Source organism: Saccoglossus kowalevskii, chromosome 9 (genome assembly GCF_978046115.1).
Source record: "Saccoglossus kowalevskii chromosome 9, keSacKowa6.1, whole genome shotgun sequence".
NCBI lineage: Eukaryota > Metazoa > Hemichordata > Enteropneusta > Harrimaniidae > Saccoglossus > Saccoglossus kowalevskii.
Window position 1 is genome coordinate 24186783 of NC_140649.1, and position 144179 is coordinate 24330961.

Sequence of the window (144179 nt, forward strand, 5' to 3'; positions counted from 1 at the left end):
GTGATATCCGAAACACCGTGACCATTGTTACACTTAAGCGAAAACGAGTATATTACTATGTTAATTAGTAATACGTAACATTCTGATGAGTAACTGACATTTTATTCGTTTCATCACAAATACAAAATATTGTCACCACCTGCAAACTTTGATATAGGCTAGTTTCCAAAGCGATATTTTTTACTGTTGTACAGTTTCGTCCAACAGTTTCAAGCAACGCACAATAGATGAATATCGGGTCATAGCGCCATTGTGCGAGAATTGGAGCGGGTGATTTACGCAACTTACACGCCGGTTTCCCTGGTTTCCGGCATTCTGATGAGCTCTCGAACGTTTACACGGTGAAATTTAATCACCTACCCATATTAGGTCTTTGCGCTTTACGCAACAGTATCTCTGCCACGACCGGCAGCCTTCAATTTTGTGGTCACTCACACGGCCATTTTCCTGCAGTTGTTACATCTGGAAACGTGTTACAAAAAATGGGAAAAAACGTATGTGACATCCGAACTATTTATTAATGGCAGACTTCAGTAAAAACGTAAATACGAACCATTTTATCGAGTACTATGTTTTGCAAGGTAATGTTATTGTAGTGAAATGGCGCACGTGGAAGGAGAAAAAAACGTTCTGTTAACGTATATAGTTGGGAAAGAAACATTAAACACTAATTGCACTGAAAGGAGTCTCCTAACATTCCCGTTCATCTTGTATTCTAGATCTGGTGAATATTTCAATACTATTTCTGGCTTGAACGGATTCGATTTCTCGCGTCGAACAGCAATAGAACACAAAGGTTCTAGTGAATTTATAAAGTTAGTCATTTATCGTCCAATTTAATGTCTTGATAACTTTGAAAGGACTACAGCTTCCTAGCGTGAATCATGCATTTTTTTAATTTAATTAATCAGACATTTCTCAGATTTAAGGCATAAAACGTTTTATTAAACTAATTAAAGTAACCGGGTGACTTGAACATAACTTTGTACTAGTAATTTGTATCCGAATATGCAAATGATATCTATGCAATGCTGCTTTGTGAAGTATATAAATAAATAAACGTTGCTCGGACTGATAAATGTCATATATAGAAGATAATATTCGGTAATCGTAGTTCTAAATAACTATTAAAAGTAGCTAGACGTTTCGAGCAACGGCTTTTTGCTATCGATAAAGAGCCATTGCTCGAAACGTCTAGCTGTTTTTAATTAGTTATTTAGAACTACGATTACCAAATATTATCTTCTATATATGCTTTGTGTAGTGATAAGTAACGCATGGAACTGTTCGTGTTACGTTTTTTTCTCCGATATTATCGTCTAATAAAGTCTAAGTTACATGGCTGGGCAACTATTGGGGAAAATAGTTTTTCTCCGACATTATCGGATAATTATCTTCTTATAAAACGTTGACACAGATGTCTAACTTAGACATTATTAGACGACAGTATCGATAATATCGGAGAAAAACGAACTGTCCCAATAGTTACCAACAATGGAGATGTCTAACTTAGACATTTTTAGACATTATTAGACGATAATATCAATATTATAGACAATAATATCGGAGAAAAATGAACTGCTCCAATAGGTACCAAAAGAAAGATGTCTAACATAGACATTATTAGACGATAACACCCATGACTGGGCGGCTATTGAGGATGTTCGTTTTTCAGTCAGCCATTTTGAATCCGATCTGAAAAATAAAATGATGTGCATCAGGAACCCGTAATGTCTAATGTGTGTACTAAGTTTTGAACGAAATCCATTCATAAATGCCAGAAATGCTTGATATTTGATGATTTTAGCACAAAAATGGCCACCATTCGGCCATTTTGAATAGGATTGTCAAAGCAATATATCTGTAAATCTATGACATAATGTATAATGAATATTACAAATTTGAACACAATCAGTCAAAGTAAGTCAGAGATATGGGTCTAGAAGCCCATTCATTAAAACAAAATGGCCGGCAGTCAGCCATTTTGAATCTGATCTGAAAAATAAAATGTTATGTATAATGAATGATAAAAATTTGAACACAATCCATTTTTAAACAGCCGAGAAATGCTTGATTATGATGATTTTTTAGCACAAAAATGGCCGCCATTCGGGCATCTTGAATCAGATCGTGAAACATGATGTACGTGTGAAGTTTGATTATGATTCGTCCAGGCATTTCTAAGATACAGGTACGGACGCACAGAAGCACGGACGCACAAATGTCCGAACGGGAACTAATAATGTCTAAGTTAGAGACCCATGTCTGGCAACTATTGGGGAAGATCGTTTTTCTCCGATATTATCGTCTAATAAAATCTAATGAAATGTTGGCAGAGATGTCTAACTTAGACAATTTTTGACATTATTATACAATATTACCGATAATATCGGAGAAAAAAGAACAAACCCAATAGTTGCCCAGACAGACCTGTCTAACTTAGACATTTCTAGACGATAATATCGGGTAACGTTAAAAAGTGCAATGTCGTGCCTTCCTCGAGTTCGGGCCTCCTACTCAGAAATAAGAACGTTTTTACACCAACGCGCGCAAGTTTCCAAAGTAACGGCGGAAGTTGAAGCTTGTCTATTGAGCGTAAGTCAGTATCACGTAAATTGAGTGGGTTTATATATCTAGAGCAAAGGATGAGAATATAACGACTTACACCAGGACGGGACAATATTGTTATAACATAGTTCATTAAAGATTAAATATTTCAAACAATTCTATACAAGCTACTCATGGTTGTCAGGTCTATGAGGAACACGAACAAAAAGCTCACTATGAACAAAAATACAATATTCTTAGACGTAAAAAGAAGATGCAAGATGTGATGTGATTGGTGCGCGAGTGCTATGACATTAATTTTATTTACAGAGCATTCGACCCCATTGTACGAGTAATTATAAATACACAAAATGCACGAACGTTCCACATCTACCCATTTGTTTAAATAAATCACAATCAGACTTCTTTAAATAGACTTCTTTCTATTCTGCATACGAATTTATGTAGATTTATTGTGATATGGAAACCTTGAGTGACGGGATAACTGACATTTCCCATTTATCAGTATTAGATTGTAGATATTTGTGATGAAATTAGAAGCTGAACTTTTCACATTAATAATATTCTTAATCTTAATCTACATTTTTTTAACACCTTATTATTTGTCTCGGCATCCACGCAATGTCATTCAGGTGACTGAAACTACTTGAAAGGTCGTGCACTTAGGACTAGGATAGTGTCCGCAGTTCTTGTCTCCTGTCTTGTGCTAGAGAAAGAAGAGACTAGTCTAAGAGCACCGACTGATAGTAGGAATGGCATCAAAGGCATGGTGGTTTTGGGTGATAGTGTGTGTTCGCACAATCAATAGAATTTGGCGGATGTGTTGGCGTTTTCCCATGCATAAGTTGTCTGACATTGGGTGTATGTCTAGCACACCACTATCTTTGTGTTAGGTTCTGTGACAAACCTTTTGATGCCTGGCTGCAGGCATAAAACAAACAGCCGTCTATCCCCTTGTTGATGAAATCGCCCCAATGTTTTTACATTCGACAATGATTAACACCAACATAAGAAATTCGCTTCGTCCCCATTCTCTTAATTGGTAATTAATAACTTTGCTCTGAATTGATGATAGAAAAGCCTCTGGAGCAAGCTGAACAGCTTTCAACAACTTTCAAATTCCTTTAAGTCCACCATATGTGCGTCCCAGCCGATGTCTGTAAGAATTGGTACTGTTGGAAGAGACATAATAAAGGGCATTTCGACCACCAGGTGGTTGGTGATGGTCTACCACCTTCCTGCAGACACAGGTCACTCTAGACACCTCTGAATCAGCTGAAGTCACTGTACGGGTATGAGCAACGATGCAGCTCATAAGAAGACTCATTATACAGACACTGTGTTCTTTAATAGTTCAATTGTGTGGCACAACTAGGACATCCTGATGTTAACCACAACCCCCAATGACCTCAGAAATGTGAAGATGTGCTGTAGGTGTAAAAACCAGGACTGAAACCTGGGTACAGACTAATTAGTAATTAATTAATATGTTTCGTGACTATGAACCGAATGACGCATTAGTTGTACTGTCTGCCACTGATAGAGCAAACTTGTAACTGATATCTTCAACTTCCCCATACACAAGCATGCATGAACCAACAGGACTATGAAGAGTGGAATGCAGTCAAGTATGTGGGACCTGGCTCTGTACTCTAATTGGTTCAATTCACAATGTTTGTCAATAGGGTTCGCACAGACTTCTGTCGATGCACAATACCCATGCAGCTGCGAGTTTTGATATTTTGGTGTAAATAGCATGTCAGAGAGAGTTGAAAACTGTTCAGCCCAGAACAATTTTAATGCTTGGATGACATACCAAGACGTCATTAGTATATTAATTGAAATTATTCAATAAAACATTGGGACTCTGGTGTATAGTTACAGGGCCAACTGAAGAAATTCTTTTAGTATCTATGAGCAGTGAAGTTTTACCCAGGAGTGACCATGAGTAAGTCACTGTAACTGCCATGTATGCTGCTAGGCTGTCATTTATATGCTATCTAATCCCGAGACTCAAGTCTGCTAAATTGTCTCTTTTGAAACTTGCCTTGATAAGCAGGGGAAATCACCTTGGTCTGATCCAGAGACTCAAGTTTGCTAAAATTTCTTTTGCCTTTTTGAAGTTTGCCCTGATAAGAAGGCAAAACCACCTTGGTCTGATCCTGAGACTCAAGTTTGCTAAAATGTCTGATTGACATGGCTGCTGCTACTCAACACGTACTAGAAGAAGGCATGGAAATGAGTAGGAAGTTTCAATTCATCTCTATGAAACACAGACAGACAGACATAGCATAAAAATATAATTAAATAACTGTAAATCTTATATTGGTAGTTTAGTTTGTGGTAAAACATACAATCATTATGTACATAGTGTTCATATTGATGAAAATACAATAAGCTGAGTTTAATATAACTTATGGAACAAATATATTTTAATTTAGTAAATGAATTTATTATTAATAACAGAGTAAGAGTTTTATTTCGGCCACTTATATTTCATCAGCTCCATCACCAGCTCACAACAATTAAAACCATTTGATCATAATAATGTAATACCTATCATATAGTTAAAGGGTTGTGGTTGTTGGGTCTCATATAAACAAAAAAGACGACTTAGTCTGTTGCACAGAGCAACGAGTACAAACTGAGAGGTTGCCAAGTTTTAATTACGTAAATTGTTTTGGTGAATGGAAGGTATCGAAGTAGCGGTCAGCAGTAATTAGTGAAAGCAACGCCCAGGGCAAAACTCGTACTTGTAATTTTGTTAGAAAAGCGCACTGGATTGTGGGAAAATCAATGTTGATCAACACAAATGTTGCACATGCGAGGCGCGACAACCACCAACTATATGAAAGGCATTACATTTAATTTAATTTAACAGTACCCATTTGATTTAAATAGATACACACAGTTTGAGCCAAATTCAAATTTTGCACTACTGAGCATGTTACTGCACATAAATGCAATGCATTATGGGATACAAACTTTAAATTTTGCACTACTGAGCATGTTACTGCACATAAATGCAATGCATTATGGGATACAAACTTCAAATTTTGCACTACTGAGCATGTTACTGCACATAAATGCAATTCGTTATGGGAGATAACCTCACATTTTAATGATGGAAAACTATTATCACCTTCAAACCTTGACATTTTTGAAATGATTTCACATCAATAATAATATACAACTTTTTCATTCTATGTCACTGAGCAATATTTTGAATAAATAATCGCACCATAGAAACCAGTGTCAACAAAATTGACCAATTTCAATGATAATTCAGAAAATCATCCAGTGACCCCATTTTTTTTCCATTTATCGTATTCTGATGGTATGAACTCATAACAATGAAAGTATGGACAAACATGAAATATAATCTTTGATTGGGATCAAACCTTCCCAAAACAAGTAAATCATAGTGTTATTACTGTTGTTGTGGTCATATTGTCAACATCAGAAGGAAGTTGCTGCTGAGAAGAGTAAGTTTTTGGAGTTGTTTAAAGAAGCACCTGCACCTAATTAACTTTATTAGATATAGATTTATGTATTGTATGCAATAGAGACTATTACATAACCAAATATTATTGGTCAGCTTTGTAATACACCACAGTTGCAATGTAATTTGTTAATAGTGACTTGTCAACAGCGCTTTGTACACAAGCACATGTGCTTCCAATGGAGCAAAGAAAGTTAGTAGTTGTATATTATGCAACATGTGTAATATGGTCAGACATCATCTCGACAACAGTATTTAGGTGTCAGGCAGTATTACTTGAATGCTTGGAGGCCAGTAATTGCTTTACCAAGAATCAATGCATGGACATCATGGGCACCTACAATTATAGAAATACTAGAAGTTATAACTCTTATATTCCATAAAATTTAATGAACTCAGATGGAATCAATGGCCCTTGTCTGATGTAGACTTCAAGAACCCATGATTATGACATAACAAATAAACAACAAGTGATATAATGTAACAAAATTGGGTTTGAACATGCCTGTAACATCTGTTTGCATTTGATCAGTATCACGTATTGTACCACATTTGATAAATAAAGGTACATCAGTTCTATTTCAGTAAGGTCTCGAAATTTATCCATAAAAGTCATAATTTGAACATGACCATCAGATGATAAACAAGCAAAGATGCTTGGCTTGTTACTAAAGTTTTAATGTTGGACAGCCTCATACATGTCAGTCACTTACCTTCATATGTATTGACAGACTCTAGATTCAATAAATGTCGTATAACGTGATATTCATCTACAATGCCATTAGCCCCTAGCATGTCTCGACATACCCTTGCAATATCTAATGATTTACCACATGAGTTACGCTTCACCAATGAAATCATCTCAGGAGCAGCTCTGAGAAAATAAAGAACATCAGAAAAGTAAGTACACCTAGTTGTTTCATTGTCATTTTTACATAATAGCATGTTATTATCAATGACATGTTTGTATTATAGATGCAAGATATATAACCTGATGTGTGAAGTTCTAACTTGATTGGTCCAGGCATGTAGAGGATACAACTTCATGAAACTGCATTTGTTTAAACAAGATGACCGCCAGTCAGCCATTTTGGATTTGATGGTAACAAAAATGCATGTGCGATTGCCAGAAAAGATGTATGATGTATGCTTGAACTTGAACTGGCCAGATATGTTGAATCATTTAATCTGGAACTGTATTCTTTAAAAAAAAAATGGCCGCCAGTCAGCTTTTTTGAACCTGATCCAAAAAATAAAACAACATACATCAAGGTCGAATGATTGAATGCCGCACATTTTCTTGAAGCATTGGGAACACTGGTATTAAGTATTTCAAAGATCGTGATGATGTCAATATTGCCACTCCCATTGACAGTGAATCCTTACAAAAGAAATACAGACAGATGAAATCTGTCATAAGTACAAGGTTGCCCCAGTGCCACTTGCCCCAGTCCCACCTGCAACTCACACAAAGTACTTTGTTGATTGTACTAATATTCATCAACCATGTTTATTCGTTACAATTTCATGTTGAATTTAATAATTCAATCACAGGTGAATAGATTAACTTTGTACAATCTTATTTATGGTCTATCACTGATAGTCTTTGGCAGGTGTTGAATGTCATGTTTTCTTCAGTGGTAATACACTGATTTTCTCACACAATTATTTTTGTAACTTATTTGAATCGATGCTAACGTGAACACTGGGCAACTCGTATGCCTTCATCTTTGAGTCTACCAACTCTTAAAATGGCACTTCCAGTTAAGCTTAATCTCACAACAAATTTACTTTCTGGATTAAAATTACAATGGATAACAAATAACATAAACAATAGTGTCCCACGATTCTTAGGTGCAATCCCTGGGCTTGAAAGGTTCCCCTTTAAACATGCCTTTTGTCCTATGGTAACTCACCTTCCTTCATCCTTAAGTCTACCGACTCTCAAACATGCCTGTAAACCAAGAGTAATTTCAGTCAACATGTCCGCCATCTTTTTCTGCATCAACTGGGTGTTCGCAAGCGGCCTACCAAACTGCTGCCTGAAAAAATATTTATATTAGATTTGAATTTTTAAATCGTAACATGTCATTCAGAATTCTGAATGGCCTCAAACAACTCATTACCAGGATTCACACATGTTTATGTAGCACTGCACTGGTTACAACAACTGTATAGAACAGATACAGTAAGTTACAATGAAAGAATGATAGGGATGTGCCACCAATAAAATGACTACTTCCCCTTTCCAGAGTATATTAAAAATTTAAAACCGCTTGCAGATAATTTTGGGATAGTAGAAATGCTCAATTCAAATGAAATGTCCACAGTTGACTATCTTTAAGACAAGTATGTCAGAGATATGGCTTTGCATGGAACAGCATTCTTGAAAAAAACAAAATGCCTGCCAATTGCCAGTATTGAAAACAAAATGTTCACCAATTGTCATACTGGCAAAAAACAAACAAACAAGTCATTGAAAATGACACAGTCTCCGTTAAATTTTTGAAATTTCTCTTTGTGCTCGTCATATTATAAAGCGGAGGGGTTGTCGAGAGCGTGTCCTTGAAAATTGAGTTCCAAGTGGCGTATACAACAGATTGTTTATTTACATTAAAACACGTGTTTCGTGTAGTAGTAATATGGCCAAAAATAAAAACAGCCGTTATTCGGCCATCTTTGATCTGATTATGAAACACACTGATATGTATGATGTATGTGCCAAATACGAATGAAAATGGTACATAAATTGCGGAAATATAGTAGTAAGGCCAAAATATCAGATGGCTGTCAATCGGCCATCCTTGACCAGATTTTGAAACAAATTGTCATGGACATGCATCCTAACATGTATAAAGTACATGTATGTGCCAAATTTGAATGAAAACTGACAGAGCACGTCCAAGATACCGCATAAAAAAACAAAACAAGATGCCTGCCAGTCGACCATCTTTGATCCAATTGCGAAATAAATCGTCATGGACATGTATCCTAACATGTTTAATCTATGTACCTTGTTTGAATGACAACTGACAAAGCATGTCCAAAATACAACATTTTCAAAAAACAAGATGGCTGCCAGTCGGCCATTTTGAATCGAATCACTAAACCACTGCATGTGCATACAGTACTCATTTCGCCCAACCTCCCGCCCGCTTCCGGATTTCGATCGCGTTTTTTTTCGCTCGCTTTGTTCAATTCGACCGCGCAATGTCCGCTTTTTTTTCGAATGCGCAAATCCGGAAGTATCCGCTTGCGCAATCGCTCGCTCGCTCGCCTGACAGCGCAACCGCCCGCATTTACAGTTCATTACCTACTGTTTCATGTACAAGTGTGTCATTTTTGTTTTTATGATGTTAAAATAAGAATAAATACAATCAAAAATTTATAGAACGACCGTTGAAAAAATACGGCCATATAAAATTGGTAATAATACATACGCGTAGTAATAATGTCCACCATAAACAAGATCGAACCAAACATGTGAAATCAAATACGACACTGACACAGACACAACTAATATGAAATAAAACCATTCAATTTTTGGTGGAGAGCGAAAAATGTCTACTGTAGAGTACGGTATTCATTGAGTAACCGTGTGTAGGGTGACGGTTGTCATGCACGCATGGTTTGGGTTTAACACAGGTCAAGTTGTAGTTATGTAAATCTATGGCACCTATAACAATTGAAGAATATCTGCAGGAATAGTAAGACTGTGAAAAAAACGACCAATCGATTGTTATAGAATGACAGTAGTGTACAATTTGTCAAACAAATACAATACTTGCAAATGTAATGTCGGCCAGCGCCCATCTTACTTGTCCGAAGTTGTCGAAGCCGACATCAATGGAGATCGCGTTTTTTAACTCGGCGGCTGGCAAGCGGACTAACACGTTACATAAACTTGTTGAATTACAATTATGGTTTTTATTTTTGCGCCCAATGTCTCGTTATAAAATAAAGGATTCAAATTTTGCAGGGTATTCCGTTTTTTGCGAACTCTGGGCGAAATACCTTCATGAGCTGTACGTAGTTCACTTACAGTCAAAACAAAGTCAGCTTGGACATTAAGTTGTGAGACGTGACAAAACAAACGCTGCCAGTGATAGATTACGTGAATAAAAAAACAAAATAAACGCAATCAAAGGCGCCGACCACACGCTTTGGAAATAAATAGAACGCGTTGCTAAGAGGAATCGCACCTGCATCTCGACGACGTCTCCGGTCATGAGCAGGGTTTGCCGCGTCTTTAATAGAAAAATTGAAAGTTAAAAAGGAATCGGGGAACCATTCACAATGTTTGCATGAAAAATCCCACGCGAAAGCGTTTTTTTTTCCTTTTCTGTTACAAACACTATGGTACCTGAATCCCGATTAATTCATAAATATGAATCGGTAAGGGTCAATTTCCTGCAATCTTTCAAGATTAAATTTGCCTCCGAAAATCTTTCTAACGATGACCTGGAAGATTGCTATGATTGAGTGCCACCATTTCTGTTCTAAGATTTATTCAGTATAATAATACAAATGTTCACCCCAACAGAGGTGCACATACAGTTTTAGCGACCCGAAGAGCTCATTGTCAACCGAGGCGAAGCACTGCGATAAAGACTTTCCGTTCCCAATAAATAATAATAAAAAAAAACTTCTCGTTCCCGACATTATGAAATTCTTTCGTTTTGGGGAAAAAACCCTGGGAAAAAACTGATTTTGACAAGATAATTTAGAAATTGATATTAAGAATAATTCATAACGAAATGTATTTCATATGTACCCATATTTTTTTAAAACACACACACAACACACAAATACTAGTACTCAATACATATCGCGATTGACCAGTTATATAGCTGCTTGAACTACACACACAAGGACGTAAATATGTAAATACAGGTCACAGTTCGACTTGCGTAGCAAACGTTACAATGTGTCAAGTGATTTGAAGGTGTCTTTGTTCCAAAACAGAGAAGCAATAGGCGTTGTGTTTTGAATCGTCATTAAAACCTAAATTTATTACGAATAAAAACTTAAGTTTATACATACAATGTACGATCATTGTTACTCCAGCGGTCGGTTGGCAAGCGGACGATGTTTCTGAAGCCAGCCATAGCAGGAGCGAGCGAGCGAACAAAAGCGAGCGAGCGAGTGAACAAAAGCGAACGCGAGCGAGCGAAAAAAAAGCGGTCGGTTTCCGGTCGGAAAGCAGCGAGAGGTCGGAAATTAAACGATAAGCGGTCGGAAAAAAAGCGATAAAAGCGGGAGGTTGGGCGGAATGAGTCCTGTATGCCCCGCATAAGGTACTAGGCACATGCAAAGAATGAACGGAATCGTTCCACAGGATTCTGAAATATGACTCCGCACGGACGCACATACACACGGACGGACGGAGCCCGAATTATAAGTCCCCTAAAAACAGCCCATCAAGGCTCTTGAGTGTGACAATTTATGACACAATTTATGAGTATTTAGACACTTTATCTTACCTTTCAAGTGTATAGTGCCTCGCTGTTTCTAAACAGAATTCAGCTGCTCCTAGGGCACCCCATGCAATACCATAACGAGCATTATTCAGGCATCCAAATGGACCCTGGTGAATAAAATCATAGTGAGTCAGAAAGGACGTCAATTTGTTCTCATACATTGATTAGTACATGTACGCACATTTTTTCATGTTTTTTTTATTTTAAATTGTCAAAATAGCAGTGTTGTATTTGATATTTTTTTTAAAATTTGGACTGAAAGAGCTGGGATGTGTTCTATCACAGAATGTGCATGATGACGAGGAAAAAAAACATATCTGTGATATAAATGATACTAGTGAGACATTAAAAAGATGTCAACGACATGTCGAAAACAGAAAACAAGAAAAATTTTCAAGAAACTAATCTATCTATCTTATTTAAAATAAACTATAAAGTCTCACCCCAAGTCCAGATGCGTTCGGTAGTATATTCTCCTCGGGCACTTCCACATCCTCCATCACAATTTGCCCAGTGGTTGAAGCTCTCAGTGAAAATTTGCCTTCAATTGTTGGTGTTGAAAGTCCTTTCATGCCACGTTCTAGTATAAAACCTCGTATTGTGTTGTCCTGGTCTTTCAGTTTTGCCCAGACCACAGCGATGTCTGCAATGGGGGACATGGTAATCCTGCAAATGCGAATCGATAGATCTAGTCACTGCAGGCTACCTTGGTGTAAACAGTAAAACACTTTATGTTTGCGAATAATGCAGATCTGGTAGCCTGGAGACCAGACTCTCCAAACGTCTTGACTGTGTCATACTGCTATGATTTTCACTCCGCTGCCTGTACATGACTGTGATGGTGAATGACTGATAAATATAGCTAACAGCTAATCTGAACATTCTATTTTTTAGAACGCTAGAAGATGTCGGCAACTACCGGATTCTGCAGTATATTCCCCCATCCGAAAAATCACCCTGGACGGTTTGACGGCTGGTGGTCCCTTATTTGGAGTTCAAATTTTCAAAGAATTATCATCAAATATTTTTAGGAGGCTTATATTTTCATTGAAAAATCCACCTACGCCGATTTTCAACACCGGCAGTTGGACCACCCAAAACGAAAGAAACTATTGCATAAGCTAATCTAAATTGTATACATTTTTTTTCTAGCTGGACTAAAAAGTAGACAGCGCATCTTTCTCCAAAAAAAACACATTAACAAAGCTTGTGCGCCAAATACAATTACATTATTAGTAACGAAAGTACATTCTAAAAGAAGTTCAAATAACAACGAACACAACTGCATTGCTTAGTAGCAAATGATCGTGGAAGCGCAATCTGGTCATGCTGTGTTTTACAAATGTTGATTATTACCTAGTAATGATTATAATAACGTACAAAAAATAAATTCGTTGAATTGTTATGAAATGCAAATAAATTTCAACTTATTTCATCGTAAGGGAATGATTCTGATCGCATGTTCAACACTCGATGCTGTAGAAACGATAATTAACCAATGAAAACAATGGATGATGCCAACGTGTTCAAATTACCATAGCTCATTTAAATATGTTAATGTTATTGAACTCAGTGCGGAAGAGATTTGCCAATATTGTTGTACAATCTTTTGGCTTAGATTTTGATGGGAAAGTGGCATGATTTGTTTGTAAATTAAAAAATTAGTTGTTTTCAAAAGATAAACTGGGCATTTGAAGAATAGTTTAACATTGTTTACAGCGGCAACATTTCATTGTCTAAACGAAGCTAACCCATTCACGCTAGTCGCAATAAACATCAATACTCTTGAATAGGCGTCAATGACTACAGCGAAACTTAAAGGCATTAGAAAAGATTAAAATAACACCTTAAACAAGCAGCCTATTGGCTGAGATAGCTCCGCTGTTAGCAATGCACATTTCAATTAAAGAACTGAAGGCATCATTAGAAAATGAACAATATGTATAGTATCAAAGCAATCAGACTTACAGTTTTTAACATGAAGTCGAAAATATCACTTTCTACCAAAAATGACAAAAATATTCACCAAAATTAGAGAATTGAAGATATCATCACGAAATGAACAAATCTGAGAAAGGTCTACATGTAGTATCTATATATGTAATATCAAAGCAATTGAACTTTTGGTTTTTAACAAGAAGTCGAAAATATCACTTTTTACCAAAAATGACAAAAATATTCACTAGAATTAGAGAATTGAAGATATCATCACAAAATGAACAAATCTGAGAATGGTCTTCATGTAGTATATATATATGTAATATCAAAGCAATTGAACTATTGGTTTTTAAAAAGAAGTCGAAAATATCACTTTTTACCAAAAATGACAAAAATATTCACCAAAATTAGAGAATTGAAAGATATCATCACGAAATGAACAAATCTGAGAGAGGTCCAATGTAGTACCTATATGTGTAGTATCAAAGCAATTGGACTTGCGGTTTTTAACAAGAAGTCGAAAATATCACTTTTTACCAAAAATGACAAAAATATTCACCAAAATTAGAGAATTAAAGATATCATTACAAAATGAACAAATCTGAGAAAGGTCCACATGTAGTACCTATACATGTAATATCAAAGCAATTGCACTTGCGGTTTTCAAGAAGAAGTCGAAAATATCACTTTTTACCAAAAATGACAAAAATATTCACCAAAATTAGAGAATTGAAGATATCAACATGAAATGAACAAACCTAAGAGAGGTCTACAAGGTAGTTTTCAAGAAGAAGTCGAAAAAGTACAACATTGACACGGACGACGATGGACAATCACTCATATGATAAGCTCCGTTCGACAAAGTCGTCAGCAGAGCTAAAAACTGCCGAAAAATCGCCTTGGGTGGTTTCTTGGTTCCATTTCATTTTTTTTAAAACCCAAACTGCCGTTTAATGGCCCTGGGTGAATTTACGGCAGAATCCGGTAGTAATGGATCCAGCATTCTGATTGGTCCATCACATGCTCATTCTTTGTTCTATTTCCCTTGATTACCTGACACCAGTGCTTATGCTTATGCTGGATATAAAACTGTTTCTTTTGTTACACAGATAATCTCAAATAGGGGGTCTAAGCAGGCAGAGTGAATGGGCATGGCTTTATTGTAGTATTACAGACAAGTTGACGCAGAATGGAACTTGGAATGTTTTCAAATTAAATCATTTAGTCACGTATCTTTGGGTCAGAATCCCGGCCCAGTGGAACAATATCGCGATTACTAGTTAGTTACCTGCGTATTACTTGCCATTCGCAAGAGACCCAAGTGACCAACAAACAACAGATACAGAAAGATTGCCCCCAATTGTGAGTCACAGTGACCTTTGTAGCAGTGAACACTTCATTGAGATCGTTTGACCCAAATGTTTCTCAAGACCACTTTCTTAAGACTAGATCTGATTACGTCTTCAACTTACCACATCTTACTACCATTGAGAATATAGCTTTTACCAGCGGGGTTATAAACAGCTCTGGTTTCCATCCCTCCGGGGTCACTGCCATGGTTTGGTTCAGTCAACCCAAAACAACCAATAAGCTCACCACGTGCTATAACAAGACAGACAAACTTAATAAGCTACAGTGGCAATTAGTATTGTATAGTTTATCAAAGAGAGTGACATAGTGGGACCATACTATAGAATGCATTAGGAGAAATCCCTATTGACTGTAAAATCATGTTCATCAGTAACCCATCATGTGAGATCTTCATACCAAGTTTGAATACAATCGGCACATGGCTGCAAAATGGTTGAAAACATGTTAATACATGATATATTATGGGGAGTTGATAAAACATCCCACGACATCACAAGTAACATTTTATCACATGACCAACTCAAAGTGTCAAAACAACAGAGAAATTGTGATGTCTGCGTATTACCCCAAGATACCTATGCATTAAATTTAATAAAAATTCACTCAGAAGTTTTTTTAAATTTACTAGTTACCTCCATTGTGTGCTTGCACACACAGGAGCTAAAAATAAACTTTCAGTCATTATTTAGAGTTATTTTAATTTCACCATGCAAGAAATTGTTTCTATCCAGTTGTATCCAAGAACTTTTCAAGCACACACAGACAGATGCCATATATTATGCATACTGGTACACTTAGTTACTGGTAATGTTATTTCACATTAAATGTAATGGATGTGCACCATGGTCATGTAACAATACAACACATGTTATGGATAGCATATAAGGTCATCTCATTATGAATATGTTGAAGGGCATTGGTCATCGTGCCGCGTCCAGTTTGATATGGGACTCATAACAACGCACACACACAATGCGTGTAAAATACATTGTTTACATGCAAGTTGAACACAGAGCTGTGCAACACCCACTGCCCTTTGAAGTGAGCTGAGTGTTTATTTTTTCAACCCACATAATACAGAGACAAAATTACAATTACGGCATCAAATGAGTAAACACATGGTAACCAACATTTTTACAGTTATTTGCATGTAAATATACACCTTGTCACATGAGTAAAATCTTTGGCTGGCCTTTCATATACATATAGCATTAACATATTTGTGCTCATGAAAAAAAAAAATGGATAACATGCTTCCTTTAAAAGTAAGATATACAAATTGTAGACTGATGAAATAACAAATTTAAAAAGCCCAACGCTAAATTTTACATTGTATTTTTATGTTCTGAATGTCAGGTGACTGTACACATTTTCACCTGTACCTAAAAACAAGCCAAAAGTGACATGCCTCTGCCCTAATGTATATTTCCTTTCACTTACACAATAGACAATGTAAAGAGTAATTGTCTAACGTATACAGAAATGTACGGTAATAGGTAATGGTGTCAGCTGACGATGTATTTACGCTTCGAAGGTTAGATTCTGTCATCTTTCACAACATCCATGTAAACCGGCATTTTTTTTATGTATTTCTTTGAATGTTTATTCATTACATATCGAGTATAGTCAATTGAAGATTATGTCTATTTGGTTCCAAATTATCATAAGAAATTATAAATCAAAGAAAGCTTAGAAAGAACTCCCGTGTGCTGAGAGTATTGGAGACACATTAAAAATTAATTCAAAATTACTTGAACTTGAGATATTGATGGAAATGCAGAAAACTAATTATGCAAATAAGGGAACTAATATGAACACATTTAAGTGTAAAACTAATAAGGTCTGCGCAATGTAAAAGTAATAAGATCTGCGTAATGTAATATCTATGTACCAAGTTTCATTGAAATGTGATTAGAACCAAAAAATTATTAATTATTGTGCTAATTAAGAGAATTAATATGAACAGATTTTAACCCAAAATTAATCAGGCTGTCTATTGTCCTAGAGCATTTATGTACCAAGTTTTATTCAAATGTGATGATCAATACTTGAGATATCAGTATTAATTAATTAATTATGTTAACTAGGTGATTAAGAAGCATAAATATTTACCAAAACTAATATGGTGTATAGTCCTACACATGTAGGTTCATTGAAATGTGATGAGTACTCTTTAAAAGTTTCATTAAAATTCAATGAGTGGTTCTTAGGACAAATTAACTAATTAAACAAATTAGTAGTTAATATGCACAATAATTTATCCTAAAATTAATCAGGTCTCTGCATAGTCCTAGAAGATCTATGTCGCAAGTCTCATTGAAATGTGATGATTAGTACTTGAGATATCAGGTGAAGGGCTGAAAATTAACTAATGATGCTAATAAGGTGATTAATATGCACAAATATTTCTCCAAAAACAAATTAGGTCTCTGCACAGTCCTCAAGTAACTATGTACCATGTTTCATTGAAATGTGTTCATTACTACTTGAAATATCAATAGCTGAAAATTAATTAATTATGCAAATTAGGTAATTAATATGTACTGATATTACCCTAAAAACTATCAAGTCTGTGCAGTCTCATATGACATCTACGTACCAAGTTTTATTGAAATGTTATGATTAGTACTTGAGATATCAGTGGAAAAGCCAAAAATTTATTAATCATTATGCAAATTAGGTAATTAATATAAACAGATTTTTACCCAAAACTAATGAAATCTGCGCATTAGATCAGAGCATCCATGTGCCAAGTTTCATCAAAATCCAATGAGTGGTTCTTCATACATAAGTGGAACAGTCATGGAACAGCTAAAAATCAGTTAATTATCATGCAAATTAGGTATTTAATATTCATAGATTTTTACCCAAAACCTAATCAACTCTGCGCATTATCCCAGAGCATCTATTTACCAAGTTTCACCAAAATTTGATTAGTGGTTCTTGAGATAACGGTGGAACAAAAAAAGTGACATACATACATACATACATACAGACATACAGACATACAGACAGGGTAACTGCAAAGACTCCCTTTTGTGCTTCGCACACGGGAGTCAAAAATGCAAAAATTTGCAAAATATTGAATCAAATTTAGGCTGGAAAAATGATGACATTCAACTGTTTATCTTCTCCACTAAAAAAATCAATTACCGTACTCGACCGCGTTAGCGCCCATGCCCGGGCAAGCGCCCACCCCCCACTTTTGCGCAATTTTTATATTTGGGGTCACATTCGGCAAAGCGCCCACCCCTTCAAAATGCAACTAATTTAAAACTTGGTCTTGCGTAACGAATCTTGGTAATCGTTTTTATATGATACAGCGTGGATATCGAGTGCTGTGAACATGTTGTGAATGCGTAGAGCACGGTAACCTTGCGTAAACTACGCTTCGACAATGACCTGTTAATACAAGTAAAATGCAGTAAATATTTCATGCCATATTCAGTTTACCTCTCAAAAATGGCTAGTTACTAGCTTTTTGGAAAAACCATGTCGTTTATTCGCTGAAATCAATTCCAACAGATCGTACTTCGACATCAATAATTCACTTCCGCATTGCGTTGGCGGAAAGTCTTCGGGAATTTTCGAAGAATTGCGTCAGTGCAACACAGCATTCTGATTGGTAAATAACCAACTTGACCCATTAGGTCAAAGGATGCTGCTGCAGGTCAAATGCAAATGCATCATGGCGGAAAGTGATTTTCATCGAGAGTTTGCGTACGATCCAACACCTCCTTCGTCAGTGGAGATAATATGACAATTTTGACTTTGACTGTGTTCCAACAGACTCAAATGTTTTTAATTTCATAAATTCTGGTGGTACGTAATTAATATTGTAATAAAATGTGCATATTTTTTGTGATCATTTCTGTTTCTTCATTGTGAAAATCAATGACGACTCAACTAATTTCGTAATTTGGATTTCCCTCAAAGACGTAATCTGTCACTTGATGAATAATTTTTTTCATTTGCACTCTTTTTCGAGGGGGGTGCTCGCGTAAGCGCCCACCCCTAAAAAAAATCGTGATTTTCTGAGTTGAGGCCACTGGGCGCTAACGCGATCGAGTACGGTATATGACACAGCCTTCAACTTTTGAGTGACAATAATATTTAACTATGCCTTTATAATTATAAACAAAACAAGGACAGATGATTAGAATTATCAGCAACGATTGTATGAGAAATATTCAGGTGCTGGCAGGATACCTATAATAAATTGTTTTTAGTTATTGTAGTTTTTTCTATGTAGCAAGGACATTGTATATTCACTTCTATATGCTGTATGCTGCCCTCTGGTGTATATTCATATCTAGTCGAGGCAGGACAGTGTTCTCTGTGCATAAATGGAATTTTTATGTAGAGGTCCGCAAATCAAAATTGAGACAGTTGGCTATCATTAAAACATAGACAAATTTTACCACATTACATCAATCAGAATTGTTGAGTGATGATTACATATACTGTAAAATAATTTATTTTAGCTGGATTTAATTTTCGCTGAAAAAACTTTTTAGGTATGAAATTTATTTTCACTGATTTATGACGAGTTGATTGTAAAATATAGGGAAAAAAGTATATTGGCTGGATTTTATTTTCACTTAATCATTCCTTAAACGAAAGTAGTGAAAATAAAGTATTTTACAGTATATACAAATCCCATGTATGTAAATGTGTCGAAATGGGCGTAGTGCGAGTGGTTAGTGCTACTAGCACTAATCCGAAAAAGTACTAGATCTAGTGCTAAAATGGCACTAGATCTAGTGCTAAAATGCCACTAGATCTAGCGCTAAAATGTGCACAGTGCGAGTGGCATTGTTATCGCATTGTCAACGACGTCGAATAATAGGAGGGCATCCACTTTCATATGCAAACTACAAAACAGTATAAAACATCGGCAATATAGGCCAGATGTCCATAATAATACTTTCTTTATATTCTGCCGTAAATTCGTCAATCGAAAAATCGCCCTGGGGATTTCACGGCTGGTGGGCACTTATTTTGGGCTCAAAATTTCAAAAAATAATCATCAAATATTTTTTGGGGACTTCCATTTTCATCATTGAAGTATTTAACTATGCAGACTTTCAACACCGTCAGTTGGGCCACCCAAGACGAAAGAAACTATTGCAGAATTAACAATAATTAATAATTCTTGCCGAATTAAAAAGTAGACTGCCTGAAATTTCATTACAATGTCGCCCAGTGTCATTTTTCAAATACATTTGTTTTTATTTTATTGATAACGAAAGTATATTCTCAACGAAGTTTCAAAGAAAAACGAACACAACTGGCGTAGTAGCCCCAAATGATCATGGTTGCGCAATCCGGTCATGCTGCGTTTCACAATTGTTGAATATTAGTCAGTAGTGATTATAATAACGCACAAAAAATAAATTCGTTGAATTGTTATGAAATTCAAATAAAATTCAACTTAGTTTCATCGTAAGCAAATGATTCCGATCGCATAAAACGCTCGATGCTGTAGGGTATCCGCCATGTTTCTCTTGCATGAGTTCAGCTAAAAGGTCAAATCGCTAATTAACCAATCAAAATGCTGGAGGATGCCAACGTGTTCAAATCACCATAGCTCATTTAAATATGTTGAACACAAAGCGGAAGAGATTTGCCGATGTTGTAGTACAATCTTTTGGCTTGGATTTTGATGGGAAAATGGCATGATTTTTTTTTTCAAATCAAAAAATAGTTGTTTTCAAAAGATGAACTGAGCATTAGAAAAATAATTTAATATTGTTTACAGTGATAACAGCTCTTTGTCCAAACAAAGCTTACCCATTCACGCTAGTAACAATAAACACGCTCTTGAATAAAAACTTAAATAGACTATTTTAGGCGTCAGGAAAGATTGGAATGTCTGAAAATTACGCCAAAATATTTAAAAAAAAAAAAAACTTTAAAAACTCGCCGAAAAATCGACGCATTATGAACTACGGTCATCACATATGCGCACTGGGTTTGTTTAGCTGTGAAGGGTTAAAATACGCATTTCACAACCGGAAATTCAACAGATTTCACATGTTTTAATTATTAGCAACTGTAACAAGAACAAAATTTCGAGAGTCTAGAACAAACAATCCTAAGGACTACTAAAAAATATCATTGCAGAGAAAGTGTCTAGACATATATTATATGGTCATGTTAAAAAATCAGCGAGGTTATATCATATTCCGCTAACTGGTTATTTGTGTAAGCAATCGCAAACTATCATTGACATCAAAGATGAACTAGACAGTGTTCTTATCAGTATTAACTTGGGTTAAAACAAAAGGAAATAAGCCAGTTAAGAGGCTTAAATGGCCACTTGAGAGGCGTTGTGGCTCCTTCCGTTAGTACCTCCATGGTACAATGTAACAACAGGATTGCGTGAATCCACTTTTATCAATGGTTGATTATGTCCGCAAAGGTCAATGTCATGACAACCAGACAACGGATCATTTTCTGTCTGGTTCCCAGCGGTACTGAGCAACATGCCCATTCACAGGGTACCGTACACAAAAAACCCACCGAGCTTTACAGGGACCCGGGACTTAGACTAGGAGTATACAATTTTTTTATTTAGTTCATATATGGCATCATAATTTCATTGAAGATCTATTTTCATTAAGTGTGGCGCCGACTAGAAATAAAACGGCACGTCAGCGTCAACGCTGAATTCCACCATTTACATACAAGTTACAAGTTCATATACACCACAGCTGAAAACACAAACTTCCACACAATACCATTTCATACAGTGTATCTATTCACAATTTGTAAAAATTGCGAAGTTTGACCTGCAGTTTCACTGTCCGTGGAGCTAGTTTCCCGGCCGATCGCGTTGTTTCAAAGGTCTATTACGACAAACGTGGACAATTACATTCATGTACATTCTCAATTTTCCCACTGCAGCACATTTCCAATGAATGAAAGATACAACAATTTACGTAAATATTAATTCATTTTCGGACAATTACGGGATGTCTCGACGTCGTTGACAACGCGATATCAATGCCACTCGCACTATGTACATTTTAGCACTAGATCTAGTGCCATTTTAGCACTAGATCTAGTGCCATTTTAGCGCTAGATCTAGTGCCATTTTAGCACTAGATCTAGTACTTTTTCGGATTAGTGCTACTAGCACTAACCACTCGCACTACGCCCATTTCGACACATTTACATATTTTACATTATTTGAGGTTTTTACAGAGAAAGAAGGGTGTGTTTTTTTAAAAAACATACTATTGTAAAATCTGTATTAGAAACCGCGACTTCTATTAAACTAATACAATGCAACAGAGGGGATGAGGCTTCTATTAGAGCACGTACACATATGAGAAATGATGAATTTTTGGTTCTCAATTATTCAAAAAGAATTGGTGCGACTTCTATTAGGGATGCAGCTTCTAATACAGATTTTACGGTAGTATACAAAAAATCCTATAAAGCAACCATTTTAGAGCAATTTTCATAGGAATCCATGTAAACACATTATTCCAAAGATAACTTATACTAATATGCAAAAAATATCCAATTTTATGCAGCCCTCATGACACCATATACATGTATATGTATCAGTTTTTTAAGCATAGGGTCAACCAAACAAAATTTTGTGATATGATGGAATGATTCTGCCATAGGAACTAATTGTAAACATCCATTGTAATAAACATGTTCATGTATATGATACTGGTGTTCACATCAATTTATATATATATATTGAAGGACTTTTCTATATTACAATTGAATTTGGTTCTTTTGGTCTAAATCGTCACCATGGTAATTTTTAATCAACTGTTTTGAAATGTAGGTTTCTTTTGTGACATCGGTGCGAAAAGAGTTAATGAAAAAAATGAAACGGTAACCGTGGGTACAGATGATGATCAAAAGTGTTGTAATTAAGAGAGCACAGAGCAATGCACTTTTGGTGTTTCGTGTATCTACATCAACAACAGCTTGAGATAATCTGAAAATTAAGGTAATAGCTGGTGTCAAAAAAAAATCAAGTGTGAAAACAATAAAATTAGACTAATTTAACCTGTACAGTAACATCAATCAAATCCTAATTTTAAATAATTGACAAAAAACATTTAAAAGTTCTGTTATTGCTCAGTATCATTAGACATTATTTTGACAATCACAGTCTCTATTCTGTATATAATGACAAAGTCAATCACTATGAGTTACCATGGATGTACCGTACTTATGACTATATAGTAATACAATCAGTTGTTTCCGGTAATATACATGTACTGTAATTGACAGAACATATTTGTCTGAATTGTTGAAAATGTAATCTTCAACCAAAATCTAATAGGCCCAAAAAAATTGGTTTTAAATTTCTTCTAGTTGGGTTGATATGACCACCTATTTTCATTTTAATAAGTTGATCAAATCTAAAATGTTTTAAATAAAAACACTGTGTGAATGTCTCTATCTGCGATAGTGCTTCTGATATGACTTCGTATGGACAAATAAACACTGGTAACCGCTATAACCCCCTTCATCACTATGTTTGTTTGTTTATTAAATGTTTTTTTGTGCCAGGCGACAGTTACGGACATTGAATGTCACTGTTGTCTTTCCTAACTTTTTTTTTGTATGTGCAAATTGCAAGTGCTGACACATGGTGCATTTTTGCCATAAGGGTCATATTCATATTTCCTATCAAATTTCCTATCGGTCGAACATAAGCACCTGCGAATCTTAACCAAGATACCCCCAAAGTCGCATTCATTAGTGAATGAATCTCGGCCAGTGGAATTGGCCTTATCATTGAGTCTGTGGCACACTCACCCAGGGTATGGGTCAACCCTTTTGATGTTCAGCCTAAGGTAGGTCTACCAATCATGAGTCTGATGTGACAACCACTAGGCTACCAGTGACCGGTGTTTTCCTCCATCACAATGTGACAGAAGATAATAATGAGCAGCATGTTGACTAAACATATTCTTTATTTGTACTCTGCGTTACAAAAAACAATTTAATCCTACATACTCCTACTCTGCACACTCTTACAAAGCTTCAATTAAGCACAGAAAAATATAATACAATCTGCAAACTTAGTACAAGATATTCCAGTGGAAACGCTAGTTCATAAACAGTTTTCAAATGGCATAGAATAATGAACAGAGTCTGCACAACGTCCAGTAATTAAGAATTATCAAGACACTGGTGTTATTTATTACAATAAGCCAATACTAATCACACATTGACTGACTGTTATACTAACTACAGTCAGTGTGTTACTGATCACCTCTACATGTATATAAAGACCACCTTCATATAGTGAGCAACCATCGTTTCAGAAATATTTTTGCAGATTCACTTTTGTTTAAAGTTCAAAATAATATTTAGCATTCTGTTCATAAAGCAATTTTTAATTTCCTCAAATCAAACTTATTATGATTTTGATTGGCACAAATAATTGTGTTCTCAATATTTTCTGGACAAATATTACGTCAAATGAGTAAATTGTTGATCCATGAAAAAATAATCCAACATCTATATAAGAACCACCAGTTTATAATGACCATTTTGATGAAGTTTCTTGGATGGAGGCCATATACAGGTTTGACTGTAATAAGCATTAAAAGATGTATTCCAATTTCAATGTGACTTTTATCCATAAGTCATATCTCAATATATAAAGGGCAATGTAAATACTCAGATAGTGTGGTAGAGTAGACTTCCTAAAATTAAAGCAGGAGTGTCGTCACCCATGTACGCACAGGAATTGAGTCCCAAGCGATGATAACAACACGCGCTAAAAACGAAAAGGTTCATGGTTAGACACTTATTTGTAAACAATGACACGCTATGGCCATCTGAAGCATGCGCAGGTGACAATTCCCCTGCTTTAATAATAATAATACATGTATGAAATTCTGGAAAGGAAAAAAATTAAGATTGTAAATTTGGTTTATAGTAAACAACTCACTAGTACATACCAAATTAATTTGAATAGTAATAGTTCTTAATCAAAACCACTGGAAATTAGCTACCGATTTTTGGCCACAAAATAGTACATTGGGAACTATCAGAAGCAATGCACCTAAATTTCAGAATTGTGATTGGTTGACTGATTTGGCAGCTATCTTGAATTAAAGTTAAACAGGAACTGGTCATTTTGAACCCTTTAGGGTTAGGCATTCTGAATTTATTGTAGTAGCATTGATATATATGGGCTCCTCATTTCACAAATAAAAACATGACTTTTTCTGCCATGTTTTTTTTCACTCGAAAAATGTCAAAAAATACTTGAAAATCTTTGTCTATGCTCTGCAGCTGTAATAGCATTTTAAAATTGTAGTCTGGTACGTTGATTTACAAAGCAATATGACTCAAATAATGTACATAAATTAGCCCAAACCAAGCAGCACGTTGTCTGAACACTTGTCATTCAGCATTACAAAAGAAACTTGCATACTCCTACAAAGTATATCTCATTGTAAGATAGAGATAAAAATAATACCATCTGTCGATTTAGCTAGTTCATAAACAGCATATTTTCAGATAAACGATAGTACAAGTACAATAACAAGAATCTGCACAATGACCTATAACTAAGAATTACCAGACAATATTATTTACCGCGATGACCCAATAATAATGAAACAGTGACTTCCTGTTATATTAACTGACTAGCCTGAAGAGATAACACACGGGAGAAGTATTCCACCTTCAATGTGACTTCTATCCATAAGTCATAACTCAATATATAAAGGGCAATGTAAATACTCAGATAGTGTGGTAGAGTAGACTTCCTAAAATTAAAACTAACAATGGAAAAAAATGTAGCTGGGGAATCAAACCTGGATTCTTAGATTAAGTTTTCAATGTAATTTTTTGAAACCAATGGGGAATTTTGAGCTAAATTTTCAACAATACCTTTAAAAATATCAAATCAAGATTTTCAAAAAATATAATAATTTCTGTTGCATTTCATTGCAGTCAAGGGCATTTGCATACAATGGGTGAACTTTTAAACTTGTAACTAGACATTGAACACCGTTATGTTGACAGATATCCCAGAGTACAGCATGTTCTAACGATAACGTAAATAAATAAATACAGCATATTGGAGCTATATAAATAAACAAGTAAGAGATATGAAAATCAAACTTGGACAAGATTTTACACACAAATATAATACAGTTTAAAATCGATCAGATTAGAACTTTATAAGAGAATGGAATAACAATCAATGACGACAACGTAGACAGAATTCTTTCAATTTAAACCAATTAATTTTAAGCCTTGTAACTCTACATATAGAACATATCCATTTTTAAGTCTGGGAGTCTTAGACCGCTTAACTTATTTAAAGAACACTTTTTATTTTAAAATGTGGAGAACATTATGTGATGTGCACCGTGGGTGTAATTTTATGTATGCTGCCCTCTGGTGGTAATATTGAGAATGATATTTACTGATTCAAGTTACCAGTAGGCATAGTATTCCAAGCCAACAGGTCGGGCAGAAAACTGCTGATAGTATGACAGGCTATTTTAAATGTAATAAAATTCTAGTCTTGTGTACAATGTGATGAGCTATTCACAGAAAACCTATTTATGTACTAAGTAAAGAATGAAATGGTGCAATCCATGATAAAATTATGACTGAAAATTTGTGAACAATAAAATTGTTCATAGACTTATTACTCAGGACGAGAAAATTAGATCAATACATTAAGTTGCCTACATTGTATCATACATTCAGCTAAATTTCTAATTAAAGTTAATAGAAGAAAGATATTCAGTGGGTTTAATTTCAGCAGATATGCAGGTACGTGTATATTCACTGGTTCACACTAGTGATGAAAAGATGCAAGCTATTATTATATTTGAAAATACACAAGGTTAAAATTATTGAGTGCATTTTCCGTAGCTATCCAAGTAAGCAAAAATAAAAATTTTCAAATAATTACACTTTTTACAAGACTGTTTTTATTTTTGGCCAGTTATGATGAGATGAAGATTTAGTCAGAGAATTAAATTCTAACACAAATTATGCTCAAATTACTTACCTAACTTTGGCAGGAATTTTTCTCTCTGTTGTTCTGTACCATAGGCATGAATAGGATGCATAACAAGTGACGATTGTACACTCAAAGCAGATCTGTAACTACTATCGACTCTTTCCACCTCTCTGGCTATTAGACCATATGCCACGGATGACACACCAGCGCATCCATACCCCTGAATAGTGGGTCCCAAGACGCCCAGCTCTCCCATCTCTGTCATAATTTCTTTGTGAAAAACTGGGTGCACAAATAAATACAGTGGTAAAATAGTAGTACAGTGTTTGCAAAGCAATTAGTCAAACTTTTTTTTTTAAATATACATGTGTATAACATTTTCAATATTTTTGTAATGCATTATACATGAGAACATTGTCATGTGAAAAAACTTGCATCACCCAAGGGTAAAATCGCATCACCCAAGGGCAAACTCACATCACTGAGGGACAAACGTGCATCACCCAAGGGCAAACTTGTATCACCCAAGGGCAAACTTGCATCACCCAAGGGCAAACTTGCATCACCCAAGGGCAAACTTGCATCACCCAAGGGCAAACTTGCATCACCCAAGGGCAAATTTGCATCATCCAAGGGTAAAATCGCACCACCCAAGGGCAAACTCACATCACTAAGGGACAAACTTGCATCACTCAAGGGTGAACTTGCATCACCCAAAAGCAAACCTACATCACACAAGGGTAAACTTGCATCACCAATAGGCAAACTTGCATCACTAAAGGGCAAACTTGCATCACTAAAGGCCATACTTGCATCACCAACTGGCAAACTTGCATCACGCAAGGGCAACCTCGCATCACCCAAGGGCAACCTCGCATCACCCAAGGGCAACCTCGCATCACCCAAGGGCAACCTTGCATCACCCAAGGGCAACCTCGCATCATCCAAGGGCGAACTTGCATCACTAAAGGACAAACTTGCATCACTAAGGAACAAACTTGCATCACTAAGGAACAAACTTGCATGATGAAATGTGTCAAATGTCTAATCTCACCTTCATTTCTGTTTGCCATGACAATCCTTGGCATTAACTTTTCTTGACAATAATCATGGAACTGGTCTTTCACCATGATTTCCTCCTCTGTTAGTTGACTTGTCAGATCAAATGCATCCTGCCAATTAAATGGTGGTGGTCGGGGCATCTTTACAGGTGCTCCTAAATGCTGGAAACTCTGTGGTTCTGTGGCATTGCAGGTTAAGGTGAATTTCAGTGACCAGCAAACAGTATATACTAGTATATGCTAAGCTGGGTAAAGTTTTCAATGCAATTTGGACGTTCAATTACTGAGAAGAGACGATTCACTAAAAACAACTGGGGACAATTTTTTTAAGAAACCAAAGTCTGGATGTCTTTGAGAAAAATTACAAAATTTGTTTTTGTATTGGTTTCTATAAGCTGAAAAAGTTATATTTATAATTATTAATAAGAATCACAATATTGGTGAAAATTTCAAAAAAATTGACATTTTTATTTAATGAGTTTGCAGCATGATAATCTTTCTCCATTATAGCGAGTCAATATTTATCACATGTATCATGCACTTTCGGTGTAATAACACCCGTGTGATATTTTTAGTATTACACACTTTGAAAGTGACATCACACTTTAAGTCTGTGATGTGATTGGCCAATACAGCTAATTTCACCTTTGACCTAATCAGTAAAGTTAGTACTGAATTATGCAACACTTATGATGAGACAGATTTTAATGACAAATTATGTAGAAATTATTACATATTATACTTATTAGATTTTTAGATTCTATATAATCTCTGATTTTATCGCTGTTGAATAAACAAAGAATTGAAGATATTAATCACAGTCTCAATTCTCCCAACCCGAAAATAGTTCGGGCATGATAATGTTTCGTCTGCTGTCAATCGTACAAATTTGCATCTCAAAGTAAACAAACCTTCAGCTGATCGAACATTCGAAATCATGATACATATGGGCGACTTAGTCAATACTTTTGATATTGACGTGACAGAATTTATGAATGACGAGCAAGAAAGACCAAGTGAAGGTACGTTTACGTTTTTTCTTTCGTCAGAACTGATAAACTGAGATCATGATCACTCGGCGTATTGTATGATCGCATAATGCATTGGGTAAAAATACATCACAATACTGCGAGTACTAAATAAAATGATTCCACAACATGAATTTATTTTTATATTTATAATAACAAATGTAACATTTCTTTTCGTCACAGAAAATGCGTCCTTGGGTGAAGCGACAGCACAGACCACTGACAGCGACGGCGCCGAGGCCGGGCCTTCACGACCATGTAGATTTGTGCCAGTCACCGATGACGATGTCAGACGAACAATCGAAACTCAACAAAACAAAAACACAGCCAAGAAAACTCTATATGATATGAGATTACTGGGCAAATTTTTGAAGACACCAGAAATAAACGAAGCTAGAGAAATCCACGAAATCCCTCCAAATGAACTGGAAACAATTCTATGCAATTTTTTTATCAGTGTCCGTAAACCGAGCGGTGATGACTACGAGCCTACTTCCTTACGATCTATGCTTTCTAGCTTTGAACGTCACCTGAAACGACACAAATTTTCCCCAAACAAACGCCTCACAAATCATAGTGCCAGAAAGCATCTCATCCAGAAATTAAGTGACCAAAATATACCACCGACACCGCGACAAATAATGCAGATCTCCGGTCATCGTAACATCCAGTCCGTGAATGCATACAGCACTATATCAGAAAACCAACACAGAGAAATTTCTGGCATTTTAAATAATCAAGTAGCCACCCCTAACTATAGCACATCAAACCCGTGCCAAACATCAATACCTTAAGTTATGCAACCTCGGCCACAACGTAACATCGCGTCCCAGTTGACCTTGAGTTCACAATCTACACCGATATTTGGAGGCCCCATTTCCGGCGGAGTATTTAATGTACACGTACATTACAACATTGCCAACATTGATAGCTCAACAATTCCACCGAAAAGACGTCGGATGTATGTGTTTGATTCCTTTCATCAGATGAGAACTAAATAATAACTTTCAATCGACGCAGCGTTGACTTCCATGTTTGATCTCGTGGACCATGTCAATGACGTCATGGAGTGACGGGGAAACCCCCGATAAATACTTGTAGTTCCTACAGCTTTTTGATGTATTTAGTAGTTTTTATTGCTTTCGTTTTTCGCTTTAAGTGTCTAAGTTAAAAATAATGTAATTTGTTTATTTGTATTCTAACTAGGTTGGTGTTTGGACTTTTATTAAAGTTCTTTTTGATCCCTTTTGTCTCTTCAATGACTCTTCACTTTTACTTGTTCGACTGAATCAATGCGCCCAGTGTTTGCGTTGTCGATTTCGGCTGCCGACGACAGTGGAAACATTTGGCTTTGAATTACAAAAAAAAAAAAATACATGTGATAAATAGGATCTCAAATTCGTGACCGTGTAATATCGGATTTATTAAACTCGTGTAGTAATTTCCATATGTTCCTCGCCAAAGGCTCGGAACATATGAAAATTACTACACTCGTTTAATAAATACGATATTACACGGTCACTCATTGGAGATCCTCTATGTCTCCCACAATGCACTGCATATATGCTCAGGAGAGCAAGATGAGTTTTAATTATTAGGCCAGGAAAAAAAATTCTCTGTTTCTCGTTTCATGGAAATTTTAAAATGAGGCGGCGAGGAGATTTTTTTTTTTTAAACTGAGCTAAAATGAGGAAAATTTGAGACAAGTGCGAGTACAAGCGCATTTTGGAATGTTTTTGAAAGAAAAAAACGTTTGAGGCGCATAGTTCAAACTGATGTGCGTGGAAACGAGAAACAGGGATATTTTTTTTCTCAGCCTTACTTTTTTGATTTAAACTTCCTCAAACATAACGTGTGTTATGGGGACATGCCATCCCACTGACAAAATTTAGCTAGTGTCAAACTGAGGCGAGTATATACGCCAACATTTTGAATACGACACTCAGAATTAACTATTATTTGAAGAATGCAATACCAAACAAACTATACAGAAACCTAATTTCAATCCTAATTTCTCACCCAAAAATTGTCAAATCCTCGCATACAATACACTACAATTGCACAATTGTATAATTTTTAATGAATAATGATATTCCTATACCAACACACACCCCTACTCAACACTGATTCTTAAACAGGTACGAAAAATAATATACATACAAAAACAAGAAAATTGAAAAATACGTACAAATGGCCAATTTTTTTAGAATCTTTTGGTACATGATACGTTTTGTGGTACCAAATGAACACATGCAGGAAAGATGTTCATGCTTACATTGTATATGCATTTGTAAACAGCAGCTTGAAAAATCGAAAATACATTTTTCATTGAATAAAAATTCATTTTTCAACTATTTGAAGACTATTATCATAAATGTGTGCGATTTCACATGAAATATTGCCATATGTGATTACCATAATACAATGGAATCGTTTGATGCAAATGTCATACTGGTAATAACCAATTGTTTAATGTATATAGATCCTATGTATACAATTGTGGTCTGACAGGTTACACATGGACGATGACAAACTGTACCAGAGCGGCAGTGACTCAAAAGAACTAACCAAACATAATGAATCATCCGATGACATGGATTCCACGCGTGTCAACGTCAAAACGGCACGTCAAACTGTCATTACGATAATCTATGGGTGCAGTTACGCTGAGATCGGAGGGAAACCCTGAAGGGGATGATTCAGCCTTGAGAATACATGGGTGTGTTTGGAATACCGAATGTTTAGAACGTAGATCCTCACTTGTAAATAAAATCGCTTTATGATAGAAGTACATGAATTATATTATTTTAATACTTTGCAAAAGGTGTCACCAAACACTGAGATTAAACAATAAAAAACAAGTCAGTTGTTATAATCCTTTGCAGGATATAAAAAAAAAAAAACATTTAAAAATCAAAACATAAAAACAATACGATACAACATTATTATTATTGAAGGTATGTGAATAATAACCTGATTAAAGTTCTTTAACCTGATTAAAGTCTACAATAGAAAATTCTGTTGATTTGGGGTCAGATTATAAGCAGACAGTACGTGTCACAGCTATATGTATACATGTATATAATGGCACCATACTGCCCTATCATCAGACCATGGTATCATTATTATCGAATGAGGCAATCAGGCCAGAGTTCAGTTGAGTTGTCACCTGAGGGTACATCAAAATAATAACACAAATATTTGACTTATGGGTTTTAGAAGTTCAAGGTTGTGGATATCAGGTCTGAAACTGGGGGCATTGAAATAAAGTTTGGTATAAGGGTCTGATAAGCGAGAAATTTTACCTATTAGATGTTTAATATTAAAGGACCATCAGAAAAGTATATATTATGACCTCTTATTGACATGGCCTGAATTCCGGAATATGCAGTCACTAGAATGACTCTTTTATAACTGAGGCTCTAAAAATATTTGAATATATCACATGATGTGAAAATGATATCATCATGAATAGCCGTTTCTATAAGTAAGTGCACTACAATGTTCTACTACATTGATTGAGAAATTGACTGTTTCTATAGTAACAAGTGAACTACATGAAACTAACAATTTTCGCATATATTATTGAGGTTCCCATCAGTGCAAAAAATTCACTTATACCAAAACACCTTTGCAGTTAATAAGCATTTTGGAATACTTGTCCATAGATTACACTTTTCTAAAATGACATGAACAGTGGCCCTTAGCACACTCAATAAATTAGACTACCCAATAGACTACCAAATATTACATTAGACTACCTAATAATACAATAGACTAACCAATATTACAATAGACTACCTAATATTACATCAGACTACCCAATATTACAATAGACTACCCAATAATACATCAGACTACCCAATAATACATCAGACTACCCAATATTACAATAGACTACCTAATAATACAATAGACTAACCAATATTACAATAGACTACCTAATATTACATCAGACTACCTAATAATACAATAGACTAACCAATATTACAATAGACTACCTAATATTACATCAGACTACCCAATATTACAATAGACTACCCAATAATACATCAGACTACCCAATAATACATCAGACTACCCAATATTACAATAGACTACCCAATATTACATTAGACTACCTAATATTACATTAGACTACCCAATATTACAATAGACTACCCAATATTACAAAAGACTACCCAATATTACAATAGACTACCCAATATTACAATAGACTACCCAATATTACAATAGACTACCCAATATTACAATAGACTACCCAATAATACATTAGACTACCCAATAATACATTAGACTAACCAATATTACAATAGACTACCCAATATTACAATAGACTACCCAATATTACAATAGACTACCCAATAATACATCAGACTACCCAATAATACATCAGACTACCCAATAATACATCAGACTACCCAATAATACATCAGACTACCCAATATTACAATAGACTACCCAATAATACATCAGACTACCCAATATTACAATAGACTACCCAATATTACATTAGACTACCTAATATTACATTAGACTACCCAATATTACAATAGACTACCCAATATTACAATAGACTACCCAATATTACAATAGACTACTCATATTACAATAGATTACCCAATATTACAATAGACTACCCAATAATACATCAGACTACCCAATATTACAATAGACTACCCAATAATACATCAGACAACCCAATAATACAATAGACTACCCAATATTACAATAGACTACCCAATAATACATCAGACTACCCAATAATACATCAGACTACCCAATATTACAATAGACTACCCAGTATTACATTAGACTACCTAATATTACATTAGACTACCCAATATTACAATAGACTACCCAATAATACATCAGACTACCCAATATTACAATAGACTACCCAATATTACAATAGACTACCCAATAATACATCAGACTACCCAATATTACAATAGACTACCTAATATTACATCAGACTGCCCAATATTACAATAGACTACCCAATAATACATCAGACTACCCAATAATACATCAGACTACCTAATATTACATTAGACTACCTAATAATACAATAGACTACCCAATAATACATCAGACTACCCAATATTACAATAGACTACCCAATATTACAATAGACTACCCAATATTACAATAGACTACCCAATAATACATCAGACTACCTAATATTAGTTTAGACTACCCAATATTACATTAGACTACCCAATATTACATTAGACTACCCAATATTACATTAGACTACCCAATATTACATTAGACTACCAAATATTACAATAGACTACCCAATAATACATCAGACTACCTAATATTACATCAGACTACCTAATATTACATTAGACTACCCAATATTACAATAGACTATCCAATATTACAATAGACTACCCAATATCACAACAGACTACCCAATATTACAATAGACTACCCAATATTACAATAGACTACCCAATATTACATTAGACTACCTAATATTACATTAGACTACCCAATATTACAATAGACTACCCAATATTACAATAGACTACCTAATATTACATTAGACTACCCAATATTACATTAGACTACCCAATATTACATTAGACTACCCAATATTACATTAGACTACCCAATACCACAATAGACTACCCAATACCACAATAGACTACCCAATATTACAATAGACTACCCAATATTACAATAGACTACCCAATATTACATTAGATTACCTAATATTACAATAGACTACCGAATATTACAATAGACTACCCAATATTACAATAGACTACCTAATATTACATTAGACTACCCAATATCACAATAGACTACCCAATATCACAACAGACTACCCAATATTACATTAGACTATCCAATATTACAATAGACTACCCAATATTACAATAGACTACCCAATATTACAATAGACTACCCAATATTACATTAGACTACCTAATATTACAATAGACTACCCAATATCACAATAGACTACCCAATATTACAATAGACTACCTAATATTACATGAGACTACCCAATATTACATTAGACTACCCAATATTCCAATAGGCTACCCAATATTCCATTAGACTACCCAATATTACAATAGACTACCCAATATTACAATAGACTACCCAATATTGTCACTGTTATTTGCATTATGTGCACACAGCAAAAAGCCCATGAATATTTATGAAACCTCATTAAACCTTTTCATGCACGGAAACAAATATACAACATATAGTAAACAGACGAGACTAAATAGCTATCAACAGGCAGTGAGGGCATTGACCCTATTAAAGATATTAATAATACTTTTGTTTTTGTTCATTATTCAGTCTATACATGCAAATAAACAAAGGTTTGACTTTGCTTCTCTATGACTCTAATACTTTTGTTTCTATTCTGTTCTCACAAACATTTGCGCATATATCGTAGACATTATTATTATACATACAATGTAATGTAACCCTAGGGAAGAAATATTTTAATAGAAAAAGTTGCAGGGATATTCTGTCATTACCTCAATACAGCCAGCCAAAATAAACAACCTCTACACAAAATCACAATATATATATATATATAGGTATATATATATACCTATGCCTTTTGTTGATTTTCAGTTCGTTTTTTTTTCCAGAAAATGGTTCCGAGTATATGCCCCTTTCTAATAGTGGACGCTGGTTTCATTTTGTGCGGTACATGTGATATTGGTAAATATTGATTTGAGAATTAAACTTTCAATCAAGAAGTCCAAAAATATCTCAGTTCACCTGCCTTTTGGACATTCAGAAATAAAAAACAAATGAGTACTGAGGCCAAGAGAAAAAAATTGTGTCGTTCCTTTCACCTGACCTATCCTATTTTTAACTGCCTGACCTTGAACTTCTTTTGGCTATATTTGAGAAAAATGTTATAAAATTGTGCCAGGCTTTGAATGAGATTTTACAGGCATCTTTGCAAAACTGGGTAATGTAAACAACTTAAAACATGATTTATGGCACTTGTATCTGGGAACAAAATTACATTTATAAAATATGGTGGTCATTAAAAAGTCAATATTAACATTATTTTTTGTGTTCAAAGTGTTAAAGACATGAAACTAGACACAGAAATATTGAGGTACAAAACAATATCATAGATTATAAATAAGTGCTAAATGTCATCAATTTACAAACTGTTCCCTTTTAAACTTTTCAATAAACATAGAAACTCTGGGCTATTAATAAACATTCACTCAGCCTATCGCGACATCACACGTATAAAAGTATCGAAAGTCTGTAGAATCTAGAAACCCCCGTTTTTAGGGTCAAACCAGTACATACATTTGTATCATCACGTGTTTTACGTGATAAAAGAGTTTGGATCGATGCCAAGTCCACGAGAGTCAACAATGCAAATGGCGGCGTGACCTTACTCGACACATGGAGGTAAAGTGAACATGATAACTTCGTGAACGCTATTTATAAAACAATGAATGCTTGTTTTACTGATATTTCATAGAATGCTTTCTTAATTATTTATCTATAACGTAATCATAGTCTGAAAAAGGATACGTGATGAGGATGCTGAGCTTTCGAGCCTACATATCTGCAAAAATGGTACACGAAAAACATTCGCTCTGGCAAATACACGATTTAGAGCCATGTCCTTGCTTATAATACTGGTCAAATAATACAATCAAATAGCACGATTACCATTAGTAGAAATAAAAGATTCCCAGTCTAGTTATGGTCTGGTCTTTTGATTTTCTAAGAAACGATCACCACGATCAGAAGTATCAAGGAGTGAGGGCATGTGACGTAGTTAACCTTTGTCATCATGCATCACATGATTTGATGACGTAAAATCCGTAGAGGCCAGCGCAGTCGACCAGCAATGCAAGTAAATCAGGGACTTCATGTAGCGAATAGTGGGTGCTTTTATCAGGTAAGTTTCCGCAATTTCGGGACAAAATTGAGTTCTGTTTAGTATTGCAAGGTTGTTGGGTTTTTTTATGAGGACTATTCGCGAATAAAAGGTCTGTTATGAGTTTGCAAACGGGGTAAATGTAGGTTTTTAAAAACCTTGTTTTTGTTTTTCTTTTTCAACATGGTGCCTGTTGTGTTCTTACGTGCTGCTGTCGTCCGCGGTTTTCAGAAAACATGCCCTCTTTCCGTTAAAGTTTTCTTCATTCTCGAGTGCATTTGGTTGTCACCCAGACATACTACTTAGAGAATATATGTGTATATGTAAACTACGCTTGTTCTGTGTTTGTTGTACACACTTTTAGGGATAATTTTTGCGTGTTTTTTGGGGGTTTTTGAGAGAACGCTACGCCGAACACGGAACACCGACGATATTCTGTTTACCGCGAGGAACGTTAAGGCTTTGTTCTAATCGTTTAAGACGTCACTTCTTCTCGCATTTCACCAATTATTTTTCAGAAATTATTTATTTTTGTAATATCAGCTGGTACTCAACTTAAAATTGTGCGTTTCTTTATATTTTTGTGCACCACATAATGCTAACATGAATTCCTGATGCAATGTTTTTCTAATTTGCATAAGAATGACTGAGTCACTATACATAATATTTCATATTTCATCAACTTTTTTGCGGTTTCGCGCGATACAATCATCAATGCGGACCTGTACATATTAAATCCTTCGTTTTTCAGTCGAAATCCTAATAGTTTTGCTCTGTATTTGTCTAAATAAGCTGTGGCCTCCGCCCTTCTGTTTTTTTACACCCCATTGTTTACACATTTGTTGGCGAGACAGCCAGCCTACTATACCACAAACGAAGGTCGGTCATCTTACGTTTCCGTTTTGACCCCTATAAACTTGCACAGAGTGACTGTGTACAATCACACCTTTAGTTCGTCCAACTAAGGCTTTCATTCTCTCCCAATAAAACGTGTCAGCCATGTTTATGCTTGCTTTTGGTTCTCATTCAATGGAAATTTCCTATTCCTTTTCTGGCTTTCTAAAATGCAAGAACATATCCAACTGCAGTGACAATCTTTTTGTTTAAATAAGCAACACCTAGTCAAAAAATGTCACTAGCACCTGTTCAATACTCCTATTTTTCAAGGGTACAATTTGATGTCTTCTTGTTTACCAAAACTACGCCTCTATGATTCACAAGCAAGTTACCTTTCCAAATGTTGTGTAATGGTTAATAAATATTTAATTTTAAAAAATTGTTTATTTTCCAGTTTGTTGCAAATGAGAATTCTTTTTAGGGCTGGGCAATGAAACCATAGAATGCATGTCAGTTTTCACTCCTAGCAATAGGGAATTCCAGAAGTATTGAGGAAAAACACAAAAAAATTATTTTATTTCCTTCGTGAGCACTGTTTTCCTTTGAATGCCTTGTTTAATAGTTTTGAAACTTGTACTTTGAGAAGAAACTCAAATTCTCAATCAATGCAACCAAATAGTGATAATAGACACAATGGTTGCCTGTTTTAGACTACGTCAAAACTGCCTGAAATGCAAAAGTGAAAAAAAGAAATGACAGACACAAGCGATCGTGTTTTGGTCCTTTGTTTTGTTAAACCGTAACGGTGCAAGCATACAATATATGATTTCATGGTGGATCTCGTGGCTTGCCCAGTGGGCCCCCTCCCCCCTCTGAATAAAAATCTTTAGTGTGAGAATGTACCTTATTTTTGTGCAAATATTTTTGTAATTTTGTTAATTTAAGTATGAAGTATGCAACAATAGATTTTTAACTTCCGTCATTACTTTAAACTATTATTCCATTGTCTTGGTACCACCCAATGTGTATAAAACATTCCAGTCATAAAATAGCAAGGATTCCTCATTTTAACAATATCCATTCAGTCTGATGAAGTGATAATAATATTCTAATAATCTATATATAGACTTGAATCAGTTTGAGCATACAGGAAGTACATATTTACAAAATGAGATCATAGCTGTATTCTCTGGGTATTCCCCCAATATTATGAAACTAGGCCTTCCCTGAGCATTATATTGTAGTTGATGTCTTAGTCTTTTCTGAAATGCATAAATGAGTATTTGTTGTATATTTGCATATATTATTTTATGTTATGTATGTGGCTGTGCCCCATTCACACATGCATGCGTGATGTATGCGAGTGATTATTATATTCTATTCAGTGAGACAGTCATTCTGACCTCTGTCATAACACTGTGTAATACCCTGGTTTGAATTGGTGGTCTGGTACACGTCACTTCATGGCAGACATACAAATGCATGGAGATGCTGGTCATCAATAACATGTTATTTTTCTTTCCTTGCACCAAGTTTCTACTTATATTTAGAGTCACAGAAGTACATGTAGATTTGGTTTCAAGAAGGTCAGTCAAATGAACTGTGCAGAGTGGATGAAAAGAAAAATCCTTGTCTGCATTTTTCTATATGTAATGCATATCAGTTTCGGATGTCCTAATTTTAGTTTTTGCTTTTTCTTCCAGTTGTTGAATGCGAAGCAGGCCAGGCTATCTCAGGAATTCACAGATTTTCATCAGGCCTATCAGGTAAATCTTTTTTATTCTGAATTCTTACTTCTAGAATTATTCACAGGAACAAATTTGAATTCAACTTTGATTTTTTGTATTTTTTTCATTGTTTTACTTATTTGCGTCTTTACTTTGCTAGTCTAGCTGGAAAAACAAGTTACTGATAAATTTTTGCTATGATTTCATAACTTAAGGTTAATCACATGGGCTACTTTTCACAAAAGGATTTTTGACTTCGCCGTTTATAATAATTCCACTGTCTGTGAATTTGATGACCAGCAAAATAATGGGGATTAACATAATATTTCTGTGAGCAGAATTTTTATCTTGGTGTAGTTGAATTAAAATTAAAAAGCAGTAAATAATTAATGTGTTTACAGTTCACAAATTTAACAAGTTAAAAGAATATATTGTTTCTGCCACAAACTAATTATCCATGCAAAGTAAATCCAAAATTCAGAGAATTAAACCCAATCAGTATTTATTTTTTCTTTTACTGAAATACAACACAATTGTTGTCATGGCAACTATTAGTAGGATAATCATTTAATTGCCGAGTCACCTGCTGTTATGTGCTAATACACTAAATTGCATTTCTGTTTTCAGCTACAAACAACAATGCCTTCATCTGATATAAACAAGAATTTTCTTGAGCCAAGGCCAGCCATGAGTAGCGGGGATAGTAGTAGTGGCGGTGATAATGATAATTCACGGAGGCCAACAACATTGGTTTATGCACCAGTACCAGGTAAATACGCACAGCAGTCATAGCTTCTAAATATCCCTGCAACCTATTGATTTTTACCATGTTTGCACCAACATTGTTTATTCCAATCTTGATAAATTTGTATTTCTTTCTTACTTTCAGATGGTAATAACAGTACATCAGGAGTATGCCATCTGAACAGACAGGGGAAGAAAAAGAAGCGCAAGAAGAAAAGAAATTCAGAAATTATTCCAAGCAGGTTTGAAGGTGAGCCCATTGACTGTGTTCAGTTCTAAAAGATTACAAGCAAGCAAGATTACAAACTGTTTTCCACTTAATCTTATCAATGTGGTAATTTTATTTTGCAAACTTTAATTCCATAGATTTTTACCAGATGACTGGTGAAGTTCTTGGCGAAGGTGCTTATGGCAGTGTCAAAACCTGCATAAAGATTTCTTCCAATAAGCAATATGCTGTTAAGGTAAAACTTATCTTCAGACTAATTCAGTTTTCCTCTCAGCATTAATTATACAATGTAATTGATGAATAACATGTCATGCAAAACATTCAGTTGTGCTAATCTGAGACTTTTAGTTGTGCCACTCGTGTACATGTATGCAACCACTTCAAATGATTGGTCACTACATATGCATGATTCTAACAAATTCTATAAAAGAATACCCTCTAATTGAAAATGTGTCAAGCATGCATATTGAGAACAACATTGGTAACAGCTATGTATAATTTATGGTCCAGGTAATTCAGAAGAAAACTGGGAGAAGTAGAGGAAGAGTGTTCAAAGAAGTTGAAACAGCATATTACTGCCAAGGACAAAAAAACATTCTTCAAATGATTGAATTCTTTGAAGATGACGATAGGTAAATAAATACTTAAATAGGACACACATAGGTCTCACTCTGACAACTTAGTAGTTGAATAACATTGATATATTTTGATATCATCTGTCTTCAGGTTCTATCTAGTGTTTGAGAAGATGTATGGAGGACATTTACTGAGTCACATTGAAAGAAAGAAAACATTTACTGAGCATGAAGCTTCCTTAGTTGTCAAAGATATTGCCTCAGCTTTGAGGTTTCTGCATGATAAAGGTATGCATTTTGTGACTATAGGTTTTATTATCTTGAAGGAAAATGTAATAGTGACATTAACTTTTTAGCTCAGCTGTCAACTTTGTCGAGCGGAGCTTATCATATGAGTGATTCTCAGTCGTCCGTGTCAATGTTTTACTTTTTCAACTTCTTCTTGAAAACTACAAGCCTGAATGATTTGATACTTGGTGTATGTGTACCTTGGGTAGACCTCTCTCAGATTTGTTCATTTCATGATGATATCTTCAATTCTCTAATTTTGGTGAATATTTTTGTCATTTTTGGTAAAAAGTGATATTTTCGACTTCTTGTTAAAAACCGCAAGTCCAATTGCTTTGATATTACATATATAGGTACTAAATGTGGACCTCTCAGATTTGTTCATTTTGTAATGATATCTTTAATTCTCTAATTTTGGTTAATATTTTTGTCATTTTTGGTAAAAAGTGATATTTTTTTCTTGTTAAAAACCACAATCATTTATGGTGAAAAATGATATTTTTGAATTCTTGTTGAAAACAGCAAGTCCCATTGCATTGATACTATCCATATTGTTCATTTTCTAATGATATCTTCTGTTCTTTAATTGAAATGTGCATCGCTAACAGCGGAGCTATCTCAGCCGAGAGGCTGCTTGTTACATATTTTTATGCAAATTGTTCACTAAACACACTGTTAGTTTGTGCCTACATAGACTTCCATGAGTATGTGCCAAATTGAGTTCACTTAGAAAAGTATTATGTTTTTTTTTTGGTTATTAGGAATTGCTCATCGGGATTTGAAGCCTGAAAACATACTATGTGAATATTCTGATCGAGTTTCACCAGTCCAAATATGCGATTTTGATCTTGGAAGTGGTGTTACTATGAACAGTGCCTTCACAACGCCTGTTACAACTCCAGAATTGCTAACTCCAGTAAGTTCCATTGAACACTCTCATGAGGTGATATTGGTCAGACATTTAAACTTTATTCAAGTGGGTTGTTATTCAACCTGTTTCCTTAGATGCTCACAAATGCTAGTGAATGGAGTGATCTTATTCAAATTATTCCCATCATTGGCGACAGTTATTTCAGAATACATTCAGGGGTGAAGGAACCAGAGCAAACTGTCTCATGAATGACTGGTTATTCAGAGTGAACCCCCGTTCTGTTGCATGTGCTCATTAAAGGGGAACTGATACTATAAATACGGGCGAGATGGCCACCACAATTAGTATGCTAATCCGAACCAGGCCGCTCACATTGTGGCGGAAGCTCTGGGAAATGTGCCATGTTTAGAGATCAAGCTGTGATTCCAAATACATTTCTATGGGGGCATGAATATGTACGCTAGTGATTATACTCATCTGGTTGGGCTTTAGATGTATAAATGTTTTCGGTCGAAACATGCTACGACAAGTACAAATCCTAAGTTTAAAATGGCGGCTAATGTATGCAAAAATGCATGTCAATCAGTTTGAGTAAGCGAGCATAATGAGCATTCATTTACTTAGTGGACAGAGGCGGAGTTAATTACCCATGAGCACGTGGTGCAATCCATGGGATTGAGCAGTTTCCCTTTAACTTTAAAAAATATTTTAAAATTACCCAATATGTTTATAGTATGAATTATCCAATTTATCTGATTCTAGGTTGGATCAGCTGAATATATGGCTCCTGAAGTGGTTGATGCATTTATAGGAGAAGCCTCTCCCTATGATAAGAGATGCGACATCTGGAGTTTAGGAGTTATACTGTACATTATGCTCAGTGGCAAACCACCATTCTATGGTCAGTGTGGAACTGATTGTGGATGGGAACGAGGAGAGGCATGTCTTTCATGTCAGGTATGTTCAGTCATCATCCAGTCCCTATTATTCCACTGAATACACTTGAAGGTGCAGTACTGTAAAATCTGTATTAGAAGCTACGACTTCTATTAAAATGATACAATGCAACAGATAGGATGCGACTTCTATTGGAGCATCTACACATATGAGAAACAATGAAATTTTGGTTCTCAATTGTTGAAAAAGAATACGTGAGACTTCTATTAGGGATGCGGCTTCTAACACAGATTTTACGGTACTAAAAACAATTCATTGCTGTGTGCACAACCCCACCCACTGTGAAATACTTTATTGCATGGATTTGATATCGCTTTTTTCACAAAAGGTTGTTTTGTGTTAGAGATTGTAGCGTTACACTATACAGTGTAAACAATTTTGTGAAAACGTTTATTTTTTTCCACAATTCATGAAAATAAAATCTATATGCACCAAGAGAACAAAATAAGTTGTGACACTGTTTTGTGTGAAAATAAAATCGCACTATCTTACCTATTATTCCTCAGATGTGAAAATAAGTTCTACTGAAAATTTGAAAATAAAGTATTTCACAGCATTATGCTTGTCAGATCATCATACATGTCATTGGTATGTTCTCATACTTCCCTGATCAAAACGTAAATAATATGATGCTCTGGGAGGTATAATTTATCAATCGTAAACAACGCCACTAGGAAGTCGCCCAGATACTTTTATTTACTTTACACTTCCATAGCAAAAATTTTTTTAGACACAATTTCTGTATTAATGCAATATTCATTTCAACCAAAATCTACAGCTTTTCAGCTGTATTGGGAATAACAATTTTACAGATATAAGCAACTTTTGAACAAACTCTGTCAATGATCAAAATGTATTTTAATGATCAATTAAATAATTGTTTGGCTTGTGTACACTTGCATTGAAGATAAAACTTTATTTATAATTAAGCAAATACACTTGGTAAGTTTATTTTAATCTTCTTCTTCATTCCTTCTCTAGGACATGTTGTTGAACAGCATTCAAGAAGGTAGTTATGATTTCCCAGACAGGGAATGGGGCCATATTTCCCATCTTGCCAAAGATCTAATTTCTCACCTCTTGGTGAAAGATGCTCATGCAAGATTCACATGTGATGAACTGCTCAACCATCCATGGATCAACCAGGTATGTTTTCTTTGACAAATTATGTGTTGCCAGTATTGAATAAGATTTTTTTAACCACTTGTTGGTATCAAAACATTACCATTCTCTTATAATTCTAATTATAATGTGGAATTGCTATTTGCATGTCAATTGTACTATGCTTGTTACCATACCCAAATTTGTGTAGGGTAATTGTTGAGGTACATACATACATGCATACATATGTATGTATGTACCTTTATATCTCACTCTCCAGCATTTATTTTTATCGAATCTTTCTCATTGCAGGCACCAACTAATCCCCTTACAACACCAAATGTGCTACAAAGAAACAACAGTGCCAAAGATTTAGCCAACTTTGCTGCTGAAGCAGTAGCATACAGTCGACTGGTAGCCCAACACCAGGCATACATGTCACGCTCCAATGAGTGGCAGAAAATTGAAGAGATTGAAGAAGATGAAGAAGACAGTGGCTTGAAATTTGGGCTGTCACCACCAGGAGAATCTGCTCTTGCAAAGCGTCGATCAGCAAGGAATCAAAGCAAATCCTCCAGCGTTGGGATCTGTATAACTGTCGGAAGTAGTGGATCATAATCAACTGTGATCACATCCTGAGGATTTTGACAAGGTCAGCACAGTCTCAGGTGTTTTTGCCAAAGACATTTTTAAATACCTTTTTTAATTTTTATTTTTTTAATATTAATACCTTAAATTGAAAAGAAAGGAGCAAATAAAAGTACTATAATAATTCATCTTCGATAGAAGGTATTGCGTATATTGTTTGAAGTTTATTTTCATTTTTTTTTATTTTAAGTATGGTGAAAGTTAACTGTGCCAGTTTTAGTTTTATCAGTTTTTACTGTTATGTTGGAACATGAACAAATGCACCTAGTATAAATTCTAGGAAGTATTATTGTATTATAAAGCAAAGATGCTTACAAGTTTGTTAATAAGTGAGATTTTTTTTTTCTTCTCTGCAATATTTTTGTAAAGGACATCAACAGTTTTTATTCAGTATTCTAAATTTGTCGGCATATTACAACAAATGTGTATTTAAAACTTTTGATGTGAAACTAATAACTGTAGGATGATTTTATTTCCCTGAAAGGTTTAGAAGTACTTAATTTACAAAATTGTATGCCTGTTCAAACGCAACTGGCTAATATTTACTAATTGATTGTGCCTATAGCTTTGTATATAATGTTGCAGTTTTTTGTGGGACATGCTAGAAATTGTATTGTTCTATGAATAATGTTCTGCTGTGAGAAGTTTAGCGTTTTGAGAACCATATTTGTTGCCATTAATTGTTGATACTTTTGAATAGAGAACTGTTGATGTCCTAGTTTTATGTACATAATTTTAAGGATTTTTCATATCATGCCTCAGTGTGTTGACTATTTTTTCAGTTGACTGGATTTCTATGAGGCATTTGTATAGAGATCATGATATATATAAACAAATAGATTTAACCTTAAAAATTGGTGATTGTTTAAGAGACAAGCAATGATATACAGAGATTTAAAAAAAAAAAATGTGTGATGAGTCTTCCAAGAATGATGGTGATATTGTCTTATGTCCTGTATATTTGTATAATCTGTACAGTTATGTTTTCATACATTTTACTGATAATTCAGAACATTTTTGTATGTTTTTAATTCATAAGCAACAGTATTGTGGATGGATGAAAATTTATGTGACGATGCTGCATGCTATCTTCTGACCTAGGTGGCAAGTTTGTTAAGCAGGCAGCTAAATTAAGCCAACACTGCAATGTTTTTATTTTGTTTGTACTTTTGTACTGTGATAATGCAATGCAAAACTGAATGATTTTCTGGTTTTCAGATTAACACTTTATTTACATATCCACAAAGTTCCGCAAACAACATTCGAACATCTTTCGGGCTAATAATGCAGCAGCAGCAGCAGCTCCTCGTCAACATGTTGCAAGTCACAAGTAATATTTAGTCAAAAAAAAATGTGCCTTTCATACTTGATATTGGTAATCTTTGTGAGAAATAGCTGACTGTCATTTTATACATACTGGCAAGTCAAAAATGTAGACTACCACAGCGTGGGACTGGCAATGGTGTTCCAATGTTCGATTGTGGAAAAAGTAATGTAGCCTATGTAGTGTCATAGTACGCTTTGGTACAACACTTGCACTGAAACAAGAACCATGAACTATTCAGTTATGTAATCATTATTCTGTTTTTCAGTGAGTTTTATTGTTGATGCAAGTAATGTGAAGCACAGGAGATACAGGCATGGCTTTATTTATGTAAAGCAGTGTTAAGCTCTATCTAGATATAGTTTCAAATCATCCACATCTTCACAGTACAGTCACCTACGCATGAAGTAGAACCATTGTGCAGTGACTGGCCCTATTTAGAGATTATTCTGTTGCATCTGAGGTGCTCACCAAGAAATCCAAATTTATTTACAGATTCCAATACGTCCAATGTATTTGATCTTTGTTTAAAAGTTAGCACTGAGAATTCAATTTTGTTAAATTTACCCCCACCAATATTTCCTTTGTTTCTCATTCCAGATAAAACCTGTTTTGATTACATTTGTTTATGATACATCTTATTCCAGTATTGTTTGCACATAATTTTATACTTTTGAAACTGTTGACCATATTTATAACATGATTTAACTGGGGATTTATTGCCAAATTCATCCTCTGCAGGATCAAGTTCGTTATAGAAATTGTTCCACTATTTAATACTACACTACAACAATTATTTAAAAATCACTTTTTTTTGCATGTAAATATTGTCATTTCACAAGTAGTGGAGGAATTGGTCTAACTGACAAGTCTATTTTCTGTGTGCCATCTATCACCTGGTGTTCATAAAGTTCTCTGAGGTTTTTTTCTTATTCACCATGTAAATACAGTATATATACACTATATTTTTCTTGAAATCATTATAGTTCACATATCACACAAGAACAATAATTTCTCTTTATCAAAAGCAATCAAGTTGTTCCAACATTTAAATAGTTTATCGGAAAAAAATTATTTAAAAAAGACCTTACATTGTTTTTTCTATCATTGCTTTCTGATATCTTTTGATCTGTGTATTCCTGCCATAATTTAATTCAGACAGTTTGTGTTGTAATACATGACCCTCAAAAAGGTTGTGAATCCTGATACTTTCCGGAGTACAAATTTACCATCAATGAAAATTTACAATGTTTATGGAGTCATATTACATATTTGATAAAATGCTTGGGACTGTTACTAATCTAACAAAATGCGGCAATTGTATTGTATTGTATCTAATACTCGCACATTTCTTGGCCTGTCCAGAGACCTTTATAAACATGAACTTGTTGAGGCAAAATTTACATGTTTGTACGGGGGAGGAGGGGGGGTACATTGTGAATATTCCTGTTAGTGAAGGGGTATGGGTCAATGTCTCAAAAAAAAAAAGAATGATTTTATGCATTTAGTCCTATAAACGACAACAAAAATATTTTTTTTTATTGAGGTGAAATGTATATTAAAGGTATATAAATTTTATATAGAATGAATTTTTTAGGGATGTACTATTTGAGAGAAATCCATGCAGCTTTTATTGAATTTATTCAGATGTATCTTTAGTGAAGGATCTTAATTGTTAACTCATTGGTGATGTGCTGAGCAGTCCCTATTCCATGACACTATGAACTATTCTTTCTATGGTCACAAATCCAAATGCCAAAATCTGTTCACCAATTAACATTTGAGCTATTTCTCGATCTGTTTATTTGATTCTGAATATCCACTGCCATTTCCATTCACTGATGCATACTTTATTTTTAGTTGTTATTTGTTTTCGCTATTCTGAAACTGTGAATGTAATTTTTTTTGTCATCCACTTATCGAGCGATTGTCAAATCAATAGTTCTCTCAAATTCTGTGAAAGTAATTACCCACTAAAAATATAATCATGAGGAAATAGGCTTGTTAAGGTGAACTACTCAGCATTATGCATTTTATCTCGTCCAGATTTAATGGCGATTGGTCTATGCAAATTTAAACTCACATTTACAGGGTCTGTGCACATCACCATTGGGCTTTGAAATAAATTGATTAAATCAAAATCTGCTTCAATGCAGGTACAAAAATATGAAATAGAATTTACAGTTACTATATGAATATTTTCTCTGTGCTACTATTTTGTTTAAAGCCATACTTCAATATATATTTTATTTCTTAACCATTTATTGTGTTTTGGTAATTTTGTTTGTCAAACTTGTTCACTTACTGATACTTATTAGTTTTCAAAATTTGGGACTGTTAACAAGCTCTACCTTGAATGTAGCTATTTGTAGGGAACTGTACATGCTCGTTACTGTATGTCAGAAGTTAACATGCACATGTCAAGTTCACAATCTTTATCATGGTTTTAATTTATTTCTATTGTACATTTAAATAGCATGTATGTAACCTATGCACTGCCAAAAATATTCAAGATAAAAAAAAAACGCGTCTGTACTGAAGTTTTCATCATACAACTTTGTTTTATCCATCGTCAAATTTTGTTTATGGTTTTGCTTGGAATCTGTTTCGAACATTAAGATATAATCTTCAGTCTTGCATAGTTATTTTTTTCTGAATATCCATCGCCCCCAACATAAAGTTTCACTTTATTCTTCGAAGATGAGGTTTTCATGTTGGACCTTTCCATTGGTTCGTTTACATGTCTCAGTATATGCGAGTGAAACTGTCCATCGTCAAGGTTGTGTACCAGTGATATTCAAATGAAACTTGCCATGTTAAATTTACATAGTTAATCCTTGTGGTTAATAAGCTTTTTTTTTTAATTTTTGCTTTTCAGGAATAAAAAGTTTCACCCCAATATATGCGTGTTTATTCTAACTTGTTTTTTGTTGAAATTTTATCTGGCTACACATACCAACAGAAGTCTGAAGGTGACCCTTAATTTACAAAGGCAGTTTCTTAGCTTTGTATTAAAAGGTCTCATGCCACTAATTAACCAATGCCTAGCAAGAACCAATGAAATTTTTTAAATATTATTTTTCTCAGGTGCTCCCTGTTTGAGGGCGTAATCACCTAGGTCAGAGGTGAGACCAACATGTGGTCTTTTGTTTACTACTTAGCGGCTGTGTACCTGTGAGTTTATTCTGTGTGTTAATGAATGTTCTAATCTTGGTGTTTTTCCAGTGATTTCTCTTGGTGCAATCCAAATACAGTAGGTGTGTCTTGTTTACCTGAGATTTGCAAGAGTTTGAGCTGGCCAACATGTTAGTTTTTTTCATATGGTTGATTACTGGCATGTTGATTTCCCATTTTTGAGCCATATTTTCAACTTTCTTCGTCATTTTCATATAGCAATCTCGTCATATGTTAACATTGTCTATGGAAATTCAATTAGTGGAATGAGCCCTAAAGCTTGCATGCGTGATTCTTTTTTTTTTTTTTAAACCTTGTATATTGTATGTAAGTACCGTTGAGGGCAGTATATAAGTAACTACAAAAAAATGGCTGGAAATAGTCTACATTCAACTTTTAGTTGTATAACAATAATGTGCTCGGATGGTTGCAGTGTGATGTATATCAGGATTAACATCACTCAGAGCCCTATACCTATTTTCAATAATGATTACTTGTTAGCGATTCTGCAGATAGGATTTTATACTATAGTCTAAGAAAGAAAACATTGTTAGCTAAATTTTCTGAAAGATGCTTTTTTCGCTGCTTGGCCGTCTTGAAAATAGTTATTGACGTGCTAGCGGCACATTTCTGACATGTTTTCAGATGAGTACCCCCCCCCCCACCCCCCACCCCGCCTCTCTGGTTTTGACACTGGCTCGCATTGAGTGCTGCAGGCTTGTATACTGTGAACCGCCGGCGTGTTGTATTGCGCCCCTTCTGTTCATTTTGGTTGTCCTTCCTGTTTTTATTGATTTGAACTGAGTACATGTAAAACAAACCCAAGAGAAAACAAGTAAATGACATCGAATACTGGTATATGTCATGATAAATACTATGTATGTTAAATCAAACTTAGATATGCCGGGTATATTGTATAAGCCATGCCTCGGTGACTATAAAACAACCCCTCAAGAAATACACGCATCCATAACCGCCCAAGTAATCAAAACCGAAAAAGAGCAGTTTTGCTGATTAACATACAAAACAATTGGACATGCCTCAGATACTAGCAAAACCATTATTTTAGGCTCTATGGACATAATAAGCACGAAACATCAAATCTGCAAACTTCCAATTGGCGAGTTCTCGTGATCAACAGGAAAGTTATTCGTTCGCCCACAGTAATAATAATTTATTAACACTTACACATTCCCCGGAGGGATTGGCAATGGTTACAAAAGTTTAAGATGGAATAAAGGTTACAAAAAAGTAAATAAATAAAATATAATAATAAAACAAACTAAGCTAATACATTACAGATAATAACAAGTATAAAATTATGATACTATAATAGGTAGAAAACAAAACTTAAGTTGTGAAAGAAGATTGTCACTGGGGTTGCTGTCGTATTTCAAAACGCTTTGTTAGGTACCTTGCTACGGGGAGTGTTAGGCCACTGTTGTTTAGCAAGGCTATGAATTGTGTCTTTGGTGGCAAATTTTTAATGTTTTGGATTTTGGTTTTTGCCATTTCGAATAGGACATTTCTTTCGGGGGTATATCTTTTACATGACATAATGAGGTGATACTAATATTCTACTTCATGTTGATCACAAAGGTTGCATAATCTATTAGCAAGGGGTATTCCTTTGTGTCTGCCAGTCTCAATTTTCAAGTTATGGTCACTGAGGAGGTGATATTGATAGAGTGCAATGGCTGTAGGTGACCATAGGTGAATGGGACAATGGGTTGATACTAACGACTCTCTCGGATTCGTGGCGGATTCCGCGCATTCGCCACATGGAAGAGGGTGCGTACCAGATGTGTACATCTAATGGCGTTGAAGGAGCATTAAACTAGTGTTCAGCACATTGACAAACACTTAATGCCATTATCCCTGCGATTCTTGACCATCAGCTTTTTGAATGATTTATTATTGTAACCTATATCTGTGCAGTCATGGTGTCAGCGAGTCAGTAACCCAGAATCATACAACACATCTCATCTTTTTGTTTGCTAACTTCGTGAATTTGAACAAATACATGCAAAAAAATCGCTGCGGGTTATTATTGTCATCAATCACAAACAAAACACAAACATCAATATAAATCCTACCTCAATACATCATATTTGTTTAATAGTGTGAACACTACAGGTTACATTGGTAATTACACATTTGAAGTGCCGCATGTCACAAAAATATATGGCGTTGTACCGTAGTGCACCGTCAGATGGTGTCATCCCATAACGGCTAGGACGGTTAGATCACGCATTCTCTTTTATGTCGTATTTTTAACACATAATACTCCATGACTATCTTGATGATATAGTCACACCAAAATGAAACATATAAGTATATCATTTTTTAAATTAGATAATTAATGTTGTGATTAGTAATTATTGTCAATAAACACACGTTTTGAACAACGAACTTTAGTAGCCAGTAGAATAAGTGATTTAACGGTTGCGTGGAACAATTACTGTTGACTCAACTTTGTGAGCAATTTTGTTGACCAGAAATGGATTCAGATAAATTATCAAATTATACAAAATCGTGCCAATCGTAATCTGTCTGGTTTTTCTTTACTACTTTTGCAGTATATACAATGCACATATGATTACTCTGCAAGGTAGCTTTATAATGACAACAAATAGACATACTCAATAACGATACCCAAACACATCGTGCAATTTGTGAGGGTCGCAGCTGGTGTTGAGGTCCCGACTTGATGACTCGTCAATGTTCTTTCAGTCAGTGCTTTGATAAAGATGTCAATCGTTTCCATGGCAATATATTCTGTCACTCGGCCTAAAATTGTTTGTCAGATCATTCATAATTGTATCGGAATGGGATTAGGACGTGTCTGTGTGATCGGTCATGTCGTATACCAGCTTACCTACGTAGTTGAGTTGTCAGCCGTCCCATGACGCGAACGCGTGATCGCATTGAGCTCTTGACCCTGATGTAAAAAAAAATCGATTTCATCATTTAGGACTATACATATATACACAACCCATCACGCATGTTGTATTACAGAATCGCATAATTATATGCTTTGCAACTTAGAAAGCTCGAGTTTTATTTAAAATGTTTTCAAATTTTCAGTAAACATATAACAGAACCATGACTCGAGCTCATCCTCGTGGCACATGTCGGATGACTGACGCGCGCGTAGCAACATCGCGTTGCCTGGCACCCATAGCAAGAAAGCTAATTATTTTCGTAACTTTAGCAATATATCTTCATCCAACACCGACAGTCACTGTTATTTTAAGTTCTTTTATCCCGCTAATGAATTACTGATGAGAATGAAATGATACACAACTCTTCATCCGATTTTATAGCAACTGGTCGGGGCTGGTGTGCCAGCAAAGCTGTATCAGTGTAGATTTTTAAAATGCGTTGTTAGTGCAGTGTGCTTAGTAGAAGTAGACAACGCCGCGGTGATCGCACATAAACTAGGAACAAGAGGACTAAAACAAACCGCGATCCACACTCCACAGAAATTTGGCCAGTTACGATGAACATCAAGTTACGTAACGTTGGAAAAAAACACGTTGGATATATTCGATCTATTATCATTCTAGAAACAACTGTCACAAATGAAACACATTTAATAATTCATGCTATTAAACGCGACGGCGTTGTGTAATCTAAACAACCATGTCGACGATGGCTATACCACGTGGTTCATATATGCTATCTGATTGATACTGAGCGTGATGTTCTATAGTAAGAAATAAAATGGCCGACAGTTGCAGTTAGTTTGCTAGGCAATAATGATGACACCCACATCCAACTTTGAAACGGACTCTCACTGAACCGTGACACAAAATATGTCGTGTCTATCGGCGAAATTGATAGAATGTGCACATTCATTGGATATGTGGCCATTCACGGTATATGCGACAGTGTATTACTGTTGCTGTTCACATGTCACAACGCAGTATGAGAGTGCCGTACACGAACAACACCAGAATTCGTTATTTAGAACCCGATTTATATAACGCACCTAAACATGTATCGCATGCTGTATTTTTAAGAATCATTATAATTAAAATCTATTTGAATATTTGCTGTTTGAACGATCTTAAACTGGTCTAAAATTGACAGTGTGTACTTTTTTTTATCTAAAACAGATGAAAAAAAAATGAAAGTAAATACCTCGCTATCACAAGGTATTATATATGAATCAACAATCGGGCCGGGCGCATGTAACAATTTAACGAATTCGTTTCAATTTGTTTTTAACTATTATGTTTGAGGCCAGAGGGGTGCGAATAACGAAATCTGAAACAAGTGTCAGCCAGGAGACTTAATTTTAGTCCTGATGAATATATATATTTATATTGTATTGTTTTCTGAATTATGCTCAAGTCTTAGCAACACTTGCGTATATAAACACGTATTTTGCAATTCTAAAATTACCCTTCAGAAAAAACATATACATTGTATAGAAAGTTTGGCCATGTAGAATGGGTGACGTTAGTTTCGACCTCGTTCATAAATTAACATAATAATTAGCAAATCTCGTTAGTTATTGTGTCAAACTGAATAGAACGAATATTCGAGTAAAACGCCTGACTCTCTAGTGATGGAGTACATGAGTGCGATGGTCTGATAGTCATCTAAAAACTTCTCCAAATATTATCGCAGAGAAAAGCTACCATACAAATATTGTTAATCCTGTTAGCTAGTAGGGAAACGTAATTTTTACATCAAATTAGAACACAATTTAATCCTTCCGTCTTAAAATTTTGTTTCCGCAATCTCTTTTATCCGAATCAAATTGATTTTGCGCCACCTGACACCATGGGATACCATTTCTGACGCTCTCCACCGCGACTCGTCAACGACGTCATTTCATGCATATGCATGAACCAACCGTCAATCAACTTGATGCGGCGTCAACTTTCACAATTCGCGCACGCCCAGTTTTGTAAATTGTTGGCATGTACGCATGCGTAACATACCCGAGGTTACAAAAAAAATAATCTGTATCCAGAATAAAACCTTGCTGGTTTCTGAATTAAGATTTTGTTATGACTAATTCAAGGTGATTCAGGTCGGCCCTGAGTAACATGTGTAAAGTCAAATTCGCTAATATTTAAATTTTTGTTTTCCTAATCCAACTGTATTCAATTTCGTTGCAAATTTTGAGCGGATTTTTTTGTGTGTGGAAATTTAAACTTCACCAATACTAAGGATTTGTTTTAAATATGATGAGTATGTAACGCAACTCGTCATACCACGGACAAAGGCATGAGGAAATACCGACAGGTGGAAAGTTTTACTTTCAAATCAGGAGAGCTTCATAGTAAAAAACAGTAATGATAAATGTATTGGTAAAACGTGTACTTCATCGAATTACTAAAATTCATATTACTTACCAATGTGAGTGGAGGGGCAACATTTTATTGAGTCCGGGAAATGGAGCTTTGTCTGATTCAGTTCAGTCGACCAGACATAGTAATTACCACTAAACTACATAAGTTATACACATACCACAGCGAAAGAGAATCGCAGCGACCATAGTGAATGCGCTGGCATGCATATTAACATAGCCCAGTTCATTGAGCCAAGTCATTATGGACGCAGATTAAAACAACTAGATTCAAATTGTTGATAATTAAGTGAAAACAAATACGTACAGGTGTAATACGTATACTGTATCGAATTCATTGTATCCCCCCCCCCCGTGTACATTTCCAAATTATATCAACATTCGCGTTGACGCTATGATCGCACGATTCTGTTTTAAAACTTGATGTGTGTAATTTAACTGACACCAGGGTTTTCGTGACGATGAAGTCCATTATATGTATACATACCATACCGTATTTAAAGAACGTACTAATTCTCTATACTACACATAAATTTCCAATATTTTTTTTCTCGACGAACAAATCTCACACCAATAGTGTGTGGGGAATAATGTGGTATCGTAATCAGTGCAACTTTAACATTGTGACGTCATTGCCTTTCATAACGTGGCGTGTGCGTTGGAGCGGGAAATGTGGTAGAAATAAATCTCCAGTAAACTAAGATATGATCATTTTGTCCTATTACTCTTAAACGTAATTTACAAAACTTATATTTTGTAACTGTGAGTGACAGGGCATATTTTTAAAATGTGCAACTTTTAAACTTTTTCGGGTAATAATTTAGAACTACAACCGTGACCCAGCTTACACCTATACACAAGTTAACGTCCATTTGCCACTAAGATATGTTGTTAAAATACATAATCATTTGGAAAAAAAAATATTGCATCAAAATTTAATTTAGCGGCATTAATGTGCCATGGCCATATAATGTATGAACTGCCAGTAAACCCGGAAGGCGTGAAAACAAACACCAAATCCTCTTATGTTGCACGGTCACGAATAAATACCGGCTGTTGCGCTAAAATCGCCGAGCTACCTTTGAACCGCACTGTAACTGCCAGGATATACTACATCCTTCAAACGTATCGTCATTACCGACATTTTGCACTTCCTTGTTCTTACAAGCTTTATCGATCCTCGATTTATGTGGCTTCATCCCGGGCCAAGCTGGACGACCAGCGACACCAAGTAGAGAAAAGGCGCATAGCAGCACACTATACCAATTGCACATTGTGATGATTTTAAACATTCGCGTAAATTAAAATATATTTAATTAAAAGATATATTGTTTTTGATTAAATTCATCAATGTTCGTTTTTTTTTTATCTCCATTATTATATACACACTGTCCAATTAGGTTCAAACTTGGTAGAAATACTTGTCGTATTCGTGCACACTCAGGCTCAAGGACAGTTGATCTACGTTATAAACAAATGCGAAAAGACTAACTTTTAGTTAGTTCCAACATAGGGTCTATGGTTCCAACTAGGTTGGAAAACATGTTTTGGGGATATTTGTATAGATTTACTTCACTCGTACAGGAAATGTTGAATACCATTCATAACATTATTAATCTCTTTTAAAAGAAAAAAAAATAGAATAAATTAATTAATACAGTAAGTTAGTTAGCTACAGTGAGTGCCAGCTCAGTGACAACCATGGTAGGTACTTCCATGGTAATAACTGAGTACTAGTAAATCACTGAATCATATGCGTAGGAATTCAGGCTACATTTGGTTGTTTTTATTATTAGGGAGACACTATTCATGCTGTGATACCGTAACATATACCAACACTGTGCCACACATGCAGGAAGTGACCCCGTGCTATTGTATTATCAATTAATGCAGCACTTTCATGACTTTTGTAATCGTCTTAATGCCAAACGAGTATGATATGTTTTCATTGTTGAAGTAGTAGTTAGTTGACAATCTGTCATTCAGTCGACACACGAGAGTTTACTTTGCGGATTAAGCACTGACTTTCTTTCTTGTATATCTCGTCATGGACGTACGTAGCACGTTCGTGCTCCAGGCTTGTTTTCACTCTTTGTAATCTGCGCGTGGGTCAATTGGCAAATGTCGGTTTTATATAAGCTTGAGTCCGTTGCCATTTATGTGTTAATATAAGTGTTATTTATTTATTTATTTATTTATTTATTTATTTATTTATTTATTTATTTATTTATTTATTTATTTATTTATTTATTTATTTATTTATTTATTTATTTATTTATTTATTTATTTATTTATTTATTTATTTATTTATTTATTTATTTATTTATTTATTTATTTATTTATTTATTTATTTGTTTTGACGCTATGATCTCACGATTCTGTTTTAATACTTGGTGTGTGTATTTAAGTTGACATCAGGGAGTTCGTGTCGGTGAAGTCCGTTATATGTATATACGGTATTTAAACGATTTTTGGCGAAAAACTATTTATAAAACAGATAACATTTTGAAAGCATTTATGATAGAAGCAAAAATCTGAAATTCATCTACATGCACTAACATTTGTTAGTCAATGGTTACAAAAAGCTAAGTATTTACAATAACCATAAAGGTGTATCAGAATTGTCGTGGTATCAAATTAAATGAACTTCATTTCAATACATTCTAACCAGTCTATGAAGAGATGATGTGGAAAGTGGCTGAAGTTAAATAGCGTCATGATAAAAACAAAAATACGTGACTTTTACTTGTTTTTTCTTCTTCTTACATTGAACGATGGTCATATGCATCTCAATGTTTTCTTTAACCGACATTTAACCATTGTTATGAATAGAATGTTTCATCGGATTTCAATAAATTGTTTTAGACTTTAAACTCTAGTGTTATTAAAATTTCCGTAACGGAATGTGTTCACACCCTTTATATATATAACAACTTTGCGTATCGCAAACTGGACAAAAAGGTAAGCATAAATCACTCGGATGTGACACAATTATGAAAAGGAAAGTATAAATCGTATGGAGGTGACGTCATCTTGAATTGGTAAGTAGAAATCACTTGGAGATGACGCCATCTTGAACAGGGCAAAATGTCCCACTTTTTACATATAATACTATAATATTATCCCTGAGTGGTCCCAACAATAAGAGAGATAATATTATATCTGAGTGGTCCCAACAACAAGAGAAATAATAGTACCCGTGAATGGTCCCAACAACAAGGGGAGAAATATTATCCTCCAGTGGTCCCACGAAAAGAAAACAAATATTAACCCTGAGATAATATAATCCCTTAGTGGCCTCAACATTAAGGGGATAATGTTATCCCTGATTGGTCCAAACAACAAGGGAGATAATATTAGCCATTAGTGACCCAACGTCAAGGGAGATAATGTTATCCCCGAGTAGTCCAAACAACAAGGGAGATAATATTAACCCTTAGTGACCCAACGTCAAGGGAGATAATGTTATCCCTGAGTGGTCCCAACAACAAGGGAGATAATATTAAACCTTAGTGACCCAACGTCAAGGGAGATAATGTTATCCCTGAGTGGTCCCAACAACAAGGGAGATAATATTAAACCTTAGTGGCCCAACGTCAAGGGAGATAATGTTATCCCTGAGTGGTCCAAACAACAAGGGAGATAATATTAACCCTTAGTGACCCAACGTCAAGGGAGATAATGTTATCCCTGAGTGGTCCCAACAACAAGGGAGATAATATTAAACCTTAGTGGCCCAACGTCAAGGGAGATAATATTATCCCCGAGTAGTCCAAACAACAAGAAAGATAATATTATCCATGACTTGTCTCTGGAACGAAGAAGCTAATAGTATCCCTCAGTGGTCACAAGAAAATAAAATAAAAAGATAATATTAACCCTTAGTGGCCCAACGTCAAGGGAGATAATATTATCCCTGATTGGTCCAAACAACAAGAAAGATAATATTATCCCTGAGTTGTCTCTGGAACGAAGAAGCTAATAGTATCCCTCAGTGGTCACAAGAAAATAAAATAAAGAGATAACATTAACCCTTAGTGGCCCAACGTCAAGGGAGATAATATTATCCCTGAGTGGTTCCAACAACATGAAAGATGATATTATGTCTGAGTTGTCTCTGGAACGAAGGAGATAATATTATCCCTGAGTGGCCCCAAAAAAGAAGAGATAACTTATCCTTTAGTGGCCAAACATCAAGGGAGATAGTATTATCCCTGAGTGGTTCCAACAACAAGCGAAATAATATTATTCTTGAGTTGTCTCTGAAACAAAAAGACAATTGCTTCCCTCAGTGGTCCCAAGAAAATAATATTAACCCTGAGTGGCGCCCAAAAAGAAGAGATACTATTATCCTTTAGTGACCCCAACAGCAGGGAAGATAATATTATTCATGAACGGTCACAATAATACTATCCCTGAGTTGTCTCAAGAATGTCCCAGTAACAGCGATAATAATACGAGTTATCTAGGGATTTTAAAAATGTTGGTAATTTTGGTCAAAATGCGCTGATTGAATTATTTATATTTTACACAAAATGTTCATGTTATACGCATATGAATACACATCATTGGGCTTAGATTGTTAAATTCGAAAAAAAACATGCACTACTCCCTAAAGCGAAATCCACAAATTACTAAATCACTTGGAAATGACGTCATTTTGCGTTCTTCGTGTTTTGAAGCAAACGTAGTCAATCCAATAAAGTTGTATTTCCAGCGAGACGTAGTTACAAAGCTTTTCAATTTGTCTTTACTTTACCGAAAATCAATGGAAACATGACCTACTTCACCGTTTAGTATTGCTTTTACCACGTTAAATCCCGCCATGCATTGCTGTTTCGTATTAAACAAAACCCAATACGTGACGTTCGAAGTACGTGACGTTCGAAGCTCGCTCACAGCATGGAAGGTACTAACGTTACTACCTTCCATGCTCACACGAATCATTAAATGATTATGTAATGCTCAATTTGAAAACAATATTCACAGGAAGCTTCTGATCGAAATATCCAGTAAATAACGTTACTATTGAATTTGAAATGTGGTACACATATGTTAGTATGCCACGTAATTCGAACCCAGCATGGTCAACTGTTTCAATAGAAACGACTCTATCATTCGCCTCTAAAATTCTTAAAATTAAGATTTACTATTCAAAAATGTTCAATTACTAATCTGCATGTGAATACAAGTGCATCATTCATGGTCTACATATGCATATGAAAACAACTGTGATTGTTACTGGTATGCATATGAAAACAACCGTGATTGTTACTGGTATGCATATGAAAACAACTGTGATTGTTGCTGGTATGCATATGAAAAAACGTGATTGTTACTGGTATGCATATGAAAACAACTGTGATTGTTACTGGTATACATATGAAAACAACCGTGATTGTTACTGGTATGCATATGAAAACAACTGTGATTGTGGCTGGTATGCATATGAAAAAACGTGATTGTTACTGGTATGCATATGAAAACAACTGTGATTGTTACTGGTATGCATATGAAAACAACTGTGATTGTTACTGGTATGCATATGAAAACAACCGTGATTGTTACTGGTATGCATATGAAAACAACTGTGATTGTTGCTGGTATGCATATGAAAAAACGTGATTGTTACTGGTATGCATATGAAAAAACGTGATTGTTACTGGTATGTATATGAAAAAACGTGATTGTTACTGGTATGCATATGAAAAAACGTGATTGTTACTGGTATGCATCTGAAAAAACGTGATTGTTACTGGTATGCATATGAAAACAACCGTGATTGTTACTGGTATGCATATGAAAAAACGTGATTGTTACTGGTATGCATATGAAAAAACGTGATTGTTACTGATATGCATATGAAAACAACCGTGATTGTTACTGGTATGCATATGAAAACAACTGTGATTGTTGCTGGTATGCATATGAAAAAACGTGATTGTTACTGGTATGCATATGAAAAAACGTGATTGTTACTGGTATGCATATGAAAAAACGTGATTGTTACTGGTATTCATATGAAAAAACGTGATTGTTACTGGTATGCATATGAAAAAACGTGATTGTTACTGGTATGCATATGAAAAAACGTGATTGTTACTGGTATGCATATGAAAAAACGTGATTGTTACTGGTATTCATATGAAAAAACGTGATTATTACTGGTATTCATGTGAAAACACGTGGTTGTTACTGGTATGCATGTGAAAAAACGTGATTGTTACTGGTATGCATGTGAAAAAACGTGATTGTTACTGGTATGCATATGAAAAAAACGTGATAGTTACTGGTATGCATATGAAAAAACGTGATTGTTACTGGTATGCATATGAAAAAACGTGATTGTTACTGGTATTCATATGAAAAAACGTGATTGTTACTGGTATGCATATGAAAAAACGTGATTGTTACTGGTATGCATATGAAAAAACGTGATTGTTACTGGTATGCATATGAAAAAACGTGATTGTTACTGGTATTCATATGAAAAAACGTGATTATTACTGGTATTCATGTGAAAACACGTGGTTGTTACTGGTATGCATGTGAAAAAACGTGATTGTTACTGGTATGCATGTGAAAAAACGTGATTGTTACTGGTATGCATATGAAAAAAACGTGATAGTTACTGGTATGCATATGAAAAAACGTGATTGTTACTGGTATGCATATGAAAAACGTGATTGTTACTGGTATGCATATGAATAAACGTGATTGTTACTGGTATTCATATGAAAAAAACGTGATTGTTACTGGTATGCACATGAAAAAACGTGATTGTTACTGTATGCATATGAAAAAACGTGATTGTTACTGGTATTCATATGAAAAAACGTGATTGTTACTGGTATGCATATGAAAAAACGTGATTGTTACTGTATGCATATGAAAAAACGTGATTGTTACTGGAATTCATATGAAAAAACGTGATTGTTACTGGTATTCATATGAAAAAACGTGATTGTTACTGATATTCATATGAAAAAACGTGATTGTTACTGGTATTCATATGAAAAAACGTGATTGTTACTGGTATGCATATGAAAACACGTGATTGTTACTGGTATGCATATGAAAAAACGTGATTGTTACTGGTATGCATATGAAAAAACGTGATTGTTACTATTATGCATATGAAAAAACGTGATTGTTACTGGTATGCATATGGAAAAACGTGATTGTTACTGGTATTCATATGAAAAAACGTGATTGTTACTGATATTCATATGAAAAAACGTGATTGTTACTGGTATGCATATGAAAAAACGTGATTGTTACTGATATTCATATAAAAAACGTGATTGATACTGGTATTCGTATAAAAAACGTGATTGTTACTGGTATGCATATGAAAAAACGTGATTGTTACTGGTATGCATATGAAAAAACGTGATTGTTACTGGTATGCATATGAAAAACGTGATTGTTACTGGTATGCATATGAAAAAACGTGATTGTTACTGGTATGCATATGACAAAATGTGATTGTTACTGGTATGCATATGAAAAAACGTGATTGTTACTGGTATTCATAAGAAAAAACGTGATTGTTGCTGGTATTCATATGAAAAAACGTGATTGTTACTGGTATTCATATGAAAAAACGTGATTGTTACTGGTATTCATATGAAAAAACGTGATTGTTACTGGTATGCATATGAAAAACGTGATTGTTACTGGTATTCATATGAAAAAACGTGATTGTTACTGGTATGCATATGAAAAAACGTGATTGTTACTGGTATTCATATGAAAAAACGTGATTGTTACTGGTATGCATATGAAAAAACGTGATTGTTACTGGTATGCATATGAAAAAAACGTGATTGTTACTGGTATGCATATGAAAAACGCGATTGTTACTGGTATGCATATGAATAAACGTGATTTTTACTGGTATGCATATGACAAAATGTGATTGTTACTGGTATGCATATGAAAAAACGTGATTGTTACTGGTATTCATATGAAAAAACGTGATTGTTACTGGTATGCATATGAAAAAACGTGATTGTTACTGGTATGCATATGAAAAAACGTGATTGTTACTGGTATTCATATGAAAAAACGTGATTGTTACTGGTATGCATATGAAAAAACGTGATTGTTACTGGTATGCATATAAAAAACGTGATTGTTACTGGTATGCATATGAAAAAACGTGATTGTTACTGGTATGAATATGAAAAAACGTGATTGTTACTGGTATTCATATGAAAAACGTGATTGTTACTGGTATGCATATGAAAAAACGTGATTGTTACTGGTATTCATATGAAAAAACGTGATTGTTACTGGTATTCATATGAAAAAAACGTGATTGTTACTGGTATGCATATGAAAAAACGTGATTGTTACTGGTATTCATATGAAAAAACGTGATTGTTACTGGTATGCATATGAAAAAAACGTGATTGTTACTGGTATTCATATGAAAAAACGTGATTGTTACTGGTATGCATATGAAAAAACGTGATTGTTACTGGTATGCATATGAAAAAACGTGATTGTTACTGGTATTCATATGAAAAAAACGTGATTGTTACTGGTATGCATATGAAAAAACGTGATTGTTACTGGTATTCATATGAAAAACGTGATTGTTACTGGTATGCATATGAAAAAACGTGATTGTTACTGGTATGCATATGAAAAAACGTGATTGTTACTGGTATGCATATGAAAAAACGTGATTGTTACTGGTAGTCATATGAAAAAACGTGATTGTTACTGGTATGCATATGAAAAAACGTGATTGTTACTGGTAGTCATATGAAATAACGTGATTGTTACTGGTATTCATATGAAAACACGTGATTGTTACTGGTATTCATATGAAAAATCGTGATTGTTACTGGTATGTATATGAAAAAACGTGATTGTTACTGGTATGTATATGAAAAAACGTGATTGTTACTGGTATGCATATGAAAAACCGTGATTGTTACTGGTATGCATATGAAAAAACGTGATTGTTACTGGTATTCATATGAAAAAACGTGATTGTTACTGGTATGCATATGAAAAAACGTGATTGTTACTGGTAGTCATATGAAAAAAACGTGATTGTTACTGGTATGCATATGAAAAAACGTGATTGTTACTGGTATTCATATGAAAAAACGTGATTGTTACTGGTATGCATATGAAAAAACGTGATTGTTACTGGTATTCATATGAAAAAACGTGATTGTTACTGGTATGCATATGAAAAAACGTGATTGTTACTGGTATGCATATGAAAAAACGTGATTGTTACTGGTATGCATATGAAAAAACGTGATTGTTACTGGTATTCATATGAAAAAAACGTGATTGTTACTGGTATGCATATGAAAAAACGTGATTGTTACTGGTATTCATATGAAAAACGTGATTGTTACTGGTATGCATATGAAAAAACGTGATTGTTACTGGTATTCATATGAAAAAACGTGATTGTTACTGGTATTGATATGAAAAAACGTGATTGTTACTGGTATGCATATGAAAAAACGTGATTGTTACTGGTATGCATATGAAAAAACGTGATTGTTACTGGTATTCATATGAAAAACGTGATTGTTACTGGTATGCATATGAAAAAACGTGATTGTTACTGGTATTCGTATGAAAAAACGTGATTGTTACTGGTATTCATATGAAAAAACGTGATTGTTACTGGTATTCGTATGAAAAAACGTGATTGTTACTGGTATGCATATAAAAAACGTGATTGTTACTGGTATTCATATGAAAAAACGTGATTGTTACTGGTATTCATATGAAAAAAACGTGATTGTTACTGGTATGCATATGAAAAAAACGTGATTGTTACTGGTATTCATATGAAAAAACGTGATTGTTACTGGTATGCATATGAAAAAAACGTGATTGTTACTGGTATTCATATGAAAAAACGTGATTGTTACTGGTATGCATATGAAAAAACGTGATTGTTACTGGTATGCATATGAAAAAACGTGATTGTTACTGGTATGCATATGAAAAAACGTGATTGTTACTGGTATTCATCTGAAAAAACGTGATTGTTACTGGTATTCATATGAAAACACGTGATTGTTACTGGTATGCATATGAAAAAACGTGATTGTTACTGGTATGCATATGAAAAAACGTGATTGTTACTGGTAGTCATATGAAAAAACGTGATTGTTACTGGTATTCATATGAAATAACGTGATTGTTACTGGTATTCATATGAAAACACGTGATTGTTACTGGTATTCATATGAAAAATCGTGATTGTTACTGGTATGTATATGAAAAAACGTGATTGTTACTGGTATGTATATGAAAAAACGTGATTGTTACTGGTATGCATATGAAAAACCGTGATTGTTACTGGTATGCATATGAAAAAACGTGATTGTTACTGGTATTCATATGAAAAAACGTGATTGTTACTGGTATGCATATGAAAAAACGTGATTGTTACTGGTAGTCATATGAAAAAAACGTGATTGTTACTGGTATGCATATGAAAAAACGTGATTGTTACTGGTATTCATATGAAAAAACGTGATTGTTACTGGTATGCATATGAAAAAACGTGATTGTTACTGGTATTCATATGAAAAAACGTGATTGTTACTGGTATGCATATGAAAAAACGTGATTGTTACTGGTATGCATATGAAAAAACGTGATTGTTACTGGTATGCATATGAAAAAACGTGATTGTTACTGGTATTCATATGAAAAAAACGTGATTGTTACTGGTATGCATATGAAAAAACGTGATTGTTACTGGTATTCATATGAAAAACGTGATTGTTACTGGTATGCATATGAAAAAACGTGATTGTTACTGGTATTCATATGAAAAAACGTGATTGTTACTGGTATTCATATGAAAAACGTGATTGTTACTGGTATGCATATGAAAAAACGTGATTGTTACTGGTATTCGTATGAAAAAACGTGATTGTTACTGGTATTCATATGAAAAAACGTGATTGTTACTGGTATTCGTATGAAAAAACGTGATTGTTACTGGTATGCATATAAAAAACGTGATTGTTACTGGTATTCATATGAAAAAACGTGATTGTTACTGGTATGCATATGAAAAAAAACGTGATTGTTACTGGTATTCATATGAAAAAACGTGATTGTTACTGGTATGCATATGAAAAAACGTGATTGTTACTGGTATGCATATGAAAAAACGTGATTGTTACTGGTATGCATATGAAAAAACGTGATTGTTACTGGTATTCATATGAAAAAACGTGATTGTTACTGGTATTCATATGAAAACACGTGATTGTTACTGGTATGCATATGAAAAAACGTGATTGTTACTGGTATGCATATGAAAAAAAACGTGATTGTTACTGGTAGTCATAAGAAAAAACGTGATTGTTACTGGTATTCATATGAAATAACGTGATTGTTACTGGTATTCATATGAAAACCCGTGATTGTTACTGGTATTCATATGAAAAAACGTGATTGTTACTGGTATTCATATGAAAAAACGTGATTGTTACTGGTATGTATATGAAAAAACGTGATTGTTACTGGTATGCATATGAAAAAACGTGATTGTTACTGGTATGCATATGAAAAAACGTGATTGTTACTGGTATTCATATGAAAAAACGTGATTGTTACTGGTATGCATATGAAAAAACGTGATTGTTACTGGTAGTCATATGAAAAAAACGTGATTGTTACTGGTATGCATATGAAAAAACGTGATTGTTACTGGTATTCATATGAAAACACGTGATTGTTACTGGTATTCATATGAAAAAACGTGATTGTTACTGGTATTCATATGTTAAAAGCCTTATAATACTGACAAATTTGCTTATATTTTCTTGAAAATTAGGTAGGTAATAACCCCCAACTTTTCACGTCACTTTTTTTACGTTATCTTACATAACTCACGAGTACAATTTATTACAAAATGAATGAATTGCGGGTATTTGCATTGATGAGTAGGCTTCTACGTACACACCAAATATGTTACTGCCACGCTATTATCAATACGACAAGAGAAGGGTCGCATCATGAGCCAAATTCCCCGACCCAAATTCAAATTGAACGAGACCGCAAGTCGATAACGTAACATATCAGATGTATCGGTAAAGAGCTTGAGGGGAAAGGGAAAAGAGCGGTATTACGATGATGTAACTGCATTTTATACGACCCGACCTGCAAACTGTGACAGACGGCGTACACGTACGTGTCAAAACATATATATATATATATCAAACGTGTACTACTAATATAAACTGGGGCGAGGAGAGAGGGAATTTCAAGAAGTACACAGAGTGAAAGGTTTCCCCAATAAAACCTACAGGAAAACCAATGAAAAAAAGAAAATAGAAGAAAGCAAAAAAGTCATTTCCCCCATCCAGAGTTTCTAATGGTCAAGCCCAATCAAGTTCCAAGTTGTTGATGGTACTGGCCCGTACATGAAGTGTTGAGATTCACATGCGTATGTGTATGATAGAGAAAGAAAGGGATTGTGGGAGCGAGAAAAAAAACAAAGAGAGAGAGAGAGAGAGAATCCCCGCGTCGACGAGTTATTTACATCATTCGTAATCACTTCAATCTGTTAACGGTTAACGTGTAGATAGATACATAAAATATGCATTATAGCGCCCTGGTGGGGGAGAATTTGACTGTAAACAATATATATTTCAATTAAGACACAGAGCACGTCACATCACATGGGTTGGTTGCGTAATTACAACGTTGACCAGGCACTACACATATGGGTTTGGTACGGCGTGGTGCGGAGGGAGCGAATATAGCTAATTTTTTAATAAAAATGTTTAAGCATGATGAGATTAAATTTGGAAGTATGTTGCACAGCTGCGTGGAGCATCCCGGCTAAGTATAAATTATTGCAGAGCACTGCCATATATGTACAAGGAGCCGCCAATGTGTTTTACTCAATAGCAGGCCGGCAGAGCCGTTGTGACGCTAGTCTGACGTCAAATATCAACATAATCTTCGACTGTGGGAGGAGACAGCGCGAATTTACAGCCAATCAGATCGAGCGTTTGCTGAACTGCACTGACAGGAAGGTAGGCGCATTCCGATACGGGCATTATCTTATGGGCTTTGGCTTACGCATTGAAACGTTCAACAGTAACTGCTGTTTGCTGCTTGCGTCCGCTTGTTCAACAACAACAAAAAACCCACACAAGGAGCAACGGAATATTTTCTCTTCTATTGGCTTCTCTGATTCTGTATTTCGAAAATGAGTGTGGGGGACACCCTCAAGACCCACTGGAAGAAGCTAGCTATCGTAGGCGCCGTTCTGGGCGTTGGAATTTGCGTGATTTTAGGGGTGACGTTGTCTGGTGATGTAGAAAAACCTGCGGATGCTGAAATCGCAGAGGGGTAAGCAAACATTTTAATTTGAAGTATGTATGATTTAACTGTTTGCGTCCTGAACAGATCGTATCCTCGTATCACATCCTTGTATCTATCAAGTGTGCCTCTCCTAACGACGCTGTTTATTAGTTTAAGTGAAGAGATTTGCAACCACCAACATGATTTGAAATGTGATTAATCTTTCTGAGTGGGTAATTTGATTTCTGGCATGTTATATATATTTTAATGTCAAACTTCTGACTCCTGACTACTACACGTACAGTCGGATTCAGTCACGTCAATTTTTCGAGTACGGTATTCTTTTATATACACATCCTCTTACCAATCGAGATCGAATATTGAGTCCTCCGCCTACCCGGGTAGGCGGAGAAGTGAGTGTACTTCATCAGAACATTTAAACTCGTGCCAATTATTGTGATTAAAATGCACGCCGGATCACGTTTGAATCAAGTTCGAGGCATCTTTGAATGTGACGGTTCGGGAATAATAATGACTAATATATTTAATAAAGGACATAGAAAACAAACTCTTGGCATATAAGTGTTGATGTATTAATATAGATCCACAAGTTACACTCGACTAAGTTATGTTTTGACACCGACAGTGCGACACAGTCATAAACGTCTTTACAAATTCGCTAAAATATACCAGTAACGTTACGCACTTGTGAATAATGGATTGTAACTGACAGTGATATTGAATAACCACTAAATTCGGTTAACACACATGTCATGACTGTAAGCATTAAACAGGCAGCGGTATGCTACGATCGTTTTACCTTGCAAACCAACTCTAACTAAATTGTTGGTAAACTAGTCATATTTTTAAGGAAATTCATAAGACGATATTGGTATATTGATTTTCGCTAATTCCAGTAATAAGAGGCTTATGGCGAAAACGTCATCGTGCCAGTTGCCACACTGTCAGTTCAAATTAGTTTTATTCTGGATCAGGGCTGCGGCATATTGTGGCGATCAACGATAACGTGTCACTGGAAAACACGCCAGCATGCGGTGTATTTAAATCACACAGAAGCGCCCTCACATGGTTATCATTGTCGTATCTTTTACGTCATTTCCTGTTCGCTGTGTGTTCTAGGAACCTAAGCGCTTTGCGTTTTAGTTTATTATATCATGGAAGGTATTAATTAATTATCCGTTAATACCTTCCATGATTATATAAAATAACATTCATTAATATGCCATAACTCCACTATGGTCTTCAATACGCCATGGCGGTAACCGTTCGCTGAGTTCACATATTTGCATCAGCTCTAATTTAGTTCGGATCAGCAATAATGATAAGGGGGTTCTTGGAACGGTTTCGTGTACCCCCGCAAATAATGAACCAATGTTAGTTATAATGTTAGAAATCTTATTATTTAGAAATTGAACGTCGCGTGATAACTCCAAAATTCTGACACAGACAGTGAATTTGAAGTTCATTCTTGTAAATACGCACTGTATGCGTAAAATCATTAAATAATATCAATAAAAATGCTAATGTTAGTCAAGGTAATGGCATAATATTAAAGACGTACATGATAACGATTCCCTCCGCAAACTACCGGGATTATGCAGCGAATATCCCCACCACACTCGTGCATGTCAAGTATCATTAGGGATTCGATAACACGAAGGACAACAGTGTTCAGTCCCACAGTGATTTCGATTGGTACTTCTAAACTGGGTATATTGCAGAATTGAAAAAGAGTGTGCTTTAAAAAAGGTCGTTCACTAAAAGGAGGCTTGTGCGTTCCAGAATTCTCAAGAAATGCGTAAGTGTGGAAAGCCGCAGAATTCTTGAATTCTGTGTTGCAAATCTCGCGTGATTTCGACGATCTCGTTTTGCTTCCGGGTTCGACGGAAATATCACGGAAACCCAGTAAAATGTTGCAAATTTTATATTTTGCGAGACTATCGTCGTTTCACAGTTCGGTAATAACAGCTTGCATGGTTCGTTTTTATATGCTAATAATATACGTGTGTAAGTTTGCGATATACAATCCCAGCACGTCCGTCGTCGGCGGAGCTGGTACTGTGCCAACATGTGAATGGAGTCTGTATTCGCACGACATTCTATTTTGAAAATAGGGTCCGTGGTCTATACACCCATCACTTCCGACTCCTTGGTTTGAATAACACAATCTCCGCGAAATAACGGACTCCACCGACACAAACTCCCTGATGTCAACTTAAATACACACACCAATTATTAAAACAGAATCGTGAGATCATAGCGTCAAAGCGAAGTTTAATATAATTTGGGTATGAAAACGGGGGACACAATTATGAATAAATAAATGTATAAAGGAATGAACAAACAAACAAATAAATAAATAAATAAATAAATAAATAAATAAATAAATAAATAAATAAATAAATAAATAAATAAATAAATAAATAAATAAATAAATAAATAAATAAATAAATAAATAAATAAATAAATAAATAAATAAATAAATAAATAAATAAACGACGACTGCTAATGTACATCTTCTGTTTGTTTCACCAGAGGCAGCGCTGGAGCACAGCATGGCGATGGAGGTCATGGTACCGCTGGCGCACAACAGGACGTTGTGTCAAATAACAACCCGTTTAAAGATGTTCCGCACATCGAGAAAGTGAAGGTCTTGACGACGAAGAGTAACTACCAATCTAACCTGTTCATGCAGTTAAAAGAAAATCCAGACATGGAAATAACGTATGATGAGAAAGAATACATTGTATACTTACTCAATTCAAACGCAGGAGGTCAGTTGTTGAAGAATTGTTTTGACAGAGCAGCTACCGAAGATCGAAACAGGCCATTCCTCGTTACCCCGACGGCTACTGCGAAACTTTACGAGGATGCCAGGGCGTCAAAAACGTTGCCTAACCGAGTTCTAATGGGCGAGAATCTTCTTGGAATTTGTGATATCGTAGCTCCCGCGAGTTGTTCTTACTTCACGATTTTGTCCGATCCAATTGAAAGAATCGTATCCACCTACGTCCAGGCGCTGAGTAGTGGTGTTCTACAGGAAGGAGAGAGCATCAAAAACTGGGCTTTCCGACAAAGGGACTACTTTCTGAATCAGCTACTTCAAACCGCTGAATCTTGCAGTGAGCCAAACGGTGATGGGGCTGCGGAAGTTGAAATTGCAATTCAGAGTCATCCGGACGAGTCCCTGGATGTCGCGTTGATAGGCATCACAGAGTGGTTCAAACTAGTGTGCAACAGCGCGGACATGACGGGATGTCTCAGAGCACTACAGTTGGCGTACGGATTGGACTTGTCGGTATGTATTGACGACTTCGCGGGACTGAAACCCGCTGGTAAGGACATGGACCCAGCACTCGCTCAGTTGTTAGAGGATCAAACCACTGACGGCGACTACAAAGGAAAAACCCCGTTGGAGAAACTCAAGAACAAACTGCAACAGGACGAGGAAATATCAGATGTCATGCATGCTGACTCACAGTGTTACCAAAAAGTTGTGCAAACGGCCAGGATTGAAGACGAAGAAGTCGACAAGAGGAGACGAAAATAAAAACCAAACCGCAAGTCGTGCAGTAGATAATGGGGTAGCAACATTATCTGAAAATAAGTTTTACCCGCCGACAGTTGTATTAACATCATATATCGATGAGGCACCCCAGCGGTTGCAATCACCCGTATCTGACATCTCTTCAATAGTCAGCTCCTTTCTGTTAATTATATTCTGGGTATATATAGGATCCTGGGGGCATAATGGAATCTTACTAAAAAATAAGTGAGACTTGCAAGTAGAGTCGGGTATCGGCTGGTGATGATAGGTGGTATATGTATATTGAAATTAGGGCAAATCACATTAATATGAGGTTATTACGAGGATACCGAAATGTATGCACGAAGACAGTACAGCGAAAGTATCGACTGACGCGCAGCGGAGGTCGATGCGACGGCGTACTGTCTGAGTGAGTACTGAGTGAGTATATCTTGTCCTCCCAAGGATACATCACGGGAATGCCGAAGTACAAAAAATTTAAAATAGATTGAGCGAACTTCTTTGTATGGGGTCCTGGGGGCTGCCATGTTTGTTTTTATTATTAGAGGACGCTTACGCGCGTATTCGTTCCGTATTTCGCATTTCCTAATATGGTAGGATGAAAATACAGAGCGCAATATCGCAATACCGTACGCTGTAACTTATAGCGTATGATATAATGTATATGGTTTGAATTAGCCTGTTATTTGTTCGTATGTTATTCACGAATACCGTGGAGGGTTCATTGTTAGGGTCGCCGTATAACATCACAATCAATGATTACGTTAAAAGCGGTGTTGGCATTGGTGGTGCTGGCAGTGGTGTAGGCAGTAGTCACGTGGTGAGAGGATATCGTTGATCAACTCAGATCTAGAGCAGCCTGCAAAATCACTCTTCGCTTGTTCAATTTGAAATTCAGATTTGTAGATAGTAGTTTCTGTTGAGGTGGTGGACGAGTTGGGTTGGAGTGGGGTGAATAGCACTAATTTAATAATTGTCTTATCCAATGTAGGATGTCGCGATGGCCGCCAGACCCAAGAATGCTTATCAATTCAATTGGTGAATGGATGTTGGTTATTGCATAGGGCAATTTGGCTTCATAGTACATCAGTTTTGGTGCGTAGGCAAAGATTGGTGGGGGCGGAGAAACGGGGTATTCCGGTGCTTGGATGGGTGAAGGGTTGAGTTTGATAAGAAAACTAAACGCTCGACGTAGACGTGTATTGAGAATCAAATATGTGACACCTCTGTGTAGCATGGGTGACAGAGCCTTATATAATCCTATATTTGACCTGCGATTGTACTTAAATTTACATAACATTTACTCTCGTTTTATTTATCTGTTTTCTCTGTATCTTACGTGTAGCATGTAACTGTACTCCTAATTTAATTTGATATGTCTCTTCCGTCCTGATTTCTTTCCCCTGTCAAGATTGCAACACTGTTTCTACTTTTTGATTGTCGCCGCGCAGCGTCGGACGAAATGATGTATGTAACGAGTAAGCATGAGACTGTCATTAACTTGAAAGTTCGGCTTAGCTGTTGTTAAAAAATGTTAGTCATATTATTTTTTGTGTTCTTACTGGTATATTTAAATATAGTTTGTTTAATAACTAACGATGCCTGGTGAAGGAACAGTTCTTTTCAACATAAAGACATATGTTGTCGAAATTGACGACGTTGTCCGGAAATCTCACATGAACCTGTGAACTCTTGACAATCTCGTTAGCATTTTTGTTTCAAACAACACATTTAGTTTTTCAGGGTAAAACATTATCTTACCGGAATATCAAAGCCTGAATATTTCAATCGTACCATGTAGACGACGGGAAGCATTGTTGCAGGAAATTATAAAAAAAATGTGCATTTGCAATTTAATCACTCAAATTAGTAACATATAACATAGAGTAGAATCGGGGAATTCTATTTGGGGTTGCGAGCAATACAGATCAAGGCATGTTGTGGGAAGCAATTTTAAACCCTGTAAATTTTAAATAAAATTGTAATTTGTAACATAATATTTAGTGTAAACTATGTGTATATACGCATTTGAACCATTATATGGAAATAATTTATTTTGTCATAGAAATATTGTAATATTTAACATGGACGGGAATGTATAATAAACTTATTGAAATTTGTCGGTGACTGGAATGGACGTTATTGGTGATTTCTTACATTGGTTTATGCTTATTTTTTCTTCTCTCAAAGATAGTATGTATTTTCTTTTGGGTGATAGAATAAAGCATGGGATAAAATCGGGTATTTTCTCCTTATAGCTTTCAATTGTATGCTTGTATAACGAGTCAGGACAGGACTGAACTAAAATGATTTAACTCGTATGTTTCACACGGGGGTAATACGTCTCGTAAATCAACATGTTTGTAAAATACGGATTGCAGAACTAAATACCTAAACGCTGTTACCGTGTTCATAGCATACGAGTCTGTAAATCCGCCAGCGTTGCTACAATTTTGATAATAATGTTCTTGCTTGGGAAAGTGTATTTTCTTTTCAAGTACACGTGCGTGCAATGTTGTTTGACTGGATTACGTCAGGGACGATGCAAGCTCACCGTAAACAGCTCATGTTTACTCATATTTGCACAAAGCCACTACACATTTACAGAATTTCACGGTACTATATGTCAAACATTTACCGGCACACACCGCGTAAAACAATCTCGCACAATGGTATAATAATGGCGGTACACCTTCCAGGTTTGCAGCTACCTTGGTCTATTTTTTTTTTTTTTACAAATAAACACTAAAAAAAATAAGCACAAATACAAAAACATTATTCTAAATAATTTCAAAAAAAAAAAAAATATGTGTTCGGGAATGCGGTTATTTAATTATTCTTCTCATGTGTAAACATTTTCGTATATTGATGCATGGACTACCATGATTGATGGTATCGGTGACAAAAACACAAATTTACTGAAATTCACGATTGCGAGGTTTTCATGACAGCAATGTGTTGTACAATACGGGTAACATACAGTTTCGTGTACGGTAACCACGTATTGCCGTTAAAACATAACTTAATTTTAAAATATCGTTGTATTACAATGTAGTATATTAACGATGTTAACACCTAAAATATATACGTCCATTCGCTTCGCTTGAACAGTGTAATGATAATTCAAGGCCAAATGAATCTCGCACCATATTGATAATGAAATACAATGGCGTGTGGCGAAAGCCAAATATGAGCAGTCGCAATGCACACTGGGTAGGCTACGAGGACGACGTGATGAGCAGTCATACCTTCACAGTGACACAAGCACACGTGATTATCGAAAACACCTCGGAAATTTACATGACTATATTTGGTGTATCCTTTTCGTCCGTGGAAAACTTATATCATAAACAATTAATCGAGAACGAAAACATTGCATTGAAGTATACTGAAGCTGTAAACCCTTTAAAAAAAGGTGTCGTAAGCGAATGAATGACATATAGTTATAATATTACTTTAGTTGGAATAACAAATAAGTATATACAGTAATCCGATTTCGGCGGACGTTTGACCTTTAACCCGTACAACTAATGAAAATGTTGTTTTCAATGTAAAACGAATGGGCTTATGAGATTATACACATTCTCTACTCGCATCTGTCGCCAACCGGAAGCGTCAACATTTCCAGCCCCGTGACATGTGCATGCGACAGGGGTAATACTTTAGCTGCCATGGCAACCATGTTCATTGCAACTGATGGTTGACTTTTAACATATATTGTTATCAAACATTGGTTGTATGTCGCCCTCTTGCGCCGATGCACATTACGGATAAACGTTTTTATCCCATACATTAATGTCATGGTCCAATTCAAGATTGTATGCAGCTGTAAATGCTTCTGGAATGTTCACATCTGGTACGTATATTGAAACATAATAGACATTGATATGCGTAATTTCAAAATGGCCGATTGACGGTCATTTTGTTTTAACAAATAATGTGTCTTGATTGCTCACATTCAAACTTTGAACCTGCAACCTAATATATACATATGCATATGCACTCGCCTGAATGAATTCGAGATGGTCGAATGGCGCATCAAGTCAAGCATATATTTCCACCATTCCGGAACATAATAAGACCTTATGTTGATGATTCAAAATGGCCGACCGATGGGCATTTTAACGAATGCAGTTCCAGGGCCACATCTCTGGCATGCCTTGATTGATAATCTTCAAATTTTACACGTACCTCATCCATCATCGACTTGCATGGAGCGATTTTTCAATGAAGAAAAAAAAAAACGAACAACTTTGATGTTACTGCCTTTGTTGTTTTCTCTCACTGTTACAACTGTATATACTTTACCGTTTCACGTCAGAAGGCACAAGGAGAAAAGTTGTAATGGTACGCTTTTTAATTCACAATTTTTAAAATTAGAATTAATATATTATTATTCGTAGAATGCCAAACACGTTGTCGCAAACAATCAGTTACATGGAAGTCTTAATAATAAGTCTTTTTGTAAATAAATTGCATACATTCAGGTAAACAAAAAAATGACATGTTGACTATGACTGAAACAGTTCATACTGTATAGAATTCTTATAAATAACGCCCTCTAGTGACGGATCACTTCAGTGACGTCAAAATGACGTAATGGTGATTGGCTGTGTAGTCGTTCGTCATATAGTAAAATCTTTCAAAAATACAAATAAAAATCATATCAACACTTTGAACGGCATCGGCACCAGAGGGCGCGATTATTAGGTGTATTATATAGAAATGTTGACATTTAACCGCACCACTGTAATATGCGCTAATATATGTGCACATATTTATGACTCAGTATGTCGAATTTAAGATTATATCGTCTTTTTCATGATTCCATTATAATTATTTGATGTCACGATGATATCGAAACTTACAACATTGTGGTCACTGGCAATTTTGTCAAAAAACAAGAGTCTGGAATATAGTGAATACGGTAAAAATTTGCAATTTTGCGCTAGTTTCCATTCTAGTTTCAATTTGGATCAGTTGCCTGAGCTGTAAATGTCCTATAGTATTATTGATATGAATCCTAATACTATTAAATATTTAAAAAGTGACATTTCATTTAGTGAGTTTCCAGTGATAATTGTTTTCAATTTTTGTTTACAATGGAAGTATTGACTCCAAAAATTTGACATTTTCCATAATTATATAGCACGTTCAGTACTGCAAAATTCGACTAAAAACTACCTTAAGAGGAATTCTGATATGCATAATGTTAAATGAACCCTTTCAATTCAATCGTTAAAACCTTTTATAGCATAATAATAATGTTCCTTCTTTCCGAAGTAATTCTACTTTTTTCGTCGCTTTTTTTCTCGCTTGCGCTTTTCGGTACTTCATGTAGTTTGCACCCTTGTATAGCAAAATTGTATTTTATTGAAGAAAAAAAAATGCATGGACAAGTGCGAGTTTATAGTGCACAAGGCCACATAAACAATAATCCAGTTGGAAACAGCAAAATGCAAAAAGCACCGTGCCGCCAGGGACCAACTATGTTTGAGGTGGTCATCGCGCCACGCAGGCACGAATAATGGGTCTCATATAAACAAAAGATGGCAAGTTTGACTGTCGCGCAAACTAACGAGTACAAACTGAGTTGTTACCAAGCTTTAACGAGACAATTCTTTGGCATTGAAAGAGTCACCGGCGGCAATGAATGCACGTCGTACTCGTACTCGTGTTTTCCATTAGAAGAGCGCATTGCAGTGGGGAAAAATCAATGTACTAATGAGTACTAGTACTCTTACAAATGCTGTATGCGATAAATTCCCCCGGACTCGGAATTGTGACGAGTTGACATTAGCATAAGCTATCATAGAAGCCGATCGATTTCGACAACATTCGCTGTTCTCAAAGTTACGATTGTTTCTAAAAAAGGAAAATACTAGTAAATTAATTACAACGACTTCAACCGTCTGCGATTTGAAATATTCACACTTCGATTTGCCTCAGATGAAGAATACCTGGCAATTTAGAACACTATCTCAACAACAATCAACTTATTTCCGGAAACATTTTATTATTTTCTGCGTTAGGCCACCAATGGAACATTCTGACTTGGCTTTAGTTATCCAGGCCGTTCCTCAACATTTTCACACATATTCAGCCTAGCGGAGATATCGTCAGTATGAAGCGCCACCAACGCTGCGAGTGGTAACATTTGACCCGAAACCGGTATGTTCTACGAGGAGGTCTCGAAGACCTCGGAAAACGCATAGACGCTATACTTCCCGCTGTAGTTTGACCACGCGTATTTCATGTTTATGGAATACATTACATAATTATTTTGTTTTGTCACGTGTTTTCTGGCCAGCTAGAAATTGTCCGACAGCGAAGAGGGGGGGAGGGGCATTATTATATTTTGCGTTATATAACTGGCCTTTTCTCCGTATTGTCTATAATTGCTTTATACACTATTTCCCCAAATGTATACAAATAATATACATTTATAAGCCCGAACTGAAATCCATAAAATTGAACATATGACTACCCTAAACCGAAAGTGTCATCTAACTGTCGATGATTGGCTGATGAGCTAGAATGACAATTTTTGGTTTCAAATACCCCAGGAACTTGAAAGTGTTCTATGTAATAATGTGTTCGCTTTTAAGGTAGCGAGACTATTATTTGCATACTTGTTTTCATCTTCTAATTGTGACTAAATGACTACAAATAGACCCGGAAAAGTATATATTTTTAGAATCGCCAGACTTCAAGCTTTTCACAAGTGTATTTTGCATGCCCGTATCTGCATTCTACGACTCGTTACTCAATCAAAGGTGAAAAATTACTTTTTCTGTAAAAAAAAATAATTACGCATTTAGGCTGGCGATAAAAAGTATTTTCTTTCACTTTTCCTAGTTGTTCACTGGCAATAGTCTGGTAAATTGAATGTGTCTGGTCAGTTTTATTCAAGCAACGCGTTTTAAAAAATAGTGTGCTGAATTTCAATTACTGTTTTAGTCGCATTGCCCCCAACTCAAACCACAACTCGTTGGTAAATAATCGATGAAATAGTTTGTCTGGACACATTCAAGTTCCTCTCATTGTCACCTTAAAGCTGTGAAAATTTGGTGTTAATCCGACGACAATAAGTATACGTTATTTTTTGTTAAAGACCTTGTATTTTGAAAAACATAAACTCCTGGAAAACGTCCATGAAGTCACAGCAAAGATTTTCAAGCTTGTTTATCTGCACAAGCGATTTGTTTTCCCATCAAGGTCTGTTTTACCATGTGTAGGGGCATCCAAATGTGTAAGGCTATTAGAAACCCAAAAAAATAAAGGAATGGGATAGCTATAATTGGATTTTTTCAGTGGCTGTGTGACCTTGTGTCTGACACATTCATATGCAAATGACTAATCTGTGAAACAAACAGGGGCGGAGACAACCCACTCGAATGTTTGGAAACACTCATTGTGTGTCAGATAGCTACTGATAACACATCCTAACATTGCTTTGTCTTGAGTTTATCTTTGAAACTTATAGGCACACAGATTAAACCTGTATTGTTGATTTTGGAAAACACTACTGAGGCTGCCTTGCTACCCTTCAGAAAATATACATTTTAACCAACTTACATGACATTCTATGTTATGTTGACTTTATCATATGAAAGTTTATAGTGCATTTCATCAATTAATAAATAAATGTGAAAATCGTAATTTTCAACACAAATAATAGTCTCGCTACCTTAAGGGATTTTTCAACACAAAAACGACGAATTCGGCCGAATTTTATTATCGGTTGGCCTAATATTACCGCCAACGGATCGTGTTTCTGTGAAAGATTGGCATTTTTGTCCTGATTTGTAGGAATCTGAAAAACGAGTTTCAAACCTTGTTTCTTATTTAGTTTTATGCCGCATTCAAAATGGCGGTTCCATATACTAGTGGTAAATATCGCATTTATTTTAGTATCACGTGTGCGCCAGCTGACTGTGTGCCCGACCTTAAAGTGTAACTGAATTGGGACAATTTACTTTTTTTGTGTGCAAAATTTATTTATAAACAACATTATGAAAAAAAAAGTGAAAAATGTACATAAATTAAATAAACGATCAATAATAATGTTCTGGATAAGGAAACGTCCACGTCCAATTTCTTGGCCGACTCAGAACGAGGCTTCAGCTAGAGAACCTAATTAGCATACAAGGGTGATTTGTGACGTCACGGGGGGAACTTGTCATCGTTTCACAATGGCCGCTATACGCATGCAGTGCTCGGAAAGCGACCCGGAATCTATCTTATCATCGTCTGACGAGAGTTATGAGATCGAGGAATATGATGACAACGAGAGATGTCACGATTTTGTTTTAGAGTGTCAGGGACAAAGTGGCCCACTACAGGTTTGAACCTGCGAGAAAAGTACGCGATGTGGGTGCATGACCGTGTACCTCCCCAAAATGACCATGACGATGCAGGCACCCGGTTAAGGCACAGGCACAGAGTTTGAACATCGTGACCGAAAATCTCGTTGTTATTTTTATTAAACTCCACCTGAACAATGTATCAATAATGTTAGAAAATCTGCACTCTAAAATGTAAATTTGTGTGCGTCCGATAGATCGCGTGTTCTATTTCCGGTAGGACGCGAATACCTACAACTGCAAGATCGAAACAAATGAAATTGTACTGATAAATGATTCGGGCGTAAAAATTGGCACTGCAGATAACGTTATGAGGAGAAGGTCTATTCCAATATTTCCTGGTGTTCTTGACGGCTTTGGTCCACTGATGCCGTAAATTCGAATTATTGTCGTTTTCCCCCATGGAGAAGACAAGCCGAAGGACCATGAAGCTAAATAGAAGTCCCACGCATGGACTGAGTGAAAGAAAATATTAAATAAAGGCTAAAATAAAACCTAATGTGACACCTCTTTATGTATTTGTCAATTTTGCATATATTTGGTATATATATATATATATATGTTCGTATATATCTAGAAAAATCTCGTCTTTCGTTAGTAATTTCATTTGTTTGAAAGGTCCACCCCGTGTCCCAATAATTTGTTTGGAATATCGATCGCCGTTGGTTTCTCCAAACGGTCCCGACGTCCGTCATTCAACACAATCAGCATTTATTTATAGCAATTCACCGGGATCATGTTCCGTAATTTGCGGGCTGTAAAACCAAATAATGAAACAAGTACTATTTATTATATATTTTTTTACCTCTCGAAACTACAACAGTGCGTAGAGTTATCGCGGTGAGTCGCCTTGAAATCGATGGAACTTCAACTATCCATTTCTCACCTTGAAATAAAAAAATCGAAGAACATCGAGGGATATATTATTAACCAGTCTTGCCAATCGCTAGCTTTATTTTATTCGAATCCATAAAATTCACGAGTTTTTCGACATTTGTTGGCAACTTCCGCGCTAAAAATGGATGAAATGTGGGTGTGGTTCTCTCGCAAAGTTCTGTAGATATACGGACAAATATGGTTCTGTGACCCAGGTCGTGCCCCGATCAGGTGACTCTCATCCAATCAATGATGTTGTAATAAAGCATATTTGATGCAAATTGAAGGGTCGTCGTACCATCCAATCTCCGGCGTCGATTCACTTAGTTTTTTGCGCTGTGACAGGCTTCACAATTATTCACTGAAAAACATCGGCATATTTTGACCATGGAGCTCCATGTTTTGACAAACGGATGGGATTTGATCTCAGTTCAAAAAAATAAAAAAAAACAGAGCTGAGATACAAATCAGTTTTGTAAGTTGGGAAATAAGGTAAACCAGACTGGGGTCGACGATTTTCAGTATCGAAAGACTTCCGTGTGAATCATGATTTTCAAATTGTTCATCGGCTGGTCACCAAATACGTCCATGCAGATCGTGACTTAATTTTGAAAATTGGATGTCAAATTTTACCAAAGACCGACGCCATCACAACCATCCAATCATAGGTGGAAATGTACGCACTTGTTTTGGAACTTTGTATCAAGATGACTGGCGACAACGCCGACGCACCAGGCGGCGTACGTGTGTTTTGCATGTATTAGTAGTCCGGGCATGGGATCGGTTCTCTTACCAGCAAATAAAATGAGTGAAAAAAAGGTAATTTTTAAACAAGAACAGTTTCATTTCGTATATAGCAAATTTTGTTGTATCCGAACGACGATTGCATGTGTGATTTAAATTTATCACAATTTTCCTTGCAGTCAATATGACACTCGTCCCTTGCCGATTGCAATGTACTTCATAAAGTTGTTGGTGTCCAATACTCGCAACACTAAAATAATTCAACAAGATATCTTTTTAGTAAAATGTCATTTTACTCTTGATCATAAGTATTATTTTATTCCCCTTACCGCCTTGAATTTCAAATCGATTATACATGTATATCGAAATCTTTACATGTGTTTTCCTCTACTGTGTGCAAATAATGAGGTCATACTCATGTCACAATACTTTGAAGCTGATGCCATGTTGATGCTATGAGACTGCGAACCTGAGGCCACGATGATGCCACAAAATAGGCGAGGCGAGCACAGCTTCAATTTTCAATGACGCGAAGCTGATGCCACAATGATGCGATGCTGAGGCGACAATGAAGCCATGCGTAGGCGACAATGATGCCACAAAAGCCAAAGCTTTCGCGAGAGCTGTACTGTATGATCGTTTACTAAACGCTTGCGTATGGAAAATGGTTAACAATCTTGTCTGCTAGCAATCTCCTGCTTTATGGTGCCGTTGGTGGCGCCATTTCGGCAACACTCGTGATGCCGAAAAAACTCGAAGGTGACGGGAGAGGGGGGCGTGGCCCGGTTTTGGAATATCATTGACTGTTTACCCAATTTATATATCCTCTTCACTTGATTTTTTTTCATAATGTTGTTTATAAATAAATTTTGCACACAAAAAAGTCAATTGGCCCAATTCAGTTACACTTTAAAGGGGCACTTCCAGTTAAGCCTAATCTCACAACAAATTTACTTTCTGGATTAAAATTACATTGGATAACAAAAGATAGATTAACTTTGTAAGCAACATAAACAATAGTGTCCCATGATTCTTTGGTGCAATCTATGGGATTGAGCGATTCCCCTTTAAAGAATGGTATATAAACAGGCACGGGCGGAGTTTGTTATTCAAATGAAGTCGCCCTCGCCCACATCAACAACGGTGATTACAAGCTCCACAAAAACAAGAGAAACAGTGATTCATTGCATTATATTTTCTATTTTTCAAACGTGAGTGGCGCCATGAATGTTCAGGGAAGCCATAAATAAAAATAGTAGAGGATTTGACAACTGGAACATTTATTTTTGCCGGGAAAATGGGTTTCATGATGTTATAATTACGGAAAAGGTTTAGCTCGGATATTATAAGTGACATCGCAGCGCCACCGCGATGCCACGCCACTAATGTCATCCGTGTACGCACAACGAAACCTTATACGCCGACGTTTACCGCAATTCCTAACTATTCCAAGAATAGTCGGCCGTCATTGTCAACAGATGGAACCCATGTGTTGTCACACAATGAGGTTAATCGATCAATTCAAAAGTCAATGTATGTGCGGTAGTGTCAGCTGGTCTGCTCTCTTGAACAAACAATACGCGGCGGAAACTTTATACACCACAAAAATAAAAACACATCGCGCTTAACTACAACTGAGACCCCAAACAGGTCGTTAGTGCCTTAAACTGCTAGGCTTTAACGAAGTAACACTGAGAATTTTGACGAGTTTTAGCTGGTTTTTCTGTAGACCCATCGCAGGTTATGTGAGCCTCAGCGAAATAATAATATTTTATTGGCAGGACACTGACGTAGAAAGGTACAGTAATATGGTCTAAAAAAAACTTAAACTAAAACTGAAAAGATACAAATTACAACACGACGAGGAATTATAAAGCTACGAAAGGAAGACATTAAGGTTTAAGATTACGTATTTCAGAAGAAAATGGAATAATGGAAATTTGGACACAACAAGGAAGGTTATTTAGATTATTTTCATTTTTACTGTATATAAACTGGGCTTATTGTGCTCGGTCTGGAAGTTTCTGTTTTATACATTTTTCTGTGTACTTAGCTAACACGATATTCAGGAATATTATACCTGAACTCATGATTGCGAAGAATTTGTTGTTTTTTTCGTCAAAAAAGTGTAATTTTTAATTACTTTTGCTGCATTGACAACAAACGCAAAAGTAAATTTCTTTGCTGTTTGTGCATGTGTTACATGATCTCGTCTTTAATTCCCATAACAGTACACAAGTCCCAATTCATATGTCAATTGGAGTTTTTGGTTTTGTATGTCTGACCATTTTGATTTTGAGACAGTGATTGCCGAGTCTGAATTTAATCAATTGTTCTATCATTTTGATGATTTCGATATTAACCAGATATATTTCCAGTCGGCATATATTTGTGAAATCTCTGTATGTTCTCTGTTTATTTTTTTTTCTATGAAGTTATTCTTATTGTTATCATAAATATCGTTTTCCTAACAATTTAAAAGATGTTTTAATTTGTTTGTCCAATATATTTTGATTTGGTTTTTGTTATTATTTGTCTGTGTTAGTAAATTGTGATTGGGTGATATAAGCAAGTTAGGTTTCCACTTCCTTGTACCATTTACTGTTCATTTTCTTGTTTAAATCAGCAGCTTTTTCAAGAAGTGTATTATTTGTATTCATTATGCGATTGTAATATGAGATCATTTGTGCCGAGTTCTCCGTAAATGCCCATTTTGGGATTATTTGTTGGGACCCTACCGTTAGGTGTACATCATCGATGACAGATTTGTAATTACTTTCATCTCCTCAAATGTCGCTGCCATAAACTAATATTGGTAGACTCAGTTTATGGGATACTGATGAAAATCAAGTTGTTTATAGGTTAAAGCGGGAGTCGTCAACTGCGCATGCGTCAGATGGCCATAGCGTGTCATTCATTCCGAACAAGCGTCTACCCATGAACCTTTGCGTTTTTAGTGTGTGTTGTTATCGTCGCGTGGGACTCAATTCCCGCGCGTGCGCAGGTGACGACCCTCCCGCTTTAATCATTGTTTTTTTTTTTACTTACTTTCCGTTGTATTGGGACTCAGTACAATCCCAGGGTAATTAAAAAAATGGTTTGATTAAATTGTTTTTCTTGAAAAAAATACGTTATTGTTTAAAAGTTTATCGAATTTATTGGACACAATAATTTTCGTTATTGGTGTATTCTGATAGTTTATCAACATACACCAAGCGTAAGTGGGTTGCGTTACTTCTATAGAACAACAATGGACCAATGGTCATAGTAGTCGCATCTTATCTTTACCATAGTGAAATACTTGCTGCATTTACTTAGCGCATTCAGTGGAGTAACCATGCAACTGTACATCACGTCTATTTCGGAATCCTTGACTCGAACCCAGGGTGTTTCTTATGGTAGTAATGAATAAATGAATACCGAGTGGAAAGTTGTACTGTGGGAGACTGGATTCCATAATAAATGAACAGGTCATTGTATTGTGATTTATTACAATTGTTATTCAATACAGCAACTGCTAGATTTATTGCAAAATACTGACAATTGAACAAACAAACAAAAACACTACGGATGGATGTCACCCGTCTCACGAAAGTTAAGGAACAAAAAAGAGTCTGGAGATGGATAAGAAAATACGGACACAATATACTACATACAGAAACAAGGCAAGACGAGGAAAGCTATGAATAATTTTAAAATGAACGTTGCTAAGTATGCTAGTCATAACCCAAAAATCATTTTGGAAGGTGTTGGTGTTAAAAATTTAGCAGAAAGTTGTACTCCCCATCTGCCATCGCCTAAAAAACTGACACAGGCAGCTGGGGTAGGATCTTATGAGATTATCCTCGTTCTCTGAGAAAAATTCCGCTGATAGTAGAAAGACGACTACGAGGACCCTAACGGTAAATTCTATTAAACGCAAGAGGCCCGTTATTTGACATTGCTTTTGAATAGCAGTAGTCTGGATTCGAATTGATTGAATGACAGACTTGTCATGATGTAAGCAAGTGATTTGCGGTGGGATGCAACATGTAGTCTACTATTCTATTGACACAACACTGACACAGGATGGTCTCAAAGACTAAGACATACAACTTACAACACGGCCAAGAATGATAAAAGTACTAAAGTGAGAAATAAAGGTAAGCTCTCATTTCAGCTCCATTATGATACCTACATATATCAGGTCATTGGCCAATTCCGTTCTATTCCAAAGAAGTTACGCAACGCCCGGCGGCGCTGCAGAACCCCTCCTAAAAATCGCCAAATTTGCCGTGTAATAGCTCCACGTGCGTTAATATGAGAATTAATTACCATTTTCTGAGCCGAGGTCAGGTAAAAGACCAAGGAGCGCGCAATTTTGTTTTTCTTTTTGTACAAGTTATCTTTCGCTAATGCAGTTCCAGTTTACAATTACCATAAAAAAGGTTTACAGAAATACGATCTGTGGTTATTTTTACCCGTGGATCACTATAGTGTATTCACTGGGCATGGCACTGATACAATACAATACACAGAGCCAGGCTGTCCAAGTGTTTACCAAGTAAAATAACATAATCAGGTAAACCCAAAACGCGTGATCAATAAGAGAAAAAACAGTTTGTAGACCGTTAAAGTTTTTTGCAAATTTAAAAGGTGGTGGTCGTCGCGCCACGCACGCGCGAGATATTGGTCTCATATGAACAAAGATGGCAGCATTGACTGTTGGGCAGATCAACGAGTACAAACTGACACATTTCTAAGCTTTAATGTTGTAATTTCTTTATTGATTATAAGTTGTTGGAGGAGTCGCCGGCGGTAATTAGTGCACGTCGCGCCCAGATCAAGACTCGTACGCGTGATACATATAGAAGAGCGCATTGGATTGTGGGAAAATCAATGTTCATCAACACAAATGTCGCACATGCGCAGCGCGACAACCACCACCCTTTAAAATATATTTGCATCAATCTACAATTTCCATTCAGCGCATGTCCGACATTAACTCTAATTTGCCGAGTGCGCCTACTTGATGTTTGCTTCAGTCACCGAAACTTCTTTCGCGTTTAAAAGCCTGTACCTGTAAAGCAAATATTTCTCTCGCTTTTTTGTATATCTCCATATCGTAATAAAGCGCACGTTTCACTTCTGGGTCAGAAGATATTTGTTTTAACATAGCTTTAAATAAATCGCCGAATTCTCCTTCAGGGCCATACTTGTCGGTGTGCGGCTTACAGTTAACGTAAAATGGTAGTTGGTACACGTGTTCGTACAGGCGGAAGGATATATCATAGTGTTCAACAAGACCGATAACACTAAACCATGATTTCAAATGAGCAATCACGTAGTCCAAAATATCCTTCCGCTGCTCCTCGCTCACGAGTTTTCTTAATAGTATACGATTTTTCAGCCAAGCGAAACGATCGTATTTTTTCTTGGAAAGTTCTCCTTGGAAAAGGTCGTTGAATTTCGGATGATCTGCTAAGATTTCGGGGTTGACGAGCAGTTGGTCGAAAAACTGACTTTCCTGGTAAATGGACCATTGTTTAACTGTCATGTTGTTGGCGTGTTCTAGTTGACATAAGTGGGCTCTGTGTCTGCCTTGCTGTTGTCGACACATAATGTAAGTCCCGACGGCACGCTCATACGGGTTTCGCAAAATTGCAAAATACGAGCATGGCTTATCGATGTAGTCGCAAACACCCATGGACATATCGCCCCAGTACATATCGTTCTTATAATCAATTTTGCTGGAATTGAGCATATTGCGATAAAACGTCCTCAAGTTTCCCGATATTGCACTGTAGAGGCGAGTCGGGGTAGTTTTATTCCAAGTTTCCCGGAGGGAACGAATACATCGTCTCATGCATGAACCGCCAGTCTTCGCATTGTGAACAAACACCATAACGCCATTTCGGTATTTTTCATTCGGTGGCCATTTTTTACTACTTGATGCATACAGCTTCGGTCGGAGAAAATAATTTGGTAAACTGTTGCGTTTTTCCACCCAGGTTAGTGTGTGCTTCCATTCCTCATGCCTGTGAATAAAAACGAATCAGATGAAATGGTAACTGAAATTTTGCAGTCGTCAAGTTCTGGTGACATGGTGGTATAAAAAAAATCCTGATCCTGCATAAATCTTAGTAGCAGCCATTTTCGACGTTTTTTATCATTCAGAGTAAGATTTTTAGAACAAAACGTAAAAACATTCATATCGAGAACAATTATGGCGCTAAACGAGAGAAGAAGAAAACGAGAATACATTTAAAAAAAAAGACAGAATATTGAACATTATACTGTATTCTTTCTAAATCGTTGGTCAACATTTACCGTGCTGTTACTTTTGATGCGTAATTTCGATTGATTTTCATGAACCCAGCTGTGGGTAAACACGTCCTCCATACATTTACGTACCAGGTTGAGTGACGGACTGAAAACAGGAGATTTAGTTTGCATACTGCTTTGTTGACCAACCAGCTTTATTATACCCTGTGTAATCTGAACGTTACGCGATTGCTTTCGAATCACAAACAAACATTGTCGCTATAATATTTAAAAACAATAAAAAATTAGAGCTGCTTAATCTATTTTTTTGACGTGGCTTATTACGGAAACGTTTTTCTACCATATCAGTGTTTGTTCATTCACTACAGACGATAGACAGTGTTGTGTGAGACCTCACTGGCAGTATTTGCATAACAAATAGGTTTGTCTGCGCAGTATCAGTTATCTAAAAAAAATATTACAGGTAACAGCTAATTACCTTGCAAATAAATTGCAACAATATATATAGCGATGTTTATTACTCGTTTAATCTAATAATTGCGATTCCAGAAAAGGTTGAAACTTAGTTCTAAACCTTGCTGATCAACATCAAAATTTTCATCTGTTCGTATCACGTGACTAAAATGGTTAGCATCGTGGAAGTGACGTAAGAGCTCAGTGTTGGGTTCTTTATCTAAACCGTTATTATACCGAAGTGCTTAAATCACAGTCCCTTTATTGCTTAAATACAGTGTTCGTGTTAGAGACAAGGTCAAAGATGAACCGCAGAGACTTACCTGCTACCGAAATCGCCTTGTCTGTCATGAAAAGCCGTGTGGACAGCAGATAGTAACGTAATGTACAAAAAGAACCCCAGAACCATCAGCGCGATAAAAATGGTAAATTTGCACGAGTTGGCGACGGTGTAAATCGGCATAGTTCGGGCGCGGTACTGCATCTTGATGAGGTTCCGAGGATGACGTACCACCTATCAGTCTCCGATCGGATCATTTGATACTATCAAGTTAATAACAGCGTACATTAAATACAATAATTTTGCGTTTGTTGGATGTTCAGTCTGCGACTGGGAAATATTATTATACAATCCGTGCTCAGCAGATGTTACCATTTGCTCACCGGATTACTGTCCACAGGTCAAAAAACACTGTATTCGGGTTCGTCAATAAAGTTTTTGTTTTCAAGTTGACAAATAGGATTGTAGCAAATGTTCTTTAGCGTTGGGTTTTTAAGTAGGATACGTGATACATATGCATGGCGGGTGTATTAAAATATAAAATCGTGACTGAACTCTCACGCTACAATGTAATAAAAATAATGCGCAACTACAGCTTAACTACATAATATACAGGCCGTATTTGTGAAATGCACCAACATGAAGAATACCTTATACGTTCTGACTGACTTTTGGGCAAATAACAAACAATTACAAATGAAAATGATCCATAGCAACACTATCGTGGACGTGTAACCAGCTTCTGCACCGACCCAGCAACTTTTCGCAACGTCTTACTGTAGCATCTGTATGGGAAGTCTTAGCAACTTCTGCGATATATAAGAAAGTCTCTAACCGAATTAGCAGTTTCCGCGATATGTAAGAAAAATGTTTCACCGACTAGCAAATCTTTTTTCTCAGTGTAAGTTCGGGTGTATTTTCCGATGAATAGAATGTAGCTTGTGTTGTACTTTTGTTTAAGGTTGGTTCAAAACAGAATTTAGGCATCTCCAGGCCAGTGTCGATACTATAAGGTCATTACGAAGATATCTCAAAGTATACACGAAGACAGTACAGCGACAGTATCGATTGGTCAAACCATAGAACTATTAGTTCCATGGTCAAACCCTGGTGGCAGCCATGTTTGTTTTTATTATTAGAGAACGCTTACGCGCGTAATCATTCCATATTTGGAATTCGCATTTCCTAATATGGTAGGATGAAAAATACCCCGTAAAATACCGCAAAATTTCGGCACGCTGTAACGTATGGCGTTACGGTAACAGATGTATAATAACATAAATTATTTCCAATCATTCTAAAAATATAAACGTGCAGACACCTTTGTATAATTATATGAAATCTGCATTGAATAAATTAAGCAACGTATGGCTCTAATCCATGGATAATAAGGATATAAATAGAGTAGTTTTTTGACATTAGAAAGGCGTTTTGCTTGGTAGATCATTGCATTTTGTGGAAAATTAACAATTTACAGGTGTGAATCTACTTCTCTTCAGTGATTTAAATCATACCTCGATAATTGTTCACAATTAGTCCAGTTTAAGAATACATATTCACATAAAGAAAATGTTTCAACTGGTGTTACCCAATAATGTTGCATTATTATTCATTATATATCTCAATGATTTACCACTTTATATAGAGTGTAACATCGACATGTATGCTGGTAACTATAGTAACCAGCGCAAAATATATACCAACAATTAAGAACACCCTCAATTCTGATTTAGAAAATCTTTGAAATTGGTGAAAACAAAATAAAATGGCAATAAATGATAACAAGACAAAAACAACGATGGTTACATTTTACTGAACACTCATTAGACTCTAAATTAGAAGTGACAACATTTTGCGGATAGGTAAAGGACGATAGTCGTCGTGCCGCGTCCTGTTCGATATGGGACTCATAGCGACGTATACAACGCGTGTAAAATACATTGTTTATTTACATGAAATTCGAACACGCGCTGCGCGACGACCACCGCGTTTTAACTGTAAACAGAAAATGACAACAGAAATTGTCATTTGTGAAAAAGCTGTATATATAAACTTAAAAAAAAAACGAGCATCCACTGAGGAGTTATTTAAAGCGATGTATATAATGTCATTAACTGATGGAATATTTATGGTGTGCAAATGTTTAAATAAGCTAGCGCCGCCATACAGTTTTATTGAAATTACATACAAAAGAATTACAAGATAAAATCTAACCAATTATCATGTTTCTGTAACCAGTAAGCCTTTTTACTTTTTTTTCTGTGTATATTGTCTAACAATAGAATAGTGTCAATTTCACGCGCGGGGATTGAGTTCCAAGCGACGAAAACACCACACGCTGAAAAGGCAAAGGGTAGACGCTTGTTTGTAAACTATGACACGCCATGACCATCTGACGCATGTGCAGGTGACGACTCCCTTGCTTTAATATAAGATCTCGTTGTTTGTTTTTGTTGTTTTCGAGTTTCATACTTTATCAATCATTCAAACAATCAATCGATCAAGCGATCAAACCTAATCAGGTACATATTATATATTATGTAGAACAATTCCTGCGTAATTAATGAGGGCGTTCAACATTTCATTTTGTTCAATTAAGGCCACATTCCAACCAAATTGATGACCATCATGGTAGATCTCGGAGTTCACGTGCATTTCAAGACGTCATAATATCATAATATATAGAGCCAACACATTATTGACATATAGTAGATAACATTTGGTAATCATTGTCCCAAGTAACTATTCAAAATAGTTATTTCGAGTAGTGGTTCTTTATCTATAGCGTAGAACAAAAATAATTAGAGCGCCGTAATTAATTACGGGAAAACATAATTAATTGAGTAGGCGGGAAAACATCTTTCATATTGCGGGAAGTTGGATAAATATCGACGATTGTATGGTACCAAACTCGTCGTCGGCATGACAAATGAAGAAATATATTTCTAGTCTTGAACGAAGCAAACGTCACGTTTCCAACCATCTTGCTAACTGACTGTCGAATAATTCTCAGAACCGCTGTAAGTTTTGCCGCTCTACATCTGACACGAAACGTTCCGGAAATTGAATGTCACTGTTATATTTTCAGCCTATAGATACAGTGGTGCATTTTGCCTTACTTCTATCGTGGATGCTTATCCACGTGTGTGTTTCTCGATTCAATTATATTTGTTGTTGTTGTTTAATTATAGTTATTATTTTTCATTCGTATTTACTTTGTATCGATAGACAACCATTTTCTGTATTTGTTCGTTTTCGTTTCATTCGATTCCAAGCATTATTCTCTGAGTTATGTCTGTTAGAAGCCGTTTCATGCTTCATTTCACCTCACAATACATGTATTCCTATGACAAAGAAGCACAAATCAATTTATTGTAAGCCATTTACGTAATGTTCACAAACATGCCTTTATCACAGCGAACGCAAGAGAAGTCGCAACTTTGTAGCGGATTAAGCCGAAATGTTTATTCTATAGTGACCTTCTCACATGGCACACCAATCATAGCGTTTTTCCTCGAATTTTAAAATCCGCGGTGTAATCCTATTAACCCTATATAAAGGGTGTTTTAGTGCATGTTTAGTGTGGATTGTTCTAATTGTACTTTCAGGCCAGACTTGTCTTCCGAAATAAACGACGTATTACAGTCTACCATAGTCTTTTGTGTTACCATTACACAATCACAGTGCTCACAGTTTTTTTTTTTTTTTGGACCTGATCGAATGTGTGCGATAGACAGCCACAACTTCCATAGGAACTAGTCATTTTTTTTTAACTGGGGCCGATAAAAACAAGGAGGGTTATGGCATTTCAAATACACAAGAGAGGACATGCCATTTCACTTAGTGCCTTAAGGGTGGGGCGTAGGTAATTTTTCTAGTTGACAAACCCCCCTCAACGACTATTCTGCTTGCTAAGCACGCTATATTATTATCGGGAATATTTGAATTCGGTCCCATAACTATGTCAATCTGTTCCAACATCAGGACGAATAAGAGGCCATATTCCAATCACCACGGCAACGATGTTTATTATTGCAGTAAAATGAATCCATTGGCCAGTACACCATTTTCACGAATTTAATGGTTATTTTGTCCTTTGCAAAATCAAACATCGTGTTTGTGTGTTACTTAGATTACTTATGTGCAGTTGGTAATACATGTTTTTATCATACAACCGGCACCAAATGTTTTGTTGAGTACTCATGCTAAAAACGCAAAGGCTCATGGGTAGACGTTTGTTTGTAAACAGTGACGCGCTATGGTCATCTGACGCATGCGCAGGTCACGACTCCCAGTTTTAAATGTGTTACCATGGAGGTAACAATGGTGTTACTAATTGTAGATACCCTCAAACGCGAAATCTGATTTGATCTTTTATATCCACAATGTGATGTGCTGTGAAGAGCAGGTGACCTTTTATACATATGCATACCCCCTAGGTATGTTGTTTTTCCTACAACTATAGTTGCATGGTGTTTGAAATCATAACATACATAATTCCTAATTTTAGTTACATCATGAAGTTTCAAAAGTGCAGATGAAATCATGTTTTAATGGCACACCCAGTAACAGAACATATTGATTGTTTAAAAACACTGAAATAGCTTTAATCTCCCTTTTTAGGAAAGGGGGGGGGGGTCACACATATTTCGAGTGATGTTATGAATTGTGTTACCATCTTCCTACAGCTTCATTAGCATAATGTACAATACATGAGTGGAGAGCAATTGTTCAGATATTGAGGTCAAATATGATCTGTTGTGAAACTGATATACAAGTCACGTGTCTGACCAGCAACGCGTCAACCGCACCTGGATTTGTCACGTTCAGTCGACTGCGTTTGTACGAGTGTGTGCACGTATTTCGGCTTTGTCACTATTTTTACGACACGACACTGTATTTATCTTCAAATTATGACCATTTATATTTACATTTTGAACATTACACTGTTCGAAAGCGGGAATTTAAAATACAGACCCCAATAGACGTTACGTGATCCATTTGCAGGGCAAATCCACACCATTTTGGGATGATCCGAGTGTAATTTGCACGATTTAGTCAAAAAAGCGTATAACATGCGTTTTCAGTCAACAAATGCTTAATAAATATTAAATGTAATCAGCAATCATATGATATATCAAACTAATCGGCTCAATGTACAGACTCATTTTTTAAAAATATTCATGATTTTTTCGATTTTTTTTTCATGAAAACGTTTTCATAAACAGGTTAGGAGATCATAAACATCACAACTTTTTGTTTCCAAAAATATTCTTTTATGTTAAATATCAAATTGCAACCAAATATGTGAAATATTTAATTATATGCAAACTATTACTAAATAATACAACTTGGCATTAGTTTTGATTGGATTATTCACATTTGAATGATAACAATCGTGAAAATTTGAAAATGCGAGCAAAACTCTGCCCATCGGCATTGACAAACACCTGAATGGAAGTCATCGACATTACATATTACATATACCTTCCGTACAAGGTAGTTATAATACTGGTATAATAGTGTTTACACGGGTTAAGATTCCGAATCATGCTTTATATCAAGCTAGAAATCGTATGAATTAGCACAACTCCAAAACGGCCTCCATAACAAAAAGTAGCCTATATGTTGAAAATGAGAAAACTTCATACTTAAAGTGCCTGTGAAATGGCTGTTATTTTCACGCCTAAAATTATCCATTGGTACATAAATATTATTAATTTTTAAGTTTCTAAGCATACATTATTTTTTAAAGTGAAAAAATGCGTTTTAAACCCAGTCTACGGCAACTTTATTTTTGTATATTTTAAAACGAGACTTCTCATTAGCTTCTCATTTGCATACAGATATTCCCCTTGTGACGTAATAAATGACAGCCGCGTGGAAATGAATTGACATTTTGTTGAAATGGATGAACGCGTCGGGTCACGACGAGGACAAGTGCGTGAATGGCGGCGTTGAATGAATAACAAAGATATTGAGAGCGACCCTTGTACAGACAAATTCAGAGTGGATTTAGCGTGATTGCTATAATTATGACATCATATTAAAAAAACACTTGTTGGAATCACATTGACAGTCCAAGCCCTGATTCTTATTCCATAAATTATTCGACATTCAACACCAATCACCGAACAATTCAGAAACTTTTAGCCTGCAAAAATGAGAACAATTAGCAGTGTGTAAGGGCTGCATAATTTCCTGTTTGTCCGACGCTTCGTTTTCGTGTCACTATCAAAATTATTGCTACCTTTTGCACAACATGGACTAAATGGTCTCTATAAAACGATAATCAGGATCGCAAAAAAAGTCAAATCATTTGAATCATTTACCCGACGTCTCTCTCCCTTTTGAAATCCGCCTTAGTTGTTTTTTCATGCCAGTGGAGAGGGCAGGTGGGCGTGGCTACAGCACGAGAAATATCTCAAATTTACTTGGATACGAGTAATAATTTTCAGCAAAAAAACTGTCCATTTCAGTGGGACACAGATCTGAAATGGGAAACGTGTGGGTGGACATTGCACAGGCACTTGATTAAATCTATTTTTTTTATTATGTAGCTTATATAACAAATAAGCTAAATTAAAGATAACGACGATTCCATGTGTATACCCCTACATTTGTGACATTAAGAATGAATTGGAAAGAGCGCCTGCAACTGGAAAATTAAAAAAAGAAAATGTTCAGAAATATAATCGTTAATAATTATGAACTGTACAACCATCTTCCCTGGCCAAAGTTTATTAATTCGGCCGTCTCCTTGCATGAACCAATCAGATTGCCGGGATTTGTAATACACAGTATTGGGATATAGACCATTTTTATACTTTATTTTACTTGGATCCCCATAAAATGGATATACAGTAAATTAAATAAGTTTCAAATAGTTTTCGAGGAAACTTTTAAGATTTTGGACGCAGCAACATATACCAACGTGTGGAGAACACCCTCATGGCGCGCCGGAAAGTTGTTGGGCCTTGCTGTCAAGTTTTCAAACTGTGTTTGGTTGCGTAATCGTTCGTTATTCACCTGGATTATAGTGAAATATATCAAAGAAAAATAACCATTGATGAAAGGCTAGAGATCAACACGAAATTGAGGCTTTGAACGACCTCTGTGTCACCTATTTACATAAAAGCATTTCGAGTTATAGAAAACACGTATTTGTTTATGCGTTTTCCTATCATGAAATGCTCGTTTTTGTTTAGTTTTGTTTAGTTTTCTCTACGCAGATTTTGTTTCCTAAAGTAGTTCTTCCCAAATATACCTCAATGCAATGTTTAAACACTCCTAGACATACTCACCGTTCAAGGAATTTACGATATTGAGATATATCCTTACCAAAGAAATAAAATGGTAAAATGACATAATACAAACAAAAAATGTAGTCATTTTGTACATTAAAGGGCGATGGTCGTTGCGCCACGCATGCGCGAGATATGGTTCTCATATAAATAAAGATGGTAGGATTGACTGTTGTGCAAACCAACGAGTACAAACAAAGAGGTAACCAAGTTTTAATTCGGTAATTTTGGAAGGTTTCGTTGCAGAAGGTTTATGAAAGACGTCAGGGTACTGAGAGGAGCAAGTGACAACAGTGACCACCATCTAGTGTTATGCAAACTACAATTGAAACTGAAGCAAACAAGAGGAGGGAGACCGAGAAACTGTTTGACTCGAGTAGGCTAATGGACCAAGTAGTGAAACAACATTTTGTCCTGGAATTAAATAACAAGTTGTAAGCTCTTGAGGACACTCCATCGGACAACATAAATGGTCTGTGCAACAATATACAGAGGATTTTTTTAGAAACCAGCTAAGAGTGCTAGCGTATACAAAGAAAAGAAAAAGAATCGATCTCAGAAATCACCTTGCAAATGATAGAAGAAAGGAGGGTAACAAATGCTTTCAGGAAGTCGGAGGAAAAAGCAGCAGAAATATACAGGAAAAGGAATGTGGCTGTCAAGAGGAGCATTCGTAAAGACAAACAAGACAATATGGATAGCTTAGCAGAAGAGTCACAGTCAGCAGCTGAGAGGTGTGAACAGTGTGTACGATCACTAGGACTCTCACTGGAAGATTTAGTAATATGTAAATAGAAGGGCAGAGCACTTTAGGGCCTGAACAGACCTGAGCCAGATGAAGAGGTATTGGTGGATAAGATAGGTTTCAGCATAGAAATAAAACTAGCCGTATAACACAAAAAGAGGTTGTTCAAGCCATCAGACAAGCAAGGATAAGATGGTGAAGATAGGGTCACTGCTGATATACTTAAGGTAGATGCTACCATTAGTGCTGGAATACTAGCCAAAAAGGGTGTCGGTGTCTGAAACTGGAGGGGTGTCAACCTACTATCAGTACCTGGGAAAATCTTATGCCGAATTATGCTGCAAAGGATGAGAAAAGCCATTGAAAGGGTTTTTATAAAAATAGCAAGCAGGATTCAGAGGCCGAGGAGGATGCACCGATCAGATTTGTCACAGTCACCGGAATGGAACTCCTCCTTGTATATACATTTCGTCGATTTGACAGCATCCTCCACCCGTCTTTTTGAACGATTCTTGGCTCATATGGATTTTCATATCAGGACATGCAGCAAATTGAATGGTTCTATGTGTAGACAGGTGTCAAACAGGGCTGTGTCATTTCACCAACTATATTACTTGTTGCCATCGACTGGGTGATGAAGAACTCTACCATAGACAAACCAGGGGGAAACTTGTATGAAGCCTAACAGTGAGACTGGAGGATGCTGACTTTGCAGATGATATTGCCTTGTTGTCTCATACCCAAAAAGACATCCAAGAGAAGACTGATCGGGTCAACAGAATTGCAACAGGCATAGGCCTCAGAATCCACCCTGATACAACCAAGGTTATGAAACTGAAGAACAAGAACACAACCAAAATGTGTATGCATGGAATAGATATAGAAGAGGTACAGCTGACAGCAGCATTGAGAAACAAATCTCCACTAGAATCCTGATTCCCGAATTTCTGTCAGATGCGATGTAATCCTTATTGCGCATGTGTAACCTACCTAGCAACGGGCGAGGGAAGGACAAAAATATAAAAAATAAAAAAAAAAACACATGCAACACGGAAGATGTCAGCGGCATATATAAAACAGTTTTTAAAAGATAGTGGAGTGAGTGTATGTGGGTACAAGCAGGGGCATCTAGAAGAACTTTTAATAAAAGTGGATTTCCATTTGAAAAAGATGATTTTTCAGAGAAAATGGTCTGAAATGGGAATGATACATGTGTGTTTCACTGAGTAAATATTACATGATAGCCAAAGATCATTCGGATGCTCTTTATTCTTGCTCAGGCAGAATAGTGTGCACATTTTCAGAGGCTGGTACGAGTTAGTTGAAGGATGATGGCAGTTTTATTTCAGGGGATTTTTTACATTGCGAGTTGGAAACATTGGTGTTTGGTGTATTGCGACTCTGCATGTTTGGAACGTTTGAAATCTGTCCTACCTTCCTGGTTTGTTGACCCCCAGGTCATGCAATATGTGCAAGCGCACAAATGATGCACGTGCCAACGCTATCAATTCGGGAACAGGGAATTGGTCTTATGGCACAAACCTTAAGCAGACTGCAGAATATCTGGAAATAATCAGTCCTGGAAACCAGCATCGAGTTGAAAATCTACAAATCAAATGTCCAGTCGACCCCCTTGTATGCAGCAGAAACTTGGAGAACCAACAAGAAGATTGAAAGTAGGTTCAGAGACTTTGAAAGCAGATGTCTTCTGAAAGTACACTGGTCACAATATATTACAAACAAAGAAATCAGTAGACGCACAGGTATCAAAAATATCATCCATGAATCATAACAAAGACGCTGGCGATGGCTGGGCCATATTAATGAGAATAAATAAGACCAGGCACACAAACACAGCACTCAGATGAGCACAACCACGAAACAGGGGATGAGGCAGACCATCAGGCACCTGGTGGAGGATAGTGGAAGGGGAATAGGTAGAAATGGGGAAAACCTGGAACGAGATTCATTGGCTTGCTCAAGATCGTGAAGGCTGGAGAAGTTATATTGCGCCTTATGCTCCAGTGGTAGTGAAGAAGATTAAAGAGCGGTGCGTAGATCAACGAGTACTAACTGGGATGTTACCAAGCTTTAATTGGGTATTTTTAGGTGATTGGAAGATATCGAAGGGGTAACCGGCGGTAGTTAGTGAAACTCGTGCCCATGTCAAACCTCATACTTATGATTTCCATTAGAATAGCGCATTGGATTGTGGGAAAATCAATGTTTATCAACACAAATGTCACACATGCGCAGCGCGACGACTGGCGGCCTTTAAGCTAGAGCCCAGGACAAAACAGGTTTCACTAGAAAAGCACATTTGATTGTGGGAAAATCAATGTTTATCAACACAACCGTCGACCACCGCCCTTTAACGCTTTTCGAATACGTTGACCCATATTTGTATTTAAGTTTTGTTATTCGTGTTGAAGTTGAAACATGAAATGTTACATACACCATGGAGCTAACTCCATCTGCTCCATGCATGTAGTATGCAAGAATCTGACATTATAAATTGAAGAAAATTTTAGTTTGAAAATTATCTGAAAAATATAAATAAGTAAATTTAAACACAGTGATCACAATCTAGAGATGAACTAGGGAGAAGGAACAAACCAAAAATTTAGATGACAGAACATGTAATCAGTGGCGGATCTAGGGAGTTCTTAGGGTCCGGAACCACTCGTTGAAAAATATATTCAATTTGTTTTTGTATAATATAAACAAATCATTAACTTAGTCTGGCGATTTTAAAGTTTAGACCCCCCCCCATAAACAAATCCTGTATCCACCCCTGGTAATAGATGTAACATAAATACCCCCCCCCCCCCGTACTCTTGATGATGAGAAGCATTTTATCCTTAAATGTCCTTCCTTTAAAAGTGAAAGGAAACGACTTTTTGTAGATTGTGATCTCAAGTCTAATTTACCCGAGGTAATGAAAAATGCATAAGCCCTTAAAGATACTATCTATAAATCTCCTGATTAAAAGTTGCGAAAATCTTGTAGTTATTATTTTGATATTTCTTTATTTTTTCAGTTTTACTGTTTTTATTATATCTGTTTATTTATGTCTTGTTATTATTAGATTTTATTGTTATTACTGTGCCAAAGAAAATAAACCCCGAATGTACGTTTAAAAACAAACAAACGAGTTTTAGTTTATAATTTTAGTATTTTGTAAGAATTTACTATAAGCATGGGTCTGCCGTCATCGTTTTTTTTTCTAGTCAGTATGCACGCGCTTCTTGAAACGCCCCCATTTGACCAAATAGTAAAATCGTTCGGAAATATCCCATAAGCACCTCTTCCAAAATGGCGGATACATGAAGGGGGAAGTTGTGAATTTCGCTAAATATCTTGTATATTTTAAAGTTGCTTCAATAACTAAATACAATTTTAGTGTGAATTGAAGCAGAATTTATGAGGCAACATGGAGCCCAACGAGGAGCACGTGCAGACCCTTTTGACCATGGGATTTTCTGACGTCAACGAGATACGCAAGGCACTACGTTTGGGAAGAAACGATGTAAACGAAGCAGTTGCTATTTTAACAAACGAGCAACCAGGTAGCAATTTTGACACATTGGACGATGTCGAAATGAAAGACGTTCAGAGTAACCCGTCAACGACGCAGGTTGGGAGTCCAGGATGCGACCCGCCGCCACCTAGTTACGACGAAACTGTAGAGCCAGTGTCAGAAGTAAGTTCTTGTGCGATATCACGATTTATCTCGCCGGCGCCGGTGGTCGATGGGGCGTGGGCGAACGCGATAGTGATAGTGATTTGGGCACATGTGGATAAAAAAAATGTTTCATTTCAAATGTCACGTTATCCACTGCAATTTATCACATCCAGTTTGTAATTTTGCAATGTCACTTGATTTAGCTATTGTCACCGTCGGTGCATGGTACTGTTTTATTAGTAGTCACGCGAGTTCACATCACGACGTCATTAGCCGATTCGGAGAACTTCTCAGAAATCATTAGTTTCGGAAAACTTCTCAAAAATCATTAGTTTCGATACGGGTTGTTGGTATGGTGTGATGTGTACTATTGTCACTTATCAGAAGTTGTGATCGTCTAAACGCACCGCCCTGACCTCGACCACTAGTACTGACGTTGTCATGCAATGTTACCTTAGTCCATGTCATGGTCCATGTGTCATTGTTATGACGTAGGCAAGAGTTCCTTTTGTACCCTCATCCCTAACCCTAACCCTAACTCTAACACTCACTCCCAGTTACCCAATTCATTCGTATATGCCCCTCTAGATAACTATAGATGTCCTTAGGAGGGGCATGTACAATTAAATGGGGTGTGCTGGAGGGTAGGGGTAGGGTTAGGGATGGGGGGTACAAAAGGAACTCTTTTCATGCTGTATTTAACAGTAAATTTTTCATATCTGTAAAGGTATACAAACGTTGAAATTTCTGCTTCTGAGAGTATGAATATTTGATTATATAGATCAAGTACCATTTCACTACTAGATCTAGTACCATTTCACTACTAGATCTAGTACCATTTCACTACTAGATCTAGTACCATTTCACCACTAGATCTAGTACTATTTGACTACTAGATCTGGTACCATTTGACTACTAGATCTGGTACCATTTCACTACTAGATCTAGTACCATTTCACTACTAGATCTAGTACCATTTCACTACTAGATCTGGTACCATTTCACTACAATATGTAGTACCAATTTCCCATTAGATTTAGTACCATTTCATACTAGTGCTACTCCCACTGACCACTAATTCTGTGTCGATTTCAACACCTATACATACATACCCCTGCTGGACCATTATTTCCACAGACCATTGCTCTGTCAACCTAGATGTTTGACAGTTCATTGCTTCAACGCCTTATTGCCCCATGTCATCTAGTCTAACAGTCTAGCAAAGCGAAAATAAGTTATACAAGTATATTTTAGCACGTAGAATTCCACTCATCACTGACATTATCTATGACTTTTGGCACATGATCTACCACTCAAGACCTTATTTTAAAGTGGTTTCTTCAGACAGAACGATAGCTTGTCTTAAAAAGTGTGTTGTCCATGGCAATAGATCTGTTTGCTTAATGAACCATCAAGGAAATGGTCTGTTGGAGCAATGAGCCATCAGACCATCAAAGTGATGGGCTGTCGGTCTGATGTTTTACAGAGAAATAAAGCTTTTGCTAATAAGTGTTGGAGTACTAACCCCTCCCTATAAAATAGAGAAAGAGAAAAACGAATCCTAAGGAGAATTCCTTATCTGATTTGGTGAGCAAAAGTTGTTGACTTGCACAATTTTACTCATTGAGTTTTTGTTCCAAAAGTTTGTTTGCTATTTAGTCATTTATTTTCACTGTGATATCATTTTAGTATTTTAATATTTTGAGCAATTTTACTGGGTTTTATGTTCACAAACTTGAAAGCTTGGCATAAAAACAACAATATTGTTATTTTACATGATTACATGGATTTTATTTACGAGTAGTAGATTTTACTTATCAGTGAACATAGAACATAGGCTGCTTTTTATGTAATTAAGAATTTGAACAATTGGACTACTTTCATGATTTTATTCCAATTTTGACAACATTTCCCTAATGGTGTTGGGTTGCATTATATTGTAAAATGTATTACCAACATTCTTTTACAAGGTGGTTTTGCCTCTCATAATAAAATGGATGGGATTTGTATTAGTTGAAAGAATTCTGTCAATGTCTGTCTATGTAGGAGTTGTTAACAATGCTTGTGATTCTATTTACTCGAAAAGCTCTAATCCAATAGTTTCAAACTTTGACATTATATCAAATAATTCACCTCTATATGTCTCACATATTTATTACTTATAAAAGTATATCCACAATAATCAATACACCTTAAAGTTATTGTTAGAACATGATCAATCTGATTAAAATCTGATGTAGTGTACAGGCTTTAATTATTTTGGCTATAAACTTATTTTAATTTTATTTTTTATTATATTTTTTATTAATGCCCTTTTATTTTATTATTTTACTTTGATTTTGTGATTTTTTTTAATTCTACCCTACCTACATCTGATCCGACACCTATGTATGTCCCGTTCAAATCTCGCGTAAGTAACAGCCAATCACGGCCCCCCTTTTATACAGGCTATCGGTTGCTTACTTTTCAGTGTATACGGGCAATCTTTCTGTACATTATATTTTGCCCACTTGAATAAACCATTAATAGAAAATTGCTAGTATATTTTTATTTGCAAAAGAAATTCCACAGCATTTTACAATTTTTGTCATTACATTGAATATTTTTTTCACTTCCAACAAATGTGTACACTCTCAGATACATCTTCGCCAGCCAAGGTTCGTTCATCCAGTCATCGCTTCAATTTCATATCACTGAGCATAAGTATCTAGAATGGAAGCAAAAAAATAAGTAAATCGTAATGATTAGAACACTTTAAACAGCTATAGTAAACAATGCAAACTGATTTTAAATTGTATAACGGTCACCGGCCCACAGCATCGACATAGAAAATTGGAGCAAACAAATATTTCCTGATTAATTGCGATGTGTTCCAAATAAAAAATATTTTATTCCAGTCCAAATCAGCTCAATTACTTTAATAAAGAGTTATTGTATAATGTACAAAATGTTGATACAATTTGATGAATATTTACAGCTTCAATACCGTAGACGATTTTGGCCCGATCGCCAACAAAACATCATCCGTCTCCAGGGCAGGCGACTGGAAAAAGACACTGGTGGAAACAAAATCGTCACTCCCAGAATAACTATGCGAAATAACGATCTAAAGTCGAACCATTCGAGTCACAATATTAACATACAAATGACTTTCGTTGCATTTGACAATGATAAACTTATCGAAAAGCCGTGTTATTCACGGTTGCTAACGTCGGTATAATCCGCCATTTTATTTGAGTGTGTTTGCCACCTGACACCTGAGATGTAGGTAGGGCGGAATTTAAAAAAATCACAAAATCAAACTAAAATAATGAAATAAAAGGGCATTAATAACAAAAGTAATAAAAATTAAAATTAAAATAAGTTTATAGCCAAAATAATTAAAGCCCGTACACTACATATGATTTTAATCAGATTGGAACATGATGTACTTTGAACTTTGGGCAATAAATGAGCTGTCCACACTGTGTCTTCAGATGTATTATTACAGTTTTAGAATTCATCCATTGTATGCTGATACTATAGCCTTGACTGCCATGAAATGCAATGGTTGCAATAACTGATTAGTTTTAATTTTGAAATTTTATCGATCAGTTTAAAATCATGCCCATGGTTTTGATTATCTTGATTGTATATTCAACATTAATTAAGTAAGAATAATGACATTTACAATTTAATCTAAGAATCCAGGTTTGATTCCCCAGCTACATTTTTTTCCATTGTTAGTTTTAATTTTAGGAAGTCTACTCTACCACACTATCTGAGTATTTACATTGCCCTTTATATATTGAGTTATGACTTATGGATAGAAGTCACATTGAAGGTGGAATACTTCTCCTGTGTGTTATCTCTTCAGGCTAGTCAGTTAATATAACAGGCAGTCACTGTTTCATTATTATTGGGTCATCGCGGTAAATAATATTGTCTGGTAATTCTTAGTTATAGGTCATTGTGCAGATTCTTGTTATTGTACTTGTACTATTGTTTATCTGAAAATATGCTGTTTATGAATTAGCTAAATCGACAGATGGTATTATTTTTATCTCTATCTTACAATGAGATATACTTTGTAGGAGTATGCAAGTTTCTTTTGTAATGCTGAATGACAAGTGTTCAGACAACGTGCTGCTTGGTTTGGGCTAATTTATGTACATTATTTGAGTCATATTGCTTTGTAAATCAACGTACCAGACTACAATTTTAAAATGCTATTACAGCTGCAGAGCATAGACAAAGATTTTTAAGTATTTTTTGACATTTTTCGAGTGAAAAAAACATGGCAGAAAAAGTCATGTTTTTATTTGTGAAATGAGGAGCCCATATATATCAATGCTACTACAATGAATTCAAAATGCTTAACCCTAAAGGGTTCAAAATGATCAGTTCCTGTTTAACTTTAATTCAAGATAGCTGCCAAATCAGCCAACCAATCACAATTTGGAAATTTAGGTGCATTGCTTCTGATAGTTCCCAATGTACTCTTTTGTGGCCAAAAATCGGTAGCTAATTTCCAGTGGTTTTGATTAAGAACTATTACTATTCAAATTAATTTGGTATGTACTAGTGAGTTGTTTACTATAAACCAAATTTACAATCTTAATTTTTTTCCTTTCCAGAATTTCATACATGTATTATTATTATTAAAGCAGGGGAGTTGTCACCTGCGCATGCTTCAGATGGCCATAGCGTGTCATTGTTTACAAATAAGTGTCTAACCATGAGCCCTTGCGTTTTTAGCGTGTGTTGTTATCATCGCTTGGGACTTACCGGTAATTCCTGTGCATGCGCAGGGGATGACCCCTCCTGCTTTAACTTCTGTGGATCAGATTGCATTCACAATTGTGAATCTCAAACCATAGAGCTGCATGTAAATTATACCAGTTTGTCTTTTCTACCATTTTGATCAATTTACTGGTTAAATTATAGCTAGACCAGTGATTAATCACTTAGCACAGATCAATCTGGGAGTAGGAATTAAATTCATGAGGACTATATTATGAAAATGGAATTTTTCTTTCATTGTGAAGTTCAAAAAAAAAATGCATGACACACATATTTTAACTAGTTTTGGAAACTGTGGTAGCATTACCCTGCAAACATAAGGCTAGGATATGCATCTTAGTAATAGGAAAAAAGGATTTAGGTCATGTATTTGGTGAGAGGAGAGTCTGTCAGAGATGCCAGAATGTGTCAACTTGAGAAATCCTGAGCTTTTCTCATGACACTTCTTTTTGAGCCAAGGACAGAATTTTTTAGTTCTGTCGCCAACAAAGTTGAGGGAAGCTATTAACATTTCTGATAGTCTGATGTGATTATGTTCAAATTTTGTATATTATTATACATCATGTCATAGATACACAGATGTATTGGTTTGACGATCTGATTCAAGATGGCCGAATGGTGGCCTTCTGGATTCATATCTCTGACATGTTTATGTTCGAACTTTATTACTATAAACAAAACTTAATATTTTAAATTTGATAACAGGGACTGTGCCGTGCATGACTTATTTACTTTTTCTCAAATACAACTAGACCAATTGCCTTGATATTTTATATGCAGGTTCTTGTACTTGTCTGGTTCTTCCTATGATTTGTTAGTTTCATTTCAATTTGCTAATTTTAGTAAACATTAAGTCATTTCCATTTTTGATTTACTATAGGTAGGTATCATGGATGAACATCTTTCCTATTTCATTCATCTAATTAATATTCATGTACAGTATTTAGGATTCTAAATATTACTTATTGCAGGAAGATCAAGCACAAAATGTACATGAGGCGACTGAAGATGATGCCAGTACGGCAGTCTCCAATGAATTTCCCACTACCAATCTTTATGAGTTGGAAGGCAGAGTGTTCACGGAGCAGTGGTCCATTCCGTACAAACGTGAGGAGTCCCTTGGCAAGTGTTTGCTGGGAGCCACAAGACTAGCCCAGGAAGGTATGAGCAATAATGTCATTGTTTGTTGTTAAAAGCACCAAGCATTTTGTTATGTGAATAGTTACTAATTTAAAACTTGGTCATTGATCATTGCTTAACGCATACTGGTAATCGTTTTTACTTTGCCCGTACCATCAAAGATGGAAGGAAAAGGTATATTAAGGGAAAAATTTTGTCCGGCATTGTCGTTGTCGTTGTCGTCGTCGTCGTTAATAATTGTTATTGTGTGCATAATAACTTTACTAATTCTATTCTAAACTTCATCAAACTTGGTCACCTTATTCATCAGTATAAAGTCTTCCCTGAGTTTGAACAACAAATGTCCTGTATTAAAATATCATGCAAAAATTGAGAAAATCTGATAAAATATTTTGACTGTTTCTACTTGACTGATCACTGGTGATACACATCAAAGGTCACTGATCTCAGTGGAAATATGCATTGTTGTATTGTTGCATTGTTGTGTTCAATGAAGCGAATCATTTATCTTGTAATAATATCCTTGGTAATGTATCCCCCAAATCCCATGGAAACACTATACTGGGTTTCAAAACCAACTCATGGAGAGATTTTTTGCACAGTCTGAAACACATTTGCAAACCTGCCAATAAAATCTTTACAGAAAACAAGATGTCAGAAAATCAATATACCGGTAAGCACTCCTATGAACTGGGTGCCAAACTTTGATCAAGATCTGAAGCTAATAGGAAATCTGTTTACAATGTAGTCCAAAGTTATCAAATCAAAAACAATACATAAAAAATACATAAAAAGCAAAACGTTGTATCCACATTTTGAAAAGAAAATTGTACTAAAATATATGTATTCTGTATTTGACAAACAGTTCATTCGACAAATGAAAACTCACAGGAATATGTTTCAGCTATTAGAACAGTATGATAGAGTTTTTATAATACTAGTTTAAAAACACACTTCAAAAACAAAGATTGCAGTGTTTGAAGATGTAGATTCTCAGGTGGCAACAGTACTGTGACTTCTCTCTCCACTAGACACCAACTAACATTTAAGTTGATTTGCATACAAAGCAGAGCTTGCAACATGATAGCTATTCATAGAGGGTGGTTTTTTTTTACTTTTCATATAATACAGTAGTCACACAATGAGGCAGTTCATATTTGTCTCAGTGAATCATTAAATTTTGACAGACACCTGTACAAAGTACTTGGACAAAAGCCAGCTAAGATTTTCTGTTATCTTGCATGTTTTATGAATCTATTCACGTGTAAATGCAGCACTTTTTTTCTGCGATGAGGCATTTGTTTTTATACTAAAATATCTGAACTACTTTGAATAAAGCTGGAAATTATGTTTTTATATGATACAGGGTGGGTATTGACCGCCGTGAATATGTTGTGAATGAGTAGACCATGGTAACCGCGCATTAACTACACTTTGACAATGACCTGTTAATAATAGTAAAATGCAGTAAATATTTCATGCCATATTCTGTTTACCTATCAAAAATTGCTAGTTACCAGTTTTTTGAAAAAAAATATGCTGTTTATTCGCCAAAATAAATTCCAACAGATCCTACTTTGACATTGATAATTCACTTCCGCATTGCGTTACCAAAAAGTCTTCGGGAATTTCTGAAGAGATGTGTTGATACAACACAGCATTCTGATTGGTTAATAACAGCCTTGACCCATTAGGTCAAAGGACGTTGTCAAATCATGAATACATCATGACGGAAAGTGCTTTTCATCGAGAGTTTGTGTACGATCCACATTTGTCTGTGCAGATAATGATGAAGATTTTGACTTCAACTGTGTTCTAACAGACTCTAATATTTTTAACCTCGTAAATTTGGGTATTATGTAATTAATATTGTAATAAATTGTGCATATTTTTTGTGACCATTTCTGTTTCTTTATTGTAAAAGTCAATGACGACGCAACTAATTGTGTGATTTTATTTTTCCTCAAAGACGTAATATCTGTCATTTGCACTCTTTTCCGAAGGGTAAGCGCCCATTCCTAAAAAATTGCAATTTTCCAAGTTGAGGACCCTGAGTGCTAATGCGGTCCAGTACATGTACCTCCAGTGCAAGAGGCTGGTCATATCTGTTGATGACTGTTTACGTTCCCATCTTTGTGTTCCACTGATCTGCCTGTACATGTGTGGAAGAATGAATGTGACATGGGAGAGAAAGGAACACTATTTTAAAGGGACAATAACTAGTGATAAAATCTTGATAGCCATTTGCATCTAAGGTTGTCTATTTGGACAAACAGAAAATAAACTCAGTAATAGGTGATGTATACATGTATCTTGAAGGAGCTTCTGATTTCACAAAACTCATTGAATTTTACTTCTTACTTGAAGCATAAACTTTTTCACCACCAGTTCCCTCTTGTCATCACAAATTCACAAAATAATCCCATTTATTACATATGTACTGCAGTTTATTTTGATTCATCCCTGAAATCAAAATCGGTATTTCCACAACCCATATGCAAATGAGGTCTGAGAGCAAACAAAGTAGTCCCTTCAGGAGTACAGTTTTTCGAAATAAATAATATTTAGAAGTACGATATTTTCCCCTTTGGGTACATGAATATACTTGCCGAGTGAAATGAAATTTGAACAACAGTAATGGTACTTTTAGGCAGTCACATATTTTGACCCAAACTAATTTGCATATCACCCATGCAATAATGTTTTCGGTATTTTCACGGTCGATATGCAAATGAACATGGTATTTTCATTGGCTACCGAACTATTTTTATTTTGTAAACACATTTTCGTCTGCTATTTTTATCCAGTTCAAATCGTTCAACAACATTTTTGGCATGTCAGGTGTACATCACATGGAATACTACGATTGGGAGAACTTAATGTATGTTGACCACCTGGGAACCGAGTTTTATAAACCTTGAAGGGCGGCTCTCAGAAGATCTACCAGCAGTAAAATCAGCGATTACTATGCAGCCGCAATCATCAGCATCGAGATACCAGGTTTCTGCTGGCGACGTTGCGGCGTTACTCAGTTCCAAATAAAAAATACCAACGCAAAAAGAGCAACATTTTAACCGGTAATCAAGACTCAGTCAATCCACGACCAGCAAGCAACATCACACACGAAGTTGTAGCGTGCAGCTCAGCGACAACCGCTGTCAACGAAAGTCATCTCGTCAGTGGAGTACCGCAGTTGCACGGCATGTTTGCCAATGCACAATTCTGTGGCGGAACTTTTAACTTCAACATAAACTGTGTATCATAGTCGTCCAGTTCAAGTTCTGGTTCTGCCGTGGTCCCAACTAAACGTCAACGAGTTATTTATTCGGACAGTGACTCAGATTAGACGTCTGATTTTAATTTCAAACAAACAGTGACACGCGTTCTCCGGGCGCGTTCTACACTGACACGCGCTGCTAGGGCGTAACACTTATATTGGAACATATTAATGGGCAATGGGGTTCCCCGACCTAAATTCCATCCCGGTTTGCACGTTCTTTCTTTAATACGAAATAATCAAGTATGGAACATATGTAATAATAACAGAACCCCACACCCTCCCCGTGGCTTTCGTTGCGTATGGAAGTTATTTTCACTCGAGATGCGGTGTATTCTGCTGTACTTTCACTCGCTTCGCTCGTGAAAGTACGGCCGCAGGATACACCGCATCACTCGTCAAAATAACTTCCATACGCAACGAAAGCCACGGGGAGGGTGTGGGGTTCTGTCATATTATAGTCTGCACTTACCTTCAGGAGATTGGAACTGAAAATTGACTCAAATTCTGACTGTTGGCTACCTAAATTAGGGTTCCTTTCCAGAAATATTAAGAAAATATTAGAAAAAAGTGTAGACAAATTTGGGCGAGAAAGGTGGTGAATAGATTAATGCTGAACTATGTATGCTATAAGTCAGGTCACACCCATTCACAATAAATGCATATAACTCAATAATTACTCATTCTCCGTGTTTGTTCATTGATTTTGATAAAAAATTCTGTATGGAAACAAATGTATAGGCTGTGGCACTGTGACATCATTAGCCAACCAGATTGAACCAGATTGAACCAGATTGTGGATTTCTTAAAAAAATGTTACTCACTGATTAGCACTAGCCTGCAACTGCTGTGACATTGTTGCCCATTAGATCAAATACAGCAGCAGACATCGCAATTTTTTATCTTTAACAACTGGTACTCATCAACCAGCGATCAAAATGTAAACAAATGCGATAGTCTATACATGTAGTACATGACACTAATTTGTAAAATGTGGTGTAGGGTTTAATCCTTCCTCCAAAAAACAAACATTTTGGTTACCTTGTTTGTCTCTATCATAAATGAAGGTTAAGGTATAGGAGGAAAAAATGTCTGTCTTAGTTGTTGACTTTTCTTGTAGTCACATTAACTCAAACATTTGTTATCCAATTGATATTTCAAACTTGGATATATTATATTAACAAAGGGAGCTTGGCCAAGCTAAATTTTGGTGTGTTTGGTGTGTATATTTTTTCAAGATATTAAATTCTAAATGGGCAAGGTTGTGATACTTATGCTATGTTTTGTTTTTGAACTCAACTTGCAGGCTTGATGGAAGCTGATGAAAACTGTATGAGGTTTGTCGAGAGGTGCATGCCAGAAGCTTTCAAGAAACTGTTGTCATCTGCTGCTGTGCATCGGTGGGGCACTGAGATACAGGAAGGCATTTACAATATGTTACAGTTGTTGATAGATCTTATAGCTGTTAGGTTAAAATACGATCCTGTCTCGTGTAGTCTTCTCAATGGACTGGGAATTGTGAGTAGACCATTGTATTAACATTTTAAAGCGTTCAATTTCAATGCCGTAATTTTTTTTTTGTCACATGCATAATGTGCGTATCTCAAATACAGGACTAATCAAAAATATTTCGGCAATAGTTCCACTATCAACTTTCTGCTTTTTAACTTTTTCAGATATATATATATATATATATATATATATATATATATATATATATATATATATATATATATATATATATATATATATATATATATATATATATATATAATGCCATGATATTTTAGGTTGTATTTTAGGATATCTTTGGTTGACATCAGCTGAATATCGCAAGGGTAGCCTAAATCCACAAAACTCTGGCGGTAATCACCTGTGTCTGCTAATGTCAACAAATATTGTGGGATTATATCTAATTAATGTGCACATTTTGAGCAAGATGACAATGAATAAAAGAATTATAATATGTATGGCGTTAAATGTTCAGTTTTTCTGGCTACTGATGAGTGTATGAATTATAAAGCGTTATCAATTTGAACTCATCAAGTCCAAGTTTTCCTCCATGCAGAATCTGAAGAAGGAATAAGAAATTGTTTCATCAAGATCTATAGCATCTTGCGCAACATTTTATCCTTATAAATAAATGAATGCCTTCTAATTATAGAGTGGCCAAAATCGATAGTCACAAAAAATATAATGAGGTATTCTGATAAATTGTTTATTTTAATGCAGGCGTTCGATCCTGAAACTGAATTTCATTTTAAAAACCGTGCTAGGCGATGGGATCGAGTGCATTATGAGGACGTATTTGGCGCAAACCAAACCTATGCAGTGAGTCCACCATTTAATACTTACAAGGAACCATATGGTTGGCTGGTCAATCTGATTAATAGGGTAAGTCAAGAAGTTCTCTATTTGATGTATTTCATAGAATATTTAATATACTGTAGAACTTGTCATTTCAGTAATAGGCTGAGAGAAACAAATATTGTTTCCTGTAATCCTACCCATATTTAGGGCAGACTTTTATTATCCCTTGTTTCGCGCACCCGTCGAATGAAAATAAAATTTTATTTCAGCGTAATTTTTCGCGCCCGCCAACTTGTGAGTGCAAAAAACTGCTAAAAAATTTTTTTTATCTTTCTTTTTTTTTCGCCCGCCGCCTAACAAATCCAAGTTGCATTTTCATGATCAAAGTACCGAAGTCTCGCGCAGATCTATACTTTATGCGTGTTGTTTGTGATGACACGCCGTGAAAATCTGTCGTCAAAAACCGAGAAATACCTTATTAATGCTGAAAATTGTGCCCCAATTGGCAACATTGCCAACCAGGTTATACATGGAATAAAAATTGATTTCACTTCTTTTCTTCGATCAATGATCTCACTTACAATTCTTTGAGAATCACACAAAACTCGAGAAACAAGGAATAAAAAAAGTCTAGCCTTATGATGAACCTCAAACTTTTATATATTACAGACATGTCCAAATTTTATTGTATTTGTATGCAAATTAGCCATGTTACTCACAAAGTTCACTTTGCTTGATATTGTAATTGGCTCCATTATTATGATCAACCTTAAACAGGGCTTGACATTCATGCTAGTCCTCTAGCTCAACACTTAAGACTGAAGGGTCATCACCTGTGCACGAGCAGGAATTAAGTCCCAAGCGATGATAACACGCGCTAAAAACACAAAGCACCATGGGTAGGTACTTGTTTGTAAACAATAAAACATGCTATGGCCATCTGACGCATGCGCAGGTGACGACTCCCCCCACTTTAACAATTCTGGCCAGGACTAGTAGAAGTGTCTTAGATGGTGGTTCCATAGACGAGTACTATTATTCAATACATATTCCATGATCGTGGTAAAATAGATCAATAACAATCTTATGGACATCACCATTTGGACATGTGATTGTTTGGGGGTGTGCACATGCAATTTTAATAGCGGTATTCAAATTATTTTGTCATGAAGCCTTTTTTGCTTTGTTGGTAAGGTTCAGAAATATTTTCTTTGTTCAGTCAGGACAACCAATTTTTTATGCTGATTACCAGCATTTTCTTTTTGCTAGTTTTTTTACTAGTACTCTTTGTAGTTCTGTGTCCAGCCCAGACATTTATTTGGTGGTCATTCTTCTTTAAATGTGTATTAAATGCATTGTTGTGTTCGAATAACCCAATGACAGGTAGACCAATGGGGAAAATACTAATATGGATTTATGCACATGTATAGCGCCCTCTAGTGGTATGACACAGAAACTTTTTCTTCAACTTTTTGCTTGCTACTACTACTGTTATTATTTTCTCTTGATGCACAGTTTGCTGAGAAAAGTGGTTTTGAATCAGCCCGACAGCGAATGTTAGAATCTACCGAGGAGTTGGATGCACCGGTAAGCTTAGGATATTATCATTATTTTCCATGATTATTTTTATATTTAATAATTAATTATTGTAATTATTACAGTTGTGTTATCTGTTAATCTTAGTTGAAGTCTTCAAATCCTACTACAGAACATGCTGAACACAACCTTAGGAAAATGGCAAGAAATGTTAAAAGTTGTTATATCAATTTGAGAGAATGTTCATTAAAACAAGTGAACGTCATAAACAGTCCTTTGGAGAATTCAAATTCTGATTTATTGAGAAGGCAGTTTTCAAATCACTTGACTTGGAGACAGCCTAAGGTGCTGAACACTTAAATACTATCAAACCTATGGAATTGCTTGGTAATGTTTTGCTATACCAAGGTTTTTTCCAAAAAAAAATGCAGGAGGGAGCACTGCAATTCAGCGGCGCCACCAAGTGGGGAGATAGTGTTCTCCCTACGGGGGTGTGGAGTTTTTGATAATTCTAAGTTAAAATGGAGCATTCTATGGCTTCTTTGGGGCCAAAATTACTATCAGACAGGTCACATTTGAAGACTGTGTCTACATGTGATCCCTGGTCAATAAGAATTTTATGGTTGCCAGAGGATCTGCTCTCCAGGGTGCATGGCCAGTGCATGAGGGCGCTGCGCCCCTGTTCCCTTGTTTAAACAAATTCCTGCTATACGTGAATAATCCAATTGTTACATTTGATATATGGCACATACATATTTATCTCGTTTGAAGCTGGCTTAAATTGTACTGAGTAATCTGTCTACATATGTCTCATATCAATAACATAGGAAAATACTACAAAGAATAAGTTGAAATTAATGATGAATATTCACTTAAAATTTGTAAGTTTTTATGAAATGATACTGTGAGTAACAAGTAACATTACACCTCTCCAAAAAGGGGCATCTTCTGCCAACAAGCTGATGCAGTGACTTTGATGTCAAAAAGTATAGTCATTCACTGTGACAGCTTCGTTTCAACTTGTAAACTTTTCAAAAGCAGTTTATTGAATGATGGATGACCATGATAACACATTGAATCAGTAGTGTGACTGTGAACGAACGCCCATCCTTTAATCATACATTTTTGTCACATTAATGTCCCACTTTTTGTTACAATTAGACATGGATGAAATAACATCTTTGTTTTTTCTCGGATCCCAGCTGATGGCTGCACTGCTCTTTCCATTTGGTCTGTGTGCAGAGTACTTAAACGCCCATAAAGTGTCCAATATATTACAGCCAATGATGGAGAAAGCTATTAAATATGTACAAGGCCTTGAAGATAATGATCTCAGACATAAGGTAAACCTTTCATTAATTGAACCAACTTTGAAAGTTGCTGAAATTAGTAACCTCATTTTCACAAACAGTATGTTATCAGACACCTAGATCCAGTAAAAATGACCATGTAAATGCATTCAGCTCCAATAACTCGGGTTATAACTCTATTAAGGACTGAGCCCATGACATGGCCTCAGTCAAAGGTGCTGCTGTAGCTTAGCCCAAATAAACTGGGCTGAACAAATAATATAATGTATAAGAGGTATCAACAAATCTGTATTAGATGCTGCATCTCTAATAGAAGTCGCACCTATTCTTTTTAAACAATTGAGAACCAAAAAGTTCATCGTTCCTCATATGTGTAGATGCTGTAATAGAAGTCGCATACTCTCTGTTGCATTGTACCATTTTAATAGAAGTCGCAGCTTCTAATACAGATTTTACAGTAATCTGCTGTTAATTGTTGGGAGGAGTAATTGTTCTGCCCTGATGAAATGCTGCCATGTAAACCTAGCATATATTTTTTTGAATCAATGCTTGTGTAGTTAACACCTCGCTTGCAGAAAGCTTGGACAGATGAACGATTAAAATTTACATTAGTAGGTGATGTGTCAAAGATGTCAACAAAGGTAATTTCATGAAGTGTGAAACATGCATACACTGAAATACTGAAAAGTGTAACTGTAGTTTTATTTCTTTTCATTAAACTTAAAGGTAAATTGTTAGCATCTGAATAAGATCATTTTCTGACAGGTTGCTAAGGGAAAATATCAAATTACTGTTTTAGTAAAAAAAATCAAGTAGTCTATCGGGTGTTGTAACTAATAGGATTATGGTACTAGATGTTAGAAATGTGAAATTATTCTAATACTCTTATTCTAATAATATGTAAATACCTGGTATATTTTGTGATGCGACTGGGTTGTGTCAAAGTGGGTGTAACCATTGAAATTTGACATTTTGCAATTACAGAAATCAGGTAGTGTATCGGATCTCCTGTCTTCCATGAAGTTACTATGTATGCACTTATGGACCGATGACGTTACAGCCATCGATGACTTACGATTAGAAATTGCACTCAAGATGCTGAAATCACCGCACTTCAATGCCAAAATGAATAGCCTCAAAGAGGTTTGTAAACAATTGTCTTTATGTTTCCACAAGTGTGTACAACACTGTCATCCTTTTGGCCAGTCTCTGTGCAATGCTAGTCTCTGTGCAATGCTGCCATCCTATTGGCCAGTCTCTGTATAATGCTGCCATCCTATTGGCCAGTCTCCTTGCAATGCTGCCATTCTATCGGCCAGTCTTCTTGCAATGCTGTCATCCTATTGGCCAGTCTCTATATAATGCTGCCATCCTATTGGCCAGTCTCTGTGCAACACTGTCATCCTATTGGCCAATTTCTGAGCACCTTTTGGCCAGTCTCCATGCAATGCTGTCACTCTTTTTGTCTTGAAGAGTATTACAAAATAAAAATTACCATATTTACCCTATTAGTAGCACATGTGCTTATGTATGTTACATGGGTGTTTATAATAAGTAATATGTTATGATTCAGTGTACAACAAAAGCATTTTTGTTGTTTCAAGAGTTTAATGCCACCCTCATGTGTTGCAGGTCACTAAATTGATTGACGACTCATCTGCAACGAGAGCCGTTAAGAATGCCATCCCTTCAGAGAAGATCTTGGATTGGTTAGTCGATAACAAAATATTGTCCATTGCCTTAGAAGGTGAGCTCACTTGTAGCCTTTTACAAAACGATCTTCTATATTTTTCAAATTTCAAAAATGAAGATTTTTTTACTGCTGGGAAATTATTTTCATTTTGACCACAATATACTTTCACACACATTTCAAGTTCTTTTTGTTTCAATCTAAAATGGAACAACAATTCAAGATTGCTTAGAACCTTCAGAAAAGGTTTAAAATGGCTACTTCAAGTAGGCTGATGAAATATTTGACCAATAGAAAGTCAGGTGCTTGAGTTCACATTAACCCCTATCAGTATGCAAGGTTTGAGGTCCTTCTACCCAGCAGTTTTATCAAACAAGTGCACGAAAATTAGGAAGAAAATCTGAATCAAAAGGGTGGATTTCTAAATACAATGAAGATATTACAAGTATACAAGGAAGTACTGTTAGTACAGCAACTATATCAACCAACACATACAGAGTCAATACAATTCTGCACTGTCTGATTACATACTTTGCGGTATCCTCAAGCCATTTTCATTGTTGTACATCTTTGCAATAGTGAATGACAGTTTTCAAGATTTGCGTCTACTCGATCATTTACATTTATTGACAGGATTCTTAATTATTGTTCAACACCATAGGTAACATTGACCAGTCTCAATACTGTGATAAAATCAAAGGTATCGTTGAGTTTTTAGGATCACGGCTATTGCTTGATGAACTCACCAAAATCTGGAGAATGCAGGTAAGAATAATAGTTAGTAGTGAGTTTTTTTTCTCACTAAATGGCAATGTACTGGGATATAAGCATGGGAAATGTGCTCTCAGCTATGAGAATTCCCTTGTAGCGGAATTATTTTTTTTAAAAAACAAAAATCCCATTGTACAGTTACATGCTGAACAGTTTTCTTTTTCAGTTTTTCCATTTTCTGGCTGAATATACAGCTCTTGACATCATTTTAAAATTTAATATTTTGACAATCATTCATACTGTCTGTTTTCACAGAATGGTCAGAACGCCACGGTGATCGACAATATTCATTCCATAATGGCGGCCGCCGCTGTCAAGTTTAGTGGTCAACAATTGGAGCATTTATTTAGTCTCATTCAAAAGGTGAGATAGCTTGAACCTTTTTATTGACTCTTTCTTGATAATTACGAGGGATTGACATTGAAAAGATTAAATTATTGTCAGTATCATATCGGCGTGTTCTATATTACCCTGGTACTGCATATGTTTAATTATTAGCTATATATTTGCATATTCCACTGTATTCAGCCCTTGTAGCACTCGTCTGACGTAGCAACCATGCTTGACTAAGCACTTGTATCCCACTTCTACTTCTATCAATTGTTGTGATCAGGTTTTTACTAAGCGCTTTTGGGCAGCACCCCTGGCAGGCACACTTACGAGTGCAGTGGCTGTCGTATTTACTCTCTTTCCTGAATGTCACAGTGGACAGTGTCACATAGGAAAGTCTCAATTGTAAAACTTATTACTGAACACTGTAATAATGATTAGTGTGTCTGCTATGCATTACAAAGATTTGAATGTTCTGAAACTAAACAGTGTATAAAAAGAGAATTTCTGCCTGCCTTTAGGTAAATCTTTCTCTAGGATCAGTCACGTTTCTACCAAAAATCATGGAAGAGTCTCAGTGAGAACCAGATTTGATATATTTGTAAGCAAATCAAAATAAAACAGCGAAAGTCTGATTGGAATCTCCATATTTTGTATGCAAATTAAAGCAAAAACTGAGAGCCTGATAGCATCTTTCTAATTTGCATAAAAGTATCTATTTAGAATGCGAGTGATTCTTACAAGGACTTACCTCCTAGTCACTGACAGATTTGTTTATGTATGCAGTTTCAAATTTCAAAAACTAGTTACAAATCAAGCATTGAAAATTGTACATTGTATAGGTTGCAATTCGGCATAGATTACTCTAATCAAACACATGCATTAAATCAGGTCGACAAAATAACATTTAAACAAAAATTAGACAAGTTTTAATAACTTTATGAATGGTTAGCAAAAGTTCAAAATGTTAAAGTTGTTTAAAGATACTGTAAATGTACTCTTCCCTGAATTGTTATTATATCAGCTATGTTTGAATAATCCATAAGTTCAAAGGTCAGTTTTGCCAATTCTTCATAGAGCAGAATCAAAGTCTTGTAACCTTAATTGACTGTTTGTTATGAGTTACAAAATATGAGATTCTGGAACATATTTTGTGCTGGTAATTGTTTGAGGGACAATTATGGTAGATCAGAATTATTTTGTATTAATGTCAGGAAGAATATTAAGAGAGTAAATGGACTATTTCTAGATTCTATCCATTCACAGCAGTTGTAAAGCTAGTTTAGGTTCTGGATTACCTCAGCTTAATTGCAGTCCAGTTTTTATCACTTGTTTTGGTTTCCTAGCAATGTAGCTACGGCTGATGCAGTTTAAAGCAAATAAACTTGTTAAAATATTATTAAAATTAATTCTGAGTCTTGATATTTATATTAAAATTTGATTTATTTATTTTAGTCGTGGCAGATTGAAAATGACAGAATGAGGGAGAAACTACTCAGCCTGATAGGGAAGATAGGTCGTGATGCGAGGGTGGGGAAGACGACAACCAAAGTACTGGAATTACTATGGGATTTAGCACATCTACCAGCTCTTCCACTTCATCTCATAGAACAGGCCTTAGATGAACACCTCTCCATCTTGAGTGACTCGTTCTCTGTCAAGGAACAAGTGAAAAAAAGTTATGTTATAAAATGCGTTGACGATATTAAAAAGGTATGTTACATTTTCTGTTTGACTGAGGATTGCACGTCCCACTTGAGTTTTAATGAAGCCCTGGATTTATCATTCTGGCAATTTATCTTCCACTTGTCTTGTCATGTAAGTGTGTGCGGCACTCATGATTCACCTAGTTACACCTGTATTAACTGTCTATGTACATTATAAATTAAACTAAATAATTATAAACTTAAACAGCACAGCTTTGTTGGCAGATTGACCAATCACAGATCTAGATATGTTTTCTGATTGTTGCACAAGTGTTTCATGAAAAACAGGGACTTCAAGGCACTCACCCAGCAAATCCAATCGTCAAATTCCTCAAAATGTTAGCGTTTCTTTATTTTTTGCAAATGAAAACACATAAATCAAGCATTCTGCTTTCCTGACATGAAACTGTATCATCTGTAAATGTATCCACTTATAGCCACGTGGCTGGCAGCTTTTGGGCTGTCGTGACAAGGTATTGATTGGGTAAAAGTTGAAACCATAAATCAGAATATGTCTAATCCAACAAATAATCTTTGGTTTCAAAACTGGTACACGTTCAGCCTTACTCGATCAACAGAATGTTCCAGTTGTATATGAAACACTCCTACCATTGAGGGCGCTGTGTGATAAAAGAAATGATGTGTACACACATGTTGCTGCTATGTACGTATAGAGTGTCACATGGTGTATGATGCCCAAGAGGGATTACTGGTTATTGTGTCATAGTACCTGAAATCAGATAACGTTAAACATTCCCATTTAGCCACACAACACAACTTCTAGTTTTATGAAGAAGACTGTTCAATGGTTATAATTCAAATTTTGATAATTCATGCTTTGAGTAAAAGTGACTGAAAAGCTATTTCAAATGTTTTTGTTTTTTTTAAATTGATTAAGGAAATGAAACAAACCACAGAAACATCGAAATAGTAATCATGCAAAGGAATTTGTTTAATTTATAAATTAATTTTATTATTGTCAATCCATCAAAGTAATTGTCAAATGAATGCATGTGCATGGATGAATGGCTTTTGGTCATGCGAATGTTTAAGTAGCAGCTGTGAAATGCATTAGTACATGTACATATTATTTTCCAATCTGTTACCTTGTACGTCCATGACCTGATTTGAAAGGAGGAAAAAGGCTGGAAGGAGGTAGTGGAGGATGTAGTATGCCCTACTTTCATTATCTAACAACCTATGGTGCCCTAACTGGGTTTTATTAATATATTTTTATTCAACATATACTATGACCAATATTAAGAATGCATTACTGATTATGAAGTCTACCCTGAAAAATCAAAATATGATATTTAAACCTTCACAATCTTTTAATAAATTGAAGCCCTATTGCAGTTGTTGGATTAGCCTTCTTAAAAAAATATTTATTGTTTTCAATGCAAGTGATGTCATCATTTCTCGTGTCTCATTGCAAATGATGTCATCATTTGTTTCATTCTGAGAATTCATCATTTGTCGTGTCTCATTGCAAGTGATGTCATCGTTTTTCGTGTCTCATTGCAAGTGATGTCATCATTCTTTGTGTTGCAGTAAGAATGATTTCATCATTCATTTCATTCTGAGAAGTCATCATTCTTTGTGTTTCATTGTGATGTCAAATAAGTTATTAACAAATAAGTTAATATTTTAATAGTTAACATTATTCACAATGTTTTTGTAAGAATACGGACAGTACAAAAAAGATCTGCTGAAAGCGATTTTCTTGCACAAATTATTTCATTTCTAGCTAAGACTTCAAGACACATTGATTTAAATTTAAATTTAGTGCTCTTTTTTCTGTCAGGGTGTGTGTGTTGTGCCAGCTCTCCGACAACTCCACCAGATTAGTCGGAGTATCGTCAAACAAACCTATAACAAAGAGAAGGTGAGTAAGAAATGTTTTCTATTTCTCCATTCTTCATAAATCATGTTTTTCTTGAAAGCCTTTTTGGGAACACTTCATTGAGTGAGTCAATATTTCATTAGGTGACTTGGAGGTACAGCAACATTCATGAAGTTGTGTCTTCTTAAAGATAAACAGTTCACATTTCTAGTTATGAAAATAGTAATGTTTCCACCATTCCCTTTAAATGCTGATTTATAAATTCTCGGTTTTTAATGAAATTATTTTTTAACTTGTTAAATCTGTCAATATAAGATGAGTGTTCTTGTACTGGGGTTGGCAACACCACCCATGTTTGAAAATGGCTTTTATAAATATATAGTTTATTTTTGCACAATCATAATGTATGGATCTAGTGATAATTATCAGATCTTACAGGTTCTCCCAACAAGGTAAAGCTGCCTACTGTAAAATACTTTATTGTAGCTGGAATTAATTTTCGCTAAAGAAAATGGGTGGGTGTTATGTGTGCAGTTTATTTTCACTGAATCATTCCTCTAGTGAAAATAACGAAAAATAAATATCAAGCAAAAATAAAATGAGTATTTTGTAATAGTAAATTATTCATACTATGCTGAACCATATTTACAAACATAAAAATCATAATTAGGATTGATTGTATTTAATGCGACTTAATTGTTCCCTGTTATATTTACATATGCACTGCTACTGTAAAATCTGTGTTTAATAGAAGCTGCAGTTTCTATTAAAATGGTACAATGCAGTAGAGGGGATGCAGGGTCTATTAGAACATTCACAGTTGTTCAAAAAGAATGGGTGTGACTTCTATTAGGGTTGCGGCTTCTAATACAGATTTTACGGTACATGTATAGAGTGAATATACTATATGCTCCAGACCCGCTCTATTTGTGAAATAGTGGCTTTTAAATGTTAGAAGGGTTTCTAACTTGAAAACAATTGTTTTTTCTCATTTTCCATTTTCCTCCTGCACATACTCTGAGTGCATGTTGTAATCAGCATATTTTCTTTGTATATTTTTGCATCGCAGGGTATTTTACATGAATTAAACAAGAATTATGAGGTTGTGAAACTGGTGACGCAGAGTCTCGTCAAGTGTCATAAATTAGCAGTCTGTGCTGCCAAAGAATCACCAATAACGGCCGATACCATGGTGGACGGTCGGCATACACATCAAGAAGTGAGTTCAATTACTTTTATGGTTGGTCAGTCAGTCGATTTGTGCATGCATTATAAGTACAATAAAATAATAAATACAAATAAATAAAAGTATGAAAACCTTTTTTTTTTTCAATTCGTTTTTTGTGTGACTTTCACAAGACATGTCATGTTCATCGTCTGTTTTCAATAATACTACATATTTGGCGCTTTCTTTGTTATTAATGTATATGTATTTGTTTTTTTCCAGTTCATTATATCACATTTAAAATTCCTAGGTTTTATATTACAAGAAGGCATGTTGTATTTACCATGGCACAGAGCAAGAGAGATATGGGACTGTTTGGTGTCCAATCCTGATGCGTGTGAATTTGACAGAGAGGTACGTGTCATAATTCAGGATCTTTAATGCAAATCAGTAATAAGTTTTCTGTAATGGTTTATAGCCAGAAAGGCAAATGACAGATGCACTCCCCTGAACTATACCACCCTTTCTACATAATGGAATCCCCCAGTCCTACATTGACTGCTTATACGTAAATGACAGCAGTGTCTATGGCCAAAGTTTTAGATGTGCTTCTTGTACTGTAAAATACTTTATTTTAGCTGGAATTAATTTTCGCTGAAAGGACTTTTTCAATGATTTGTATGGAGTTTATTTTCGCTGATTCTTGATGAATTGAATGAAAATAGAGAAAATATAGTATATTCGCATGATTTTATTTTCACTAAATCATCCTTTCAGCGAAAAAAGCGAGAATAAATTATTTTACAGTACAACAAATACAATACTTCTACCAAATGTTGGCCTTTATAAGTACATTTTTTATACTAGATCAAAGCTGAAAGAGCGGCTTTGACGTAACAATGTCGATTGCTGAATTAAATGTCTGTTTTTTGTCAATGCGCTATTTCACCTGCAAACCTGCTTATTAAAAATGTACTATGGCGTAAGAATGATTAGGTCATGTGATCAAGTAAAACATATATTTAATTCATTTCAATGCCAGTTCAAACTTGAATTCCCCAATGTACAACATAGATTTAAAAAAATATCTATGAACATTATTTTCTGACATCATCGAAATCCGTCTCAAACTATTACTTTTTGTTTCAGACATGCTTGGATTGGTTCACTAAAGGACTGTTTGATCTTGAAGCAGAAACGCAGCAACAGATGTTCACACAGAAGCTGTTGAAGCTTGACCCAGCCAAACTATCAATGAGGGGCTTTGCCTGTGTCAAAACATTCTTTGAAAACGTCAATTTGTATGATCACCGACTCAAGAAAACTACTGGTACCTCTTTTGTAAGTCTTCTCTCATAGTTAGTGACTGAAGGTTTTTGTTTGTTTACACCAGGCCTCAGCCTGCAAATTCTGCCCTCACAGCTGAGGTTTTATTTTAAGTTGACTCTGAATGGATGGAATATGGATGGATACTGATTAGCCATACATGTATATGTCACGCCATGTTCTAACAGGCGAAAAATGAGTGTCAGCGACTTTCACAAAATTTTGTCTTCGTGAATGGTATAAAAAAAGCAAATCACAAAAATCCCAAGCAACAAAAATTATTTATTTTTCCCATTTCTGAATTTGCAATCCTCAACATCATACTAAAGTCTATGAGATCTCATTAATATTTTTTTACTTCTCAAACAATCTTCCACCCTGATCCACTTTTTCTCGCTGCTAGACGGGTAACCACTATAGTGGATTCGATGATAAAAATGGAACAGTATATGAGGGCCAATAATAAGTCTTTTGTCTATCTCGCTCACAGCAAGATCTCTGTGGCTCATTGCATGTGCTATTGTGTCTTGAGGCAAATCTAAGACAAGGAAATATGACCAGAATATCTTATTTCTGCATAATTGTGGCTACCAATAGAATAAGCTAGTGTTAAAGTCATCTCATGTGGAGTTTTGTTGTATTTTCTAAATTCTAAGTGGTAGACAAACTATCTTTGCCTGATTTCATTAGCAGCTATCAGAGAATACCTATGCCAAAAATCACCAGTGTGGAGCAGCTGGGAGTCTCAACTCTCTAGACTAACCCCAAATACCAATGTTTTCTTATGCGTGAAAAATCCCCCGAAAAAAATACACTGTATCTCAGATTTACTCAAAATTAATGTACCGGTATTACCCTCTTAAACCATCGCTACAATTGTTTTTCCTAGTTGAATGCATGCTTTATATATTCTTATAAGAGAATGTGGATAAAAAAATTAATTTGATATTTTCAAAGAAAAAAACCTCTACTACATTCTTAATGTCTGTGGCTATTGTCTCATTTCAGGTAGTTGATAAATTAGATTTATATGGTATAGAATTTATGTGGCAGATTGCTTTGGAGACGCCCAATGAGGAAATCGCACACATTGCTGTCAAACATTTACTCCATATGTGTTACAGTAACTTATCACCAAGACTTAAAAAGGTATGGTGTACTTTTTTTATTATTCACTTTGTGTTGTAAGGAAATGCGGCCGTCATATCCTGTAACGTTTCCAGCAGTTTCTGTCATCTCTCGTTTATTTGTAATTATTCCATGACTTACTGCAGTGTCATTGCTGTCAAGTTTATTTTGAGATCGCCGTGGTGGTGCTACGCCAAATTGCCGCGTCTCTACTCTACTCGAAGTCATGTAAATTGTTCCACATTGTTAAAGTCTTGAATAATAATGTGTATTGTTCAATGTGGTTATGGTACTCACTATATTTGCATATTACTAAATTACAGGACCCCGTCAGCTTGCACAAAAAGTTCATCACAGAATGTTACAAACGATTGGAAGAAGCTATGATCACGTTGGGTGGGTCGGCACTGGCCATCGCCATCAGTAGAGCCACAAAAACACTGACGGCCGCAACTATACCGGAAGTAGCAGCGTTACCTAGTCCATCAAGGTTGGTAATGGTTGAGGAGAATGTGAAGCAGAGAGGACGAGAAATGTAAAACATTCTGTTTTTTAAAGACTTCTCGCGTTCAGTAAAAAAAGTGAATGATTATTGACATGTCATGTTTAATCCAAGGGTGTACCTGTATATGATTGGACTTCACACTCCTGCAGCCAAGTTTGTTTTTAATATATGTGTAATTAATAGTTTAGATAACTGATTGCATTTGATCATGAATTAATCATAGTGAAGGTCAAGGTTTGGTTAAAAGAGGTTCAACTGCGTTTTAGTTACTCCATCCATATACATATAATTATTAAAAACCATTTCATTTTCACAATTTCACCACTTTCCGGCTGATTACAGTGAAATCGCAGTGACTCGCTTGTATTTTTGATGCTATGAAATTCTACACAAAAAAAGAGCGATACTTCACTATCTCCATGTAACATCGCTTTCTTGTTTAGATCTGCCAAGCTGTTGATAATTGAGCGGCTATTGCTGCTTGCTGAGAAGTATGTCACCACGGTCGAAGACTACCACTCTGGGTCTCGTACTATTCTACCACACGGTGCTTCTTTTCAAGGACAGCCATTAGTTATTCACCTTAACTGTGAGACCCCTAAAGGTGATTTCACTATCATGGTAAGTTTGTTGATGATCGCAATAGAGACAAAGCATACATTGCAAAGTTCTACACTTTGAGGGATGTTATAGTTGGAATAAAATCAGCTGTCGGGGTGAAAATAAGGTGTATTACTATACATTTGGCAACAAAGTTGTTGGAGACCTTGTGCTTTATTTTTGTTGTTGTTATTTCTGTTTTTAGGGTCACTCTAATGAAACATTACAGAGTGTCCGTCTCAAGATAGCTGATCATTTGAAGACAACGCCGGAAAATGTCCAAATTGCAATTAATGATAAAATTGTAAGTTACTTTAATTTTTAAAGCGTTAGTATATTTTTTGGACTAACTGTAGAACACGTCTGTTTAGTTGGCATGCAATTTAACTACAAATACTGTAATCATTCTTTATATGTGGTTTAGGAATTGAGTCAAATGGCTGAAATTTTATTAATTCATTTAAGCATTGAAACATATATTGGTACCGGGGGTAAAGGCATTGCTCATCTAAATTATCACAGGTTTCAGTAATTTGCCTGTTTGTGATTGAACTGAGAGAATTTAGTATTTTATTTGAAGCAATTTATTATAAGTTATTTCACTTAGCAATTTATAAAAATAAAAACAGAAACCAGTCCTTAGTTCATCAAAGGCTTTTGTTGTTGACCATTTTCAATAAAAGTGCCAGTCAAAAGTTCGTTCATTGCATCTTTGAAGTGTCACTCATTTGGAAATTATGTGAAAAAAGTGATGGTCGAAATTCACTGTGTAATTCATGAATACATGAGTTCCAAAAATATGGCTTCATTCATACCATTCTACCCCTGTATATTATTGACGTAATAGTGCCATGACCCCATGACTATTCTCACATTGTTGTCTTGTTTCAGTTTTTACCATCCAAGGATCAGAAACTTTTACACCAATTGGAATTTGACGATGAGCAAATTTTGATCGTGAAGTCAGCAGGCGCTGTAACCCAAGCAAATCAAGCTAGAGTTGAGGAGGTAAGCCAAAACAAACAAACATAGTACATGTACCATTTGATTCTAAGCTACTTACTCTCTAGGGGTATATGTACATTTTAAATTGGAGGTTCGAACTTGATATTGACGAAGTCTGCTGAATTCACAAGAATCCCAAATCATCATACAGTCACATCAAAATGTGTTGTACATGTGTTGTTATGGCCATACTACACCTCATACTATGATACCATATTTTGCAGTATTCTTAAGATGTTCTATTACTATTATACATCCAACACCGTAACGCCATAAGTTACAGCGTGCCGTAATTTTGTGCTATTTTACATGGCTGCCACCAGGGTTTGACCGGACTCCACACAAAACAGTTTGCTGATTCTGTTCTAAACTTTTTAGATTTAGGCATTCCCATGATGTATCCTTAGAAGTAAAAGATGTATAATAATAAGGTTATTACGAGAATACCTCAAAGTATGCACTCAGACAGTACGCCGTTGCATTGACCTCCGTTGTGCGATACTCCCGCTGTACTGTCTTCATGTATACTTTGCGATGTCCTCGTAATATCTTCATATTATTATATACTAGAATGATATATTGCCGTTGTTATTTTTCAGATTCAAGAAGTTATGAGGATAGAAGAAGCTGGCAATTTGGAACAAAGCAGGAGACAGGCTTATGTGCTGGAGCAGGAAAAGATGCTCCCGGGTGTTGTCATGGCAATGGGTGGCCACGTTTTTGAAATGCTGTATCAACTAGCAGAACTAGATGAACCAAAGTAAGAAAACAGTATTTTTATATCCTGCATTTTCCAGTAAAAAAGTAATATCAAATTCTCATTTCTAAAAATCTCTAATTTCTTGTCTGTTTTATGACATGTTATCATTTGAAGTGTCTTATTCCACTGCTGGTGGATATTGTGCAACTTACATGTGATGAAAATCTTTGGTCAGTTTGTTTTTCTGCAAAAGCATCTCATGATATTTAAAAAAAGAAATCGAACAACGAAAACAGAATACGCTAAAAAGCTAACCAGTATTACACTATTATCTGGTAATGAACACATACATACGACCGTCATTACCCTCATTATTGTTTATTCGCCATAATTTCAATTCTTTGTAACAGAATTAGAAGTCGCGTACGCAGTTTGTTAATGCTGATACCAACTGACCCAGCAGTTCACGAAGCATTAGAATCTATTGGTAGGCATGTGAGTAGAAAATATTTATTTGACCAAATTACATATGTTTATGCATGATAATAAGCATGTGTGCATATTAATTGAAATTGATGACACATAAATTTGAACATAGTCAACATGCAGCGCAGGTTCATAACACTTTGCATACATGACTGTGTTAACAATTTGATTGATTGTCTTCTTCTCAGATTGATGACAATTTGTCAACCTCAGATGATAGCAACTCAAGTTCAAAAGATACGTCGCCGAAAGCTGTCTTAGAAAACCTCTTCAATCCTAGTGCACCTGGAATGTCTGCATTCCGAGTTCTCTATAATCTTGAGGTAGGATGATTGACCACAATATATCAGGAAGTTTTTTTATTCTATATTCTTGCATAAAAATAAAGGCATGTTATAATTTATATCTTTCAGCATGTTGACGGTTGATGTTTTCATCATTATAAATTTAATAACTTTTGTTTCAGTGCATGACCATTAAAGCCCCATTAAGTTCACCTGCCACAAAAAACCCACATATTTTTGTTAACACATGTGCCCAACAATCCATGCTTGGTCCAAAATTAATAAAAAGAAGTACAGAAAATAACATAAATTTGGCAGTTGAGGGTTACATGTAATAGATTATTGTTGTCATTGCACAATGCACGTTAGAATCTCATATGTAAGCAAGCAGTATTGTTTACATCTCATAGGACCATATTGAACATGTCGCCGCAACCATCTCTCTTTAATGGGAACATCCTTTGTTGGTTTATATCAAGAGATTAAGAACTATAAATATACTGTTGAGGGTATTCCATGTGATACACCCATATATGTTTATCCTTATGATATATTGTTCGCCGTCTTTTCCAATTGCTTTTTTAAAGCTTTTTTTCACATTTTAGTATTTTGCTATTAAAATTTTTCGTTTATTTCAATTAAGTGGACATAATTACCAATTCATTAGAGGTCTTGAATCAAAATTCTCTAGGGAATCAGGAAACAATTTTGTTATGAAATGGGACAACAGTTTTACTTAATAAAAAGGGTTACATAATAACTATTGTTCATTTCTCCTTAGGTATTGAGTGGCAAACTGATGCCCACAGTGCAAGACATGACATCTACGACATCAAAACTGTTTTGTGATAATTTTCTCAATGCCTCGGGACTCAGCTTTGTTGTTAATGTGCTGCAAAAAGACTCTGTGCCAAGTGACGTTGATTACGTAACCCGACAGGGCTGCTACTCTGTATGTCTGCAACTTGCGAGGTGAGATTACTAAGCAGTTGATTTCTTCCCTAGTTGTGGGATGAAACCTGCATTATACTGAAAAGTTTACTAGTTCAAACATAGACCTTAGAAAACAGGTCTAAGGTCTATGGTTCAAATAAGATGTAACATAATTTTTTGGCGTAATCTAGTAAAAACAATAGAATCTCTTGAGAGAGTTCATTGAGGGTGCAATCTAACACATCGTAGTAAAAACAATAGAAATTTGGCATGAGTTCATTGATGGCGCACTGATAAATATGTCACTGTTGCTAATGCATGTATGTACATTGCACTGCACACATTCCTCAGAAAATATCTATGAATACTAGTTATCAACACCAAATTTATGCTAAGAATTTAATTGATATGCTTGCCAAACAGGTTTCTGTTATGCGGCCAAAGTTTAATGGGACACACGCCGAGTGATGTTTCCTTGTTAGATGACGAGATGGAGAATGGCGCCAACATCAGTGCATCATCTTCCAAAACTTACTCCGCTTCACCAGCAAAGCAAACACAGTCAACAGAGAAGAACAACAAGGAAACAGACGAGATCCCATCAGCTGTTAAGTTGTCCATACAGGTACATATATGTACATATTAAACATTTCATCTTTCCTTCCTTTTATCTATTCATTATTTGTATTCATACATGTATGTGGTAGAATATTATGAATGAATAACTATACATAAAATATGCACATAATTAATGAGTTGTATGTGGTTCTGGTTTTTGAAAAGGTGTCATTGGTTCAGTAGCACATAAACTACATGTACATGAAAAGATGACTTGAATGGACTTTTGAGTTTTTTTTTTTCTTCCTGTATCTCATCAGATTTGATTCAAACCTGAAATTTTCATAGCATTACTGAGTAATTGATATACTGTGCATATGAAAATCTACCGGTAATACCTCATTTTTAACCACAAAAGTAATATAATCTGGCATAAAAAAACAAAATTGGAAATTTTTGCCCTGGAAAGCACTTCCTTCTGTAAATCTCTTCATATTACTTTACAGACTATGTCAGTGACGGACTTCACTGCTACCCTATCATGCTTTATGAGACTGACCTGGGCTGCGGCTGCTGGGCGTATACACTTAGCAAGTTCTTCACAACATATCGGTCTGACAAAAGATGGATCACTCTACGGCTCCGCTTCTTTTCACATAGGCCAGGTGGAGAGACGGAGAAGTCGACACAGCAGTACAGGTGAGTCACTGGAGAGATGTATTTTTAGATACTTCCCATATCATTTTGATTGTTACTTGATGTTAAGCGATACACAGACTGATAGTAGACTATGACCAAAACATTGAATTTACTTCACAAACTTATCTAATTTCAGGGGATTTGCAGATGTAGATTCATTCACATACAAAATGTACTAGTTGTTAAGATTATTTCCAACCTTACCTTGCCTTGCTGGGGTGTATGCTGTCATTGTCCTTGTCATTGTTAGCTCCGCTGTCGACTTTGTCGAGCGGAGCTTATCATATGAGTGATTGTCCGTCGCCGTCCGTGTCAATGTTTTACTTTTTTGACTTCTTCTTGAAAACTATAAGCCGGAATGCTTTGATACTTGGTGTATATGTACCTTGGGTAGACCTCTCTCAGATTTGTTCATTTTGTTGTAATGATATCTTTAATTCTCTAATTTTGGTGAATATTTTTGTCATTTTTGGTAAAAAGTGATATTTTCGACTGATTGGTTGACCTCTGTCTGTGTGGAAAACACCTTAATGTTCCATTAAAATGGTAGTTCTGTTTTAGTTAAGTCTGTGCTCAACTGTGAGTCAGTTATTTCATCTGTTTACTATGCAACGTTCATGTTTTATGGCATTCTACAAGTTTCTGTAATTACCAGAAGTTTACATGTCTGTTTGAAGTGTTTCGATCACCAATAAATACAGTTTATGTTAACAAGTGATTCGTGAGTTTGCAAGTTTTTCTGTTGAGTTCCTAACTCAAGTTGGAATGTGGCCGACCGAACTCAACCATAATTTACTTGAATTAATTGTCATTATAACCCAAATATTTTTGATCAAATCTGTTTCAAACTTTAAATTACTGTTAATTAGTATGTACTTGTGACCATATTTGTTTTGTTATGCCTTTTAATTTTTGGATATTTTTTTGTTCTTAATTTCCAGGTAGCACAGGGAGTGGATGCAGCGATCATAGTGACATCCACGCGTTATTCCCCGGTGTGTGTGCAATACAACATGTGGTGTCAACTAAAGACTCCAGGATAGCCAGAGAAGCTCTTGAATTATTGGTCAGATGTCTCCAGTTACGCACTGATCTCCTTGGTAGGTGTTAGCGGGTGTTCACTTCTCTTGAAATGTTTGTAATTCAGTTATATATCTTACATAGTGATATATCTTTTTCAATAATGATGATACTAATTGATGTGAATCAATTAAAGTGTGAAGTTTATTATATCCAACTCGTAATGTTTCCACTGTTTTTGTATTCTTTTGACATTTCTACTACCGTACTTGACCGCGTTAGTGCCCAGGGGCCTCAACTCAGAAAATCACGATTTTGTAGGGGTGGGCGCTTACCCGAGCACCCCCCTCGAAAAAGAGTGCAAATGAAAATTTTGATTCATCAAGTGACAGATTACGTCTTTGAGGGAAAATCAAATTACTAAAAATTAAAATTAATTTGCGTCGTCATTGATTTTCACAATGAAGAAACAGAAATGATCACAAAAAATATACACATTTTATTACAATATTAATTATGTACCACCATAATTTATGGAATTAAAAACATTTGAGTTTGTTGGAACACAGTCAAAGTCAAAATTGTCATATTATTTCCACTGACAAAGTTGTTGGATCGTACGCAAACTCTCGATGAAAATCACTTTCCGCCATGATCCAATTGCAGATTTGACCTACAGCAGCGTCGTTTGACCTAATGGTCAAAGTTGGTTATTAACTAATCAGAATGCTGTGTTGTACTGACGCAATTCTTTGGAAATTCCCGAAGACTTTCCGGTAACGCAATGCGGAAGTGAATAATCGATGTTGAAGTACGATCTGTTGGAATTGATTTCAGCGAATAAACGACATGGTTTTTCCAAAAAACTAGTAACTAGCCATTTTTGAGAGGTAAACTGAATATGGCATGAAATATTTATCGCATTTTACTTGTACTAACAGGTCATTGTCGAAGCGTAGTTTACGCACGGTTACCGTGTTCTACGCATTCACAACATGTTCACAGCGATCGATGTCCACGCTGTATCATATAAAAACGATTACCAAGATTCGTTACGCAAGACCAAGTTTTAAATTAGTTTCATTTTGAAGGGGGTGGGCGCTTTGCCGAATGTGACCCCAAATATAAAAATTGTGCCAAAGTGGGGGGTGGGCGCTTGCCCGGGCATGGGCGCTAAACGCGGTCGAGTACGGTAATATTCATTGTTTGAACAAACTCACAATTTGTTTTCATTGTATTTAACTGAGTATAAAACAATTGTTTATTCGAAAACTGTGAACAAATCAGATTGAAACATGAATTTTCACAACTCAATAAGTTGTTTCTTACTGCCTCAACTGATAACTAGAATGAAAGTGCATCTGTGCCATGTTTGTTTCATGGTGATATTCCCTGTGTCAGTTTGTGTATTTGGAGCTATCTTTAAAACAGAACTTGTGCACATACATGCAGGTCAATGATGCTTTACTGGTAATTCTGGCCTAACGAGAATGCTTTCATGTTCTTCTCATCATCAACAAAGTTTGCACCAAATGCCCATATTTACCTGATATGGGCATTTGATCTGCTTCTTCTCTTGATCCTTTTTTTCTAAAGATAAATTTGGGTGCAGTATGTATCTTTTCACCAATAAATTTTCCCGCCCAAATTGTTCTGCACTTCCATTATATTCTTCAATAGTTCTGAAAATGAACCCTAATTATGGCACCAACAGGCAAAATTTAAGTAACTTTTCAGTTTTTACTCAAAATTTTTACTATTTTTGTCTGAAAGAAAGTGCAGACTATAAATTATTTTATAAATTTGTGTTGAAAAAACAGAACTGGTGGTGAAAAAGTTGAATATACACGCATCTATCTTTATTTCACTTTTGTCATTTCAAATTATACAGATTTACAGTGCTGTCGAAGGTGTACATTGGTTTCATTCAGTATCATTTTGATCCTTCTTTATTTCAGGTTCCTTTTATGCATTACCGTTCATTAATGACTTCATTATTGATATACTTCTTGGTTCGCCAAGTACCGAAGTGAGAAATGCCGCCCTTGAACAGTTTGATACGCTAGGTGGGCATACCATGGTACGAGATAAGCCAGAACTTCAAAATCCTCGCTATTTTCTGCTGCAAGTCCTACTCAAAGCACATGTGCCCTTGTGGACGACGTCAACTTCCGTCAGAGGAACTAGTCAAAGGTACAGTATATTTAAAGCTAGCATTTAGTGTCAGTATATTTATTTCTCACTTGTAGAAATGATTTGTTTTTGTTGGATGTCTTTGTTGTCTCATGTCTTTTTCTTTATATCGTATGTGAGTTTTGAGTTCTCTTGCTGCTTCGTTATTATATGTGTGAAAGGCAGCTGGTTGAACTTGATTCACTTCTGATCATCGATAGTGTATAGTGTTAGGCAAATATTTAACTATATATACTATTTATACCAATTCTGTGTATTGTAGGATTCCATGTTACCTTTGAATTAAGTTTAAACAAATTTTATGAAATACATGAAATGGCATCTATACGTACTTTGGTAAAATATTACTTGGGGAGAAATATGTTTATGGTATTCAAATTGTGAAAACTGAGGAAAACAGGCTTATTTACTTGTGGTGGATACACGATCAGTATCGTAGCAACCAGAAAACTTGAAACATGTGTTGTCAGTACTAACCAAACAAACATTACTATCTGTCAATTTAGTGTCGACCAGATCCTGTTGAATCTCATTGATCTAAATTCAATTCACAGTCGCATCTGTTTATCGCAGTGAATGATACTTGCTTCCAGGTTGTGGGTCGCACTGATAGCGTACTTTGATTGAAAGATACTTTCCATAATGTAATGATCTTTTATTTGCAGGTTGCTCGGTCAGTGTAGTCAGTATTTTGAGTTGAGATGTCGATTACTGGAAGGGCTTTCAAGTAAGTGTTAGTTTGGTTTCATTTTTCAACATTGATTGGTTAAAAAAGTATATTAACATGGCTTTACAATCTATTATGCATTATCAATTTCTTTAATGATGACATATTAACTAAATATTTTCTCACTTCAGAATCTGAACAGACATCTTTGCAAATTAACGCTATCAGTATGTTGGAAGATGAAATTGCATGGTTTGATAACTTTGAATCATCTGACCAAGCCGATCTTCTGGACATTGATGAGATACTACTCACCGGTCATCTGCGGCTCATGACGATATTATTCACCTGTGAAGGCGTGGACAAAATGAAATATGGTAATTTTATATTGAACAGTTAATAATGTAAAATCTGTATTAAAAGCCGCGGTTTCTATTAAAATGGTACAATGCAACAGTGGGGAGATGCGGCTTCTATTAGAGCATCTACACATATGAGGAATTGTAAATTTTGGGTCTAAATTGTTCAAAAAGAATGGGTGCAGCTTCTAATACAGATTTTACGGTAGTATTTAATAATGATAATGTGCTCAAATTATGTATGTCCTAATGCTGAAGGTTGCATTACCCTGGGTAATGTGCATATCTAATATGAACATTTTGATGAGATTTGATGTAAGTTACTGTGGCACACATAGCTTCATGAAAGTTTCAATGGTTTGCCCTATGCTGATACGTTGAATGTATTCTAACGTGAAAACTTGCATGTGAACATTTTGAACCTACAATTCACTGTTGGGTGTTATTTGCATGGAACACCCTTGTCTCTCACAAAGCAGTTTATGATAATTTCTTTGTCTATTTGTCTTTACTTTCAGGTAAATCCCTGGTCAGCAAGCTATTGAATGAGTTTTTATTCCCAGCCTCCAAACTGATTCTAGCTGGATCCGGAAATGACAGGCCGATACCTGACGCTGCAGAGTTTGTTCCAAAGTAAGTACGGTAGATAAGAATGTAGAGGTAGTGGGTCATTTCCTCATACATGTAAACCTCAGTCCTTAGGTTCCTCACAGCATGCTTTAGAGGATCAGAGTGATTCAAACCTAGAATCTGCTCTTAGAATGGAGGCCTTGGAATTCATTCTCGTGTTGGTAACAGGCAGTTTAATGTGTAGAGATGGCTTATTGTCTGCCTGTCATTTTATGAGATATACAGGGACATTGAAATTCATCGACTGATTGTCTATAGCATTTCCGAGGTACTGACGCTGTTTACTCATATTCGGACATAGTTAAAAAAAACAGGGACTCTAGATTATTCTGCCCACTGTTTTTTTTTCCAGATTAGCCATTACTTATGAAGCAAATTAAAAATAAAATTAATATGAGTAATATTATTTTGTTATGTGCAGATGTTCTCATGTGGAGTCTAGAATTGCAGCATTTGAAATGTTAGTAGTTTTAGCTGATGGGTGTCTGGATAATTTACAAGAGATATCAAGACAATTACTATCAATGCATCACAAGGCAGACCCATCAACCGCTAAGGAATGGGAGGTAAGTAACTGAAATATTCTACATATGATGTACTCTTCTTAAGTTTTATTTGCAAGAGGTGTTGCGAAAGTTTGCTCCTAATAGTCGGGTCATGTCACATCACATTACATCATGACAGTAGACGATTTTCTGTTCACTATGAGATCTTGCATATTGTGTTAAAGCTGGCCGAGCCTTCCCGCAAAAAATCTTATGTTTTGATTTTGAATTCTTTTTTTATAGCTCAATATTGAAATGCTGATTTTTCAGAGAAGAATATGCTCTTGAGATACACTTACAACATCAAAGTTGACCATCATCAATTGTGTATAGCACAATATTAAGTGTGGAAATACTTTTGTGTTTGTCAAATCTTGCGCAATGTTTTTACGCTACTACAATGCTATGAGCTTTGTTTGTTCTGCTTTTGATTTCATGCACAACTCTCACAGTATATGGAAAATGATCTATTTCGAAAAATTATTCTCATTTTGCCGCTTGACCGTTATTCCTGCTTTGAGTAAATAAAATATAACAAAATATACACTTTCCCAATAAGAAATTTTTAGTTCGTTTAGCACATGTTTATTATTCAAATGAGTCTAGTAGTTCTGTTAAACGAACTTGCAGTGAACAAAAACTGCTCACCTAGTTTGCAACAGATTTTTCTTCAAAAAGATGCATACAAAGCAAAAATAAATAAATGTTAACTCCCTCAAATAAAATCGTGCTGATGATAATAATATATAAGGAATCTTGAATGTCAATGAGACTTCACAGAGACAGTAATACGAATTACAATTCATTGCCAAACAAATAAATGATTGGTTGAATCGTCTTGGTCATCTCAATACGCCTGTGACGTGAGTCCCATGCAACATGTGCAACTAAGCTGTACGATGACTGTTGCACTTTAATCACTTGCTAGAAAGCAAAACTCAGTTCAACGTCTGTATTCTCATTTTCAGTATTTACCGCCTGTGGCCGGCCGACCGACGGAAGGTTTTGTAGGTCTGCGTAACGCAGGTGCAACCTGCTACATGAACTCTGTGATTCAACAACTATACATGACCCCCGAGTTAGCAGAGGTTAGTGACAAGAAATAGCTTCTTTCTTTCAGTTGACTCATCTTGATGCAGTGTGTGGCTGTTGTGGGTGTGATTTCAATGATATACTTGACAATCCCAAACTTTCAGATATTTGAGTCCCTTCAGTTTTTCCACCGGTATTTTCTCTACCATTTTTTTGTTAATTGTGTTCCAAATGAACATATGTGTACTCCTATATCTCGATAAACATTTTTGAAAAACTGAAAAAAATTATTTCCGGGAATAAATTTTTACTATAATGATGTTCAAAGACTATGCACCATCAAAATATCTCCCATTTAGTTGACTTCAATTAATAGAGTAATACAACTGATGTAAACCACACAGTGTTGCTCAGTGCATGAAACTGATCAAATGCGTGCAATGTGCACAGACAACGACAATGTTCAATCCTCAAGTGTGTTATTTTGCTGTAAATTTTGAATAAATTTGTTTGAATCCCAAGGGAATACACATTTGCAATTGATGACAAATTAATCACATTACATAGTAGTGACATAGTTTGGAAAACACACTATTTACTCAAAAATAAGTTAAAGCATTAAAGACTTAAAGCTGGAGGGTGAGGAATTTAGTCGCTCATGGGTAGACACTTGTTTGTAGACGCATGCACAGGTGACGACTCCCCCCGCTTTAAGTCATATGTACACTTCTAATTTGTTGATTCATGTCACAGAAAGTACTAAGCATAGAAGTTAACGAGCAAGAAGAAGAGAATATATTCTATGAGATGCAGAGGGTGTTTGGTCATCTGATGGAAAGTAAACTGCAATACCATGTTCCGGAGAAGTTCTGGAATTGTTTCAAACTTTGGGGTCAACCAGTGAATGTGAGGGAGCAACAAGATGCGTTTGAGTTCTTCACCGATCTTACGGATCAATTAGACGAGTATTTAAAAGTAAGTGCTATTTTATCTCTTGTTTCTCTTATAATAGTATTTACTTGAAAATAACAATATATGCAGCTATCTTGATTCCAAAAATTAGTCGTAAATGTTGGATTTAGTGTTAATGTGTAATTAAAGAAATGTGGTTTTATGGGATATTTTAATTCTTGTTCTCCAAAGTACCGGTACTCAAATAACAACCACTCGCTGAAAATACACTCTCTTTGATCAGAATTTGATTATAAAAAAATATATAATACAAGTCCCAGGGATTTTTTTCAAATTTGTCACACACCTCGTCCTTGCTAACCCATATCAATGGATAATCCTGCTTTTTCATTTTTGTCTGTGTAAATGTCTACAAAATACTGTAAATTTTCACTGATAATTTGATGGTATTCTTGAAGACAACATTTTAAGGTTGGAGGTAGCAAACTTACATTTTAAAAGCACTCTGCATTCTTTATTTTTCAAATTATTCATTCAATTAAAAAAATAGGGCACTCAAATTTGCATCCATAGATATAGATATGGTCATTTTGAACTTAATTTAATAACTAGTTTGATTACCCTATATTATTATTTTTTTTAGTCTTTTTCATATTAGCCTTACATATTATGTGAAATTCCTGTGTCAAAATTGTGTTCCCAAGTCCATCCTTAAGAATCAATCAAGAGACTGAAGGACGCTCTGAAAAACTGAGTGAAAATGAAATAAGTAACTCCTTTACAGTTTCTGTCATTGTTTTTCCTCCTCAGAAGATGAAACATAAAGAGATTTTCAAACCAAAGTTTCAGGGAATCTTTTCAGATCAGAAGATATGTAAAGACTGCCCTCACAGGTAGGATATAACTTATTTTGTTTAGATACTGTGGAATACTTTATTTTCGCTGGAATAATTTTCGCTGAAAAGGCTTTTTGGCGTTTTTGCTTGGAATTTATTTTCACTGATTTTTGATTAGTTTAATGTGAAATATAGGAAAAAAAGTATATTCGCTGGATTTTATTTTCACGGAATCATCCCTTCAGCGAAAATAGCGAAAATAAATTCCAAGCGAAAATAAAGTATTCTACAGTATTCTTTTGTGACAGAATGTCTATCAATCAAATTATATAATCTGATCCAAAACTCCAGCAAAGACTTACTTCAGGAAACTTTCAGTCATTGAAAACCTTAAAAGCAAATGGTTTCTTTTAATTACATTCTTCCTAAGTAGAATTTAACAAAATACTGTTATTAACGTGCATGAAATTTAACATCAACAAACTATTGGAAAATAGAAATTAACAACGATAGATTTGGCAATTATAACGAGAGCAAGCTCAGAACATGCAGAACAACTGAATCTAATGTTGAACTTGAACCATATCTGCACAAAAGAACAATTCAGTGCCCTTCTTAATAATAAAAAAATTAATTACTCAATGACATATAGCACAGTATGCGAGTTAAAGCGGGGGGCGTCGTCACCTGCACATGCGTCAGATGGCCATAGCGTGTCATTGTTTACAAACAAGCATCTACACATGAGCCTTTGTGTTTTTGCATGTGTTGTTATCGGCGCTTGGGACTCAGTTCCCGTATGTGCGCAGGTGACGACCCTTCCGTTGATTTTTTGTCCCTTCACTCCCTCTGGGATTGAGTTAGGTGTTAATAAAGACTGATTACAAATATTTTACAAAATCCCCTTCTCATCTTGCTTGAATTTTTTTAAATTTACTAAAAAAAGTATTTGCTGATGGTAGAATTATTATTTTCATGACCATAACAGGTATGAACGAGAGGAACCTTTTTTTGCACTAAACTTAACCGTCAAGAGTCATAACCTAGAGAGTTCACTCGAACAGTTTGTACGAGGAGAGATGTTAGAAGGAGATAATGCTTATTATTGTGAAAAATGTGGTGAAAAGGTAAGTACATTGTAACAGACTTTAATACAAGAAAGATATTTTTGTACTGCTGTTCATGTATGTCAGATTACAATTTGTGCATTCCATTCTATTGAAGGTTTTTACCAGAATATTAAAAAAAAAATCAAAAAAAAAATCAGTTTTCATGCAAAATCAAAATACAGACATATGTTTCATGACAATTTGAAAATACAATAAATGCTGCATTGATTTTTCTTTTCTTGGCCATGTAGTAAAAGGTAATCTGATTTATAAACTTACTTGATGTAACTGCAGTGATGACCTATCACGACAAAGTATGACATGTTAAAAAATTCCCAAAGCTAAAAATGTTTTAGGGTTTCGAGCAATAAATAGTTTTTACTTTGTTTCAACCACTGCTAAGTATATTGCAAACCAGTTAATTTTTGCTGTTTGAAAATTTTGAGGTTTGATGACATTTGTGAAGATAAAATGTAATGACATGCCATGTTGTATGACACCAGAGAGATTTTCGCTTCTACAAAAATACGAAAATTTCACTGATTCGTAGAAAAAAATCCTGAAAATTTGTTTAAATTCAAAAGCTTTTCACAATATTCAGTTGACCAGGCTGCTATTTTTAAACTAATTGCCAGATATCATTGCTGCGAAAACTCTGAATAGTACATCAGTAGAGATATTGGAACAAAATATGGGAAACCGTCATGTGATCTAATGTTTATAAATGAATTGGGGGGAAAAACCATTGGGTTTGCATTTCCAATAAATGAAATAGGGCACCTTAGCTCAGTGATTAAAACTATATTTATTCCATTGTATAGAGAAATACAATCAAGAGACTGTGTATTAAGACATTGCCGCCAGTATTAGTCATCCAACTAAAGAGATTTGGCTATGATTGGGAGGCAAATAGAGCACTTAAGTTTGACGACTATTTTCAGGTAAGAAATATTAATATATAATAATACATTTAATGAATCTAAACCTGGGTGTTTTTACAATGGACACCAAAATAAACTGACCATGAATACTTCTAATAGGGACTGTGCCATGCATGGCTTGTTTTTTTTAGCCCCTGCTGGATCTGGGATCCGGAGGGGGCTTATAAATTGAGGTGTGTCAGTGCGTCCGTGTGTGCATATACATGTATGCATTACCAGCTATTTCTCACACATGTGTCATCCAATTTAGTTCAGAGTTGGTACAGAGACAGGAATTCAATGGTGTACAGGTGCACATCAAGTTATTTTTTGATTGAATGAATTTTCACTGCTTGGCGGCCATTTTTGTCCTCAAATAATAATTCATTGTGTTCAAGAATTTACAATTCATCATTTTAACATTTCACACAATTCCTTTGCTCGAAATCTGCTTGAAAACATTTCTCACAGAGTAACATCACTCATAAAATCAACCGTCAACAGAGTGCCATCTGCAGTGTGGTTCAGAATATTGGTGTACAGAGGTAGTGGTAGTTCAGGGTTGTAATTTTAATACGAATGACAATGTCTCATGATATTCCACCATATTTACAGCCATTAATTAAATTTTTAAGAGTGAAATGAAAAAACAAAGTGTGTATACAATTTTTACCACCCAGCACCCAGCGTGAAATTGGTTGTGTCCAGGGGTGCTACATTTAAATGTTAGGTGTTGAGTTTTCAAAGTCATAACAAACAAACACTAAGTTAAGGGTAATATATAGGACAACATATATTTTTGTAATCAGTTTATTTTGGCACCCACTGTAATTACTCAAAAATACATTTTCTTTTGGAATTTATTTTTGCTATTTTTGCTGAATATACCTGCAAATATATTATATTCAACTCATCAAAAATCAGTGAAATTAAATTCCATACAAAACACCCAAAGTCTTTTCAGCGAAAATTAATTTCAGCTAAAATAAAGTATTTTTACAGTTATTAGTATATGCTTTCACAGAGGTTCAATATATTGAATAAGAGACGCCTGCACATGAAACTAACATCTGTTTTTACTTTGTCTAGTTTCCATGGGTACTTGACATGGAGCCTTACACAGTGGAAGGAGTTGCCAGGAGAGAGGTCGAAAATGATAATAACAATGAAACGGAAGAAAAAAGTATAAAAGCTTTCAAGGCAGCGTCGTATGATGACTTGTATCAGTTGGTTGGTATTGTCGTTCACAGCGGACAGGCTAATGCTGGACATTATTATTCATTCATCAGAGATAGAAGGTAGGTGACGCTTGCTATGATTGGTTAATCAATGTCATGCGACTCTATACTTTAAAATTATTTGTCTTTCATTTCATCAATTTGCAACACCCCCACTTCTACTACAATTAGATTGGTGAAATACTATAATCTTGTTTTCAAATTATCTGTTTTTCTTTCTACCAATAATGGTAAGATATTGTGTAAAATTTGTATCAATACATTGACTTTGTTTTCATGATTTCCTTGTTTTTTGCTATTGCTAGAATTCCATTTTGCATCTGCTTGTCTTCAGTCTGTTTAACATTTGTGCTATTTAATGAGTTATGAGTTTCTGTGTAGTTGGGAGTGCCTGGGGTGGGGGGATGCTACTGCAGTTCCTCCAACTCTTTTCAGCATTTTCCTTCCTTCATTTGGTTTCAGTGCACTTGCTACAATCCCACATCCCAATGTTAGCCCCCTCCCCACTCCAACTGACAGTTTGAGGACGAAGATTATTTAGTACATTAGTCACTATAGTAAAAAGGGTTCAACAAATCATGACATTTATCGGTAGTATCTATTAAATCATTATCAGGGGCACGTCCATGACAAATGCGACAAAAGGAAAATGGTTCAAGTTCAATGACACCATAGTAGAGGAATTTGACATGAATGATGGCTCGGTGGAAGCGGAGTGTTTTGGTGGAACATACAGAGCTAAGGTCTATGATCAATGTGAGTATGAGTTTATTTCAATTCAGACATTTAACAAATTGCAAACTTTGTTCCACGGCATGAAAAAAAAAAACAGTGATACACTGATAAGCTGTGCTACTTTGTACTCCAATACTACTATGGAAAGAACTAGATTATGTAACTTTTTGTGTAATTTAACTAATAAATTTGGTGCTGTATTCTGTACACTGGTCTCATGCAGAACGGAATTACTAGGTGTTTAAAGCACAAGTTGGTGATCTGTTCTATGTTACATTACTGGTATGGCACTGCGTTAATGTACTTGTGGTAGGAGTGAGTATGATGTTATCAATATGGAAATCAATGTTTTATTGCAGCGAACTCCTACCCTGAGACAAGACAGCGATATTGGAATGGGTATATGCTGTATTACGAGAAAACTGAGGGAATCAGGACACCTGAAACATCCATGCGACGTCCCCCACCAAAACAAAGGGCTGCATTACTTAAACAAGACAGTGAGGGCGATATACGTGTGTAAGTTACCATATTACAGTATTTACAGATGAATCTTAACAAAGGTACCATTATACATGCATGTTTTTAACCAAAAACAAATTAAGTTTAGAAAAATTAAATTGTTTCTGTTCTCATTATGTTTTTACCCTTAATGGTAATTGGCTTTCATTATTGCACCCCACTCTGCAGTGCAAAATCTGAAAAGGAATGACAATTAACTGTAATTATTTTCTTAATTGTCCATTGTATTCTCTTGCTTCATTGCACTGGCAACTAAACTGCTTATTAAACTCAAAATAAAATACTGCTTTGTTTATTACAGAGTATTGCATACTAACCCCTTTGGTTAATGAAATTTTAATTTCATAAACAAATGGGATAATTGCCAATTATCATATAATACTGGTTAAATAAAATCGAAATAACAGTGGATAGCTCCCGTAGGGGGCGTCCTTCCCCTGTCATCTGATTTGCATACTTCCATTTTTAACCACGAGATTGATTCACGGTTGAAATTTGGGCTTGCCAAAATATCATTGTTTTTGCGGTGGAAATACATTGTTACCACCCATCAACACAGCCACCGAACTATTAGTGTGTCAGGAAGCTCTTGTGGACATCAAGAACTTCGTACTTAGTCACCTTGAGTAAAAAATTGTAGTTTTAGTAACGAAACTCAAAAGCCCGCCTTCAGTTTCAAGATGGCAGAAAATATGGATACCGGAGAGTTGAACACCGTTCATCCCAGCACTTCGGATTCAAACATATATGCCATATATCGATGCTCACTTACGATGATCACCGTATTTGCATTCCATGTGGCAGAAAATGTAATGGGCACATCAACTGCGGTGTTTGCCTCGCCTGGCCGATAGAAACTTGGAACTGGGATTCCCGCCTACGCAAGTCAACGGGAAAATCAGGAAAGAAGAAATCCAAAAAACGTCATTTGAAGGAGTCTTCGGTTTCATCGGTACCTACCAACGCTGAGGACGAACTATTGGCAGACGAACCCAGCCAAAAACGTCCAAAAGAGACTGACAATGAGCAAAGTGTTATAGCTCATTTACAGAACAAGGTGGATCTACTGACCAGAAAAATTAAAGTTTTGGAAAACCCAGTAGACGAAGAGGTACCACCAAAAGCATGGAGTGTCAGCGCTCTCCAGGC

The 144179-nt window shown here is 35.6% G+C and overlaps 5 protein-coding genes across 6 annotated transcripts in view; 3 read left to right on the forward strand and 2 right to left on the reverse strand.

Annotated features, from left to right (window-relative positions):
• Positions 1-4998: 4998 nt before the first annotated feature.
• On the reverse strand, positions 4999-36735 carry LOC100373412 (glutaryl-CoA dehydrogenase, mitochondrial-like). Its single transcript, XM_085503317.1, has 9 exons — positions 36471-36735; positions 27894-28079; positions 26888-27121; positions 14961-15090; positions 11994-12216; positions 11554-11657; positions 7987-8112; positions 6784-6944; positions 4999-6407 (listed from the first exon to the last, which is right to left on the reverse strand). Exons 1-9 carry the CDS (start codon positions 36559-36561, stop codon positions 6343-6345), a joined length of 1320 nt encoding a protein of 439 aa, XP_085359443.1. The 5' UTR covers positions 36562-36735; the 3' UTR covers positions 4999-6342.
• LOC100373261 (MAP kinase-interacting serine/threonine-protein kinase 1-like) lies at positions 36734-49022 on the forward strand. Its single transcript, XM_006815718.3, has 11 exons — positions 36734-36843; positions 39363-39425; positions 40014-40155; positions 40276-40380; positions 40497-40594; positions 40870-40991; positions 41086-41222; positions 41984-42138; positions 42856-43050; positions 44032-44196; positions 44464-49022. The coding sequence occupies exons 1-11, from the start codon at positions 36793-36795 to the stop codon at positions 44767-44769; spliced, it is 1539 nt and encodes a 512-aa protein (XP_006815781.2). The 5' UTR covers positions 36734-36792; the 3' UTR covers positions 44770-49022.
• An 18696-nt stretch (positions 49023-67718) lies between these two features.
• LOC100373113 (uncharacterized) lies at positions 67719-71994 on the forward strand. Its single transcript, XM_006815717.3, has 2 exons — positions 67719-67991; positions 70500-71994. The coding sequence occupies exons 1-2, from the start codon at positions 67849-67851 to the stop codon at positions 71512-71514; spliced, it is 1158 nt and encodes a 385-aa protein (XP_006815780.2). The 5' UTR covers positions 67719-67848; the 3' UTR covers positions 71515-71994.
• Positions 71995-84992: 12998 nt separating this feature from the next.
• On the reverse strand, positions 84993-88824 carry LOC102807688 (uncharacterized). Of its 2 annotated transcripts, none has more exons than XM_085503318.1 (2): positions 88538-88824; positions 84993-87514 (listed from the first exon to the last, which is right to left on the reverse strand). In XM_085503318.1, the coding sequence occupies exons 1-2, from the start codon at positions 88696-88698 to the stop codon at positions 86518-86520; spliced, it is 1158 nt and encodes a 385-aa protein (XP_085359444.1). In that variant the 5' UTR covers positions 88699-88824; the 3' UTR covers positions 84993-86517. The 2 variants fall into 2 exon arrangements, with proteins under 2 accessions (XP_085359444.1, XP_085359445.1); XM_085503319.1 differs by lacking the exon at positions 88538-88824 and adding an exon at positions 87807-87982.
• An 11024-nt stretch (positions 88825-99848) lies between these two features.
• Positions 99849-144179, forward strand: part of LOC102807565 (ubiquitin carboxyl-terminal hydrolase 24-like) — a 60149-nt gene continuing 15818 nt past the window's right edge. Inside the window, exons 1-40 of the mRNA XM_085503320.1 lie at positions 99849-100246; positions 105982-106171; positions 110734-110945; positions 111660-111821; positions 113253-113324; positions 114476-114616; positions 115568-115726; positions 116216-116330; positions 116935-117038; positions 117300-117407; positions 118830-119087; positions 120885-120965; positions 121993-122142; positions 122371-122502; positions 123238-123429; positions 124423-124563; positions 124866-125032; positions 125491-125668; positions 125853-125951; positions 126539-126655; positions 127252-127412; positions 127763-127847; positions 128027-128161; positions 128904-129094; positions 129479-129680; positions 130120-130312; positions 131254-131412; positions 133291-133525; positions 134191-134252; positions 134384-134569; positions 135070-135184; positions 135603-135747; positions 136695-136814; positions 137512-137733; positions 138481-138563; positions 139495-139633; positions 140437-140556; positions 141625-141833; positions 142390-142529; positions 142868-143027. Coding sequence (XP_085359446.1) covers positions 99977-100246; positions 105982-106171; positions 110734-110945; positions 111660-111821; positions 113253-113324; positions 114476-114616; positions 115568-115726; positions 116216-116330; positions 116935-117038; positions 117300-117407; positions 118830-119087; positions 120885-120965; positions 121993-122142; positions 122371-122502; positions 123238-123429; positions 124423-124563; positions 124866-125032; positions 125491-125668; positions 125853-125951; positions 126539-126655; positions 127252-127412; positions 127763-127847; positions 128027-128161; positions 128904-129094; positions 129479-129680; positions 130120-130312; positions 131254-131412; positions 133291-133525; positions 134191-134252; positions 134384-134569; positions 135070-135184; positions 135603-135747; positions 136695-136814; positions 137512-137733; positions 138481-138563; positions 139495-139633; positions 140437-140556; positions 141625-141833; positions 142390-142529; positions 142868-143027 — 6110 coding nt within the window. The 5' untranslated portion in view covers positions 99849-99976. The remainder of the gene's footprint in view (positions 100247-105981; positions 106172-110733; positions 110946-111659; positions 111822-113252; positions 113325-114475; positions 114617-115567; positions 115727-116215; positions 116331-116934; positions 117039-117299; positions 117408-118829; positions 119088-120884; positions 120966-121992; positions 122143-122370; positions 122503-123237; positions 123430-124422; positions 124564-124865; positions 125033-125490; positions 125669-125852; positions 125952-126538; positions 126656-127251; positions 127413-127762; positions 127848-128026; positions 128162-128903; positions 129095-129478; positions 129681-130119; positions 130313-131253; positions 131413-133290; positions 133526-134190; positions 134253-134383; positions 134570-135069; positions 135185-135602; positions 135748-136694; positions 136815-137511; positions 137734-138480; positions 138564-139494; positions 139634-140436; positions 140557-141624; positions 141834-142389; positions 142530-142867; positions 143028-144179) is intronic.

What these genes read in the sequence shown, in the direction of transcription:
- LOC100373412 (XM_085503317.1), bottom strand. Translation starts at nt 36,561, where the DNA reads ATGGCTCTAAATCGTGTATTTGCCAGAGCGAATGTTTTTCGTGTACCA. An exon ending in AGGCACTATACACTTGAAAG is followed by an intron (nt 8,113 to 11,553) that starts GTAAGATAAAGT and finishes ATATTTTTTCAG; the next exon opens with GCAGCAGTTTGGTAGGCCGC. An exon ending in GTCTGTCAATACATATGAAG is followed by an intron (nt 6,408 to 6,783) that starts GTAAGTGACTGA and finishes CTATAATTGTAG; the next exon opens with GTGCCCATGATGTCCATGCA.
- LOC100373261 (XM_006815718.3), top strand. Translation starts at nt 36,793, where the DNA reads ATGCAAGTAAATCAGGGACTTCATGTAGCGAATAGTGGGTGCTTTTAT. An exon ending in ATAAGCAATATGCTGTTAAG is followed by an intron (nt 40,595 to 40,869) that starts GTAAAACTTATC and finishes TTTATGGTCCAG; the next exon opens with GTAATTCAGAAGAAAACTGG. An exon ending in TTCTTTGAAGATGACGATAG is followed by an intron (nt 40,992 to 41,085) that starts GTAAATAAATAC and finishes ATCTGTCTTCAG; the next exon opens with GTTCTATCTAGTGTTTGAGA.
- LOC100373113 (XM_006815717.3), top strand. Translation starts at nt 67,849, where the DNA reads ATGAGTGTGGGGGACACCCTCAAGACCCACTGGAAGAAGCTAGCTATC. An exon ending in GATGCTGAAATCGCAGAGGG is followed by an intron (nt 67,992 to 70,499) that starts GTAAGCAAACAT and finishes TTGTTTCACCAG; the next exon opens with AGGCAGCGCTGGAGCACAGC.
- LOC102807688 (XM_085503318.1), bottom strand. Translation starts at nt 88,698, where the DNA reads ATGCAGTACCGCGCCCGAACTATGCCGATTTACACCGTCGCCAACTCG. An exon ending in CAAGGCGATTTCGGTAGCAG is followed by an intron (nt 87,515 to 88,537) that starts GTAAGTCTCTGC and finishes TTTTATTCACAG; the next exon opens with GCATGAGGAATGGAAGCACA.